Below are 144,179 nucleotides of genomic sequence, written 5' to 3'. Positions count from 1 at the left end.
ATCAGCAAATTATGTAATTAAATTATCAAGAATTTGTTCAGATAGTCATAGAAAAGGTGATTCATGAATTTTGAAGACATTACTTTATAGTTAAATATTCTACAACTTGTTAATTGCTGTCTTTCATAGTTTCATGTGAAAATGCCTCTGAGATTTGATTTGGTATTTTGTATGTAAGAGTTCCAAAAAATTTGGGGGCTAGAGAGTGATGATCACAGAGCTACAGAGTTTAGAAGCCAGTAATGATGGACTATATAGACAGAGTTAATCTCTTCTTCAACATAGAAACAGTGACAGGAAACTAAAATCTTTTTCCAAACTTTCATTGATAAATGCCTTCATGCAGGCTTACTCTGTTTCTGAAATTAAGTAGTGGCATTTTCCATGTATTTGGGCTCTGGAAATAAGAATCATTATGCACTCACAAAACCAGTAGAAGATTTGTGCTTCTGCCACATAATACGTAACATATCGGCTTAGTCAATATATAGTATTTGACAAGTAGGTAGAAGGGAGTTTTTTGCTGAGGGTTAGTAAGTACAGCCCCTTCATGGATTACTGCCTTGTTGTGGTGAAGGGGCTTGCGTTAATTCAATGAAGCTATGAGCTATGCCATGCAGGGCCACCCAAGACGGAAAGGTCATAGCAGAGAGTTCTGACAAAACATGATCCACTGGAGAAGGAAATGGCAACCCACTCCAGTATCTTTGCCATGAAAACCCTATAGACAGTACCAAAAGGCAAAATGATATGACGCTGGAAGATGAGCCCCTCAGGTCGGAAGGCGTCCAATATGCTACTGGGGAAGAGCAGAGGGCTAGTACTAGTAGCGCCAGAAAGAATGAAGCGACTGGGCCAAAGCCGAAAGGACGCTCAGCTGTTGATGTGTCTAGTGGTGAAAGGAAAGTCCAATGCTGTAAAGATTTTTTTCTCCATAGGAACCTGGAATGTAAGATCCATGAATCAAGGAAAGCTGGACGTGGTCAAACAAGAGATGACAAGACTGAACATCGACATCTTAGGTATCAGTGAACTAAAATGGACAGGAATGGGTGAATTTAATTCAGATGACCATCAGGTATACTACTGCGGGCAAGAATCCCTCAGAAGAAATGGAGTAGCCTTCATAGTCAATAAAAGAATAGGAAAAGCAATACTGGGCTACAATCCTCAAAATGACAGAATGATCTCAGTTCAAATCCAAGGCAAACCATTCAATATCACAGTAGTCCAAGTCTATGCCCCAACCACCAGTGCTGAAGAGGATGAAATTGACCAGTTCTATGAAGCCCTACAGCACCTTATAGAACTAACACCCAAAAATGATGTCCTTATCATCATGGGGGATTGGAATGCTAAAGTAGGAAGCCAAAAGATAACCGGAATAACAGGCAAGTTTGGCCTTGGAGTACAAAATGAAGCAGGGCACAGGCTGATAGAATTTTGTCAAGAGAATACGATGGTCATAGCAAACACTCTTTTCAAACAACCCAAGAGACGGCTCTACACATGGACATCACCAGACGGTCAACACAGGAATCAGATTGACTATATGCTGTGCAGCCAAAGATGGAGAAGCTCTATACAGTCAGTAAAAACAAGACCAGGAGTTGACTGTGGCTCAGACCATGAGCTTCTCATTGCAAAGTTTAGACTTAAACTGAAGAAAGTTGGGAAAAGCGCTAGGCCACTCCAAATCATGGTGTTTCCTATTTTAAAAAAGCTCTAAGCCTGCCTTCCTTCCTTCCTTCCTCCTTCACTCCCTCCCTCCCTTCCCTCCTTCCTTTCCATGTAAATGTTAAACACTCTAGACAAAACAGCAGTGTTTTTTTTTAAAAAAAGGCAGAGAAAGCAAGAGAGGGAGAGAGACAAAAGAGAGCAAGAGAAAGCTGCCCTCTTTTGCGTCTTTAGCCAGAGCAATAGCTAGGAAAAACATTATGCTGACTCCTTATTCACTTTAGCTGCAACCAAAAACCTGTTTTCCTACCAAAGCTGCATATTTGCTTTAAAGATCAGCCTAGTACATTGAAGATAAACACTCCTGACACATGCATAGATGTTTCTCCATGGAAATTTTCACATATAACAGCCTGCTCTTAATTTTATGCCAACTAATTAATACAGCCATACAGTGCTGTTTATTCCAGGTGTTCCTGTCTTGGGACTGTTTGAAACATATTGTAGCTTTACAGACAACATAACTTGGAAGAAGATCTCTTCAATAGAATACCCCCAGGGGATAAATGGAGAGTCTGTAAGTAAACAGCATGTCATCCCAGAGGAAAGAATTATTGCCATTAAAGCAGTAATTATTTTTGTCATAACTTGAGTGGTTGGAAATTCCTTAAAGCACAGTCCTACTTTTAAATGATCTTGAGAAATGGATTTATTGCACTACGAAAGATTAAAGCCCACCTCAAACGTAAACTGCAAATGTATTTTAGAGTTGTTGCTTTATGCTCAGTATAGATGTCATAGGAAAAATCCGCCTTCCCTGTGTATTAGCAAATTTTAGTTTGAAAACAAGTTGTTAATTAGTTTTATTAACTCCACTCAGTTTATCTGACTGATAGATAAAGAATAAATGTAGAATAAGTAGAATAAGTGACAAATGGTAGTGGGGCTGTGCTGTTACTACCTGAAAATCCTACACCATGGACCAAAGTTGATGCTGCCGGCATCAACTTCCCTCCGCCCTGTGCGTTCCCACAGAGAGGGCCTCCTCAGGGTGCCACCGGTCAGAGAATGTAGATTGGTGGCCCCCAGGGGGAGATCTTTCTCTGTGGGCGCCCCGGAACTATGGAACCAGTTACCAGTTGAGCTCCGGACGGCGCCCGATCTTCGCTCCTTTCGCCGCGATCTAAAAACATACTTGTTCGAACAAGGCGGCCTGGCCTGAGGGGGGATTGGTGGGGTTTTTACTGTTATTTTATTGGGGTTTTTATTATGTATTAACTGTTTTTTAATGGGCATGTATTTAATTACTTTTTAACTTTTGTAATTCTGTGTTTTTATTCTTGCCCTGTACACTGCCCTGAGTCCTTCGGGAGAAGGGCGGTATAGAAATATTAATAAATTAAATTAAAAATTAAATTAACTGGAACTGATGTCCAAAATAACTGGAAAGAACCTGCTTACCTGCCAAACATTGGGAAATGTATTCTGCCATAAATTCTTATGAGTCAGGATCACTTTTGCAGGTACACAGGGTAAGTAATCAAAGTAGGGAAGGATATAAATCCTACATATGAGAGAGGTTTTAAAATGTGGATTTTAACAGTAGTTAATTATTGGTTTCTTTTAAAGATATCTAAGCTGCTGTTCTCAAGGACAATACAAAGTTCAAATAAAATGACATTTCAGGGGTCACTTGAAAGCTATCACTGAAAGAGCCGAATATAAATTTCTCTGGAGAAACGTCTTCTCCGCCAAAAAGGCAGACTTATGTCAAACAGCTTTCTAAATCCAAATAGTCTGCAAACAGTCTTGAGGAAGATCTCATGGTTCAGTACAATTCATACTGTATGTGATTCTAGATTCTAAAGAACCAGTTTGGTGCGATTGTTAAGGTGCTCAACTAGAAACAAGAGATTCTGAATTGTGGTCTTTCCTTAGGCATGAAAGCCAGTTGGGTGACTCAGGACCAATTACCTTCTCTCAGCCAATCTGCCTCACAGAATTGTTTTGCAGAAAGTAACAGGAGGGAGCATTATTGTATGTATTGTGCCTTGAGTTGCCCCAAATAAATTCAGAGTATAATTCCAATAATACATTCTTTAATTACAGTATTTTCAAATTATATTTAAAGGTTTACTAGTTCAAAATGTTTAATTATGGGTAGAAATTCCAATTAATATAGCTATAACTTGTCTAATACTGGCTAGTGATGAATATGCATAACAAAATTGCAGTTGAAAACCTCAAAATAGTATAATTACTTTCTAGAATTAAAAAAAATACATTCCAAAGAGTTATTCATGGATCATGAATTCTACTCTGGCAGTTTACAATAAATGACACATTACTGAAACATTATTAAATACTTTGAAAGATTAAATTATCACACACTAGTTTCTTAATACAACAATGTTATGATGCATTGATTGTACTGGCGTAAATGTATACAAATCAAAGTATATGATATGGAAAATACCACCACCTCCCATTTACAAGCACCCTAGAATCACCTGGTCGGCCATTATGAGAAACAAAATGCTATATTAAGGTAGACCTTGATCTGATCTAGCAGGGCTATTCTAAGAATTGTGTTTTTAAATTGACATCTTCCATCCAAGTTTTTATTTTTAGACTAATTTTGTTTGTTTTGTGCATCATAGAATGGAAAACAAGTCACACAACTTATGAAGTAGCTGTGATCAAGAATTGTTAAATACTATCAAAAGAATAAATAGCTCCTAATTTCTAGAGAGAAAAATGTCTCATCAGACTAGTTTAAAACAAAGAGCCTATTTTCCTATTCTATCTTTCCCCTTATATTGTGCAGTTTCAACCAAAGACTAACCATTACAGGTAGTCCTCAACTTACAACAGTTCATTTAGTGACTGTTCAAAGTTACAACGACACTGACAAAATTGACTTATGACTGTCATTTTTCACACCTACAACTATTGTAGTATCCCCCTGGTCACATGATCAAAATTTGGATGCTTGGCAACTGGTTTATATTTATGATGGTTGTAGTGTCCTAGGGGGCCATGTGATCAACCTTTGTAAGCTTCTGACAAAACAAAGTCAATGGGGAATCCAGATTCACTTAACAACCATGTTACTAACTTAACAAGTACAGTGATTCACTTAACAACTATGGCAACAAAAGGTCGTAAAACAGGACAAAATTCACTTAATAAATGTTCACTTAGCAACAGAGATTTTGGGCTCAATTGTGGTCTGTTACAGTCCAGATATATTGTGTCTTCATCTAATTCTAATTAGATATTCTAATTAGTATTCTAATTAGTATTCTAATTAGTGTTCTAATTCTGGATGTGTTACATCTAGAAAGCACCAAGTTAAAAAAGTATGTGTTGGTCTGTAAGCACAACACATTATGTTTGAGCCAGAAGGTTAGATGAACTCTGTGGTTTTCATTATTGGGATATATTGTTTTTACCTTAAGCATCATGACTTATTTATCTGACTGTTGCTTTAATTCTTATATACCACTCAGAGTCATTGTCGTGAGATAGGTAGCTATATTAAATAAATAAACATATTTTAAAAAACAAGCTTGTTTGAGGAGCTGAAAAAAGTCCATTTACATAGGTAAATATTAATTATTTGTTTTGTTACCACATCTATTTTTCTGCATATGTTAAAAATGCAGGAGGATGGAAGGAAGATGTCTGTTTATAGCTTGTTTACAGATTGGCTAGTAACATTTCAAGATACATTTTATCCTTTTAAGTTTTATGTTTTTAATTCTGTATAGTTATTCCAATATTGTATATGTCACTTGGGACCTGGATAATGTAAGAGATTGATTAAAAATGGGGGAAATAAAGTTTAGGTCCCATATCTTTTAGATTGAAATATTTGTCTCCAGATGTGGCGGTACTTGAGGTAGCAATATATACTGTAAGTGCCTGATTTAAAATAGTTTAAGAGTAGTAATATAAGATTAGACAGTCTGCCGTGAGCTTTCCAGCAGTCATGGGAACGTAGAGCATATGTTGCTGTTGTTTTTACGTTTCCTGTAAAGTCTTGATAAAGTTGTAGCTTAACTCTTAACAGCAAAAAACAAACAGCTAGCAAGGTTTATTTTCCTTTTGACTGAGTTTTAGGCCCATTGTTCCGCTTGAGGACCCATGTTTGTTAGTTTTGGCTCACAAATTCCTCCTCTTCCTTAAGGATAAACTATCCTTAGGCACTTGTACAACTATGCATTAAATGACTGCATAGCCGTTTATTCACAACCCTGAACTCCAGCAGAATTCAACTGTGTGACTTCCTGGCTTAAGCAGGGGTGCATCCGTAATGTAAATACCTAGTTGATTCTGTGGAAAACTAGGACATTTGTTTGTTCTTGAAAAATATTCTTGCTGGAAGCTTTCCTTTAAAGTTGGCAGCATGCCTGCTCAACTGTGACTAGGGATACTGATCTGATTTCTATGCTTTCATGGACCTTTTTAAATTACCTATTTTTTTTAAAAAAAGTAATAATAATTCAACATTAGTTTTGCTTACAAGGAACATGGCAGAATAAAATCACATTACAAACATTGTAGTATTAGATTTTATCACCATTTATTTCTTTCAGTCTGCCCAGGGATTTCTACGTGTTCAGTAGAACTAATTTGCAGTCAGACACTGAGGTCTTCTAGAAGGCCAGCAGGCTCCACAAATTAATTTATCCAAATAACCAATCCCTCCTAGGCCAACCTTCGAAAGACACCAGAACGGACTAAACAGGCAAGGCAACCTTTTGAAGTCTGGAATGTTTTGACTGACTTGAAACAGGCGGCTGGAATGAAAGGATAATTTTCAATGACCCATGGGGATTTTTCTTTCTTTTCTTCTCTGCCATTTTCAAAACTTAGGTAAACCAAAGAGAAAATGCTTTGGTCTAATTTAGAAAGATTAGCAATCTGGAATATAACCAGGCATAAAGAATGATAAGATGAGGTACACAGAAGAAAATGCTGTAATTTTACAGTAATTCCAACATTAATTATAATAGTTCTTTCTCCTATAAGCCATTTTTTTAAAAAAAATGAAATTTATACTAGTTATCAGAATGTTGAAAAATCAGAAGATGCTTTAAGCCATTGCATTTGTTTTTCAATCTATTTTCAACAAATGGAGGCATACTCTTAAAAAATCAGCTCTGCTCGGTTTTGGTTTTCAAGCTGTTGTAACGATAATATTTTAGCAGTTTTATTTCTGCCAATTTTAATTTGCTGCATATTGATTTAGAATAGTGGATATATAGATAAGTAAGTAGATACAAATCCTGCAGATGAAAGTAAATTGGTGCTCTGCAGAGGAACCCACATGCAAGCATACCTAATGTATATGTAGATTGCTTTGAATGCATGTGTTTTACATTTTGTATTTCTGAGTTTCTACAGCAGAAGAATAAAATATAGATTATTTGTTACAAAATAGTTCTATCTAAATTTCTAAAAATGCACCACTTGCTTCTGGCCTAGCATCCTGTGTAAATCCAGACATTGTGGTTTGTATACCATATATTATGACAGAGTTGTAAGGGACTTTGTTGGACTTCTAGTCCAACCCCCTGTTCAAGGAGAAGACCCTATACAATTTCAAGCAAATTTCTGTCATTATTGCTTATTGTGTTGTGCAAAGCCAGCAAATTGTAGCTTATTCAATTATCTGTAGTTAAACAGACCATTGCTTAGTGCAGTATATGAATCCAGAGTGATCAATTTGATAGCAAGTCAGTATTTTTGCCCTGGTTGGGACTGTGGCTACAGTTCATGTTATCATGTTATTGACAATAGCTCAAATTATCAGTGAGATCAGTATAATGCAGTGAGCCATGTGCAGCTCTGTACATTGGGCAAACAAGGCAACCATTTCATAACCCATGGCACAACACAGGAGAACAAACTCATCAGGACAAGATTCAGTAGTCCATCTGCATTTAAAAAACAAAGACCTTTTTTTAAAAAAAACAGCAAAGTCCACATTTTGGACAGAGAGGACTGCTGGTTTGAAAGAGGGGTCAAAGAGCCCATCTATGTCAAAATTGAACAGCCCTCTCTCAACAGAGGGGGAAGGATATGACATCATCTATCTTCAGTCTACAACACAGTCCTTTCAACAATTCCAAGAAGGCTCCACACCCATTTGTAATACCCAGGTGACCCTGATGACACAGATAAACCTCCAGGTGGCATCAACAACTCTCTAAAAGAATGCAAATGACCAGGTGTCTGTAAGGAGTATAAATCCTTCCATTCCCCACCATTCAGTCAGAGCTGAAGAAGCTTCTTGGATGAGAAGCAAAATGTCTTCAAAGGAAAACAAGAAAGTAGTTGCCTCATGTAAAAATGTCTTTGGGACAGAGGCTTTTCTTATAGGACCAAGGGACAAGCAACTAGAAAAAAGTCATAGAATGTTATTTTTATACATGACAACTGCAGTGAGACTATTATATGTTCAAAAGTGAAAATGGGGGTTTCAAATCCCCACAACGATTGGGAATGGTACCAGGTGGTTGCACAGAGGGCCGTATCAACATCCAGGATCACGCCCCTGCTGTCTTCAAGCGGTGGCGTGCTCCGACCCTCCGGTTGATACCCGTTTACCCAGGGGTGAGGGAGATCGGGCCCCTGAGCTTAGGCTGGTGTATTTTAATGCCAGATCCGTAGTGAATAAAGCTCCCCTCGTCCGAGATTTGATTGAGGAGGAACGCGCAGATCTGGCATGCATTACAGAAACCTGGTTGGGCTCAGAGGGAGGTGTCCCTCTGACTGAGCTCTGCCCTCCAGTTTTCTGTGTGCTGCACCGGCCGCGGGCTCAGGGTAGGGGCGGGGGGGTGGCAGTGGTTATACAGGAGACCTTATACCCTCGGGAGATCACTGTCGTACAGATTGGCGGGAGTGAGTCGCTCCTCCTGAAGTTTGGCTCTGGGGTTCAGTTGGGTTTGTTGCTGACATACCTGACGCCCAGCTGTGTTGCAACAACTCTGCCCGGGCTTCTTGACACCCTTTCAGGGCTGGTGGTTGAATTTCCCAGACTTATTGTTCTGGGTGATTTCAACCTTCCATCCCTGGGCGGGTCGTCAGAGTTAGCTCGGGAGTTTATTTATTTATTTATTTATTTATTTAGTTATATTTATATACCGCCCTATTCCCTGAGGACTCAGGGCGGTTTACAGGGAATTAAAAATCCAAAATACAAAAATTAAGAACCACATTAAAAATATTAAATTAACCCTGTAGTCAGTTAAAAAGAACCCCAAATTAAAAATTCCTCCTCAGTCTGGGCCCGAGAGCTCAAAGAGCCAGGTCTTCAGGCCCCGGTGGAATGATCGGAGGTCGGGGGCAGTCCTCAGCTCCACCGGCAGCTGGTTCCAGAGGGCAGGCGCTCCCACCGAGAAGGCCCTATCCCTGGGTGTCACCCGCCGGCAATCTCTCACCGGCGGAACCCTGAGCAGACCCTCCCTGTGGGAGCGCACTGGGCGAAGGGCGTTTGATGCCGGCCATGGACCTGACCCAGATAATTCAGGGCCCGACCCATGGAGGGGGTCACACTCTCGACCTGGTTTTCCTATCTGGACAGTGGTTTGATGATCTGGGAGGGGGTACGCCAAATACTGTCCGCCTGTCATGGTCCAATCATCACCTCCTACGGCTGGTCTTCCGATACGCTACCCCTCACCGCTGGGCTGCAGAGCCGACCAGGTGGTTCGGCCCCAGGTGCCTAATGGATCCAGAACAATTCCAGACGGTGCTTGGGTCTATACTTATTTCCCTCACCCACAGCCCGGCTGATGCCTTGGTGGAGGCTTGGGAGAGGGCTGCCACCAAGGCACTTGACCGGGTTGTACCCTTGTGACCCCTGATCCGGCGTAGATCCCGATGGACTCCATGGTTTTCTGTGGAGCTACGGGAGATGAAACGTCAGAGACGGAGTCTGGAGAGCTGTTGGAGATCCAGTGGGTCTGAATCTGACCGATTGCGAATAAGATCTTTCATTAGGTCTTATCTCGCGGCGATGAGGACGGCGAAGTCTAATTACTTCGCCGCCCTCATCGCGTCCGCAGATAATCGCCCGGCCACCCTGTTTAGGGTAACTCGTTCCCTCGTTTCTCAGGAGGTGAGGGAGGAGTCCTTGCAGGGGCAGGCCGAGGAGTTTAGTCAGCATCTGGTGGACAAAATCACTCAGATTCGGACTGGTTTGGACTCTGACTGGGCAGAGTCTGACGGGGAGAAATCGAGCGGTCTTGAGAGTATTATCTGGACTGGGTTTGATCCTGTGACTCCCGAGGAGGTGGACAGGATTATGGGGAGGCTGAGCTCTACCACCTGTTTATTGGAACCGTGCCCTTCCTGGCTGGTTTTTTTAGCTCGGGAAGAGACACGAGGCTGGTTCCAGGCAGTGATATCTGCTTCTTTGAGCGAGGGTGTCTTTCCCGCCGCCTTGTAGGAAGCAGTGGTGAGACCCCTTCTCAAGAAGCCTGCCCGGAATCCAGCTATTTTGAATAACTATCATCCAGTCTCCAATCTTCGCTTTTTAGCGAAGGTTGTTGAGAGTGTGGTGGCGCATCAGCTTCCTCTGTTCCTGGAGGAAACTGATTATCTTGACCCGTACCAATCGGGTTTCAGGCCCGGGTACAGCACGGAGACGGCATTGGTCGCGCTGATGAATGATCTCTGGCGGGCTCGGGACAGGGGTTGTTCCTCTGTCCTAGTCCTATTAGATCTCTCAGCGGCTTTTGATACCATCGACCATGGTATCCTGCTGCGACGTCTCAGGGGGTTGGGAGTGGGGGGCACTGTTTTTCAGTGGTTCTCCTCCTACCTCTTGGGTCGTTTGCAGTCGGTGTTGACGGGAGGGCAGAGGTTCGCCCCGAGGTCTCTCATTTGTGGAGTTCCTCAGGGGTCGGTCCTCTCTCCCCTCCTGTTCAATATCTATATGAAGCTGCTGGGTGAGATCATTCGTGGTTTTGGGGTGGGGTATCATCAGTACGCCAAGGATACCCAACTTTTTCTTTCCACCCCAAACCAACTCAGTGATGCCCTCGACGTGATGTCCCGTTGCCTGGAGGTAGTTCGGGTTTGGATGGGGAGAAACAAGCTCAGACTCAATCCTGCCGAGACTGAGTGGCTGTGCGTACAGGCATCTCAAGTGAACCATTCTACTCCATCTTTAATGATGGGGGGTGAGGTGTTACCCCCCGTCGATAGGGCTCACAACTTGGGTGTCCTCCTGGATTCGTGGCTCAGCCTTGAAGATCATATAGGAGCCGTGACCAGGGGGGCTTTTGCCCAGGTTCGCCTGGTGCGCCAGTTGCAGCCCTATCTGGACCGAGATGCCTTGCGCACGGTCACTTATGCGCTCATGACCTCCCGGTTAGACTACTGCAATGCTCTCTACATGGGGCTGCCCTTGAGGACCACTCGGAGGCTTCAACTGGTGCAGAATGCAGCCGCGCGAGTTGTGATGGGGGCCTCCCGATACTCCCATATAACACCTCTGCTCCGTGAGCTGCATTGGCTTCCAGTTGCCCTCCGGGTGAGATTCAAGGTGCTGGTGATGACCTATAAAGCCCTAAATGGCTTGGGTCCGGGATATCTGAGGGAACACCTGCTGCCGGCATCAAGTTCCCTTCATCCTGTGCGCTCCCATAGGGAGGGCCTTCTCAGGGTGCCGCCGGCAAAGGATTGCCAGTGGGCAACACCCAGGGGGAGGGCCTTCTCTGTGGGCGCGCCTGCCCTCTGGAACCAGTTACCCGTAGAGCTTAGGACTGCCCCTGATTTTCATTCGTTCCGCCGGGACCTGAAGACCTGGCTCTTTGAGCTTTCCGGCCAGGACTGAGGATTTTTTAATTTTTTTTAACTTATTGTAATTGGGTTTTTAATCAGAGATATACGGGTTTTAGATTTTAATCAAGGAAAATTTAATCTATTTTAATTGCTATTAATTTTTGAATTGTAATTTTGTTTTAATTGCCTTGTGAACTGCCCTGGGTCCTACGGGAGAAGGACGGTATATAAGTTTAATAAATATAATATATAAAATGTTTGACACTACCATAATGGAAGAATGGTTGGTAAATGGCTGGAACTTATAGAGATGGCTAAAATAATTTCCTTGGTTAGAGAATCATAGAGTAAGAGATAACTTTGTAATTGTACTTGTATTTGCTGCAAAAGAAATCGGAAGCTTCTTTTTTATTCTTTGTTTATGCACTTTTGTTTTTATTTTATTTTTTTCTTTTGTTTTCTTTATTCTGTATTAGTTTATGTTTATTTTTACTGCTCTTAACATTTTAATAAACATTAATATATAAAACAAGAAGGGTGGTTACAATAATAGAATACCTTCTCCCCCTTCTTATGCTTCTGTTAATTAGGGAGGTGTCTATAAATATGGGATGCAGTGGCTCAGTGTGTTAGGATGCTGAGCTTGTTGATCAGAAGGTCGGCAGTTTGGCAGGTCAAATCCCGAATGCCGCGTAACAGAGTGAGCACCTGTTACTCGTCCCAGCTTCTGCCAACCTAGCAGTTCGAAAGCACATAAAAATGCAAGTAGAAAAATAGGGACCACTACGGTGGGAAGGTAACAGCATTCCGTGTGCCTTTGGCGTCTACTCATGCCGGCCACATGACCACGGAGACGTCCTCGGACAAGCGCTGGCTCTTCGGCTTTGAAATGGAGATGAGCACCGGCCCCTAGAGTCGGAAACAACTAGCACGCATGTGCGGGGGAACCTTTACATTTATTTACCTTTACTATATAAATAGGGAGGTGTTTTCCAATGTTACCTATTTTCCAATGTCACCTTGCTGTGCTGGATTTTTTAAAATGCTTCAGATCATCTTATTCTTTACAGTTCCTTTGATAAAAGGTGGTTTCCTATGCCTTCATTGAAAATCACATTTCTTATCATTTTCTTCAAATTGAATTAAAGAGCCATTTCTTTAACTTTGAACTGGTCTGTCCTAGCATTTGTCTGAGCCTTCTGAAAGGAAGAATTTTCAAGCATTCTGTTCTGCATATATTCATGTGTTTTTCACTCAGAAAAATTATAGCATTTTCACCAATGAGAATGATTATGCTGTTATTTACAGCTGGTGATTTTTTGTGAATGGAGAGATAGGATCTTCATTCTAGCCTTCCTGCAACAGCTATTAGTAAATTATTACATGATGGGTTCTTGAGTCGATTTTATGAATCAATGTACGCTCAGGATCTTAACTGTCTCTCTTGTGGCACCTGTTCCTTTACTTGCATTGCCATGGCTGGCATACAAGGTTCCAAACAGAATGTGGAGCAGAATGCGGGTAATATATTTAGTTCTTGGCAGCCGACAGCATCAGGCACCAGTGGGTCTTGCTCCCAAAGGAGGGATCAGCTGCTTTGACTGCAGCGCAAAACTTGGCTCAATATAATTTGTTCTTTAGGGTAGCTTTGTAAAAGAACCATCATGGCATTTTTATGTTCCTTTATGGTATAATGCAAAGTTATTTGAATGAGAAAAATAAAACGGCTTAAAAGTAAAAATAAATGAATCTGAAGCAAAAACAGGATGCATTTTACTCTTTTTCTTTTACTATGAGTTATTTTTCTTTCTTTTTTGTTCCGAAGCATGAATGCAGCTGGAAGAGAAAACAGTATTTCTGCAAGTGAAATGAGCCTCTAATCCTGGCAATAGCCAGAGATTCCTTAGAGGATCATCCAAGACATAGACATACTGTATCTATAGGAAATTGCAGCTGTCAAACTGCTATTATTATTATTACCATTCTGACAAAGCACCATATCAGTTCACACACAAAATTTCTATATGGGTAAATGATAACTTTTCTAATATTTGAGAAATTGTGTATAATTTAAATATAATTATATTTTGTGTATAAGCATTATGCACATTTTTTTTAGAATAATTGCCTCACTTAGATACGTATAAGCATCAAATATTTCCTTTTCAGCTCTAGCGGTGTAATGATATTCCTGAAAGAAATCCAAAGTATCTGCCTTTTTCATCTTGGAATCAAACTATATCCAGGGCTTGGTACTAATATTAAAACTTTAGTATGAGGAGCTATTGTCTCACAAGAACACTTGTATTTGATTAGAGTCTGTTGTATATGAAACTGCTACAAATAAGTGTTTCATAAATGCCAGACCCTGTTGTCCTATTTAATTTCTGCCTAACTACAAAAAAGAGAATAACTCCTGATTTTTCAGATAGAGAGTTCCTATTTTTAAACAAAGTCTTTGAAGAACTAAACTTGCAAGACAACCTGCTTCCAATCTGTTGTCTAGTTTCTATCAGTTCAGGCTGTGAGTAGCCATTCTTTAAGAAATCCTTGAAAAAGTATGATTAAAGTAAGATGGAAAGGGAAATCCAGCTTGTTACAAAATGTGGGTTCTAAAAGAAAAAATCTTTGTGACAGTGTGGGTAATGTGTTACTAGCAGTGCAGAACTGCTGCAAGCCTGTGTCAAATTTGGCCAATTTCATACAAAATGCTAAGCCAAAGTTTGCTTAACCACTGATTGATGGATAAACCACAGTTGGTTGTGTTCATACATTGTGCAAAGCCAAATGGCATGGTTTGAAAAACAGCAATGGCTGGGTGCATATAATTCATTAAGCCACAAACAAGCATACTGCATTATAGCAATGCCTGGCATGGGAAGCTAGTCCTTGACTTCTCCCATTTTGTTCGTTATGCAAGGTAGGTTTTCATCACTTTGTCAGTTTTCATCCTTGGCATCATCATTGGGCTGCAGTAAGCTAATATTATGTGGATAACACAAAATGACAGAGAGAGGTAGCTATCAATTGGCAGCAACTAAGGGAAATGGCAAAATTATCTCTTCCTTTTTCCATCTGGCTCATAAGGCTGTTATCATTTGACTTTGATATTTATAACTTTTTCAGCTCTGATTCATCCAGAGGAGACTGTGGACTATAATTAGTTTGACTATTTATGTTCAACTTTTACACAATGAGTTATTCTGCAATTATTCTGCTGTTAACCAAACACATTTTTGTGTTAGCATTTTCCCTGAACTGTGCAGCATGTAATTTTATAGTGCTTTGTTTTGATTTTATTGCCTGAATAAGCACAGCATTGTTTCAGCTGATGAGCAAAAGTATAAAAAGAATTATAAGGAATACTATTTCCTTCTGATTTAAGTGGGGTTATCTAATCTCCTACTATGCATCGAAACAAATGGTAGAGCCAGGGGAGACATTAAGCTTTGCAGCCCTTTTCCTTTGCCATTTGTTTATTCAATCAATATAGGTTGGGGATTCAGTATATGCATCCAGATATGCACAATAAAACTTTTCCACATGAAGGAAGTTGAAAAAGACTTAGGCTATTCTCCATTAATATTATTTATGAGATTTAGCTAGGATCTCAAGGTAGCTATATTGCTATTTTTTTTTCATTTTATCTCTTTAACAACAACCCTGTGAGGAAAGTTGGCTGAAAATGTGAGACTGTTTCCAAGTACTCACTAGGTTTTTATGACTGTGGTTGGACTTGATTCTCAGTCCTAGCCCAATACATTAACCACTGGGCCACCCTTCTATACACAAGAGCCTCTTTTATTTTTACATGCACTCATAGAGGCTCCTTCATGGACATAAAAGTCAAGAATAGTGAACTCAACAGCAGATTGAAGCTTTGTCTGAAGTACAGAGTTACTGTACTAATCATTCTTTCCAGTTTTTTAACTGTTACTTTGATAGAAACAGAGAATTCCTTCAGGACTATGATGAGGAATGGTTGAGTAACTTTATTTGTCAGATGACTGATTCCTGCATGGGGGAAAAAATGGAGTCACAGAGATAATTTATTTTCTGAAAATTCTAAAGACACTGATAATTCAAGCGAAGGAAGGAATGGAGGGAGGGAGGAAGGGAGGGTGGGAAGGAGGGAGGGAGGGAGGTAAAAAAGGAGGGAGGGAGGAAGGAACAGAAAGGAACAGGGAAAAAGGAATGGAGGGTGAGAGGAAGGAAGGAAGGAAGGAACGGAGGAAAAAGGCGAGAGTGGGAGGAGAGAGAAAAAGGGAGGGAGGGAAGAAGGAACAGGGAAGATTGAATGGAGGGTGGGAGGGAAGAAGGAAGGAACAGAGGAAGGGAGGAAGGAATGGAGGTTGGGAGGGAGGGAGGAAAGAACACAGGTAGGAAGGGAGGGAGGGTGGGAGGGACCATGTCCAGCACGCGCCCTGGTCCCATCCTCCTCAGATCTGCCCCAGTCCTGCCCAGGCACTCCTGAAGCAAGTGATGTCGAGCTGGCCACGCCCACCCAGTAGGCCATGCCCACTCCAGCTACACCCACCCAGTAGACCACACCCATCCTGGTCGCACCCACCCAACCCCGAGGGCAACCTCAATGCTGATGTGGCCCTCAATGAAATTGAGTTTGACACCCTGTCCTAAAGGAAGGTTTAGGATATTTGCACATCTGTGTTTTTAAGATTTAAAAGAAGTACCACAGCTGGATTTGGGTCTGACAACCACAAACAGCCAGTGAAGACTCCTCTGGAAACCTTTAAATGTTAATGGGTCATGACTGTATGGAAAATGGTACTATTGTTCTGTGAATCAAAAATTAATGGAATTGAAGAAACCATGTAAGTTTAATGCAGGTTTCCGAAAGGTGAAATATGAATTACATATTATTATACTGGCATTAGTATATGATTTAGAGGATCAGACCTAAGAATTTAAAATGAATTCATCAAAATATATGCTTTTAAAAATGAATGAATCTGCTTTGAAAACAGAAATAGACAAAAATATGCATATCTATCATAATTCAGAGTAAACCATTCCGTGAAAAAAGCGAATCAGCTTACAAATTATAGAATAACTTGCCAAGTGTATTTTTTTCTGAAGTTGAAAGCCTTTTTCTTCATTATTATAAATTACCTTGAGGCAAACATTTTTCAATCAGAACTGATTTGCATATCATTTGTCAGGAGGAAAGCAAAGCAAAATAACTTTATTTAAAGATTTCCCTTTGTTTTAAGTGTCATTAGCAGTTCTGACTAATCAGATTTTTACAATCTCATCAGGCACTTTTAGAATATATCTATGAACTCATCTGGAAGGATGCATTTATTCCTGAGTGTCCTGTATTGCATTACAGCCTAGTAACGAGTCAGCCTGCTGCAGATGTTTATGTGAAATGTAATTAACACTCTGCCAATTTACTTTTTATAGGGATACAATCAATTTTTATTCATTTTAGAACCAGAATGCTTTCTTTTATTGTGTGTGGCCTCTGCTCTGATTATATCTCTAAACAAATTATTTCTCCGTTTGTTGTAAATGGTTATGTTTAGTCGTTAGGGTGTCATATTATAAATGGATCACATAAATCAAATGTTGATTATAAGTATTATGAAAGTATGCCTATGAAATTATTGTTATAAAGCTTTATTTTTAAAAAATCCAAAAGTGTCAGTAAAACCAGTCTCATTGGATGGATAACTTAATCTATATTTCTTAAATTAGAAATGAAAGAATTGTAAGATTTTACATAAAGCTTTCCATGAATTCAGGAACAGATAAAATACGAACTCCACTATGCATATCAATTGGACTTGGGTAATGATTCCTTGTCTTAGTATCAAAATCAAATAAATAAGTAAATAAAAGGCTATCAACTGTAATTGTTTCTTAAGCCACCTTTAGTTTAGGAGAATCAAGTTTTTCACAATAATCACACATGCCCTCTCAGCTGGCTATGGAATGTCATATGCAAACAGGTGTTCTATGTGTACAGTTCCTTTCCTGATATAATCTAAGTGGATGTAGCATAATAGAAAAGGCAAATGGTCTTAAGCCACGCAACTGCCTAATGAATTTCTTCATAGACAGCTGTGAGGGAGAAGCCATAACAAAGTTGTGAGCACATATTCGATTCTTGAAGCTTTGACTCAAGAGTTGTAGAAAAGGGAGTTAAGATGAGCAGTAGTTTGGTCTAGTGATTAAGGCACCAGCCTAGAAACCAGGAGACTGAATTCTAGTCCCATCTTAGGCATGAGAACCACCTGGGTGATTTTGGGCCAGTCACCCTCTCTCTCTCAGCCCACATGCAAGCATGTGGATTGTTGTTGTGGGGAAAATAGAAGGAAGAAGGAGTATTAGATATGTTCACCACTTTGAATTATTACACACACACACACACACACACACACACACACAAAATGAAAGGTACACTTGCCTTATACCAATAGAGAGAGCCATAGTCTTATTTTGTCTAAGGTAACTTCAGATGTGCTATTATCAGAGTTATGCATGTTATCACACAGTTAAAAAGTACTGTATTTAAAATCCGGACCCTGAATTTAATTCTTTTTTCCCAAATTAGCTCACCAAAGAAATTGTCAATTGTACACAATGACCATGTGCACAAGTGCTTACACAAGTATATGTTTTGATTCAGGTATTAAATGCAATGAGCTATGTAACTTCTTATCTGAAGTTGGGAAAGACACTCAATCTGCTGATAAAACTGTGTCTGATTGTGGTTGCAATCTTATACCTACTCTCCTGGATAAAGTCACATTAAATTCAGTTGAGTTATTTCTATATGACTGTTTAAAACATTCTGTGTATGGGCTCTACAATATGTGTAATAGATTTTCTAATGTGGTTTTTGGATAATGTGGCTTTTGGAAGTGAAGTTATTAAGAGCATTTCTGTGTTTCTCACAAAGTTGTGTAGCACTCAGTTGGCAGAACTGGGCTGCCAAAACTAACAAAATTATTAGATAGCAGTAAAGAGTTACAGTTTTCCATATCTCTTCACTGCAATCTGATACCCAAGTTTTGCAGCTCTGATATGGCAGGTCTGTCAAGTACACCTCTTACTGGTAGCATGACCACCTATTGTGCAAATATTCTTACATGCTTTGCAGAACTAGGCTTTGAAATATTGTAACATCTAAAAACTTATTACATCAATGGAAACAATAGTAAAATATAAATTGGCTTAAAACAAGTTGAAATCTCTCTTAACTATCAATGCAATGCCATTTTTAAATTCCAAATACATAAATTAATAAACATGAGTGTACAAACATGTCATCTTTTCCTTACAGGCATTGCTCTACATACTTAATATAACAAGTTAAGCACCAATTTATGAACAGCAATAATCCTTGATCTGATACTCTCCAAATGTGTAAGGATGGTGGAATTCTTGACCAGTATAGCCAATTGTCCCTTTACTTATGGAAGACTGAAATATTGTATATAAATGGAAGGGAATATGTGCTTCTTTTACCACTTTTTAAAAAGTCTTAAATTCCATCCCTCCCATTTGTGTAGTCATTATAAAGTTTGGTAAATCTTGAATAATATAAAGAAAATCTTATTCAGCAAAGGAGCATTATTTCTAGCATGTCGAGTGGTTTAAGCTGTCCATACCTGCAGTATCAATAATAACAATGGAGAAATTTCCCCTTGGTAAATTAATAAATATAAGGGAAGGATTTGGAATAGAAAGCTCCTAATCTTCTATTAAATTAGTAACTGCTATTCTTAGCTATATCAGTATTTCCACAATAAAATACTCCTTCCCATCCCCTAGAAACAAATAACTGCTTTACAATATCTGTTTTTTCATAAAATAAAGAAAAATTAAACAAAAAACCATTCCCAATTTACTATAAAGGAAAATTACAAAAGCAATCCTTTATAATAACTTTATTACTTTATGCACTGTGGTTTTTATAACTTAGTGAATAATCTATTTAAGGTCTGATCATCTGTGGAAGAGGATCACTACAAATTTAAGATATCATTTACTTATTCCAATTTCATATGGCTTGCTGAGAATTAACCACACCTTGTCATCAAAAGTTCTATTACTAATGCTTCTTAAGAAAACTGAGACTTTTCTTTGCCTTCTTGCAAGTGGTTCTAAAGGACATTTGCTTTAACTTTTATACTAGCATGCAGTTTTAGTTAACATCCATGTCCCTTTCCTCAAGGGTGATGGTGTGCCTTCTCTGTATCTGCCCTGGCTCTTTGGAACAGCTTCCACCTGCGTTGGAGAGCAGGGCCACTCTTTTAACATTCTGAAAGTCCTTGAAAAGCTGGTTCTTCCCCCAAGTATTGGTTAGAAAGAGGTTGGATGGGGGGATAGGGGTCGACAGTATGAATGGTTCTCACACCTTGTGTGAAGGATATGATGTGTTTAATGGTGTTGTTTCTACTGGGTGTTGTGAGTTGCCTGGATTCACTGCGTGAGCTGGCAGCCATATAACTTCTTTAACTAAATAAACAAAAACTCTACAAGTATATGTGGGGGGAAAAAACAAGTCATCTTGAGGATCCTCCTCTTCTTTTCCCTCTAAAAAAGTGAAAGAGTTGAGAGGAAGTCCCAGATATGCTATAAGGAAATACATGGAAAGAAAATGTTGAATTGATATAAGAATAAGAGAATAAGTTCAGAGTGATATTGTTGTGTAAACAAAGGAAAGTTTGGGTGTTTTGACAAGAACAGATAGATAGATAGATAAGGGAAAAATCTGGGATAGATAAGAAACCAGCTAAAGATTTGAGGAGATAATTTTATGGTGCAATTTAAAGTTAAATACAAATAATTTATTTACATTGTAAATCAGGTGTACTTCAAGTTTTCATTAGTTGTTTGTTTTAATCTATGACATAGATATGCTTTATATATAACAATTACAATGCATAAACCTTTAAAAAATGGAAAAACCACACACACTTTTAAATACAAATATTACATTAATGAATTAATATATTTGGATTAACTTTTTCCAGGGCAGAAATTATTTAAATCAAATAATAAGCTAATGCCTGGTTAAGAAAAATACAGTATTATTAAGCTGTCAAACATAGGTGGAATATTCAAATTGTTTCATGAGAATAACTTTTTGAGGCTGATTATTATCAATTGGTAAATGCCAATCTTAGTTTCCTTCACCTTGAATTATTACCATTATATATAGAAGAAAACTATTTCATTTCCATTAATTAATTCTAGTGCTTGAAATCTGTATACGAGAAAGAGTTGCCAAAAAGATAAAGAAAAAAATCCACAATTTTGAAGTAAAGTCTAAAATAGGCAAACTGAACTGTGGTACTATCTTGTATTTTAAAGACTGGAATTGTGGATTGTTGGGGGGAGGGGTAAATAACATGGAACTCGAACCATCTGGCACTATTAATATCAATATCAAGGTGATCAAATGTCCAATAGGCTGCCAAACCAGAATGTTTTGAAATACCTGACAGGAAATAATGCATAATAAAGAAGTCCCAAATGTGAAGACTCTCAATTATGCTAGACCAGTTTCTTTGTTCTATGCTAATATTTCTTTTTATGTTTTTTATGTTTTCCTTCTAACTTACCAAATACATAATAAATGAGTATCAATCAATTACCTTTTTATTATGATATAGTACAAAGGTAACTGTCATATCAAATTCTAGTGTAAGATTTTGTCCAAGAAAAGCAGTAGAATAGTAAATCATATGATGTTATGATGATACCCAATTACACATCTTACTGAGATCAAACTAAATGCCAAACAAACTTATACACATTTACTTCTGGAAACTAAACTAAAACTACATTCTAAACCAATCATAAAAGTAGTTTGATATTATATAATGTTTATCAGTAGTCCCAAAACATTCAATTTTTTATTGATTTGACTTCAGATCAGCAGACATATTTTTTGCATAATGAATGATCACTGAATCAAGGATTTGTCTGTTCAATGGAGATTTTATTGCAAATGAGATCATTTATGTGAATTATATGGTTTTGCAAATGGCATAAAATTCATAAAATCATTCTTAAGACTTTTGGATTAACAAATATTTGTTCCTTTTCCTAAATGGGATGCTAACTCAGAATATTAATGTCCCAAAGGTGCTTTTTCAAAAGGCAACTGGACTTTGTTTTTCCTTGAAGACATTTCGCTTCTAATCCCAAGAAGCTTTTTCAGTTCTGAGAACCATGAGCTGGATGACTAAGAATATCCATAGACATTCAGAATACCTATGTTGAATGGACAAAGTTCCAAGATTGCATGGTTTGTTTTAAACAATTCTACATAATTATTATGGAATCACTGGCTAAAGTGGGTGACTAAAGAGGCAGGAATTGTTTCCTAGAAAGAAACATCATAGAGTTGATTAGTGAAACCTTATGTATTGGTTCCCAAGAGAATGCAGCCACCACGCTAGTGAGATTCTTGTGAAATGGGTGATCAACAATAAAGAAACTGCTTTGGCCTACTCACAAAGTTGTTATGGTTCCTTGCGACTGACATAATTATTTAAATGCTATAGAATATTGAATGATGATTGAAAACATGTTAATATGGTGCTTTTAACTCAGCTTGAAAGTTGTGTAATTTTCAAAATACAAATATTGGTTGACAAATAAAAGAAATTGGAAAAAAATAATTACGGTATGCAACTGAATATAACTATCAGTAATAATTAAACAATCAAATCAATTATTGCAATTAAAAGTTCAATAGAACTTTCTTATTTCTAACAATTATGGACACATCTGTGTTTGCATGTTCTTCTGTGGTGTGATGGTGATGCAACATTCCTGAAAATGAAAGTTTATATCTATTCTAGATCTGCTTTTTGACACACATGCATACATACAAAATGACAAAGCTTAATTTTTGTTGCAATGGCCTTTCGCAATATAAATACAGGACTATATGATATCTTCTGAACATTTGATAGCATGATTAAAACAGATGATGGAACATAACTTCCCAACAGAGTATATGCATCTCCTCTGATATATTTTAAAACTCCTTTTTAAGATATTCATACATTTTCACAGTCTTCCAGAAAAGTTACAGTTTATTGTTGGGTAATCAGAGACATTTTCAAAAAAACCTCTGTTCCTGATTTATGATATTTCAGTGCAAAAGCCATTACCGTATTGCAGTTTCCTCTTATGTTTGTGGTTTCTTTTCTTGAATTTTAATCTGAAACAAATCAACTCAGCTATGTTCATTCACATGCAGCAAACTTATGCTTGTAGTCTACAGAAATCTACCACTATTTTTGTTTATGCACAAACTTTGTGGTTGCATTTCTAGATATATAATTAAGCAATTAATTTAGTCTGGGTCACTTCCGTTGCATTTTATGAGTTTGTATTTTGATCATAATTGTTCACAGAAATTTTTTTCCTCATTCTCAGATGCACATTTTGCCCTTCATGTTAATTCATAACTGATCACCTGCAAGACAACTACTTAGTCTGTATGGATTGAAAAATCTAGTATAGATAAGTGCTTCTGGAGACACAACCCCAAACTCTGCCCACTGAAAAAGCTTGTTAATGGGTCCCACATGACACAGCTATCCGTTTTTAGTATCATATATACATGATGCAGCCATTATAATTTCACTTAGAGCTAACTGTCCAGTAGCTTGTAAGGTTTTGTTTTTATTTTCATTCTGACATGGAGACAAAATTTTATAATATAACAATGTAACAAAATAAAGCATCTGAGAAGAAAAGAATGAGTAAATGTCAGTAAAACTCCTCCCTTATAAGAGACTGCATACTTCTTCTTTTTGAACATTTACCAGTTTGTTTAAATGTGCTTTGTAAGCAGTGATAACTTGTCATTTTATCATTGATCTGTCCTTCTATCTTGAAGGGATTCATTAAATAATGCATGCACCTCTGTGAATTGCCCTTCTTCACTCTAGCATCCCCAAACCATTAGCCAAATATAGCAACATGAGCATCTTTCAACCCATAGAAATCCTTTGGCTTTCATTTAATTAAATTATCCCATTATGAAAACTCTTATAATGAGATTAAATTTAATTATTTAGTAGACACTTATTTGCACTAGGGAGCCTATCAATTATGCATGGGTGTGCTAAACATTTTTCAATCCATCACCTTTTCTTTTCAGGGAAGGTGCAATTTATTAACTGCAACTGAAGTATGATGACAGTGAATGTTCCTCAACATGCTACAGATTGTTACAAATACAATGTGGAACTTCTTTAAAAGAAAATGGTGAATGTTATTTTTATTGATGTATACAATTTTGTCTAGTCTATTCATATGCATATGTAACAAAGGAATGGACTGAAATCCAAAAGTAAGATTAATATGTTTAATGACGGCGAAAACCTGAGAGAGTTCCTAAAGAATGTAAAGATTTAATTCCATTTATTATTTTTTTAATTCCATTTATATCCCGCCCTTCTCCGAAGACTCAGGGTGGCTTACAAGCTTAGCAGTAACCTTCATTCTATGTATATGCCTGCTTATTAGGGCTTTCACACACACCCCAAGCGGCATTATTACAAAGTCAGCTTAATTGCCCCCAACAATCTGGGATCTCAGATCAAATCTCAGATGAGATCTGAGCGTGAGAATGGATTTTGGATAAAAATAGACATGGAAGAAAAGAAATAGGCAGAACAGACAGAAACAAACCAAAGATCAGGAGTCATATACCGAATCCAGTGCAGCAACTGTGAAAAGAACTATGTGGGCCAAACAGGAAGGAAACTATCCACCAGACTGCATGAACACTTCCTGGGTATCAAAAGACATGACCCACTATTCCTCATATCCATCCACAATGACTCAGAAGGACACAAGTTCCACCTAACCAGGACCACAGTTGTAACCCAAGCAAAATCAAGGGGAAAAAGAGAGTTCCTCGAAACCTGGTTCTCCACCACTAAGTCAATAAACAGACACATTGACGTGGACCTAATCTACCCACCACTGAGGACAAAAGAACTACTTCAATCCCGAAGGCAGAATTTAAAATGAACAAACAGGCACCCCACCACACAGCAGCTAAAATCACAACACCCCACAAGAAACTGGACCACATCTTAACAACAACAGCCAGCCAGCCAAACAACCCGAAACCAGACCATGACTCAGAGGCAACCAAATAAACAGACACCATTTGCATCACACAGACTATGGCACAGCAACAACAACCAGCCAGAGAAAGTTATGGTCTAACTGTCTGCAGCAAGAAAAAAAAATAGTCAAACCAGGCAAACAACAGTAAAGCAGGATTAAATGTTAATCCTTAATTAACATTTAAAGAATGTTTTCAATTAAACAATTAATTGACTGTATTTTTATTAAGGTGTTTCTGTGAATGCTTTGATCTTTCTGGAGACAACATAACATAAAACGTCAATTAACAACTAACAAGGACAATGCTTCTTTTGAGGTGAGCGCCCAAGTGCTGCCAAGTCTTCTAGTGCTGCCAGGCATAGAAGAAACCAGCCTTTGCTCCTGGAGGCAATCTTGCTGATCTCTTCCTTCTGCCTGCAGCCCGTTGAAAATAAAATTTGGAAAGAAACTACAACTCTGCCTACTAAGGAAAATGAGGTTCTTTTCCTCTTGTGTACAACTTTCTGCAACCAATTATCTCCAGCTCTTTGTTCTGTAATTATGACCACAGTTCATGTGATTTATATGATCGGAAGACAAACTAGGCAATGAATATTAGAAGCAGGGGGTTGAAAAATGCCATTACAAAAATTAAAGTTTTCAAAAAGCACCCAAAGCTCTAGAGCTTATATTGCCATGAAGGGCACTAAGAGGATATGTGTCACTCAGAAAACACAAACCATCTATGCAATACTGATAGCAAAATCTTCAAATACCTGGAATAATGTCTTTTTATTATAAAAAGGAGAAGCAATAGGTTGCTATATGGTATAAATTTAATTCTTGATTAAAGACTAGGTTAGTTATGTGCTGATGGTATATGGCTCTTTTTCAGTTTTAGTATTTTAATCATAATCATGTATTAATTTTTAAATAATAAGTCACAAAATATTTATTTCATTCTATTTGATGTTGTTATTTATACAGGAGTAGAGTTAATTTCTGGTTTACCATTAATTTATTCACAGGTAAGGATATGCAAGATTATGTTATATGTAACTTCAAATAAAATTCATTGCCTATTTACTGTTACAAAATGAATATACAGTATAGTAGCAGCCACTTTATCCTGACTTGAACGTATGCAAAATTATTCATAACAATATACTCAAAACATATAAATTTATGCATAATTTTCCAGGAGAAACATATTCAAAGCAGTGGATGCCATCCTTTGAAACCAAAACCTCTGGTACTCCGATGTGTGCTCTTCCATTGAATAATGGCCACTTTCCTGATAATCCAGACAGGAGTCATTGCTGAAGCAAGTAACACTGAAATGGACCATTAAGCCTACTAGCAGAAACTAAACTATCATACAAAACATTAAAAACTAATTCAATAAATAACTTCATCCAATACTGAGACATACACTGAAAAGTATAGATCACATATAGATACTGTACAATATAGAGAAAATTGTGTCAAGTTTCTGGCTAACTCCCAAACAGGACTTGAGGCCAGAAGAATCAACTGCATCATACTTATCCTGTCTATCTCTAAATTTAGTCATATAGCAGTCTGTATTCTTCGCCTGTCTTCATGTCACAAAGGAAATAGAAAATTGATTCCATTAGTAATAACCAGAATTTGATATGGGTTTACATCTTCTGGGGCCTCAGTATCAAAGAAGTTTGTTCCCTCGCACCCTAAATATCAATTCCACTGAGAGTAAATAAAGGAAAAAAGGCCATTCCACCAGGAAATATGTAAGTGGATGTTTGCCTTCTGTTCATTTATGTATAACTTTGATTTTTACAGTATGATCTATGAATTGGTTATAGAAGAAAATGATCATCTAGCTGGTGTGCTTAAAACTTTGCTGGTATTTGTATGTGTAGGGTGGGAAAGAATTTGTGTGCCAATTGCTCAATATGCAAATTTTAAAGATTGCATTATGAATTATGGCAAGATAATCATTGATGAACTTCATTATCTTTTTAAAAAAGTGATATTCATTTAAGAAGTAGGTTATATTAAGGCTTTAGGTTTTAACAGGTTGAATTATCTGAGTTCTTCCTTCCTTTATTTACAAGATGAAATAATGCCATTTTCCTACTGTTCAGATATGAACTCTCTGTAGTTATGTGTGTGATGTTGTAAAAAATATTATTGACAGACTGAAATGTAGCCATGGAAAGACAACAAGGACAGTACTGGATTTAAACAGCAAGTCCTAGGATGAAATCTAAAGCTAGGTATATTTCTTGTGTCTACAAATTAATTTGTGGTACCAGTAGTCAAATTCTCTTATTATTACATTCATTAAATAATGCTTAGTTCTGTTTATTTATATCACCTGTCCAGTCTGTTGTGTAGCCGGTTCTTTGCAGGCAATAAGCGAGACAGAAAGTTGCAAACAGGAACATGCTTTATTGAGGCAAACAGGAACAGAACTGAAACAGTAGCTGCTGCGCAGCTAGTTATATGGTTGGCCACTAGGCAGTGGCCAATAGGTTTAAAGGAACCCACTCCTGCCCCAAATCAACCAATGATTTTCTTTGAGACAGCAAGTCTGGCTTAGTCATTGACCATTACACAGACACACCATTGAGCAACCTTTAAGCAGCATTCAAAGAGACACGTGAATCAGTACAAGTAAAAATCCCAATACATTGCACAGTCAAAATGTGTAAATGCTGATTGGATTCATAATAACAAGCTACAAAATGAAGAAACAGATGTCCCAAAGATGAGGTTGGAGAAATGCTCTTCAGAATCAAGAGTGCTGTGTTATCAATTTTGTTTCCTAAACTATTCAAAATTTATGTGAAATAATATCCCGAGGAGTATTATTTAGGGCTTTGGAATTGGCTGCCATCAACATATGGGTAATACTTGGTTCCTACCATCCAAGCCCAAAAACTGACCATATGAGAGTGAGCAAACTGAAATTAAATGCAGGTAAAGCTACTGTTGATCAACAGGAAACCAGATTCAGTTATTGTGGTTTAGTCTGCTTGGAACAGGCTTGAATTCCTCCCGAATATGCAAGTGTATACCGGTAGTCTAAGGATACTTCTCAGCGGATTTAATGGTAATAGAATGTTGTTATATTTATCCCCAGTGTACTGTTCATGAAATACTGCAATAGTTTTATGCTGGTTTCATATAGCAAGGTTCCCAAATCCCAGGTAGCAAGATTTTGCCTTAAGTGATAAGAAAAATGATTACACAGAATATCAATCAATTAATCAAGTTATTTTTTTAAGGAGACTAAATGAAAATGGATGAAGTTCAAGGAAAGATTTATATATTTTTCAGTTTCCGTTGGGTTCAAATCCAGCAGTGTTCAATGTGAAGGGCAAATGTTATAATTCCTGCAGCACTGTTCTGAAAACTCATACTGAAAGATATTAAGAGTCCACAGCAACCATGAAACCAGTTGATGGGGCAATCTTACCTCTGCAATGTAGCCAATTGAAGGAATTGGCTTTAAAAAAACCAGGCAAAATGGCAGCTCCAGTTTAAGCAACTGAAACAGGAAAACAACACTTAGAAAATGCAGCAGAAAAACACCCCTAAAGATAGCTTTCACAGTGGGTGAGGGGTGAGTACAGAATGACATCACCATCCTGAAACAGTTTGGCACCTGGAGAAGCGCAAACAGGTAGTGCAGATAAATGCAAGGTAAGAATAGCCTGAAACCAGATTAGCATGTTACTGAAACAAAAGACAGGTGGAAATTATCCTCCTTCCAAAAAAAATAGTTCCAACACTTCTGCAAAACACAGATAGGATTAAAAAGGCACAAGAATTTAAACCTTAACTTCACTATAAATAGGGTTTGCATCTGATATACAGCAGGTATACAATTATTTTCAATGGCTTCATTAGCTGTTTTTTTAAAAAAAAACAACACTAAATTTGCTTAGAGATTTGCATCCTTGAATTCCTGCTTGTGCCTGTTTTGAGGTGCATTGCTTTTGAGAAAAGCCTGACGATCAGGTTTTTCCAGTGGCAGAAGCTGTATTTGATGCAAAATGCTACAGAAAAACTGCCAACATTATGCAATCTCATATCACTGATATTGGAAGATCTACACTGGATCTCAACTGTTTGTTCAGTTGTTAAATTTAAGGTGTTGGCCTTAACTTTTAAAGTTTTGAAATAGCTTGGGGTTAGGTCATTGAAGATAATGACCTAGTATCTTAATTTATCTGGTAATTAAGATCAAAATAAGCAATCCCTTTGAGGACACTTTTAGTTATAAAGGCCAATTTATTGTACTTACAGCAAAAGGCCTTGTCATGTATGGGTTCCAAAATGTGAACTCCCTTCTCATGACATTTCAGAAAGGAATTTAAGACACACCTCTTTAATCTGGCTTTTAAGAATTGTCAATAGTTATTTTAACAATATTTATATTGTTTATTGTTAAATAATGTCATTTATTGCATTTTGTACTATTTTTGACTCATATTTTATATGTATGTATGTATGTATGTAGGTATGTATATGTATATACACAGAGAGAGAGAGAGAGGTTCTGGATTCTTTTGATGTCAGAACAAGACAAGAAATGGAACAATTTTGTTATAAAAGTATACTTCATAATAAAGATATCTTAGATATATATGAAGATGTATATCACAAAGTTTTGATTTTTCCCCCTTATTCCCATGAATTATTTTTATCGTGTCCCCTGCCTATCCAGTTCTGCTTTATTTACCATTCTATACTCCAGTCACATGAAATTCTTAATTCTAAATACACTACTAAATACACTACCCTAACCCTAACCCTCCACTAATATTTTTCTACTATATTTATTTGTTTAAACAAACACAAACTTTTTCCCTTTTAAATTAATTTAAATTGTTCTACTTGAACTATTTTTCCTTAGTCCTTTCCAATGACTTGCATGGCCCCGAGGAGACTGGGTATTGCCTTTCCCTTGTTTCCTGAAGGCTCCTTCTGCTGTTGACAAGGAATTACCTTTCTTGAAAGTTGGTGGTTGTGACTTTCTCAGGGTTCCTTCCATTTCTTCACCTTGCCAGCTAGCTCTTGGCCTCTAGAGTTTTTGTGCTTCCTGAACCTTCTCCCCTTTCCCCTCCATTTCTGTGTTGTGAGATTCCTGAAATTACAGCACCACTGGTGTTATGGGGGCCATTTGTCTTTCTGGGTCTGCCATTGTGTGCTAACCAGTTTCTCTCATCAGGAATGTTCTCCTTTCTGATGGGCAGGAGATAATTACTCAACTGCAGCTTCTTCCTTTTCCAAGATGTTACTGAAGCTCTCAGTGTGGCTTCAGCACTTATTTATGGCTTGATTATATATATTTATATAGTTAGACATCTCACATTTGCAACTCTGAGTTGTGCACACAGGATTAAATTCACTAAAAGAAATCACAATACACAATAACAAAAGTATAAGGAAGGTCAGCAAAAAAGAACACAATACACAATAACAAAAAATTAAGGAAAGTAATAGTGGCAGGAAAAATTCAACTAAGGTCATAAGAAAGATATGATGATGATGATGATGATGATGATGATGATGATGATGATGAAAATTTGCAATGACAAAGTTGAAACTGTTTCACATTTAATATGTGAGTGCAACAAAATCGTGCAAACTGATTACAAAGCTAGACATGACTGAGTTGCTAAACTAATCCACTGGGCATTGTGTAAAAAATACGATTTGCCTCTCTCTGAAAAGTCATGGGAACATAGAGTGGAAAAAGTTGTCGAGAATGAGAGGGTGAAGATGTTGTGGGACTTCTGAATACAGACTGATCGCCATTTGGAACACAACACGCCAGATATAGCAGTCGTAGAGAACCGAAGTGTACAGTTGATTGATATTGCTGTACCAGGAGATGCGAGAGTCATAGAAAAAGAACTGAAAAAAATTACAAAATACCGCAACCTGGCCAACTGCGCTATTATGGATGAAACGTGTAACAGTGATACCCATTGTCATCGGGGCACTGGGAACTATGTCCAAAAACTTTGCAAAATACATCAAGAAATTGCAGCTTCTGGCAATAACTCCAGCAAAGCTACAAAAAACTGCGCTAGTCAGAACATCTTACATTTTAAGGAGATACCTGGTTGATACCTAGGATGCTGGCAGCAACCCATGTCAACCATTAGTGCCAGTCAATTTGAGTGTTCAGTTGACTGAGCTTCATGTTTAATGAATAAAAGTTTTATTATAATAATAATGATAATGATAACAACAATAATAATAATAGATATTCCAAAACAAGCAACACAAAACAAAATGGTGAATATTGTAATAACCATCAATATGGTTACAAAACAAGTAAAGAAGTTCAAGAACTGGAGTGTACCTAGCCTGAATGAGCTGCATGGATACTGGTTGAAACACCTCACCAGCTTCCATCGCCGCATGGCCACTCAGTTTGATGAAATGCTTCAAAATGCCACAAGTGAAGAATGGTTAACAGCTGGTCAATCATACTTGATAATGAAGCAAATATGGAAAAATAGAAAACAGTCCTAACAGCAAATGGGGAGAACATTGGTGAAATCAACATCAGACAAGGAATTTTCCAAGGGGACTCAATTTCACCACTACTGTTCAATATCGCATTAATTCCATTGAGAATAATCTTACAAAACACAAAACTGGGATACCACATCTCAAGCCAGCATGGCAAGATAAACTATCTACTATACATGGATGATTTAAAACTGTATGCAAAAAGCCACACTGAACTTGAATCAATACTCAGCACAGTTCAACTGTTTAGCAACAACATCAGAATGAACTTTGGACTTGGAAAATGTGCTATATTATCCATGCAACGAGGAAAAATGGGAAAAATAGAAGGAATAGAACTGGGAAATGGAAATATTGTGAAAGCACTAGCAAAGGATGACTAATCCCTAGGCATATTAAAAGCAGATAATATCTTGAATGGAAAAGTCAAAGAGTCAACGCAAAAGGAATACATCAGGAGAGTCCGCAAAATATTAAAATCAAAGCTGAATGCTGGAAACATAATTAAAGCCATTAATACATGGGCAGTCCCAGTGATACGCTACCCAGCTGTGAAAACAGAAAGCATTATAAAAATAACAGAAACAAAAGCAGAATATAAGGAAAAACAGCTGGATGACAGATTAAATAGATGGAAAACCATCTATTTTTTACATCGTGGTGACCAAAATTGGATGCAGTATTCCAAGTGTGGCCTTACCAAGGCATTGTAAAGTGGTATTAATACTTCATGTGATCTTGATTCTATCCCTCTGTTAATGCAGCCTAACACTTGTTGGCTTTTTTTGGCAGCTGCAGCACACTGCTGGCTCATATCTAAGTGATTGTCCACTAGGATGCCGAGATCCATCTCAGTTACTACTATTGAGCAAGGTACCACCTATACTATACTTGTACATTTGGTTTTTCTTGCCTAAATGTAGAACTTTATTTTTTTCACCATTGAATTTCATTTTGTTAGATAGCGCCCAGTGTTCCAGTTTGTTCAGATCCTCCTATATCTTAAGCCTATCTTCTGGAGTATTGGTTATTCTTGCCAGTTTGGTGTCGTCTGAAAATTTGATGAGTTCCCCATCTATCCCATCGTCCAAAACGTTGATGAAGATGTTGAAGAGCACTGGGCCTAGAACAGAGCCTGGGTCACCCCACTACACACTTCCCTCCATGTGTATGCAGTTCCATTGAGGACCACACACTGAGTATGGCCAGTCAGCCAGCTATGAATCCATCTGGTGGTGATGCTGTCTAACCCACATTTTTCTATCTTATCAAGTAGTAGCTTGTGATCTACTTTATCAAATGCCTTACTGAAGTCCAAGTAAATTATATCCACAGCATTCCTCTGGTCCACTAATTTTGTCACTTGGTCAAAGAATGCAGTAAGATTTGTCTGGCATGATCTGTTTTTGACAAGCCCATGTTGGCTTTTAGTAATGACTTTGTTTGCTTCTAGGTGTTCGCTGATTCATTGTTTGATTAGGTTTTTCAGAATCTTCCCAGGTATTGAGATCAGGCTGATAGGTCTGTAGTTTCCTGGATCTATTTTTTCCCCTTTTTTGAAGATGGGAACTACTGTACATCAGCTCTTTTCTAGTCCTCTGGTAGTTCCCCAGTGCTCCAGGATCTTTGAAAAATATAGTTCAGTGGTTCTGTGATCACATCTGCCAGTTCCTTGAGAACCTTGGGGCATAATCCATCTGGTCCTAGTGATTTGAACTTGTCTAGGCTGGACAGGTGCTCACTTACCATTTTCTTGCCTATCTTAACTTGTGTTTCTAATCTATTTTTATGGTACTATTTTTGATAGGTTGGACTGTTTTTTTCCCTTTGTGTAAAGACAGATGCAAAAAAATGAGTTAAATAGTTCTCCTTTCTCCCTGTTGCTTGTCACCTTCTTGCCACTTTCCCTCACTAATGAACCAATCATTTCCTTAACTTTTTTCTTGTTTTTTAAATGTTGAAAGAAGCTTTTTTTGTTATTTTTGACTTTGGTTGCAAGCCTTAGTTCATTTTGAGGTTTAGCTTTCCTCACTTCATCTTTGCAGGCTTGGGCTATTCACTGATTTTCTGCCTTAGATATGTGACCCACTTTCAACTTTTTATTCTTGTCTTTTTTATCTTTCAATTTATCAGAGAGTTCTTTATGCAGCAGTGCTGGTTTCTTTTGAGAGCTGTTATTTTTCTTCTTTGTTGGTATTGTGCTAGACTGGGCTTTTATTATCTCTCTTTTCGAGCTTTTTGAGTTGTTTTCCCCTTGAGGATTCTCATCCATGGAATCATTCCCAAGCTCTAAGTTTATTGAAATTAGCTCTCTTAAAGTCCAAGATTCTCGTTTGACTGTATTCTATTGCTTGGACTTCCATAATGTTGAATTCCAATATTGTATGATCACTTCCCCCCAAGGTTCCTGTGGCTTCAACACTTCTATCATTTCATCTCTGTTAGTGAGGATTAGGTCCAATATGGCTAATCCCCTAGTTCCCTTCTCTTCTTTTTGGGAGACAAAGTTGTCTTCTAGGTTTGTCAGAAATTTGTTTGATCTTCCACTTGGTGCAGAGTTTGTCTCCCAGTTGGTGTCAGGGTAGTTAAAGTCCCCCATTACTATTGTGATGTGCTTCCTACATACCTTAGTTAGCTGACTAGCAAAAAGTTCATCTATTTCCTCTGTTTGGTTGGGCGGCCTATAGTATACACCTATGACAATGTCATTCCCCCCCCACCTTTTATATTGACCCAAACTGCATTCAAGACAGTTTTCATCATTGTTGTGCTCTATTTCTGTAGAGACATAGTGACAGAATCAACTAATCTCTAGCCCTCATACCCAAGGATTTCCAGAATATTTAGTAGGGTCGAGATTCCACAAATCTCAAGGGGAATGGTGTTCTGGGAGTGGGCACTGCAGCTGAGAAGACATGCTTCCTCCGTCCTATCTGGTGTCATTTTTAAGACATGGGGTCTTCTTAATCTGGCCTTCTTCCTTTTTATTGCTACTTAATGTTCCAGGGCCAAAGATCTGCCAAGATGTTCAGCTCAATTCTGTTTCTTTCTCTCTTTTTGGGTCACCTTTCTTCTTTCTGTAGGTCTGCCAACTTGTGCTCCTTCAGCTGAACTCTGGCTTTAACTGCTGATTTTCTTCCAGTGCTTCAACCCAGCTGACTTCCAGTTTTGGCCTGTCTTGTCCTTTTCTATATCTTGCGGAAAGCACCAAACACATAGGAGCTTGCCATCAGTTCATTGTTTCATTCTGGTATTCTGAATACAAACAAACAAATAAATCTTCCTAGTAATAATCTTTCTAGGAGGCAAATTCCTTGTGTGTCCAACCACACTTAGCCAATAAAGAAACTGTATTATATGATATTGTAGTCCCCACATTCTTATTATATCGGTCTGTGGTCAGTGAGGCATATTTCTGTAATTAGTTGCCATAATATCCATCACAAGTGTAACAGTACCTGGGCAAATTTAATCCTTCAGCTTTTCAAATAAATAATAGCCTATTGTGTAAAACAAAATTACTAAAATATTCTTAAATAGGTTTTACATTTAAAATTGTACATATAAAAAACCATTTTGGTAATATTTTCACCCACCAAGTCTCAACTTCATCACTGATTGGCAGAGAAAGAAAAATGATTGACTTTCTGATTAGCCCTCAGCTAATTGGAGTTCTATTAATGAGCCAGCAGAATTTGACATGATAGTAACATGCGATTATTGCTTCTCAGTGACTTCTCTTCCTAAAAGTAACAAAAAATCTTAGGGAATCACTGTTCCATACAATGGTGTCTGATTTTCAAATTAAGTCTCATTTGTTTATGATAGAATACTGAAGATAATATTTCCTGAGATTTATATGCTGTTTCCTGAATTAAGTTTGATGAAAAGATAACCAACATTTTCTATACTTATGGTGAAACTTTATTTAATTTTATATGTAGTACATATGGCCTGCCTGACTGGGTTTAACACAGATATCTGGAAACTGTTTTTATATTAGATGAGAAATATGTTTAACTGTTACTATGTTTAATTGTTAGCACCTTGAAAATATCTAAAGCCTAATAATAGTTAAAACTTTATTTGCATCTTGTCTGAAAAAGGTGTCTCTCTTCTGGGTATTAGATAAGCAAACCAAAGCTGCTATTTTCATTAGCTTATACACAATTTGGTTTTCTTAACTTCCAGAGTATAAAGTCAAATTCAGTAGCGTGAAGCAACTCGGTTTCCTGCAACTATCAGCCTAAAAAAACTTTAAGCTTTATGATGTTGAAAAAAGCCTGTCCAGATTGTATAGTTATTGACATTGCTTAAAAATATCTAGAATACGGGTGCTCTTTTGTGTGTTTCCAATAGCAATGTGATTACAGAGTTCTGTGGATTAAGTTACCAGTCCTTTGAATTCTGACCTTCAGTCTAAAACAGCTTTAGAGGTTACTCTTTTTCCGATTTGTGAGACTGCAGAAAAGGAGCTAAATGCTCCTGAAAGGAAGGGGGTGGGCAGAATCTTTGAAGCTGCTAGATTCCCTGCTCACATTGCTTCTGCAAATATAACTGCTTGGGCTTTAAGTACTTACTAAAACTAAAATAGGAAATTCTGTATCTATCATTACTACTTTGATTCTAATGCCTTATCCTGCCTGGATTGAAAGTGGTGAGTGCAATCTATGGCAGACTAATGGAGCTCTGATACTTCTACCTAACACAAAATCTCATATATTGTTTGAAGGATCAAAACAAGTCATGTTAGTTAACTGATGTTAACAGATGATAGGTAGGTATGTCTATGAAATTGATTTCTTTTTTGATAGCACTATTACAAGCTCAATCCAATCCAAACATTTTTAATGAATGATTCTCCAATTGATTTGAATGGAACAATTATACTTGAACTCTTTGTTTTACATAGGTCACAGAAATGCTTAACAACAAATGTAATCTATGCTACACTGAAAAATCAGTGGTAAAATTCCTAATGGTGAAGTACTATAGATATTAATATAAGAAACAGAGTTCAGATTGTAAATGCTGGATCTGGATTGCTTCCAATGATCAGTACTCTAAAGAAAGCTAATAGAAAATAATTATAAAACAAAACTTTTGGTAAAGTTATTGTGATGCATTTATATGGATGCAATCTGAGAGCCAGTTTGGCCTAGTGTTTCACCAGGCTAGAAAGCAGGAAACCATGAGTTCTATCTTAGGTATGAAAGCCGCCTGGCTTACTTTGGGCTTGTCACTCTCTCTCAGCCCACAATGGCATGCTTGGGCAACATGGTCAATTGGTCAATTCTTGTTGCAAGCAATGGATTAGCTGAAATAAGTGAATCCTGCACTTGCAGGAAAATTCTAGGAAGAAAACACACACATATATTATGTGGCTACAATGCTTGCAGATAATAAAATATGGGAATTTCCTTAATGTTTTAAAAAGAAAACAAAGGACATTTCATGTTTTATACAACACACTGCAGAAATACAGATGGAGACAATAGGTATGAGATGATACCCTGTTGAAATAACTGGAAACCCATTTGAATGAATATACTGTATATATTCAGACACGTTATGCAAAGACCTAGCTCCCTGGAAAGGCTCTACTACTGGGAAAGGTAGAAAGGAGAAGAAGAAGAGAATAACCAGCAGTCACAGTGGCAATGAGTACACTGTTGGGAAGCCTGAAAGAACAGATTAGGGAAAGATTGCCATAGAAAAATTCTATCTGTATGGTGGCTAGGACTCAAAAACTACTTGATGGCACATAATTAATCAATGAATATTATTAGGGCATTGAACTAAGAAAGGGAAGGCCTCATAAAAATCCAGCTCAACCATGGCAGCTTATTTGGTGCCGTGGGCCAATTACTCTTTGCCAAATCACTGAGAAATGCATTTGCAAGGTTGCTATTGTAACAAAAAAAATCTGGAGGAAATAGTACTCTATGCATTGCCTTGAGCTCATAGAGAAAAAGGTTGGATGTAAATCTAATAAATAAATAGTAAATGGAATTAAAGATTTAAAATTCTTTTTAGCTTCAATGACAATTAAGCACTTGCTTTTATCTTTCTCACTGAAATCAATAGCTGAGATCTATTTTAAATGTTCTTAGATTTCATAAGATATCATCCATTGCTAGCTACTGTACCATACCCTTTTAAAGATAAAATCTGGTCTTTATTTTTCTTTTGGATATTTTAAAAGATTTTGGGACTTTCTAATCACATGGATGCTAATCTTTGTCTTTTTCATAGAAGTCCATCAACTTATACAGAAGATAGAAAGGTCTTGCTATCTCATAATTGTAGTTTGGTTGTTATACAATTAAATATACTCATAATAATTATAATCAAACATGAAAAACTATAATTGTCTGTGTTGAGTGGTTTATTAAAATGAATTATTGACAATTTATCTAGCAAATGACCATGATATTAACTGTTCTCTCTCTTAGTTCAGAGCGTATTTTTAAAAATTTTCTATAAATCTTTGTGCACAGTGTTTTGCAGAAAACATATAAAGTTCCTGTACTGTTTTATCTTGACCTTCTGGGCAATAAAATGTAGAAACTGCTAGTTTCATATATTTTAAACCACAGAGGAATTATGTATGAGAAAGAAACTAACTTCAACAGCTAGAAGTTCTAAATCATATTTTACTATTTGCTGCATATTAGGGTAACTGAAACATGTTGTTTTGGAAAATATTTATATTTTAAAAGTTCTTGATAGATAAAATTGAATTACTCTTACAGTGCCTATGACTCCAATAGGATCTGACTTTAATGTAACATGATGTTATAGAATCACACAGACAAAAGTAGCAGCTTTCTCAGTTTTAAAAGTCTAAAGAAAATATAATTCAAGATAATGTAGGCACTTTTTATCTCTGCAAAATACAATCATTTATTAAACAAATACAATCTCATCAACCTTTCCTTAAGACAAGCAAAGAAGTTGCAGCTGTCAAATTTATTCTAATAGTAACTGTAAATGCAGGTAAGAAAGAAGTATGAGAAGTTTGGATGTTTAAAAAGTGTCAGGAATGAGATCTGAATGATATATATGGATCCATCCTATCAAATTTATGTTGAGTAAGTTTGTTGGTGGCTTGTCACTAATATTTTTTTCTTGATTGAATGTTCTTCAGAAAGCAAGCCATTTTGAAAGTAGTTTGAAGAGAAAGAAAGAAAATATATAACTAATCAATCAATCAATTTATATAAAGAATTTGCCTCCTGATTCCTAACTATAGTAATTATAACAAGCCATGAAATAAGGATTTGTGGTCTTGGGATGGATCTGAAAGTTCACTCTGCAAAGATATGAATAAGATTTGGGATTGGTGCATTTTTTTCTTGATAAACATTTATTAAATTATTTTTATTATTTGCATTAAAAACAGTGGAAAGAGCTTGAGAGTTCAATAAAATCTAGTGGGAATGAAAGAAAATACTCTTATTTATCCTTAAAATTTGGGGTTCAGATACATTATTTCAATGCCACTATTTTTACAACAGCTGATGTGGTTAACAATAATATCTGTTGAATTTGATCAGAATATATGGTTAATATCATTCAAATTGAGCGTTCTGAATAACACCCTCCTGAAATTTATACGTTTCTTCATAACTGTAGTAATTGGAAGTGAGATTTTTAAAAGGTAGAAAAGAGAAATGGCAGATTTGTCCTTCCTTAATTTTGTCTACTTGTTAACTCAAGGCATTCATTTACTTTTAAACTACCACCTGAAGCAATTAAGCTTTTAAAAATAAATGTGTTTATATGTGTGTATTTCTGATAGAATGCAAAATGAATTGTTGGATCAATATAGGTAACTTTAGGATCCAACAGAACTGAAATAACATTGAAATTAAAATAATTTTCTTAATCATTATCTTCAGATTTTGGTCTGATATACATTTTTATCAAAACTCCCAAGTACCACATCTTCTTGGGCGTATTGGCAGTATGTCAGTTCCATATATATCCTGTGCAAATTCGCAAACAGAAGCATCACATTTTGAAACTTCACAGTATTTCAGAAGCAGTTTTGTGACACATCACTAGGGACAGCTGTTCAAAAGTATTTCATTGAATACAGTACTGAGAATGCTTGAATGTGCCTAAACTACTTTTCATCTGAACTTACATTTTAAGGGGAGAAAAAAGAATACTTTCTTAATACTTCTTCTAATATTCTTTGTGTGTTCACAAAGTAAATATTGTAACTTTATATTTCCATGTATGTACAGTATTGCTAGTGCAACATCTGCATCCCAGCAAATGATTCCCATTCAGTATTAAATAAAGCTGCTTATGAAGTAAATTGCTATTTTAAAAAATCAAAGATAGCAAGATATTATCTGAAATTGCCTTATGCTAACCATGTTTTGCCCTTTGTTTCAATATTTGAAATGTAAGAGATTCCAGATTGTTTGGCTTTGGACATCATAGGGAGTAATCTATATCCCAATACTCCATAAGCAGATTGGCAAAAATACCAAACAGACCATTCTCTCTTTATCTCCAGAAGTCACCCTAGAGACCAGGCTGAATTGTCCCCTTCTGATATTTACAGTACTAGCAAACAAAAATCATTTGCTTTAGTCCAGCAGCATAAAAAGACTTCTGAATTTTTAATAGCATTTTCTTGCACAGTATCTTAGTGATGCTTGCTGATTTGTGTATTCCAAAAAGATGTTTGAATGGAAATATACCATTCTTGAAAACAAGTAAAACTTACCCTTTACTGTTATTTTATGGCATTCTGCCTTTTTCTTGGGAGAAAGCAACTCTTTAAACATATTCAGAATAACTACAGTGGGCCTATGCAAGTTCACTTCATAAACTAAAACACTTAAAGTCTGGTTCAACTGTTTTAATGGTCAAAGAAGTTCACTGAAGTATGATACCCTTATTTTAAATACATTAAATCACCCCCATTGATTTCAGTAGAATTTGCTACCAGATATGTTATGCATAAGTACTATAATCTGAGAGTGTGGATTGGATGTTCAATGACAAAGAGGAGGAATCAATGATAAGTAATAGTTAACACTCCTCCCACAAAAGAATACACAGTCAAGTTATAAAAAGTCACTAAGTGCAAGAACTTCATCTACTATAAAGAAGACAAGATAAAATCAAGTATTTAAAATTCTATTCCCTCCAGGTAATAATATTGTAGGTGGCTAACTGCTGAAAAGCACTGTATTAAAACAAATGTTGGTATAAAACACATTTTCTAATGCCACTACCAAGTTTAACACTCTGTTAAATATTTGCTAGCACAGACATATAATTGCTTAGCAGCATGTTACCGGTAGCTCTATTTAGTATATAGTAAGTATACATCGTTTTACTAAATAATGCAAATCAAAAGCAGATCCCAGATCCATATACACCTGTCTTATTTGAGGTAGCTTATATGTTAATTATTGTAAATATATATGAATAGACATTATTTAAACATAGATAAATTCAGGTTGAATTTATCATTACCATTGATTTGTAACACTGAAAAATGCAAAATATCTAATATTGTATTTTCATTGGTAAAATAACATTTTAAAATATTTTCTAAATAGGAATTGGTTTCAATCTTATACTCAACTTTCTTGAGCATAACTCTTCAGTAAACTGAATTGGCCAGAATAGGTCTGCACTGTTAGAAAGTGTGGTTAGCATGAGTCTAGTGTTTGCCATAATGCCTCATATTCTCCTTTCTTGCCTTTTGGGGAAAAAATAATTATATGTGTTTCAAAATAAACATAAAACCACTTTTGTATTAACCATATGCTTGAGAAATAAGACATTATTGTATATATTACTACAAATTAAATAAATTGCTTATGAAAAGAACTCCCAAAATAAAGAGCATTCTCTGTCATCCTAAAAGTATTTTACCTTAGTAAAGTATTTCAGTGAAATTAAAATATTGCATATGAATTTATTGCCAATGCAGTTTAATATAACATTACAAATTCCACTTTAAACATATTTAAGAATTAAAAGAAAGAGGGGATATCTGTGAACATATGTGCCATGCTACAGAAGCAGACCTAACAGACATATGTGGATTTTAACCTTAACCTTCCATATATGGAAGGTGTCTATCACTTTTTTTTGCCTTCACTAAGCAACCAGAGTTCTGCTCAAGGCTGTCATGGCACAATTTCCTTGCCTAGTGGAAAGTTTACCCGATGTATTTTTTTCTGAAAATGTGTAAACTGGATATTGCACAATATTTTTGTAAAGTATGTTGAGGTTATAAGCTTTTATTTATAACAAACATTATTTGAAGCTACCTTTGTACAGTATTCCAGTATTCAACTGGGTACTCATATTACTTCATGTAACAATACATTCAGGCAAAACTATAACCTTCATTCAAAAACAGTTTTCACAGGTATTTTAACATGTTTTAACAATCTTTTTCTCTTTGATAGTACATCGTTTGTATTGGAATTGGACCAGTATTAATTTAGTAATGAGTCTGTATTCTGAGATTGGTTAAAATAGCTCAAAATAACATATATTAGTTAACTGGATTTTAGATAATTGTCTTATCTAAGAATTAGCTTTAAAAATTGTTTCTAAAGTATTCGCATTCAATGTTAATGTTTAACATACGCCAAGGAAACTATATAAAATAATATTAGTCATTGTGCAAAACGTGACTAGAAATAAGGATAATGCAGAATTACTCCCACCCTCTCAAAAAAAAGAAACATTGAATCCAAGTAGAAGTGTATTTAAATAATACATTTTGCCCACCATCGTTTTTAACCCTGCATTATTAACAGTTGAAAAGGTTCGTGGTTATTCTGTCAAATTGCTGGAGGTTGGCACGGGCTAGGGGGTTTAGCATTTAGCCTTCCTGTTCTCTTTCGTATTTTTGCCTCTTTAAGGAACAACCAGGAACCAATCCGATACACATCCAAACAAGTGCAGACGCAAGAGTTGCCTGCTCGTCTTGCTGGATCGCCCTCTTTAGCTGTACCTAAGCAGATCTCCAGAGTGCCGTGAACGCCGTTCCGGCTGCCTGCCTTGGGGATCGGGCCAAGGCTTTAAGTCCATCCACACTATACCATCCCCCAGCTCTGCTCTCGGCTAAGGAGCCCGACGCCGGGCTAGCCCGCTTGGAAGGTGCAAAGGAGGCTTTTCCGTGCCGCCTCCTCTGCGAAGCTCTACGCGGCTCGGTTCTGCCGGTGCCTCCGCGGCAGAAAGCCAGCCCGCCGGCCCGCTTCTTGACAGGGCGCGCTCAGCTGCATCTCTCCCACCCACCCCCCCTTCCACAGCTGTTTGTGCACATGCCTCGGGATCCTTCATTTGCATACTAAAATTGCTTGCCAGCAAAGGTGGCCTCCGACGAGTCAGCCCAAGGCTAACTTCGATTGTTCGCATTTTCAAACCAACAAGGGCAAAGAGACTAGCTGTGGTTTGCATTAGGAATAAACAAAAGGGGACGAGTCGCAGGAGGGGTGTGTGGTGTGCGGGTGGGGGTGGGGGGAAGAAGAAGGCGGAAAAGCCTTCGGGCTAGATTGGGGCAGACCTCCAAGCCTGGGCCAACCTAGAAGCAACGAGTGAGCGCGACGAGACTCAGGCTGTTCCTTTGTCTGTTCTTCAGCGACCGTCTCCGGCCGCGTTTGCGGAGAGCCGTAGAGCGAGCGAGCGAGCGCCTTGGTTTGCCGAGAGAGGATTTGAGCGGGAACTTAAGGCGCGCGCCGATTTGGGAACTGGGTGCTGCTGCAGACGGACCCCTCAGTGCCACTTCCGACTTTAAGCCTTCCTGGGAAAGTCCTTGTTGGCTGTTTTCAATTTCGCTCTGGAGACCCAAAGGCTCCCCCTGCCCGCCCCTCCCGCCGCCGCCGCCACCTCCCTCTCTCCCTCTCTCCTCTGCCTCACACAGACGCTTGGCAAGCACAGCCCGCGGCGGCGGCAGCAACAGCAGAAGTCACCCTCGCCCGCTCCTCGCCCTAAACGCGAAATTGTCCTCCAGAGCCAGCGGCGCTTCTAGGCTGCGCTTGGAGTGGGTCGGGGCTTACTGGTTTGTTGTTTTTCAACCAAGACAGGCTGTTGTTGAGCTTTTAAGAATAAAACGATGTGAGCAACACTGGTTGGTTCACGTGAAGGGAGTCCCTAACCCTGGTGGATGCTGCAAAGCCGTTCGCTGTAAGTACAAACCTGTCTGTTTCGAAAACTGCATGGATTTGACAACAACTGTCCCTTCTTGTAAAGCGGTGAGAAAAGCCCCCAAACACATACACTTTTTTTTTTTGGCCCGACTGAAGCTTTATAAGGAAGTTACCCGCAAGAATGCCCTATGTTGCAAAAAAACAAGTTTTCCAAGCAACTAAGTGATCTTAGCCACTGAGGTACCACATGCACGTTTCTTTCTCCCCCCCCCACCCATCTCTATTAATGCCTAATATACGTCACATTTTTTTCCAGTACATTTTGGCTCAGCTTCTTTATGTAGACGTCTTTCAAGTTAGATGTTCTGTGCTTCTAAAGTATTTATTGTGTTAAATTTGCTTGATATGACTGTTTAGTTTTCTCAAGTGTTCGCGGGTCACTGAAAATAAATAACCCAGTGATGAGTGATTTAAAAAAGATCCTTGAATTGGTGAAAGACAATTCAGAAGGAAAGAAAATAAATTTGGAGGAAGGATGTGTGGTAGAAATCTTGACAGCTTACTCTGAAGGAGGAAATCCTGGAAAAATTGCTGAGCATTAAAGGAGGACTTTATCAAGCTACCTGGCATAAGTATAATGTAAAATTTTGGTATTTCTGAAAACTAAATGCTTACAAGTAACTAGCATTAATACAGTACTGTATTTACTTGAAGCTTCTGACTTTCATCATTCATAAAAAAGTAAGTTTCATTTTGACCAATTTTATAAATGCCACTAGATGTTTAAAATACCCAAAACCATAATCATGTTAAATTAGCCTCAGATAACAAATTTAAGTGCATTTTACAAGAAAATGATAAAATCTGAATTCAGTTTCACTATTTAAACCAATTAAAAATATTTTTCTGCAAAAGAAAAATTAACCATTTTAAGAATAGTTTTTTTTAGAAATTAGGATATTTTTATTTATACTTGTATTTTTCTTTAAAACATACTCTATAGTATGCATCTTAACACTGCTCAGGTTTTTTTTCATGTTTTTCTGAAGGAATTATAGTATATGTTAATCCGTGTCCCAGTGTTTGTTTATAACAAAATACGTGTTATCAAATCTTGGTATTTGGGTTGCAGTACTCCCTTAAAATCATCAGTCTTAGGAATCCCTGCACAATGACAGATTTAGAAAAGAAGCCATTGTTTGATTTTTCATGAACACAGTTGGGAAATACATGATTCCAAATGGTAGAGAAAAATGGAGGAATGTCTTGTTTGATGTTTTGGGGATTATTCATAGAATTAAAAAAGATCCCTGATTCAAGAGCAGAGATCATATATACATTTATCAAAAGAAAAGTCCATTCTGTACAAATCAAAATATTTTATTTTGACTTCCATGTCTATTTCAGAAGATCTAGTCTTCAATTTTTATATTTGAGTCATATGTCAATATATTTCATTAGTAATGCCAATAACAGTTGAGTGAAGATACAATGCTATTTAAAACCAGTTTTAACAATTTGTGCACTTTTGATACATGCATTGCAAAGTAATTTTTAACTAACTCCATGTTTGAGACTGGCAACATTTGTGACTCTTGTAAGTTTTTTGGTTTTTGGTTTTTTAAAAGGGGGGGTGTTTTGAAAAAAGTAACTAAAGAACTCTTTGGGCGTTTAAATTATAACTGGGTGAATATAATTTATTAATTCAAATATGAACTTTTACTTCAAAGAAATTCCTTTTGGTTAGAAGAAATGTTTTATAAATTCCTTTTTATAAGGATTGCTTCTAGCAATTTTTAAAAGTCTGGAAAACCAATCATTTAGACAAGTATCTTCACTACTTATTCTGTGCTGCTGAGATTTAGAAACCCTTCCCATTTACAGTTTACTTTTCACGGAACATTATTAAGTTTCTGGCTTCATACATGATTTTCTGTCAGATGCTTTTGATTTGTAATTTACCAAAGTATAATAAACAGTGCAAAAGTCATGAATTTTCTTCTGCATCTTGAGCTCTGTGGTAGGGAAATGTGATAAAATGTGTACCTTAAGTTCTGTTTGATGAACTCTTAAAGCAAGTTTGCCTTCTGGAAATAATTTCTGGGGTTGAAGAGCATGGTATTAACAGATTTAATGTGGCTATTCATTGGATTGTTGGAGTACTATGTGAGGTTTAACAAAATGAGAGAGACAAATTGAATATCAACAAAACCTACATCTGTGAAGAATTATGAAGTTAATTAGAAAAAAGACCAACTGAAAAGATTTTATAAGTTGGTCACAATTTGGTATTATTTGTGAAGATATTTAACAGTGCACTTTTATGCAGGCCTGCTCACAAGTAAACTTTACAGAGCTACATAAGTCTATTATTACCATCCTAAATGTCATTGTAATTTTTCTAAATGAAGTTAAACATTTCATCATGTTTTTAGGGAGAATTAAAAAGCAGTTTTGCATTTAATTAACTTATATTCAGTTATTGAATCATGATCATGTAGTGATTACTTATATGACAAAGAAGTTCCAGATTTTGCTTTTTCAAAACTGGTTGGTCTGATTTCACAATGAGATTTTTGCATATTGCAATAATATTGCATATTGCACTATCTTCCATTTTAGTGCAGCCATTCTTTAGTTGATTCTAATTATTGCTGCGAGCTTCTGATCTATGGAATAATTTATCTAGTAAAACTATGATTTTGAACACCTACAATTTCTGAGTAAAATTTTAAGCTACAGTAAATGTGTATTAATTAAAGTACTAATAAGTGTCATTCATCCACATGTTGTTCTCTACAAATTGGTCATACTGCAATTACTCACTACAGAATAATTTTACATCCCCCATAGTCCTCCAAAAACATATGAAGTATAGTATTTTGTAAATTATAATAAGGTCACCAACATCTGTGTTTAATTGTTGCTTGCATTTGCATTCTTGAGAGTAGATTTATTTTTCCTGTACCACTATGGATTCATTTGACCAATCTAATAGGAGATTAGTAGTTTTAAAGTTATTTTGATTAAAGAATTATTTTTAAATAGTATAATGTATAACACATGCTTTAAATAATCCTTCATAGGAAAAGGATTGCAACTGAAGTATGAAGATCTTGCAAATGAACTCTCACAGCTTCTATAATGAAAGATATGCAAATATTTGTATTATATATGGTATCATATATAATTTTAGCTTACAAAAGACAGATTTTGTATTATTGTACATGATTTGCACATTATATTCTATATATTAAATATTATACAAATAATATAAAATATATATTATAGCAGTTAATTTAAAATACTAAAATATCTGTATTCTTAAGTACCGTATGTTATTTTCCCACCTATAATTTATTCAAAGTGTATTCAAGAGGCATAAGAGAACATATCCTAAAGGCATTACAGCACAGGTTTGAGTGCTAGAGTAAAAAGTTTCCATTTAACAGGTCTTTTAAAAAAATCTTGATAAAAATCTTGAAAGAATAAGGTTTAGCTGTTGCAAACACACATTTGATAGTTTGAATTAGCTTTTTATGGTCTCTTTTTATGCGGCATTTTAAAACAGAACTAGAAAAAAATTGTAGTTGTTCTAGCTCTGTAACAGCATGCTTTTTGCCCTTAAGTGTAACGTTATATGTTGTCTGGCTGCTTATAGGATTGGTGTGTGCTTTCTAAAGTAGTAATTCTAAGATTAAAAATAACAAAAACTACAAACACATAAGTGAGATTTGCTTAGATGACTTTTATGGCACTTAAAATGCCTCATCTCTCTTGTCTTTGTTCTGTGATCATCTAGGAAATGTCAGTTAAGGTTGGGTGAAATTCTAGATTCAGATTTTTTTAAAGATAATATATGCCATAGTTGGAGAAGTTTTGTTTGTACTTTCAAACTAGCAGCGGATCTTCACCTAAGATATATCACCTGTTCTTTAGAAACAATTTTTCTGTCAAGTCTGCTCTTAAATACAGATTATTTTCAGGTTATTTCCAAATTTAAAAGCTACTCTTACTTTATCGAAGTCTGAAAAGATTCTGATATTTTTAGAAAAAGTTAATTGTCTTGAAGGATGATACTCATTTAGAACATAAGTTGTTTATTTAGCAATACCATTTTTTATATGTGGGATCCATATTTTAAAAGACTGCATAAAGTTCCTTTTTTCTGAGGCATGTATGGTTATTTTTAGCTTAATTGGAGGAGGAGGGCACAGATCGAAGGCTGTAGAATCTCTGGGCCAGTTAGACATGAAGAAACTTCGCAGATGATTTATAGAAATATAACTTAGCTGTATTTTACATGCTTAGCACTGACCTGAAATCTTTTAAAACTTTCTGGAATCTGAATTTTAAAACATAAATTGTGTGAAAAGATAAAAATTAACCTGATAGGCATAAAAGACTGTAAAGAGTTAAAGAGTGGGAGGGAGATATATTTCAGCTAGTGATAATAAAAGCTGGCTGAAAGATCTTTAGAGGGTGTTGGAGTGTTAGAGCGTCTTCCCTTAAAATTGCTTGCTCTGTTAATAGCTTCCTTACCTAGGCACTTCTTCCTAAACTACTCTAGGAAGACAGCTTTACATGTTGATTGGGGGAGGGGTAATGCAGTGTGCAGCTGTCATAGACAAGTGATGAATCACTATCCCGTCATTTGGCTGCCTTCCCCATGACATGGGCAGGAGGGGGATAGTCCTGCTGGAGGAAACAACAGTTGAGGCTTCAATTTAAAGACAATATGTCTTTCACCGAAGTGCTGTCCCCCTCCTCTTTAGACTAAAAAACAGCATTACGATCCCCAGGAAGATTTCTTTGTTTAGTTAGATTAAGACCTGACATGAACATAGGATAACATAGGTTTCTGTTTGTGTCCCTGGTTTGCAGGTGTAAAAATCCCAAGTCAGTTCAGATGTTGCTGCTTCATCCTTTCGCAGGTAAGGTTAAAGTGAAAGTCACTTCTCTATGGAAAGAAAAGCTTAGAATGAGGTTGTGCTGTTTACTTCAAGTGACAAATATATGAATGAGCTTTGTTTCTAAATTTTAAACTGGAGAAATGTTTTCTTTGGAAAATACTTTAAATATTCTGAAATGATTATTTAAAAAAAATACTTATCTGCTGGTTGGAATGTTTTAATCCCAGTGGCACAGAGCCTTGTATATAAGTTGGAAAATTAGTGCATTTTTAAATATAAATTTGATAAACAGCACCATTGTCAAAAGAATTTATTACAAGAAAACAAATACAGTGTTGAAAACTAAATACATCAGAATAAATTTTGAAAACTATGCTTCTTTGCATGCGTTTGACAGAATATGAGGTAAGTCTAGAAAGATTCAGTTCAGTTGCACTATTGAACTTTATCTACCTGTAAGTATAATTTCAGATAGTATTTTACAAAAAAACCTCTTCAAACAAAACTGAAAATCCAAACCAGGTTTATTAGCATTTTGGAAAGTCTAGAATTGATTCCAATGATGTTTCATATTGCAAAAATGAATAAACTATTCTAGAACTATTTTTATTCAAAAATCATTTTTATTTTAGAATATATGTTGACTGTTGCCTTGACTAATCTTATATATATTATACGATTATGTTTTTAAAAGCACAAATGGAAATTTATTATAAAAACTGCTATGTGTAAGAATGCTAGCATTTAAACTAAAGCATAATTAAAGGACAAAATATTAGCAATTTTTTATTTAGCTCAATTTTTATGTTATTTAAACGACAGTACCGCAAAGTGCTAAGATATATTAATGCTAGAACCATTCATTGTGCATTGGCCTTATCCCTTTTCAGTGGGGCACACTTTATGTAATCCACAAAGCAAACATGAGAACAGACATAATATTTTAATGCTGCATTTGTTTCAATGGAAACAGAGGAACAATTAAGTAGTTTGCTAGAGTAAACACATACATCAGGAATATCTCATTCCTTGTCAGTAGACACTAGGTTCAACTATTGCTTCAAGTGTTTTCTTTGGTTTGGAGGCCCATTAAATTGTAATTGGTTGGTAAATTATATACAAGCAAGCAGTGTTAATGTATTGCTTTGGGTACTCACTTTTTAATGTACTGTTATTGCCTCTGACACATAATTTATACAAATAATGGATATATTATAAGAAGAAACATGTTTTTGCTATGTTAAGGTTCTCATTAGACACTAATGAATTATGTATGGAAAGGTGCAAAACTCCTTACCTGGGAATAAGTTCTATTGGATTTTATTTCTTACAGACTTTCCAAACCTATGAATATATGTAGATTTCCACTTACAGAAATGATTGTGTATTTGAGGTAGAAAAATTAATTGTAGCTATAGTATGTGAAGTCTTGAATTGTGTATCTATAGTTAAAATTATTTATTTTTTTAGGCCTATGGAAATGCAGGATTTAGCCAGCCCGCATAGCTGTCTGAGTGCTGGCAGTGAGTCTCCTAATGGTCCAAAACTTGATAATTCTCACCTAAATAATAATTCCATGACACCCAATGGCACAGAAGGTTAGTTCCTGATTGTATATACTTTGCAAACTTAATATGAAATTTTATATTAGGCCTTACTTATTACATTTTGGCTTTACTATTTGAATGAAAGTGGTGAACGTATGCTGGAATCCTTCTCCAGTCTTCTGCATAAAGGCTAGTGATAACCAACTTTTTCATCTAGCTGTTTGTTTGTTTGCTGATTTTAAGCAGCAGCTTTGTTTTGGTATCTGAAAGTTACTATCATGACTTTCAGGTTTAGCATCTTGGAAACCAGACTTCTCTAGTAGATATTCAAGAATGCTTAACTAGATAAATTCTGCTACTGTGTACATTTTTAATGAATATAAGGTGGTGCTAGACACCAGTTATAATTAGTAGTTTATAGATGTTTGAAGCTTGCTGTTGGTAACTTTTCAGGATTTGTTTAATCATGCATGTACATTTACCTGGTTAATTTGCCACTGAATGAAATATTGTGATATATAAAGAAAGTAATATGGACTACTCTGTTGCTATCTCAGTTTAGGTATATATTTAAAAAGATAATTTAGTATGAAAATGTGCAAAATTGTAATTTAATAGGGTTAGAATGCATAAACACATGGTGCCATAGGAGATGCAATTGTAAAGAGCTTGCTAGCTTTCCAATATGCATTGAATAAGAATCTTAACATAGCAATATTTTAGGGAAACTACACATACAATGTGCTGTGTAGAACAAATTAACAATTTCCTTTGAAATATTTGAACAAGGTAATAGGAAAATTTAACCTTTTTATAAGAAAGTTTACTATATTAAAAGAAAAAAAGTTTTTGTTTTACTTGTACATATACTGCATTCCTTTAAGTGAGAGATACCCCTCCACTGACCATTGTCATCCTCCGTCTCCCAATCATCTTTGCTCTCAGTTTTAATTAAAAATTACTTGGAGATACATAGAAGGACATCTAAATGGGAGAGGGGGCGCTACTTTAAAAAAAATCTTTTGATTTTGTATATATTGTATATGCTGCAAGTATAAGTATAATGATAACTATTATATTCTGGAGTTAACAACTTTAACTAATAAAATCCACAAACCTATCTAAAGAAACCTATCAGGATGTTAAGTTATAATTTTAATGCAACAATTCCAAGTAATTGAGAGAAGGAACAGAGCTTAACATGCCATACCAATTTAAAAGAAGTAAAACTTTTCTGATGGATATTGTATAGATGTGATTCTGTAATATATATGGAAAAACTACTAGCATTTTATTTTCTTTGCAATTTTCCTTTAGGTGACATGACTCTGCTCAACACTGCAGACTGGTTGTTAAATGTTAATACACAGACCACTGCAGGTTTGTGTAGCCAAGATGAATGCAAAATTGCTAGCATGCATTTTAAGATTCTGACTCTTGTTTGTTAGTGCTGTTAACTTTATTGAAAGGTAATTAATTCACAGTACTATGTACACATACTTGAAGTAAGCTCCATTGATTGTTATACAATTTTCATATGTGCCTATATAGAAAAATATATAGCACCTATGGCATACAGCGAATGTTTTATCTCCTTAAAATGAGTTTGATATTTGTTAAGAGGAGTTTCCTTTCCTTTTCTTTCTTGCTTTACTTTGATTATTTTGACAACTATAGGATTTGGAGGATATTCAGCTTTCTACAATAGACAGATGATATTCATTTTTAAATGATAATGTTGGATTTGAACAAAGCATTTGGGAAAATGCAGTCCATATTTTGTTCTCACATGCTTCATGTGAATTTATAGTATAAGGGGTTAGGGTTAAATAAATAGGGTCAAACCTATTTAGTTTATATGAAAAATAATAAAGGTAAAGTTTTCCTTGACACAAACTAAACTCTTGATGACTATGTGTCTCTATTTTTTCTTATCCATACAACATGCAAATGGTTTTCCATTCCTCTCTTCTACGATATTTCTCTACCTACAGCCTTGTGAGTTCTTGGAGGTCTCCCATCTAAGTACTAGTTTGGTCCAACCATACTTAGGTTTCAGGCATTAGCACAAATAAAATAAACTATAAAATAAACTCACAGGACTCAATCAGAGTCACTGTGCATAGGACTTCAGAGTAAATCATAGTATCTCTATGTCATATGGCAACATGCAGAGAACATTTTCTTAGCCTATGCATAATATGTTTATTCAGAAGGAAGTCAAGGTTACATTGATAGGACTTCACATGAATTGCATCAGTACTACTTATGTGTAAGATAGCATTTTATGCATTTACATATTTGTAAGTTTTAACCTGAAGTAATTGAAGCTCATTTACGCTTTAATTACTGAGAATTTATTGTACAACAGATCTACGCTCCTTGAACTTATAGCAAGAAAAGATTTATAACTTTGGTTTATTACTTGTATATTTTTCCTTCTCATATATTTTCCCAGGATGTATTATAGAAAACTAAAGCTTAATTAAAAATTGGCAGAGATACTTAGGTTCCTCACAAGAAAGATTATTCAAGTGCAATTTTCTGTATACCGAGTGATATTATGGTTGGTATAGAAAACTTTAACTACTTAAATAGTTAGAGTTTCAGTGCAGAAGTTGGTATGAGAGGTATGCCTGGTAGGTTACCCTAAGTACAGTCGGGATTATGCACCCTGCATTTTGAGTCTAAACTTATAATGTAAAAGTATTTGAGGATCATAGCAGACTCCACTTGCAGTGTTATGAAAGGAGAAGCACACTAAAGATTTGTTTTACCCTCTAGAGTGTATCAATTTTCTTCAAAGGCAAACTTGTTCAAATGAGACACTGATTTTGGATTATTGTAACAAAAATGATTATTGTATGTGCTATTGTATCAGTTGTAATATTTAGTGATTTAAATGTTGCATTTGCACCATAGCGTTGGTATTATTTTTTTTATTGTGCACCTGCTTATGTAGCATCATTCTTAGAAATACCATACACTGTCTTACATTGGAAGTAGATGTCTTTTACAAGGCAAGTACAGTACCCCAAAAGTCCAGCATTATGGATAAACAGGTGCTGTTTACAGAAGAGCAAATTTCAGAAGAGAGGTTTTGCTTTAAAGCAAATTATCTGAAGCAACTAGGTAATTTTGGACTTCAATCCAAAAATATGTAATGTGCCTGTGTGGGTGATTTTTATGGAGAAAATATGTAATGAATGGTTATGCAGAAACAGCCTTTTGGTAAGAAGTTTGTTAATGGAGAAAAGTAGCAGTTTTAGAACAATAACATTCTGGTTTAAGTTTATTGTATAAGGTTATAAAAGCTATATGGGCAGTTTCTATAGATGAAACAGCAGTTCACTCTATTTCCCAAACACTTGAAAAGAGAGAGTTGCCTAGAAGACCTATAGTGCAATTGGAAGTGGAGCAAATAATGCATTGTACTATTTTTTTTCATTTTCCACCTTTCTTACACTGAATACCAAAGTACTCTGCTATTAAACATTAGCAATAATTATTTAAAGTGTATGTTAACCTTAAGCTGTTGTGGTCCACTTTGAACCTGGGTGAGCAGTTTTATTATAAGCAAGAAATGCATTTTGAGTTCTTGACTAAAGGTACATGGGGCTGTACTTTGTTGCATATTTTAGAAATGGGAATATTAATATTTGTTTTATTGATGAATGTAGACTTTTGAAGTTATTTTTTCTATATATGGATATATAGTTTATTATCTCCTCTTGTTGCCAGTTGTCTAGTGCAGAACCATCTGCTGAAATTAAAAATGCAATTACATATTTGGTCATATTATTCATATCCATAATTAAATCACCTTGATAATATGAATAAATAAAAGTCTATTTTATGACACTTATACTCTGCTATAATATTTTTATAGAAGAATTCCTAGAAAATAAGTTGCAGCTGTGTATATATAGATGAAGCACAGTACTAATGACATTGTGGCAATACAACCATCAACAAAACTTTTCAGAATTATATCCTTAAAATGCAAACAATAATTGGAAAGTATACCAATTTTCTAATAGTAGACCAAACCAAAATTGCTGAATGTGACTTTTTTGAAAATTGGTTACCCTTATTTATTTATTAATTAATTCAGGAAATAAAAAATAATTTACAAAGTGCTAGATGTACTAGCAAGCTGTAACCAGTAACTTCATATCATTATAAATAATAACGAGTTTATTATATCCGAAGCTTTGGATGGATCAAGCATGAGAGGTTGTTGAGGAGAAGAAAAGAGAAAATGGAAAAATAAGAAATGAAAATAATTATTTATAGATGATTATAAGTAAAACTGTAGTTATGTGTGAAACAGATATTACTTAGTTATAATAGTTTGAATAATAGATTTTAACATAAACAATGTTGACTGATGAAACCAATATGCAGGTTTTATTGAGTATTTTGTATTTGAGTCAAAATGTTAAAGCTTAGTATCCATTTGGGTCTGTCTGGTTTGTAACCTATTGCTATTTGTTGTTGGTGATGCATTTTCTCTGAGAGTTCAGAATTACATACTGTACATGGAAATAATCCTTTATTTTATCCTAATTATAATAATCCTATGAAGAAGATTGAGTTGAGAATGAGACTGAATGACCTCAGATCGCCCAATGAGTTTCCATGGCTCAGGATGGCCTATGTTTCAGTACTCCTAATCCAACACCTTAGCTACCACATTGCACTGTTTAATATATTTTATGTATTTGTGCTGTCCTACTTCATTCCATTGTCCAGATTTTGCTAACATTACTCTTTGACGTATCATTCAATTATCATCTACATCTCTGTGAAAATATTACATAGTCTTTGCCCTACACAAATCAAGTAATATTAAAATCAGGTGACTCTGGTCCTATTCAAAACCCTAACTGCAGAAATATAATAACATATTATAGTTAAAGGTATACCTTATGCCTTAAAGTAAACCAAAATTTGGAAAAATTTCTTAAAACTTTTCAGTAGAGGGATGGAAGGAGGAAGGGACAGAGGGAGGGAGGGAATATAGATAAATAGATTTACCTACATAGCTAATATGATTCAGTGACAGTCTTCTGCCAGGATTCATAAGTTTTGATAAGAAAAAATATTGCATACTTACAATAGGTATTGCCTACTTACTGTTTCTCTCTGGAATTTAAAGCCATCTGCTTTAAATGTGCTCCCTAATTCAAAACTATAAGACTATAAATGATAAGATCCTGATACTAGAGCATTATTTTTATCCCCTCCTCTGAAATTATTGAAATTTTATTCTATAATTTGCAGGATTTTAATGCATTAAGTATATAGCAGATAAGTAACTTGAGTTGTTCCATGTCAGATATGTTACTTTTAAAGTGATGAAAGACCAACTTTATCTTTAATAAAAGTAATAAATTCTGTGATACAAGATTCTTTTGTTTTTACACTAATAAAAATGTTAATCTTAGGAAGGATTAAATGATTTTAGACTACGTGTAGCTGTTTAATGGCAAAAGCAAGAACTTCAGTTCTCCCTGACTCTGATTTCAAAGCTGACTTAATTTTTCAGCTTCACTAAGCTTCAGCTGATTCCATAAAAAATCCTTATTTTTATTAATATTCATACATTTTGTTTTCTATATATTTAAAATATAACAATATTCTAAATATTTAACAAATTAAATTGATTAAAGAAATATTTGCTCTTATCTGTTAGTTTAAAATGATGAATAATTCATTCTGAAACAGAAACAAATTTACTAGTGCCACCAAAATAAAACAAATGTGATATTCACATAGTGAAACAGACATCGTAACAATCTATATTTCAGTCTGGATACATTCAATACTTTTTATGAAGAGTCATCTGGGGATACTCCATAATACATTGTTTTGGATTGATCTTAAATTTAGAAATATAATTTAGTTATTTTGATGACCTTTGCATGTCATATTAATAGACAAGGGATGCAATCTGCTTATCAGATACTATGCCACCAGAATATATTTTTAATACTATTTAAATCTTCTGTGCATGTGTGTGTATGTACAGATACATTTCACATCATAATTAAAGGGTAATTTCCTATTCCTTCAAATTGTAATCCAAATCTTGATTAAATTGTTTTTACTGCTGTGGTTATAAAATTCTGTTTCTGTTCAAACATAGTTGATGCTAACTAACCCTTATGAATATCAATACTGGCCATAGAAGTATCTATTCCAGGACTTTCGGTTAACTGTTCTGTCTTCTGTCTGGATACTACTGCTGTCTTCATACAATTTTAGAGTTTATTAGTTTTAAATGTGGCTTGTAGGATTTTTAAAAAATAATTAATTAAATATTAAATATTATGGAGAGAATTTGCCCCTCCATAGAATTTACCTTCACTTTAGAGCTGATCAGAAGATTAAAATATGGATGTAAAGCTTTTTATCATTCAAGCAGTGCATTTAATGCATATGTATATCCTCAGTCAAGAATTAAAAGCAAAAAAAGAGACAGCCCTATTGTGCTGTCCTCTGAGAATTGTAATAGTACCTTGGGGGAATCACTTCACTGCTGCTATTTTTAATGTCTTCTTGTCTGTATGTAGGTAAAATAGTTGGTACTGAAAAGATGTTTCTGTTCATTCTTCCCATTGTTAGTAGTTAATGATTTAAAGAGATAGGGTAAGGCAGGGCTTTTCAACCTTTTCACCCATTGTATCACTTTTAGGATAAGGCAATATCCGAGTACCACCAGTTGTCCAGCAAGGTGCCAAAAACTTGATGACCAAAAAAAATAAATGATAAAGTACAGGTAGTCCTCGACTTACAACAAATTCACTTAGTGACTGTTTAAAGTTACAAGGGCACTGGAAAAAAAGACAATTTTTCACACTTATCACTGTTGCAGCATCCCCAGGGTCATGTGATTTACATTTGGATGCTTGGCAACTGATTTATAATTATGACGGTCACAGTGTCCCAGGGTCATGTGATCACCTTTTGCAACTTTTTGACAAGCGAAGTCAATGGTCAGGGAGGCATGGCCAGCTCATCACTCAAGTTGCAGGTGCCTATGGGGGGTGCGGGCAGGGATGTGGGGAGATCCGTGGGTCTGGTGGAGGAGGGTGGACAGGCATGGGCACCTTCCTTTCCTCCATCTCCCTCCCATTGTCCCTTCCTTCCTTCCTTCCCTCCCTCTTTGTCCCTTCCTCCTTCCCTCCCTCCCTTCCATTGTCTCTCCCTCCCTCCCTCTCATTTTCCTTTCCTTCCTTCCTACCTACCTTCCTTCCCTTTGTCCCTTCCTTCCTTCCCTCCCTCCCTTCTATTGTTCCTTCCTTCCTTCCCTCCTTCTTTGTCCCTTCCTTCCTTGCCCCCTCCTTGCCCAGGAAGGAACAAGGGGAGGGGGACAGGCTGCCAGTGTGTATTCAAGTGTTAGCAGCGTTGACAATTAGATTATTGTATGACTAAGTGTCAAAATATTTTAAATGAGAACTTGTCATTTTTGTATAGACAATTGAAACATAAAAGTCCATGTTTGTTTGACAGAATCATAAATATTGAATATTTTTATGAAAATAAATAAATGACAAATAGCATAGTTAAATATTTAGACATTCAAATAAATCAATTTTTTTCTATAAAATCTTGTATATTTTATAAAGAGAAGGGTCATGTTTTTAAAAGGATTGAGGGTTTTAACTTAAATTTATATTAAAATTTATAATCTGTTTAGAGTAAAATCTGAAATTGGTGCAAATCAATTTTTAAATGTTCTTTTATTAATTGTATTTTTATTCTAGACCTTTTATTTCAACAATAGCTTTCTATTTATGGCTCAAAACTGTTCCTGTTAGTATTCTGTTGTTTTTTGTAGAGATTACTTTGTAATCAGTACATTTGTTTCAAAGTGAATGTTCAGAGAAAATTACTAATCAAATATGTTTTTTAGTAAAGAGGTATGGATTTGACAATTATATGTAAGAATTTCATTTCTTTTTAACTTTATAAAATTATAAAAAAGAGAGAACAAACAAAAACATAGCATAGCATAGCATCGGAAAACATTGTGGCACTATATGTGCTATTTTGCAGTACTCACTTGTGAACTTCATGATATTAAATAATTTTTACTCATTCAGCTCTAAAATAGCTATTTTTGCTTGCTAGGTTCTTCATTGTTTGCTGTGCATCTATAAGTAAATCTGTTAATATTGGGAGGAGAGAAGGAAAGAATAGAGGCATATGCGCGGGAGATTGCGGAAGGGACGGAGGGAAGGAAGGGCCTCAATGTTGTCATTACATTACATATTAGCACTCAGAAGGAGGTAGCTGTACATTTTGTAAGCATGAGTAACTCAAAACAAATGCTATATATTTTAATACATTTACAGAATTCTGTATTATGAAATAAATCCAACAGGCGTGGCTTAGGATTCAGTTTTCTTTTTTCATAAAATAACTTGCATAACTTTTTAGGTGGCTACATACAGAATTCACCCACACACCTGCTTTAAAGACATCTGGTTGCTATCTTGGTGCTTAACTATGTATTACATCATTGTGTAGCATGTGCCCAATCTTCATTTGACTTCCATTTTTATGCACCTCTTGTATATGAGAATCTAGATTTAGATTAGGCCCATACATTTATTTTAAAAACAAGCAAAAATTATGCCTGACAGTTGGAGGAGGGGAAGGGAGCATTTTATTTTTTATTAAAGTATCTCATTATGGAGGAAATTATGTCTGCAGTGTATTTGCTCTGACCGGGTCTGATTTAGGTCCTTTTTGCTTAAGAGAACTGTTGAATATATAATTATCATAAAGCATAGTTTGATCTTTATCAAATGTTTGTTTCTGTGTATGTTGGTAAGTATGTGATGTAGTAATCGTTGTAACAAGATCAGGATAAAAGGGATAAAATTAAGATAAGGGAAATATAATATTGGAAGATCATGTTAGATTTGGAAAGAGGAATAATTGGCAATATAGGAAAAATATAGTCAAAGCTAGGCAAAATTCCTGCAGTGATTGAATAAGGTTTCCATTTGCTCAAATAGTGGAGTTTTTTTAAATGTGGTAAAGTGGTTTTTATACACATTTGCTGCATTCCAAAGCATATTTTTCTTTAGAGTAAAGAATGCATGTTGAAATGACTTAAAATATCTTTCTGTTTTCACTCTTGAGACTACTTTGAGAATATGTCACTTTGCTGCCAAACTTTAGAAAATTCTTCCAAGCTCTTACTCCTGTATCATACACTTTTAATTGTAGCAACTGTTATGTGCAGCAAAACAATTTTTCTCTGTTTCTTAATGCTTCTGTATGCTAAAAAATCTTTAAAAAGCAATAATGTATAAATTTATATTGTATTTCTTTAATTGAGTTTGATTTTTTTTTCAATTTGCCTTCATGATATTTGGTGCTTGAAGCCTGAAGCACTGTTATCATATTCTACAATGTGAGGCAGGAAAACTCTTCAGAAAAAAGTTAAATTCTTATGCTGACTGGCTTCGTTTGTCAGTTTCCATAAGCATTTGGGTCCTTGACAGTCAATAAAACTATAAAAACAATTCCTCAAGATTGAATACTTTCTGACCCAGCCAATAGAAATATGAGATTTCATTCTAAGGGAAAGCCCAATATATACTTTAGTAACTCAAAAAGAGGGAAATGTAACTATAGTTACACTTCTTATGTACAGAGAAAGTAGCTACAGCTTTTCTTTTTAAAAAGGTATCTTTAGATATTCTTACCTTTATACTGATTCATTCTATTCCACATTGATAACACATCCTGTATTAACCATCCAATTGGCTTTTTTGTATATTTTCTTTATATATGCAACAGTTTTAATGTAAGATAATGAGAACGACTATTTTTAATGAATTTTAGTTTTAATTAAATAAATGTCTCCTCACAATAAAATAGACTGCAGAAGCTACACCACAATTAGGGCAAGTGTTAAACCAGGAATAAAGCAGATGCTTTGCCTCTTGAAGATCCTAAATTTTAACTTCTTCCATAACCTCATAGAATAGGGAAGGTTCCTGCTTGAAATCCTTAAAACCACCTGTTGACCAATGTACATAATATTGAGTGGACCAAAGGTCTGAAATTGCTTGTATTCAGCAAGTGAAGCATATAAGAAGAAGCTGCAGCATGTAAAGAATTAAAGTAGTCTGGTTTCTAATTACAATATAATATATGTTCAGTATTGTAAAAACATGACAAAGATATTAAAAGGATGAAAAAATAAAATTATACAACTGGATTGATCCATTAATATTGTTCAGATTTGAGAATATTGACTATCTTCCATGTTCATCACTTTTGATATTTCTCTGGAAAAAAATGTATCATTTAACTAATTATTAATGAATTATTTACTTACTTTTAACTTAAGCATTTCTTGATTCTGTATTCTATAAATGTACTTGTTGTGGTTTGTGATGTGTTGCATTTTTGTATGTGATCCCACTGAGTGCTTACAGTATGTACGTGTTTTGCATGTATGCATGGTTTTGTGCACAAATAATAGGGTATATAGAACACATGTTATTTGTGGTTTTTTTAGTTAAAACAGAGCCAATGAGCAGCAGTGAAATTGCTACTACAACAACAGACAGGTCTTTAGAGAATTTCTCAGGATCAGGTAAGAAAAAAAATATTTTCACCATATCTAAATGTCTGACTCATAAATAAAACAAATAATGGATTTGATACTTATTTAACAAGTTGTTTCCATAGCAGAAGTTTATGTAGCAGTAGCAATAATCCTTAGACTTATATTCCACTCCATAGTGCGTTACAGCACTGAGAAGTTTACAGAGTTAGCATACAGTCCCCAACAATCAGGATTCTCACTTTACCAACCTTGAAGGATGGAAGTCTAAATCATCCTTGAGCCAGTCAGGATCAAACTCCAGGCTGTGGAGTGTGTGTGTGTGTGTGTGTGTGTGTGTAAAAATATATATATTTCTTTCTTGGGATCTATATTAATTGGCTAGGAAAAGAGCTTGGAGGTTGTAAATATTCCATGGGGTGATTGCTATAAAAACAGATTTATTACTGGGGATCATTAGGAAAAGAATAAAAAATAAATCTGCCAGTTTCATAATAGTTTTAAATCATACTGATACACTAACCATTGCAACTGAAAAAGATTAACACAGAACCAGAAAAGTTGCAGAATAGAATTAGAGGCAAAGAGAGTACAAGAAAGGACATGTAGGACATTGCCCTTTCTCATAATATTTTCAGAACAAATAACATGATTTGTTTTTACATAATGAAGTATATAGCTAAACTCTGGAATCTCATTCTAGAACATGTAATAAGTTTCACCAACATGGACAGCCCTAAACAGATATTAGATAAAATTATAGAAGATAAATATGTTAATGACCATTATTTTTAATATAGATTAGGTCTAGTATGAAAAGCTTTATGTTTCTTAACACCAGTGGCTGGTGAGGTAAGGTAGTATCATTTGCTTATCTCACTTAAGAACTTCTCATAAGCATTTGTTTATCCATAGTACAGTAGGAGCAGCTTAACTCTGAATCTCCCATGGTAAAAACTGTGAAGTAATCACCTGCCAGTCTAATTCAGTTCATAATATGGAAATAGTTTTCCTGAACCTTTTGATATTCATAGAATAAAGAATAAAATAGTTGAGCTCCAGATATTACAGTGAATGACTTCTTCTTGTTAATTTCATGGGTGACAACCAAGCAGCTTGTGTAGTCTTTGCTTCTGCATATTTTCGGGGGACTAAACCATCTTATTCTGAAAACATACTGTTTATATCTTTTCAACCGGAATATTCTTACATTTTAAGATTCTGTCAGCACTGAACTTTCTTTCAAGATACCATGTTTAGCTTCTTGATATTCTGCATATCTTTCAATAGAAAATGTGTAGACTAGACACATGTTCAGATCTTTACATGTTATTGAAAAGATCCATTGTAACCCTCGGAGGCTACTGTCAAATAGTGTGCAATAGAAGTGGAAAATCTCAGATGCTGTTTGCTAGGCTTCCAATTCTAATTCATTAGTTCTTTGTTAGCAAATGTATGAATAGTGATCCTGCTTGGGAAATTAATTCATCCACTCTCTTGCTATCTCAAAAGCTAGGTAGAATATGTAGGAAACTGAAAATGTTGCTACACTCATAACTGAATTGCTCTTTTTAAAAATTGTATTAATTTTGTTGCTGTCCAGTCCTTTATAAGAATTTCTGCACTGTGTGCCAATCTGTCCATATAAAAAACAGTGCTGTCAATTTATGATTCAAAGAAAATTTGAGTATGTACCTTCAAGCTGGTGTCAGTAAATACATAGATGGACCTTCACCAGGATAATGTGTCTCCAGCCTAGCCCTTCGGGTTTTCCAGAGGTGCACTCATTGCTGAGATAATTGATTGCATCTATCCTGCTACTGATTGCCATCTTCTTTTCTATACTTTCACAGCATTAAAGATTTGATAGAGAACTGAGTCTCATATAATGTGCCTAAAATAAAGTAATTTGACCCTAGTCAATTGTGCTTTGAACGAGAACCCTGACTGATGAGTTCTATGATCCATCTGAAGGTTAAACACAACAAACATGGCCCTTAGGTGAAAAATACTCAGTTTTGGTTTAGATAGCAATGGATTAAAAATCTGCAGTGATATAAAGAACATCCTGAGTTGTATAAATTTGTTGAAGTGAAGATTTTAAAGATATCATTCATTTACATGAATAAGTGTTTAACTTCAGCTCTAGGTTTTTAGCATGTGAGAGAGAAAAAGGAAGACAGAGTGTTAGTTTAAAAATAATTAGCTTCTGATTAAAATATCACTCGTATAAAATGTAGAGTATTAAGAGTGAAATTGAAAGAAAAAAAGTAACTTCAACATTAATTAAATAGAGCCAGGTATGACAGGAGGTAAAAATTATGAATGATCCCTTAGGAGCAATTGAAAAAATGTAATTTGTAATTAAGATACAGGAGTTGTCATGCTAGCTTAATAAATTACTACTTGATATTAGTTTAATTAAATGTCTAAAGTTCTCTAACAAAAATAATATTTAGATTAGATATGTTCTGTGTATTTGCTTACACTTCCATGTGCTTTTCCCCCCACTTCCCTATAGCAATTGGCAGCAGTGGCTTCAGCCCAAGACAAACTCACCAGTTTTCTTCACCTCAGCTATATCCTTCCAAGTAAGATATCTTTACTTTAAATTGACAAAGAAAAGTTATACCCAGCTTTTTATTGCTGTGATTGACTCCATCTGTTAAATTGTAGTTAAAATCAGTTTCCTATTGCAAAAAAATAAACTTCAAAATAACAAAATAAATCTTTAGTTATAGAACTATATTAATATACTTGCATATTTCACTAAAATGTTTAGATTGTACTTTTACCAATGTATCATTCTGCTATTTTAATGCAAAGATTTTTTTCCTATTTTCTATCATTTTCCATGTAACAGCAGACCATACCCACATATTCTCCCAACCCCTTCTTCGCAAACTATGGCAGCATATGGGCAGACACAGTTTACCACCGGAATGCAACAAGCTTCTACTTATTCAGCATACCCACAGCCTGGTCAACACTATGGAATCCCATCATATGGTGAGTGAAACTGGAAAATGGCAATAGGTATCCCTATTACAGAGGGATAAGCAAGAATGTTATTTAAGCAGCTGACAGAATTTGTAAATATTATTTTAAAAGTGCAAAAAGAACTTGACATTAAAAATATAACTGTAAAACTTTAAAAATAGTTTAGTTAGGCTTGAGTATTTAAAATCTATACATTGAATCAAGTTATGGTGCTAAATTGAAGTAATCACTAAAGCTGTGTACATTGTTCGAAAAGAAGTTATTTGGAAGAAACAGGTGCAAATACATGTATTTCTGAATTGTTAAAGCAGCTGCATCTTTTTCTAGGAAGTAGATGCCAGACCTTTTTGCATATATAGACATACGTAGGTAGCATATGACATCCCAGTTGTGCAAACCTATCAAAAGATGTAGCTGCTTTAACATTTTCTGAAAGGTTTATACAACCTTTCTGGTTTATACAACCCTAATTCTATTTGGTTAGTTGTGAATTTATAATCTGCTACAGCCAAGGCTGTGCTAAAGGGTGAACAAAAGCCACACTCAATGCAAAAACATCAGTAATATGCAATAATAGAACTTACAAAGTATAATGTATATTTCAATGGTGAAAAAAGTAAGTTTCTACATTTAGGCAAGAAAAACCAAATGTACAAGTATAGTATAGAGGGTACCTTGCTCAATAGCAGTAACTGTGAGAGGAATCTCGGAGTCCTAGTGGACAGTCACTTAAATACGAGCCAGCAGTGTGCTGCAGCTGCCAAAAAAGCCAACAAGTGTTAGGCTGCATTAACAGAGGGATAGAATCAAGATCACATGAAGTATTAATACCACTTTACAATGCCTTGGTAAGGCCACACTTGGAATACTGCATCCAGTTTTGGTCACCACAATGTAAAAAAGATGTTGAGACTCTAGAAAGAGTACAGAGAAGAGCAACAAAGATGATTAGGGGACTGGAGGCTAAAACATATAAGGAATGGTTGCTGGAATTGGGTATGTCTAGTTTAATGAAGAGAAGGATGAGGGGGGACATGATAGCAGTGTTCCAATATCTCAGGGGCTGCCACAAAGAAGAGGGAGTCAAGCTATTTTCCAAAGCATCTTGAAGGCAGGACAAGAAGCAACAGATGGAAACTAATCAAGGAGAGAAGCAACCTAGAACTAAGGAGAAACTTCCTGACAGTTAGAACAATTAACCAGTGGAACAACCTGCCTCCAGAAGCGGTAAATGCTCCAACAATGGAAGTTTTTAAGAAGAGACTGGACAGCCATTTTTCTGAAATGGTATAGGGTTTCCTTCCTGAGCAGGGGATTGAATTAGATGACCTCCAAGGTCCCTTCCAACTTTATTATTATTATTATTATTATTATTATTATTATTATTATTATTATTATTATTATTATTATTATTATTATTATTATACATTCCTGTACCAAGTTGCTACCTCTTTTCTAAATAGCTTACTAAAATTCAGATTTCTTTTTTAAAACGATAGAAAGATTTTAAGATTTTAAAATGTAATAAATGCAAAACAGATTTTTCCTAGTTAATCTTGAACTGCAAATTTTCTTTGTAGCTGACCACCAATAGTGGCACAGGCTTTAACAGCTTTGTTTAAGCATCATTACTTATCTCAATTAATTGGGATTGATCTATGACCTAAATATATTGAAAGACTGCTGAGTCACATAAATAACTTGGATAATAAATATCACCAATGGTTATAGATATATTACTTTTGGATGAAAACAAATTATATACAGTACAATAGTCAAACAAATAAAAGTGGGGTTATTTTAATATACATTTTAATACAAAATAAGATCAGTGTAAATCTATTGATAATTTTCTTATTTGGTCATTTGATCAGTTTTGCAATATATAAATTTTACTATGAGTCTAGGTAAAAATGTTTAAAAAGATTAGATTCAAACATAAAGTTAATTAAATTAATATAAAATAGCAAAAAAGCAATCAGCACTTATATCCCTATATAAAAACATACATTTAAACCAAGAGGCTAAAAGGCTTGGATGAGCAGAAAAGTGCTTTAAAATGTTATAATTATCACAAAATTAACAGTAACCACTCTTAAATTTTAATTACGTACATATCAGCCTACTTTGGAGTACCTTAGTGTGGTCCATTTTTGAATGGATTCTTTCCATTCCCCCATTATGTAATATAGTATTGCTAAATGGGGAAAGTTAATAGAGATGATTTAAGTCTATAGTATTCTGATCTTCGATGTTTCCACAGTATTTTTTCTTTATATCCTTGTTTCCACATATTTAATGGACCTTCATTTTATTTATATTAGGGTTCAATATGCATGTGTAGATCCTCATAATTCTCATTACTATCATTACCAAAATTTAATAATATCATTTATATTTTTTTCTTCTAAAGATAGAGAAGGGAGTAAAATATTAGAAAACTCTTTTAAAATAAAGCCATACCATAGACTAACAGGATCAAATAAAAATTTACACCAGTACTGTATGTAATATTTCCATAATGTCAGCTTTCCTTTTTCAATAAACCTCAAGGAGAAGATGATTAGCATTGAAGAAGGTCTTAGCTTTCAGGCCTATTCATAACACAAAAATAGCTCATATATAGCTTGAAACAAAATTGGCATGATCCACTTGATGAGCTTCCTCTGTATGTCAAGCCATTATATTTATTTACTCCAAATAGATTGTTTTTGAAATATAATACAATGACTTGTGGTATGGAAACCAACCACCAAGTGAAAGTCATGTACAAGGCTGCAATACACAAAAGTTCATGAAGCATTTCCAAGAAGTCTCAAGAATGCGTAACTACTTTCCAGTACAGATTTTTCTTGCAGTCCCTAAAATTGGAAAAGAATAGTCAAATATTATGACTAGTTGTTTGATAATCTAACTAAAGACAACTTAAGACATCTTTAGACTGACTCTGCTAAATAGGATTTTTTTTTAAAAAGTATATTGTTATGCTGGAGAAAAAAGTTTCTCTAGAGCGCACCTCTATATTTGCAAATATTTTTTTAATTTAATAAGGTAAACATTTTTGGGATAGGATATGAATTTTATTTTTAGTAAGTATTTAAACCCTATTTGGTTTATTTTAATCTGTTCCTGAAAAATCTGAAGAAAAGACTGTAAAGTTAAGAAAGTATGTGTTGCTTTAATGAACAGTAGAGATGGTTTTGAAGCATATAATCCCAATTATTGTTGAATCCTGGCACAGCCACAATGGACATGTATTCTTAAGTCCATTCCGTGCTGAAAAAGACAATTTGTTCTTGTTAGTTTCGAAGCCGTGTCTGACCCATCATGACCCCATGGACAATGTTCCTCCAGGCCTTCCTGTCCTCTACCATCTTCTAGAGTCCATTTAAGCTCACGCCTCACCTCATTCTCTGTTGTCCACTTCTTCTATTGCCTTCAATCTTTCCCAGCATTAGGCTCTTCTCTAGTGAGTCCTTTTTTCTCATTAGGTGGCCAGTTGAGTTTCAGCTTCAGGATTTGGCCTTCTAAAGAGCAGTCAGGGTTGATCTCCTCTAGGACTGACCAGTTTGAATGCCTTGCAGTCCAAGGGACTCACAGGAGTCTTCTCCAGCACCACAGTTCAAAGACCTCAATTCTTTGGCACGCAGCCTTTCTTATGGTCCAACTTTCACAGCCATAGATTGCAACTGGGAAGTCCATAGCCTTGACTATACGCACTTTTGTTAGCAAGGTGATGTCTCTGCTTTTTAGTGTGCTGTCTAGATTTGCCATGGCTTTCCTCCCCAGGAGCAAGCGTCTTTTAATTTCTTGGCTGCAGTCCCTGTATGCAGTGATCTTGGAGCCCAGGAAAATAAAAACTGTCATTACCTCCATTTCTTCCCCAACTATTTGCCAGGAATTGAGAGGGCCGGATGCCACGATCTTGGCTATTAAATGGCTCTTTTGTCATAATTTGGTGTTAGAAGCCATGCTAACTGCATAAAACTTAAATGTGTATACATTGGTCCTAGCAACTGATAAATAAAAACATTGTTTAATTAATCTATAAGTTAATCATACTAAAGTTCATTGACTAAATCAAAATGTTGAATTTATTTCTGTTAGTAGGGCAAAAATAGATCATTCTTATAATATTTAAGTTTTAGGAAAATCAGTTTTAATTCAAGATAAATCCCTTATTATGAGCTTCAATTTAGAACCACATATCTTTCATCTTTCTTCTTTTTTACTACTACTTGGGGTTTATCAGTTTCTAATCATAAAGTGTTTAATAGGAAACACCCAGAAAAAATATATAGATGACTTCATATCAGTTGGAATGAGAGAGAAAAAAGTTCATCAGATACTTTAAACTAAAACGATGCTTTGTTATTGCTACTTCATGTCGTCCATTATGTTTCTCTATATATAGAGAAACTTTTGAGTAAGATCTGTATTCACAAGGCCCTTATTTTCTATTTACCCAACAATTAAACCCACCAAATCTAAAGGGCATAAATGTAATATTTTATGTTGAAACTCTGTGATCATTTTTCAGACTAGCCCCACTGAACTCAATTGAAGTTGCTTCTTAGTAAACATTCATAGAATTGCACTGTACATAATATAATCTAGGATTTGTTAATCAAGAAATCCTAAATTGATAATATTAGATTTCTGTAGGTTAAGTATTTAAATTACAGTGGTTAAATTCTTCAAAATAGATGATGAATTGTGGTTTAATACATGGATCATCATGTGATTTATTAATGCCCTCTAAGTGTTGAAAATGAACAAATAGCTTTGCTATCACTAACTGATTTAGGTGCATTGTGGGCAGGCATCAAGACAGAAGGTGGATTGACACAAACACAGTCACCTGGTCAGACAGGCTTTCTGAGCTACAGTGCAAGCTTTAGCACTCCTCAACCAGGACAAGCTCCATACAGTTACCAGATGCAAGGTCGGTATAAATGATTAGAATTCATTTGGTTTTAACATATAGTTTTGATTCATTAAATTCAGGACTTCATTCAGTGAACCAGTTGATGACAGTTGTACATTTATATATTTTGCATTTTGGTATTCAGAAATAAGGTCATTCCACATAAGCCCTGACTATGCATACATTGCATAAACTGTTATATGAATACAACATAGATATTTACGATGAAAATACCTCTAAAGGACTTGTGGATTATAAATATTCTAGCCTCCATCTGAGCAGAAACAGTGACAGTACAGGTTTTTTACTGTCTGGAAATCAAAAACATAAACATTTTTAGATGTGTTTTTGACTGCTCCACCATCTGTACATATATAAATTGTACTTAGGCGGACAGGGCTTATTGCCAGTTCATTGTTCTTGTGTCTGAATATCTGAATACAGTTTGTAAATAAGCATTTTTCATTCAAGCCACCAGTTTTAGTGATTTTGCAATATCAACAGGTTCAAAAATGTTTCTTAAAGTCTATTTCTCCATCACAATAAAATACAATAATGTGGAAAAAAATTAAAGAATATAAATCTAAGTTTGAGACAGTTGTATTCATAAGTATGGGCTTATTATCTAAAAATTTAAAATAATCTCTCAAATGAACTTGTCAGTACAATCTAGTTAATGTTGGAAGACAGCTTTGGAATTTGTTTAAGTATAAAATGTTATTGATTAAATGTTATTAACTTCAATAGTGTACATTTTTTCTAATAAACTGTATATATTTATGCCAGTATTTTTTTAAAATAGTACTCTTTTGAAATGACAAATGGAAAGAAACATAAATCTATAATTTTAAAGAGAGTCAAGTTCAACACTTACACAATTGTGATGAAGGACAGAAACTTTAACATATTAATGAGGTCTAGCTTACCTTTTAGAAAACATACAGAATCCTTTGCTGGAAAGCAAGATTAATACTTTCTGAAATAATAGTAAATTTGAATGCTGAACATGATAATCAAGTATTAAGGTTAAACTATATATTTAATCTCTGATATACAATTGCCACTTTAATCTTGTTGGGTACAATGACTTTATCATATAGTTATTCTATGTTTGCTAAATAACAACATGACTGAGAGTAAAAGTGCAGGTACTAATGAATGTGTCGTACTGTTTTTATTCTTAATATATGAAGTTTTTTATCCCTTGTGAATGCTAAATACAATTTGAATAACTAGCAAACATTTTCAAAGATATATAACTTTTTATTATTTAAAACATGTCAGCCCACACAACACTGGTGCTTTACAGATCACAAGTCTTATAATGTCTATTCAGAATGATTACTAGCTAGGAGAACAGAAAGGTATTTATATGAGGGCTAAAGAATTATAGAATTATAATTATAGATCAGTGTCAGTCATTCAAAAGAGGTATGTGACACATTTACATGAATGAAACACTTGGTAAACTGTGTTTCTCTTTGACAGTTCTAAGTGGGCATATTCACATGCATGCACATCATTTTAAGATTAGGAAAGTCTATAAACTCCCATGGATAAATATATACAAACACACTAGTTTTATTTTTATTTAGTTATTTGATTTAGAGGCCATCCGAATTATTAGTGATTTGGGGTACCACGCAGATAAAAGGAAAAGAAAAACAACATGGCAAAATCCTCAAAAGCAATTAGAACACAGTCTCAGAAGAGACTGGACAGTCATTTGTCTGAAATGGTATAGGATTTTCTGCCTGAGCAGGGAGTTGGACTAGATGACCTCCAAGGTCCTTTTCAACTTTATTATTGTTATTGTTATTATTATAATTGCAAAAGAATAAAAACTATGAGGCTTTTCAGCCATCCTTTCCCCAAACCTGGAGAAAAACTGGGTTGTTAATAATTTCTGGAAAGTTATTAGGGTATTGATATCCATTCATTGGCTTGCAATTTTAAATTATATATTTAGGAAGCAAGCTTAATTGAAACAAATAAGACAATCATAAATATTGGTAAGTTGCTGCAGTGTGACATTTATAGTAAGTAAGTAATGAATTCAGTAGGCCTCACCCAGAAATTAATCCTAGTCTGATAAATCTGTTAATCCTTGTCCTATGGTTACTAGATGATATCATGTTACTCTGCAACAGGAAATGATCAATTTATGTCAGTCATCAATACAAAACAAACCCAAAATTTAAATTCTAATGTAACACTGACAAGTTAATATTCTTGCCTTTAAAATTATCAGGTAGACCAGTGGCCCCCAACTTTTGTGGTGTGGCGGCAGGTCTGGGGCGGTGGGAGTTGAGCCGCTCCAGCCAGCTACTCATGCAGCCTGATTCCAAATAGGCCACAGCCCAGTAATGGACCACGGCTCAGGTGTTGGGGACCCCTGAGGTAGAAAATCCAGGTTTAGTTTCATGTTTATTTTGATAAATTTTGACTTTAACCATTTTATTAAAGCTTTGTGTAAAAGAAACTCATAATATTTTAGTGCAATCTAATGATGAATCCCTGTGGTTTGTGTTCTTTATCATTTTTATGTTATTATAGTTATTATTAATTTTGTACCAAGTTTATGTAATACATAAAATGTGAATCTTAATAGTTGATCCCAGACATAGGAATTTATAATTAAAATAATTAACATGGAAACTAATAGAGAGAGTCAAACATATTAGCATGTACAGGTAGCCATCAAGTTTGAACTACAAATGGAACTGGAAATTTGATCAATAAGCAATATCATTAAGTGAGTCACAACATGACCAGACCCAATTTTTACAACCATTTTTATTGTTGTTAAGCGGATCACTTGGTTGTTAAGCAAATGATAATGATAATTAAGTGAATAGTGCATCATTAAGTAAATTCTGCTTCCCCATTTGACTTTCCTTGTTGAAAGCCAACTGGGAAGGTCATAATTTGCGATCACATAGCCGCAAAATGATAAAACTGTCATAAAGGCGGGCTGGTTACCAAATGCTAAAACTGCGATCATAGGAACATGGGCGTGATGCCCCATTCACAACTTTAAGGATTGGTTATAAGTCCCTTTTTTGAGGCTGTTTTAAATTTGAATCATTGTTAAATAAAAAATTATAAGTCGGGGGACTAGCTGTAGAGCATAATGTGGGTAGTTTGGAGACCTAAACATCAAAGGCATGTCAAAAGTCATGGTTATAGCTTCTATCATGATTTGTCATATGACTTTTGTCATATGTCTTAGAATAACAGAGTTGGAAGGGACCTTGTAGGCCATTTACTCCAACCCCCCCATGGATAATTATGTTTCTCATTGTTTATGTTAATGTTACCAAAATAATAAGTTGTCTGCTTATTCATTAAAGACTTAAAAGGTATGTGTATGTTATTATACAGGAAGACATATATTCCACTATATGCCTAAATAATTGTTGCATTTGACTACTGTTAAAAGAAACTATATATACCACATTGAAAGCTACATGTAATACTGCTTGCATGGTGTTTTAGAAACAACTCCAAATATATACGTATTATTTATGCGTACATTATGGGGATGACACTATGAAAACAGATAGGTTGTCATAAGTACTTTAAAAATGGGAAAAATACAAACAGAAATTAATTATACATTATAATGCTGCCTGTCCATGGGAGTTTTGCCTTAAAACACAAGTGCTGATTTTTGTTTCATATATTTTGGACCTTAATCATAGATATTTGTATAGTCCAAGGTGTGTGTAACAAACATATAACTAGTGGTATATTTTTTAATGTAAAGTTTTATTAGTTTATAATATACGATGCAATGAAAATACAAAAGTAAATAGCAGAAAAGATATGGAAGGGAGAAGGGAGTAGAGAAGTGAAGTAAGGGAGAAAAAAAGACAATGACTTCCGACTTCCTTTGGTGCAGTAAAGTTAAATATCAACTTCAAACCTCAACTTTTTACTTTTACAAAATAATATAAACTACTGGGATATTTTTTTATGGAAGCAATGAGCAAAAATCTCTTTGCATATAAATGATGATAGTCTCTGCGTCTTTCAGGTGCCAGCAACTGAGCATATTTCATTTCTAAAACATATCTTTGGTTTTCAAAGCTGTATAATGTTTAATGTTACAATAAAGATTTTGTATTTTCGAATACAGTAGTTACTATTTTTGTAGGCTCTTAGTAACTAATGGAAGAGTAATAAACCTTTATGTGATGATAAACCTTGATAAGATGTGGCAAACATGAAAAAATTTCTACTCTAGTGGCCTGGATGCAGATTTCAGAAATCCTTTTTCTATTTCTTTCAGTTTGTGAGTCTTACTCATTCTCTATAGCAATCAGTAATAGCTATAACATTAAAAAGCCATTCTTTATAATATGCTAGTCTAGATGCAGTACTAGTTATCATTGGCTTTTTTGCATTTTTAAGGTTATGAATATGTGGTGGACCATTGCACAGTTCCAAAAGTATTAATAGTTAAAGGAATTTTAATCAAGAAGTATTTGACAGTTATTTTAATAATTGCGTAGATATTGTAGCAATGCTTGGATATTAATATTTTCTCTTTCACACTAATGAAGCCTAAATGAGACATGGGTTGCTTCATGCATTCATTAATGATTTTGTGAAATATACTGAAATGCATTTACTAATTAATATGCATTTTAAAATTATTGTTAATTGATGAATCTTGAGAAAGTATACATACAGTGCTTAAGATGTAATTCTTTAAATTTTAACCTCAGAGCAAATCCAATTGAGCTTAAAGAAAAGTGATTATGTAGGAATAGATAAAGATAAGGGCATCTGTAACAATGCATTGTAAAAGTAATTTCAGTTGCTCTATAAAGGTGTATCATATACTGTAATATAGTAGCACCAATAATGAGATCCATCATTTGCAGATGAGGGTGAAACTCATACTTCTTGCCACCAAAGAGATGTGTGAATGCATGGGATGTTTGAAGGTTACAGGGGGAAAAAGTGGAATAGTCCCTGAAGTCAGTCAGTGCAAAGCTGCTCCATGGTAGGTTAACTCCTGATCTCTGAATCCCTAGAAACAATACTGAGATTATCTTGCCACTTCCAGAGTTTTTCAGTGTTTTGGAAAAAATAAAGTGAATGGGGCTTACACTAGTCAAAATAAAATGATTTTTCATTTTTTGACCTATTTCATGCTGATAGTCCTTTAGAATATAATTATTGCAAAGACTCCATTAAGCATATTCTCAAAAAATTAATCTGAAAAAACTCTACTGCAGTCATTAACCAGCCCAAGAAAAAACTTAATCAAGATGCAACAAATACTATTAGAAATACTCATTTTACTTAGTTTCATATGTAGCTATGTTTTACATTGCTATATAATTCCACATATTATGAATATATTAAATAAGCATATATGTTGGTTAGTTGTAGTCAGGTTTATTAATATGTGTCAAGAATACAGTATTGGGGGATCTATATATGTATGGATCATCTGGTAATTTTGATCATCATTCCACTAAATTCTTGATCATCATTCCACTAAATTCTTTCTTTTCATAATTCCATCTGACAAGATTATCAAATGAATAAGACAGTTAAAGAATTATTTAGTGCATCTTTTCTGTATATACAATATTTTTATCACTTACAGCTTTTTTCTTTATTTAAATTTTCTTTTTTTAAAATCCATCCTCTACATGTTTTCTTTCTAACTATCCATATGTTCAAATTAGTTTTTGGGCTTAAAAGAAAGTACAGCTTTGTTGATAAAGACATTAAAACAAGAGGGCCATCTGTCCATTTGGGAAACAAAGTTGACAGTGAATTGCAGTATCCAGACCCTTTTAGTCAGTGGCCTTTCTACTTGAAATGCCATGTACTTGTAATAATGCTTTGTGTATCAGGAGAAACAGTAATTTCTCAAGAAAGAGAAAAGTGCTGCCCAAGGCTATATAGTCAATAACACTAAAATAATTTATAATTTTCTGTGCCTCTATTAGACACGACATAGGTTTGCCTTCAGCTAACTTTCTCATTCTATAACAAGAAGGTATACGTAGTGATGTTAAACTGCTTAAACTTAAAACTCTGGATACCTAGTTTCTTCCAGGATCAACAGAAATTAATTTTAACATAGTTTGTAACTATTTTTACATGTGAGATTGACACAATCTTTTCATATTATATCCAATATGTACCCAATCAGACTAATCACATTCTTTTTCTTAAATTACTGTTTTAAGTCAAAAGCATGTCATATACATACTACAGAGAGAGAGAGAGAGAGAGAGAGACTTCTGTCATTTGACTACCAGCTGTGGGAAAAGCAAGAAAGGGATGCTTTTCCATTTATGTCCTGTTCTTGAATGTCCTTGGTTAGCCACTATGGAAACAGAATGTTGAACTAAATATTAGGAATATGCACTATATTTTGAATTCAAAGTAATTTAAACTTTATTTTTTTGTCTTGAGGTCAGAACAGATTGTCCTCACCTTACTATTCTGAGCTTTGAACAGTTCTGTTTCTGATTTGCAACTGGTATTTTGAGTTCAAATAGGGCTAATATGTTGAGCACAAAATGGAGTTGTCAAAACAGCACTGCAACACTTCCATTAAGATTGGAACCACTATGTTAATCTTGAGATTATTCTTCAATCTTGAAAAAGAGCATTTTAAATTCAAAATGTGTCGTAGATCCCTGTTCAGCATGTTTTAATCTGACTGAATGTAGTTATACTAAAGATTTATGTACTTTCTCCTCAATGTTTTATTTCAGGAAGCAGTTTCACAACATCATCTGGAATATATGCTGGAAATAATTCACTTACAAATTCTACTGGATTCAATGGTTCGCAGCAGGTAAATATGAGAGGTGAAGTTATTTGAAATATTTTTCTTGGTTTTCATTGAAGTCTCAATGTACCTTTCCTGAAAGAATGAACATTGACTTCCTGCCCATTGTTTATAATCTTAAAAAATATGGCACAAAAATAATATGCAATGGAAAGTGTAGTAGGATTGTGAAAACAAGTGTTTTGGATGTCTTGCAAGCACGAGGATAGCATCTCCCTGCCATTCAATGAAGTAACTCAACTTCTTTAAGGCTTCCATGCAAACCATAAAGAAAATACCATTACATTAGGAGTTGCTTTAACTTAATGAGCAGTAGAAGTAATTAGGTTGCTTTAATTAATGCCAGGGAAGTGGTTTGGTTGGATGAGGTCTGAAGTTTTCTGATTATTTTTGAAGTGTTTACACGCCTAATCTTTTTCTTACTCATGCATAGCATAGTAATGAGCAAGATATAACAAGCCAAAAAAATTAAAGGCAAGCATTAGATCAGGAGTGTCAAACTGCCGGCGGGTGGGCCAGATGCGCCACAGGGAAGCCGCACCCACCCCATTGCTGGCAGTGGCAAAACTCTCCCGATACGTCGTGCGACGTCACTTGATGTCGTGAGTTTGACATGTCTGCATTGGATAAAAGGAATTATAGCTAAATATACTGCTCAAAAAAATAAAGGGAACACTTAAACAACACAATGTACTGTATTTAATAGTAGGATGTCTTATCTTGTGTTCCCTTTATTTTTTTGAGCAGTATATAATTTACCCAACATTATTTGATATATTTTCCCATATATTAATATCCTTACAAAACCTATTTGCTTCCACTGTGATCTTTATCCCATTTCCTAAATTGCCTTTTGTTCTTTAAAAGTTCGCCTGTCTTTTTCAAGATCACATCAATATCAGTAACTACAGCTTTTCTTCTTGACCCACTTACTCTTGCTTGCCATTTTGATTTGATCTTTATCTAGTTTCTCTGTGATCAAACCACTTCAGTGTATTTTCTTCGTATGAATCATTCACTTTTATATTTAATCCACACCTCTAATGTTGCCACAAGTACCTTATAGATTTATCCAAATATAAACCACCAACATACATAAATCATACTTACTTTTTATTTTACATTGAACCATTTTATTCTTACACTTCCTTCATTTCTATTACATACCTCATCACTGCTTTTGCCTATCAACTTTCAGGTCATATGTTATTCAAAACATTCCATAATTAAAGCCTATTTACTCTAGTACAAGGATTTTCAACCTTTTCACAGATTATACCACTTTTAGGATATCCCAATATTTGAGTATCACCAGTCACCTAGCAATGTATCAAAAACTTGATGACCAAAAAAAAGTGATAAAGTACACATAGTCCTCAACTTACAACAGTTTGCTTAGTGACTGTTCAAAGTTACAATGGCATTTTAAAAAGTGACATGACAATTTTTCACACTTATGACTGTTGCAACATCCCCAGGGTTATGTGATTTACATTTGGATGCTTGGCAACTGATTCATACTTATGACGGTCACAGTGTTCCAGGGTCAGGTAATCACTTTTTGCAACTTGACAAGTGAAGTCAATGTCTGGGGGGGCGTGAAGAGAGGTGAAACCCTTTCTTCCTTTCCTCCCTTCCATTGTCCCTCCCTCCCTCCCTCCATTCCTTCCTTCCTTCCTTTGTGGGCCTTTGTCTCGTCCTGAGGACTCTAATGGCAAATCCTGCACTGCGCCACTTTGGCTTGTTCCCTCTCCCGCTACACTTAGCCAGGCTGGGCATGACCTTTGTACATTTCTGAATGTTGTACTTGAACAGTAAATACCTGATCTACACATTTCATGCCCAGCATAAAACCTAATTGAATTTCCCGGATTTTGCTCACTGTCACTTCTAGAATTCACAATCAAAATACAACACCTTCCAAAGCACACTTACTGTAACTAACTAAATATTATGTATGTTTTTGTATTTATTTTTGTTGTATTTCCTTTTTATAAGGATGCAGTAAAAAATATTCTTCCAATAACATGTAATAGATGCAATCTTCACATACAGGTTAAACAAGTTGTACTATCACTCAAAAATAAATCATGGGCATATTTTAAAATGTTCTCATTTATACTGGTTTTATGTACAAACTTGCTATGTTGATAGTCTTATAGCAATCGTTATTCTTTTTCCTTCATTATCTTCGACACTTACTATTATGTATTTCCTTTTAGTTTGACACATATTTGAGAATGTATAAGTCATTCTATGCCTATAACTAGTAGTAGTAGTAGTGAGAGTTCTTGGTGTTTTCTGAGCTTGGTTTTTTCTTTTAGACATTACATTACCAACACTAGGTATATTATCAGTGAGCCCAACTAAGCTCTGAGAGCACCAAGGATCTCTCATTTCAACCCTCAGCTATAAATATTCTCCTTTATCAATGTAATAGTAGTTCTTACATAATGATCAGCTGCTTAAAGGGAGAGGAAATACCTGAAAAAGTTGATAATGTGTGCTAATGGAATAGCTCTCCTTATCTCACTTTCCATTATGAAAGGGTGCCAGAGCTACCTTTTTAAAAAGATTATAAAGCAAATATGGGTAGTCTTCAACTTACGACCTCAATTGAGTCCCAAATTTCTTTTGCTAGGTGATACAGTTGTTAAGTCAGGTGTTAAGCAAGTATTAAGTTAGTAACATGGTTGTTAAGTGAATCTGGTTTCTCCATTAACTTTGCTGGTCAGAAGGTTGCAAAAGTAAATCATGTGACCCTGCAACACTGCAACTGTCATAAATATGAGTCAATTGCCAAGTGCCTGAATTTTGATCACAAGGGGATGCTGCAACTGTTGTAAGTGTGAAAAATAGTCATAAGTCACTTTTTTCAGGGTCATTGTAACTTTGAAAGGTTACTAAATGAACGGGTGTAAGTCAAGGACTACCTGTACTTCACTCAGAAAAGGACAATTTGAAATTATCTAGAACTTTGGAGTTTACTTTTATTTTAGTAACAGAATCTTAAAGCTTTTTAAAATTCAGTGTATAACTTTCATTTTCAGAATTTACAGTAGTTCAATTTTTGTAGAAACAATTTCTAAAATTATCTGCTCTTTAAAAATAAAGTAAGAATAATAATTTATTTAAAGCTAAGGTAACAGAAAATGCATACAGAATTTGAATTTATATTAGAAGTAAATAAAATGTAATTGCATGCTGATGGAAAGTGTAATTCAGCATTTCCCTTGCCTCTGATAGGAATATCCATCTTATCCCACCTTTGGCCAGGGTCAATATGCACAGTATTATAATAGCTCTCCGTATCCCCCACATTATATGGCAAGCAGCAACACTAGCCCGACAACTCCTTCCTCCAATGCAACTTACCAACTTCAAGACCCACCAACTGGCATCACAAATCAAGCTGTAACAGATCCTACAGCAGGTAATTGCTCTATTTTATTGTCTCAATAAACATAGTGGATGCATAAAGATATAAAAGGTAAAGGTTCCTCCGCACATGCGTGCTAGTTGTTTCCAACTCTAGGGGCCGGTGCTCATCTCCGTTTCAAAGCCAAAGAGCCAGCGCTTGTCCGAGGACGTCTCCATGGTCATGTGGCCAGCATGACTAGACGCCAAAGGCGCATGGAAGGCTGTTACCTTCCCACCGTAGTGGTCCCTATTTTTCTACTTGCATTTTTACGTGCTTTCGAACTGCTAGGTTGGCAGAAGCTGGGACGAGTAACAGGCGCTCACTCTGTTATGTGACAGTCGGGATTTGACCCGCCAAACTGCCGACCTTCTGATCGACAAGCTCAGCGTCGTAACCCACTGAGCCACCGCGTCCCTGCATAAAGATATAAATTTATGTTATTGTTTTGTCAGTACTGAAAAGATGGGTTAAAGGTAAATTATATAGCAATGAATTTTCAGGTGCATGATTTGCTACAGTTCTTGTAAAATAGTCAAAGTTTGCAGTAATAAAAATTGCAAGATGAGGAATAGTATTTAAAGAGTTTGACTTCCTTACATAAACTATTTTAAGTGCTGGGCTAAGAGTGCAGTTTTTTTAGCTGCTTATACTGTATGTGAGCATGCTTAAACAAAGAGATTTGTTTTGAATAAGCTCATAAAAATAGTTCCAGAACAAGATATTTTGAGAAAAGCAATCTTTGGCCACAAAACATTACATACAGGTTTTTCTGGTGGCGGGCAGAGAGGAAAAAGATGTAGAATTGTATTTCTGGCTGTTCTATTTAGGGAACTACATGCACAACCAAAATTTCAAACTACAATATGTATAACTTTAAAGTAAATTTAATTCCAACAAGTTAGACTCAAAAGATTATTATTTTTATTTGTTCTCATGGAGATAACAGATGAGAAGATAAAGAACTGGAGAAAATCACAAAATACAAAGACTGCAAATAGAAGTAGAATGGCTGTGGCAAGGGGTTGGACTAGAATTCCTCCAAGATCCCTTCCAACAATCTTTTGTTCTATGTACTAAAGAAAAGATAGTACCAATACTAGCATGCACCTAAGGTACAATCCCAAAACAACTTGTCCATAGAGAGCGCAATGTGTTGGAACACCTTGTTTCTCTATTCCCAGTTTTTGTTATGTTTGTACTAAGGTCAGGACTTAGATTGACATACCCAGATTATACCTCTCTGAAGAAATGTTGTTCTGACTAGCAGACGGGATAAGTAAACGTTTGAAAATTTGTTTCATTGATTTCGGTGGCTGAATGTGCCTGTGTATGCACTAAGCTGAGTTAAGATACTGAGCTAGTATTCTTCTCTTATAAAGTTACCAAGTAGCTCTTATTGGCTAATATCAATACTTCCAAATGAACAAGCATCCTAGTAATCACCTGAAGATTGTCATAAAACTATGAGAGACTTTTGTCTCCTCTTCCCAAAGGAAAATATTCCTACTTCATGATAGATTGATTATGGGTTATAAGTGCAATAGATAGAGGAAGGATCTTTCTAGGAAAGAACTCATGGGCCTTCTTGAAAACAATTCTGATTAAATATAAAGGATATATATATATTCTTGAAAAAATTGAATTAATTATACAAAGGTAAACTGAAACTATTATTGTAAGTCTATCGTATTACGAACCTTGACCTTCCTGAAAAATCTCTTTGGGAATGCTTAATTCGTATTATTTTCACTAACCCTATAATATAGTTAAAATTGATCATGAGCTTAAGCCATGAGTAAGAATGTAAAATTAGCCGCACATGTGCTAACTATTTATTTTGATAAGCACTGAAACCAAATTCTGTCCCAAATTCCCTTTGTACAAAGGATAGTACTTTTGGCTACTGAAAAACACCATTATGTGATTTTTTTTCAGAAAAAAAATAATTGGAAGGATCTCTTCAAATCTCTCCAACAAATAACCAAAATTTATTTTTTGTCTCTATAAAAATTGCCATACCAATTTAGCACCTCATTTATTACTAGCACAACTTAAAATAAAAGTTTTTGTGGTGATAATTTTTTTAAAAATGGCGAATAAAGAAGTATATTTAATTGATATCAGCAAAATTTAGATATTCTTAACTGGAACATATTTTGGGTTCTTAAAAATTGGAAGTCATTTTTTTAAGCAATGCCCTTGATAATAGACAGAAAGTGAACTTCTATTATGTATTGATTGTTTTGGATAAGATTAGAAAAAGATCTTCCAGGTATGCTAATATTAACACAAATGAATGCTACGGTATACACAAGATTGACCAAATCTGTGCAGCTTACTTAAAATAATGAAGTTCAGAAAGCTACAATTGAATTAAAATATGAGCAATTTTCTCTTCTCTTTTTCAGCAGAGTATAGTACAATTCCTACAACACCCATTAAAGATTCAGAGGCAGACAGGTTGCGTCGCAGCTCAGATGGTAAATCACGTGGCCGAGGCAGAAGGAATAACAATCCTTCACCACCACCTGACTCTGACCTAGAGGTATTGGATGCGAAGCAGCTATTTATTTGTATATTGATTTATTCTTTTTAGCAGCGTTAGAGAGAGTTGGTAAGGAAAGCAAAGATGAATTCATGAAAATTGTTGAAAACAGTAAAATTAGCTGAAACAACACTTAGCAACACTTCTGTATTTTTACAAGTAAGTTTTCTTCGACAAAATAATTCATCTCTAGCTGAACTGTTGTTTCTTTCTCAAGGTAAACAGTTACGTAATTCTTTCATGACTGTATATATATATAGTTATGTAGTTCAGTTCAAACCTTGAATATCACATTTTAAAAAGAACTAAATTACAATTAATGTACTAGTAAGTTGATTGTGTTTATGGGTACAACAATCAACTAATGAACTAAGAGTGTGGGTTTGCAGGTGAAAAGCAACTTTTATTGTCTAATTTGTGTTTGAATTTATAACATTCAACAATTAATTGAATCTACCCTTACTGCTATAAATATTTGGATCTAGCTTGAACTAACTTCATGACAGTTATATATATGGACTAAAGATATGTTTACTTCTGAAATGATTTTGAAGATATATTTTGAAAAGCAGAGGAACACGAGCTTAGTATATCCCAGTACCTGAATTATTTTTTAAAACTTTGCATAAACATGAAAAAGATATGATTGTTTTAATAAGCAACCATCCATTTTAAATCTTGATAAATTTTGCATTATGTCATTATTGTTGACATAGCATGGACATTGGTCTGAAATTGAATAAAAAATAGATAAGCTTATAATAAGTACACCTTTCAGAACAATTCCTTTAGGTAAGTCTACTATAGTTACCAACATGACAAGTATAAATATTTTGATTTTATTTTTACAGAGAGTATTCATTTGGGATTTGGATGAGACAATCATCGTTTTCCATTCACTTCTCACAGGATCATATGCTAACAGATATGGAAGAGTAAGTATAAAAGACAACATTCAGAAGCAATCTATAGAAAAAACTAAAAGCTTAGTTTAATAGGATGAAGTATTGAAGCTAAAAGTGAAATAAAAACAATAATTGTCATTGGGTTTTCAGTGCTTATGAAACATTGGAAGTAAATGGTCAGTTCTGGAGACCTTCTGGAAATCTGAAAAGAAATCACATCCTAGAAATATCCATATTTTGTAAAGAAATCAATACAAATGTTTCCATGTAGTCACCAGGAGCTGATAGTGAATTCAGAAAACTTTTACCAAATAATTGTAAAAGTAAACTTATTTATATACTTAATAAACTTGCCACTCTAAATAATAGCATATCTCTAAATAGATAAAATCTCTATTTTTCCACTGGATGAAGGAAAAAAGGTACAAAATTATTAAATGCAATTTGTTATTAGAATTTTAAAATGAAGTAAATCCAACATGGTATGGATAAAAAAAATGTTCAGTTCCAGCTTTTTAATACTGGACATAAATAAAATATTTTATGGGAACTACATAAAGAACTTTCTATATATGCCTGTCTGGATTATCTGTTATTTTTTTAGATTAGTATTACAAACTGTAGTAATATACCACTATAATGAAAAATAAATTAAATCTTGCTATTAAATAAATGGGCTATACATAGTACAGAGGTTATGATATGATAAAATAATTTATTGATGGATGGATGGATTATATGTCATCAGGTTATTAACTTTTAGTGACCACATAGCTAGATTTTTCCATGATAATCTCTACCATTTTCTAATGGCGCATTTACTGCCATTGCAACTGAATCTACTCACTCTTCTGCTGGTCCTCCTCTTCCTCCTCCTCTTCCACCACCACCACTACCACTTTCCTCTTCTTAGGTGTGTCTAGTTAACAGAAATAGATATGTCTAGCCTAATGAAGAGAAGGATTAGGAGTGACATGATACAGTAAATGGCTAAATTGTCTACTTGAGTGGCTGTCAGAAAGAAGAGCTTATTTTCCAAAGCACTTGAGAGCAGGACAAGAAGCAATGGGTGGAAGCTAGCTAAGGAGGATAGAATAAGAACTCCTGCTTGGGTAGAGGGTTGGACTAGAAGATTCCAAGGTCCCTTCCACTCCATAATTTTATTATTTTCAGCATTAAAGACTTTTCCAGAGGGCTAGGTCTTTGCATAATTTGTCCCAAGTAGAATAATTTGAGGATGGTTTTTACCTCTGGGAAGAACTTAAGATTGATTTGTTCGTTGACCCAGTTGTTTATTTTCTTGCCTATCTATAAAGGTCTCAAAAAAACCTTTTCAACACCCTACTTTAAAAGTAAAGCTACTCTTTCTGTCCAACTTTCACTTCCATAGAGTGTCACAGACAAAATTTGCCTGCACGATTCTGACCTTTATAGACCTATTAGGGCATATGAATATCTTTTCCTAGGCCTTCATTGTTACTACCAAGTGCTAATGTGTAGCATATTTCTTGAATGCTGATTTTTCTTTCTGTTGATACTTGATCCTAAAAGGCAGAAATCTATCTTCTGCTTCAATATAATTATTGCCAATTTTAAGGCTGGTTGTTGTATCTATTACAGGTAGTCTTCACCTAACTACTACGTTTGGGACTAGCAGTTCTATCAGTCACTGACACAGTCATTAAGTGATCATATGACCACAACATGCAATTTTACTGCTGGCTTCTCCATTGACTCTGATTGTCAGAAAATGGTTGCAAAAAGTGCAAATGGTGTGATTGTTCAATGCTGTGATGATCAAGACACTTGGTAACCATTGTGAACAAATTTCCAAGTACCCAAAATGTGTCTTGTGACTGCAAGAGGCAGGGTAGTGCAATATTTTACAGCATCTGGAAGTACTCTACACAGCATAAGGTACCCATTCCGAGGCCATCATGACCACACCATTAAATGACCAGTTGTAATTCAAGGACTACCTGTAATAGCAATCACTACTGAGGCATATAGCAAAGGTTATAATTGGGCCATGAAGCTAATTTTTGAACACTGTTGTAGGCTTGAATGGTTGCTGACTGAATGATAGGATCTGAGGGCTACATGTAGAAATGAAATTCAGACAAATAACAAACGATTCAATTTAGGATTGCGTCTCTGTTTAAAAATGGCACAGATATGTATAGCCTGAAGTAGGTGATACAGTTAAAAATTAACTGTGTAATAGATATAGTTGCTATCCTCTTTTTACTACAGTAAAAATCTATATAGTAGTTTATTATTTTAAATGTACTTATTGCACACTAAAAGTTAACATGATATACACATTTTATATAACATTAACAATTTAAGAAGGTAGATAAAAACTAATAACTAATAGCTAGAATGAAGGGAATAAAGAAAAATGAAATAAAAAAGAACAAAGCCAAAAGTGTGTGTGTGTGTGTGTGTGTGTGAGTGTGTGTGTGTATGATATTTCCAATTTTGTTTTACAAAGATTATAAGGATAAGTGTAAATTAAGCTCTTACTCTGTGGTTAGACCATTACTTACATATTACTATAATCTAAATAACACTTTTTCCCAGTTATTTATCCATCAGTCCTAAAAGAAAAGTGTGTGGTTTCAGATTTTTCAGCAATAGCCTTGAATAAAGCTTGGCGGGAGTTACACAAAGAAAAGGTTTTGAAGTAGCGAGTCTACATTATCAGAAAGCTACTTGCATAACTTTGGATATAATTATTGATGTGGACATAAACAAAAAGTTGTTTATAAGACTCATTCAATAATTTTTTTTCATACTAATCGTGATAGCAGTAAAATCCCTAGAGGAGAGAATTATTATATTTTTTCAAGAATAAAGTATATAATTTGAATGCTGTTGAAAAACAGTTTTCTGTGAGCACTACCTTGAATATAAATCACTTGCAACAATAACTAACAGCTGTGTAGATATTTTGCTGAAAAGAAAGTATAGAACTAGTGGGAGATGTTCTTTAAATATATGCAGTGATGCCTTCTGTGCATCTGTGGCTATTTGTTTATTATTTATTAGTTCACCAGTGACTAGCTGAGATGCATTGTGAGGTGGACAGGTCCTCCTACCTGGGAACTGATTTTTTGATGCCCAAATTTCCCATGCAAAAAATGGAACAAGAATTGGAAAGTAGGAAAAGTAAAATGTAAATGAATGCCAGGGTTTGTATTGATGCTTTCCTAGTCTCATTATCAAACACTTATTTTTAATTCTTCAAAGAGAAAACTGATTGCCAGTTTAGATTAAATGGAAACTAATTTGATTCAGATCCTGAAAGAGGTAGGAAATCACTGTGCAGAAGAGCATTAAAAGAAGACTATGGAACAGACTTAGCTAAAATTCTGATAATTTGTTTATGTAGCGGTACTTTTGGTTCAACACCTCATCATTTGAAGTTTGTAGTGTTAATATGAAGGTTTTTTTGTTCCTTTGATTGTAGGAGATATATGTCATAACATGTTACATAAAAAGAAGGGGAAAGCCCACAGAAGTATTCAATTCGGACTTTCCAGCTAACTGGAAAATAAGCTGAGGCAGGAACAAAAAGTGAACTTTCCTGTTTTTCAACTCCCACTTCACCAGAAAACAAAAGGAGCAAGGATTTTAAGATGACATACTAATGTGTGTAGTCAGTGCTTTTTTTCTAAAAAAAAAAAAAAAAGGTGCCAGAACTCAGAGGTGCTGCCAGTGGAAGCGATGCCGGTGTCTCGCTAGGCATCACCGCCCGTCCTTTGCACCCCCGCCCCTGTGGCTCAGAGCATCATATATTGTTATGTATATACTAGGTTAATTATTTAAAGACTGAAGTGCAACATAACTAGATTCTAAATAATCTATTTTTCAAAACACACAACAGTCCAAACAGTAAAAATAAAGTCCAAATTAAGAATATTTCATTCTTAATTTAAAGTGGTTTAGTTAATTTAAAGTGGTTTAGTTGTAATAGATGGTTATAGATTCAAAATGGTTTTCAAGAGTGTACAAAAGATACTATTTTTTCTAGCATCAGCTAAATTAGACATATTACATTGAGAAAAATGTGTCTCATTTCTTTCCTGTTACTTTTATTGATTTCATTGCAGAGATGTTAACATAGGAAATAGATTATTTTGTTATCTAATTTTACCTTCCAAAATTAATTTAATTTAATTTAATTTAATAATTTAATTTGTATACCGCCCTTCTCCCGAAGGACTCAGGGTGGTGAACAGGGCAATACATAATAAAAAACCGGGTACAAAAATTAAAAAGTGACAGAAAGCAGATGAAAAATGTGAGGTTCTTTCCTGCTGGCTTTTTTGAATTAGCTGTTTTAGATTCTAAAACTTTAGTTCCTAAAGAAGTAACCTTGTAAATAATTTTAATGTCCTCCTCTAGTGCAGGGTAGGCAACCTTGGCTTTTTATGACTCAAGGACTTCAACTCCCAGAATTCCTGAGCCAGCATGTCTCAGCTTGGAAACCTCTCTCTTTCCCCTCAGCATGGCTGGCTCAGGATTTCTAGGAGTTGATGTGCATGAGTCATAAAAAAGAGCCAGGATTGCCTACTCCTAAAGCCAATAGAGGGAGATATTTTTTTTTTTTGCAAAAAAAAAAGGTGCCGGCATGCCATTCTAAGTGTTCTATGAGGAAAAAAAGCCCTGTGTGTAGTAATAAATCATAATAAATAATGCCATTCATATTTATAAATAGTACTTTTTAAATGGTTCATTGCACTTTTCAAACATTTAATTTTGCAATAATTATTCAGAAATGAATTAAAATAACAAAGATTAAGATTCTAATGTTACATTATTTTATATCAGTCTACTAGCCAGCTCTAGCCATTATTATTTTTGTGTTCAAGAATACAACCCTTAAAAAAATGTTGTGCTATTTAATATTTAGATTCTCTGTCAGGGTCTAAGTGAACAAAGATATTTTATCTCCAAAGACTTGTATAGGGTTAAAACACAATCAGCTCAAAATATACTGAAGATAAATTTTTGTTCTAGTTCAGTGAATATGAGAATCTAGTAGAAAACCAATATTAATCATAATAATAGGGTTCTGTCGCTTTGAATGTGGGAGAAATGGAGGTAATTAAATTAATGGAGTTTGTGTAGACAATTGCTTAGATTTAAGCAAGAATTCAGGACTACAAACTTTGTTCACCACTGGAACCAGAAGTTATGAATGTAAGATTTCTTTTCTCAGTTAGTGTAAACAGTTACGTATCTAGCATTTGTTTTAATTCACAATAGCTGAATTAGTTATCTTTTGAAAACTTACAAATAGGACTTTATATAGATTATTTTTCCATTTTACTTGTTATGGTTTGCTAAGTTTAAATATTAAGCAAAATAATATGATTGATTCTTACAATAATAATTACCTGTTTTTAATGATCCCGTTATGTAAAACAGTTACTTGCAAGACGCTAGCTACTTGAATAGCTAGCATTTAACTAGCTTACTTTACCTCACTTAGGTATAATTTAGATTATCTCCAGACTTTTTCAGTCACATTTTTTAGAAGCGTTCTATTCATTTCTTTACAATTCTACTCTTGTATATCATTATATTCAGATATATTCCAAATCTGCAATTTTTACGCTATGTATCAGTTTATACAGTCTAAAAATCTCTAAAATGTGAACATAATATTGAAAGACAATGATTAATAATCCAAAATATATTTATTTTAAGGTACAGTATTGTTTCGCAGATCCTTTTGTATGTCTGCTTTTCCTTTTATTTTCCTTTCTTTCTACTGTAAAAGTGTTATTTTATTCCAAATAATCTTGTATGTTGCCCACTGTTATCTTTACATTCATCACTTTTTGCTCTTTCATATTCTTTAAATTACTTGCATCTGATCTTAATTTCTTTATTTTGGCCTCCAATCTTATCTCCACTTTGGGATTAAATATGAATATTTTTGATTTTTCTCATTTTGCTACTCAATTTTTGTAACTACCACTGCTATACTATGGGCAAGCTGATTGGTCTGTTTGATAGATGTTATTTTGACCCTTGCAAGCATCTTATACTCATCTTTCATTTTGGGGGTCATCACTTTCTTGTGCTAGCAGTTTGTCTTCCTACTAGTGATTGTGCATATGCCGTAATTTTTTTCTTTTTTTTCTTCTTGTCAAAAAGTCAGTTCATAGGTTGTTTCTGTGCTGATCTGTACTAGTTCTTTTGTTATTACTTGTTCTACAACTTGTGGCCCATGGGGCACATACAGCCTTGGACAAGTATAATGTGACCCCATAAGATCATAAAAAATATAAACAAATAAAATTTGTTCTTTATATACCTTAATTATATTAAATATTAAAATGCATCCCAAGACAATTCCTCTTCACTTGATGTGGCCCAGGCAAGCCAAAAATTGGAAAATCATTTTCTAAGTTATCATTTTTATTGTTTATATCAGCTATTCCCTCTATATTTCCAATTGTTATCTCAGTTTTTTCTACTACTGTAGCTAGTAGACTACTGTAGGTAGTCCTTGACTTATGATCACAATAGGGACTAGAAAATTCAAGTGGTATTGTTATTAAATAAGATAGCACATAACCACCCTCAATTTTATGATCTTTTTTGACACAGTCATTACATGGTTGTTAGATTCAACATTACATGACCACTACTTGCAACCTTTTCTACTGGCTTCCCCATTGACTTTGCTTGTTGGAAGTCATCTGGAAAGATCACAAATGGCAATCACATGACCATAGATGCTGCAACAATCATAAATGCATGACAGTTACCAAGCATCCAAATCACAATCACCATGATGTTGTCACAGTCATCAGTGCAAGGACTGGTGATACATTATTTTTTTCAGTGCCATTGTTACTTCCAATAGTCACTAAATAAATAGTTGTTGAGTATGGACTACCTATATTGTTTTTGGGTCTTCCATTGTCACAATTTTTCTAAACTTCTTCCAGTTCTGCATTCCTGAATATTTTATTTCTGATAATGAATCTCCTTTTATTTGCTAATAGTTGTTCAGCAATATTTGAGTTTGGATAAATTCTAAAATTCAAACATTCGCTTAAGTAGCTTCATATTGTTGGTTCGGATTTATAATAGGCCATAATGGCTTGGTTTTTGAATCACAGTCCTGCTGCCCACTTGTCAGTTGCCTTGTGAAAAAGCACCTTTGGGATTTGTCATGCCATTGTTTTTAATCAGTCTGTGCGGTCTTCTTGTAGCAGCTAAATAAGTGGTCCATTCTTCAGCTTCTTTGCAGAGATGGCATTTGCTGTCTGTTTCTTTCTTATTCCTCTTCTTTTTCCTCCTCCTTCTCTTCATTTCCATTTTCGGATTTATTTATTTATTTTATTTTAATTCCATTTATGTCCCGCCCTTCTCCGAAGACTCAGGGCGGCTTACAAGCTTAGCAGTAGCCTTCATTCTATGTATATGCCTGCTTATTAGGGCTTTCACACACACCCCAAGCGGCATTATTACAAAGTCAGCTTAATTGCCCCCAACAATCTGGGTCCTCATTTTACCTACCTCGGAAGGATGGAAGGCTGAGTCAACCTTGAGCCTGGTGGTCAAGTGGAAGGTTTAAATTAAATACAGGGCACCCCAATGTATTTTAGTTAGAAGTCAAGAATGCTCTGTGGTTAAGGATTTTTTTCTTTAAGAAAAGGGGAGACTATAATGAAATATTAGTCCATATCTCTTTATGTAATAATCCTAATATGGATTGGGCAGTAATACATTTAAATTGGAGTAGGGAAAAAAACCTTGGGTGGGCTGATCATAATATTTATTTTAGTGTAATATCTTCTCACTGAATTCACTGGGATTTAATCCAAGAAAATAAAACTGTAACTCCTTTCAGCTTTTGTTTTTGGTTTTTATTCCAACTTTATCTTCAGATGTAATAAAATATTATATATGCAATTCTTTTTCCAGTAAGAATTAAATTGTTTCTTCCATATGTGAACATTCCTTATGTATATATATTAGGGAAGAAAGGGATAATAAGACCAAAAATATTTATTGGGTTGGTTGGTCGGTTGATGTGCCACCCATCTCGTGTAGAAGCGACTCTAGACAACTGCAGGAAGTTGTATATAGAGCAGACATGTCAAACACAAGGCCCGGGGGCCAGATCCGGCCCGTGAAGTGGTTTCATGCGGCCCATGAAGCCATCCTGGAAACAGTGAGGGAACAGCCCCCACTGCCTTGGCCCTGGCCCAGAGACCCTCCTTCTGCCAGAGACCCTCAGATCTGTCCCACTCCTGCCTAGGCCCCCATAGGCACCCTTGATGCAAACGATGTAGAGCTGGCCATGCCCACCCAGTAGTCCATACGCACTCTAGCCACACCCACCCAGTAGGCCATGCCCACCCAGGCCACACCCACCTGGCCCCCTGAGGGCAACTGCAATGCTGATGCGGTTCTCAATGAAATTGAGTTTGACACCCCTGATATAGAGGATTAAAAAACCTGTGCCATCTGCATAGTTCCAAACAAGAGGCCATGAAACACTGTATCTTAAGGCATATTACATAAAATATGCTTCTGATATAACAATGTCTACAAAATCAGTTTCCAACTTTAGAACTTCCAGATGAGTTTTTTGTTGGCCTACTCAGTCAAAACATCTTTGATAAAAAAAGAAAAAAAAATCAGTGCTTTACAGTGACTTCACTGATTTTCATATTCTAACAGGATGTCAGGGCATGCCTCAAAAGATGGTAGTATTCATCCATTGAGCAGTAATCTGAGATCATGTAGACTTTTACATAAGCTGGTGCTCTGCATAACCAGAGTTTCAGTTTTCTTCAAGGCTTGCACATGGAAGCATCTGTTAGTAGGGTGTCCACAAGGAAACTGTATACTATTGGCTCCTTTTTAAAGCTGTAAAGATTCTTTTATTTTTAAGGCCAATTTTTCAAGGAAGTATATGGTAGACCTATTTTAAAGTCTATTGTTTGCATGTATTTAATGTTATATTTCACATTTCTAAATCACCATATTCCTTAAACTCTGGGCTGTGTATAGTAAAATATCAGCATTTAAAAGAGTATATAAAATTAAAGTTAAAATATTAAAGTTAGTTTAGGATTAAAATTTTAAAGGTTTGTAAGGTGGTGCTACTGACCACTAATATAATAAATGAAATATATATCAGAGTACATATTTTTGTCATTTTTAAAAAGATTCCAGAACAATACTATAATCCTGAACTATTATATAGCAATAGGACTTAAACTTATATACCGTTTCATAGTCTTTAGAGCACTCTGAGCAATTTACAATGTCAGTATATCGCCCTCAACAATCTGTGTCCTCATACTGACCTTGGAAGGATGGGTTGAACACCTGGCTATGGGCAGAGTTGGCCTCTGATACTGCATTCTAACCACTGCACCACCACAGCTCCTATCCAGATACCATTGTTAAGAAAAAATGTAAATATTTACTTCAAAAACTATAAAATAATGAGTGGGTTGGGCTAGGGTAGGGTAGGGTGCAGTTGAATGGGATGGCATAGAATAAATAGGGATAGGATAGGATAGGATAGGATAGGATAGGATAGGATAGGATAGGATAGGATAGGATAGGATTTTAGCTCTAATGACTTGTTGCCTTTCCTTGTTGTCATAGTACATATAATTGTTTTATTATTACCTTTTTGTTATTTTTGTCACATAATATGTAATTAGAACACTGTTTGGGGGCCATAAAAGTACTCCTCTTCTCTCAAGGCATTTAAACCATAACAATTTATCTTCTTTTCTTTGATAAGTCTAATTTTTTTTCTTTTTCTTTCTTTTCTTTTATGAGGACCCCCCTACTTCTGTTTCACTGGGACTAAGGATGGAGGAGATGATTTTCAACTTGGCAGATACGCATCTGTTCTTTAATGATTTAGAAGTAAGTAATTATTATTTGAATGGCACACAGAATTTTTGAAAGACTAAATAATGGCCGAGTGATCACTACTTTCTATGAAAGGACTTAAGAGAGGACTTACATTGGCAAAAAATTAGTGCTCTGGAGTCCTTCTTTATCAGTTTATTTATACTAATTTCATGGTAATCAGCTGTCTGCTTCTAGGTGTAGCTAACTAATATGCTACCCACTGTTTGTCATTGGTTTCAAGTAGCTGTCTATTGGATTCCTGGCATAGGTTGAGATAGATACAATTCTTCTGTTCCTTCGTATTGGTATTTCTCCACAAATAATTCCTTCCCTACAATATCTAGACAGTTTGTTCCTGTGGTTCCTCTTTCTCATTATGTCTACCCAAACCACTCAAATCAATTGTATTATCCACTTAAAAAAACAAGCTTTATCTACTGTTGTCTGTATATATATATTCGTTCAAAACTATAAATTTATCATATTACTTCTGGTCTTAATGCTTAGAATATCTGCAAAACTTGTTGGAAATTTTAATGGTCATCATAATTTTATTTAGTGTTACTAAGATATTAATATTTTGACTTAAGTTTTAAATATTAAAATGTAACCATATGGTAGTTATTAAGAAAGCATGCTATCTTCCTAGTAATTACTTAAATTAATTTGCCTAGGTCATTTGCTCTAATACAAATCAGAGTGAGAAACTGTGTTGAAATTACGTGAATTCAGTAGTACTGCATATGTTAAATGCCTGTAAGAAACTGGGTTTCTGTCTTCCCCAATTCTATACTATGCTATTATTTTTTTGTCATGTATCTTGAGGATGATGTATTTGTTGTAAAATTTATTTTATTTATTACATTGTTTTATATTGCCATCCATCTCACAATTGCAAGTCTGGGTTGCTAAGATTAGGAAAACAACAAAACAAGAACATATTTTTTATCAATAGCACAGTAATAGCACAATGAAACTTGAGTAATCAGTTCATACTTTTGTAGTTGTGATGATAAATGTTTCAGCTCACAATGTTTAATGTAAATAATAAACATAAGTAGACTTTTGGATGAGCGGTAGGAAATTCTAGCAGTTAGTTGTAATGTCAAACTTTCTAGAACCATATCAAATGCTTAAAATCTTTGGTCTTAATACTTTTTCCCCTCTAAAAGAACTTCCTTGGTTGTGAATAGTAGTTTCCAATTTGTGTTTCTTTCATTTAACAATGGAAAAACAGACTTTTGGATATTTTCATTAAAATTTCAAACACAGGTAAAGACAGTCAAATTTTGCTTCTGTCATAATAAAGGCAGCTGTTTATTTAAAACTGAACCACTAAACAAGCTTTGGGAGCATTGCCAATAAGCATTAATCAACACAGTATTATTTTGTTAGAAAGTATAAATATACATTATTCTGGGCAGGCAAAAGAATCCTGAAGATTCGCATACAACTTTTGTTGATCAAAGTTAATTGGCAACAATTGCCCTTTAAATATTCCCTGATGTTTCTTTTTCCCCAAATCTAACAAAATGTACCTTATTTAATAGATGAGCTGATATTACTTGAAATTAGTGTGTACAAACAACCATTAAATGTTGGTTTCTCAAACATCTGTCCTATATTCCAATTTTATTTATGAAAGAAACTATTCAATGATAGATTAGCAAGTTAACATAAAAAATATTACTTTGTATCTTAAATATTTAAAATAAGCACTATTTTCAAGTGTTGCCAATATGGCAATTTCATTTTGCACACACACAAACATAAACATGTTTCAATGCAAGATAACTTGACCAAGTTCATATGTGAAATTCTGTTTGTGTTCTGATTATACAATATATAATTTAGCCCAAATTTAGCTGAAAGAGTATTCTATCTTGATCCTGAGCCCATTAGCTTATAGTTTTTCCTAATCAAAATGGAATATTCATCCATATGTTTTTAATAATTGCATACCGTTATAACTGACCATAAATGTCTTAATTTAATTGTTAAATGTCAACATTTCAGGGATTTGGTCAGCTCCACTGTGTATCAAATATGACTTCTAAGTTTTATTGTTTTGAGTAGTAGTTCCTCACTCGACCGATAAAATTGATTTTGAAACAGGGATCTTACAAAAAGCAGTTTCTGGTATAGCATCAAGTATTAGGATTCCAATTGAACATGTCTGAACTATTGCTGTGTGTCATGATATTTCCTTTAATTAGGATATATTATAAGGAGTAATATTTTGAGCAATTTCAGATAAGCAATATAACCTATAGATTTCGCTACTTGTAATTATGGTGATAGTCACTACTTAGCTGACTTTAGGATGCGTTCAACAGATTCATGAAAGGTAGAGGTATTAGTGCTTACTAGTTATTGTAGCTACAGCCAATAAATTCAGAGCCACTATGGCAGGGGTCTTCAAACTTGGCCCTTTTATAACTTGTGGATTTCAATTCCCAGAATTCCTCAGCCAGCATGCCTCGCTGAGGAATTCTGGAAATTGAAATCCACGAGTCATAAAAGGGCCAAGTTTGAAGACCCCTGTACGATGGTCAGGAAGAACATTAGAATGGAGCTACAGCTTTATGTTCTGTTTAAGTACCATTGAAAAACATGTATTGGCTCTATGATGCAGAATACTGGATTACAGAGACTTTTTATTTGATCAGAGGGGTCTTGTGTTGTATTTCAACCCTCCCTTTTCCCTCCCCCCAAAACTGATTATCCCTATTCCATAATTTTGAACATAAATAGATTAGAGTAAATAATTTGTGTATGCTATCTATCTTGTGTTGAAAACAGGGGAAATATGTGGTACGTTTTTGCACCTACTCTTTAACATAGTTTTGGAAAACAGCATGCCGCAACAAATATTGAAATTGCAGGCATGCTATGCTAGTGAAATCATCAGTTTTATTCATGATAGGTCATAGATAGATAGATGTTAGATAGATGGATTAATAGGCAAAGTGGCTATGTTATAGATGTTGGGTCTAATGAAAATATATGCAGATGTTTTAAATTTGGGGATTTTATTTCTGCTTACAAGATTACCTATGTTTCCTGCTTCTTGCTGAGTATGACAACACTCTTTATTAAAGTATTTTGGCACATCTGGTCTCAGGCAGAACGAGGAAGTATAGAGGCATGAAAAAATGTAAAACAATGGCAGGGCAGTTATCTGAGACTTTCAAATTCTTAAAAAAAGATTTGTTTCCCTCTGCATTAAGCTTTGAGTCCCTTTTCATTTAATCGGCAATAGATGAACCTTTGTAAGTTTAGTAGTATGATCCCTTTGGCTCTGGATCTTCCTGATTTTCTGGCACCTACTTTTTTTCTCTGAGGTAGACCAGTGGTAAGGTCATAAGTTTCTTTTGTTTTAGATAAACTAAACATGAAGCAGAAATGAATAAACACTATAGCTCCCATGATGTTTTCAGCATCAGTTTATTCGGCTATCTGAAAGCACTGAATTATGTATGGGCTTGCAATACAATATTTTTGACCTTTTCGTTTGTTATCTATTGGGTAAGAACAGTATCTATCCATATACATCTCTGCTTGTTTCAGCTATTACCTGTGCAAAGCATTTTAGTTTGTATGGTATGACATGAGCTGAAATGCTTCTTATCCTAAAAATAATGTGTTCCTTTGCTTTCCCTCTTTTCTTCTCTAGCCAACTCGCAGTTGGTATTATGCCTGCAGGTTTGTGGAAATTGCAAATAAACTTACTAGATCTGCACACTTACACTCTCAAATAGTGACAGCAAGTTGATGCAAGCATAGGGCTTTAGAATTATGTTTTTCAAAAATAATTATAACTCTGCATTAAATGGCTGGTATAAATGTGTTGTCGCTGGGATGGTGGGTGGAGTTTATTATTTTTATTATTTTTGTTTCTTTTATATTGTGTTTTCATTTTCTGTAAGCCGCCTTGAGTCGCCATGTGCGAGTAGGCAGCAATATAAATTTTTAAATAAATAAAATGCTGAAATTTGACACTATGCAGTTGCAGCAATATCATTTTCATTTTTTTATCTTATGATTTTTCTGTAATATCCTACAGTCTTAAAAAAACACTGGTATCTATGAGATTTCTACACTCCAGTGTTTATATTTTATTTATGATGGAACAGACAGTTATGCTGAATACATTGGCATCAGTAAACACTTTCTCACTGAATTAAGTTTTAAAGTAGTAATATGACTTATTCCTTAAAATACTCTCTGTGTGTCTGTGCCTTTCAGATAGTCTGAATTTTTAGCAACAGTGCAGAGATTTCCATGCAGTGTTCTTGGCAACATTTTGGAAGCAGTTTGCCATAGACATTTAAGTTTAATTGAAATAGCATATACCTTTTAGGTCTGATGCTCATTTTAAGGCTAAAAGAATTCAACAATTTGGAAAATCTTTTAAAGTCATCAGTTTAATTAGAGGATCTCAAAATGATAATTTTTGTAGAATAATTCTACATTGATACTGACTATAATTTAGGGAGAAATCATATATATTCTATTCATAAGTTTAAATTTATGGGTTTCTTATTTTTATGATCTATTAGTATGCAAGGTAGTGTTATTGACTGTATTTGGATTTCTGTTAAAATGTCATTGATAATTAATTGTTTTAAAGTGGATTAAAAATAAATAGTGCTGCAATTCATGATCTAAGAACTGGTCATAATATCTGCTAACATTAAAAAAATACTTATTAAAGTTTGTCATTAAATAAGAACTGGGGCACTTGCTTATGTTCCTTAAACTATTTATTTTTCTACTGTGAAAAATACATTAAATTAATCCTTGGGTTGCTTGAAAGGAATGGTGCGTGATATACCCATATATATGCAAATATAATATGCATTCTGTTGCAGAAATATAAAACATTATGATTTAATTTATAATTTATTGTAAGGAAAAAGATTATCTTATTTCTTCTGTGCCTTTTGTAATCTTTGTTTTAAAAACCTTCTTTAGAAAACTCTTCCTGAAAAAAGTTTCTATAATTATCTTTAAATGATGGTGTTGAAGCCATGTAGAATTTAGAACATTAGACTTTTACAGTATTTTTAAGAAATGATGTCAATATAAAATATCTTAGAGCAAAAAATAAAGTACAAATTCATCAGTTTATTCATTTAATATTCACAAATCACTTTGTATTTTAATGTGTAGCTTGTTGGTTTGGTTACGTCATCTTAAATAGTTTCAAAAGATAGTGACTCATGCTGACATTAATTATTGGCACTGAGTGTCCAACTATTTCTATATTTCTATTTTCTTGGATTAGATATTACCATATTAACACAAAGTTACAGCATAATGCAGTTTTGCTCTGGGACTTAATTCTGAATCTGAGTTATGAACATTCAGGCAGCATCCGTGGCCAAAAGACCTGGCCTTTATTCAATTTCATTTTATACATGAGCTTTTACCTTTTTTGTTAGGATAGCATATAAAACTCAAGGTGGCCAGGTGGTACAGTTACATCATAATTGTACTGCTGCCAAGTTCTTTGCATGGTACTGTCCTTGACAGGTGTCTGAAAATTCACCTGCTCCAAAAGATTTTTCTAGGCTGTTGACAGAAACTGGATATTAGGAGCTTATAAAATCTCCACTGACTTCAATTCATTTTCAGATCAGATAAAATGGTTCTATACAACTTTTAAAGCATGAGGTATCTTTGAAACTGAAAAAGTTAAAATGTTTATTTCAAATAAAACTGTTTGCCTCATTAAGTATTTCTTCAGGGACTTTCTTTTACATCCTAACAGTATATAGGCTACCTTGTTAATGATAAAGGAACAGCATTTCTGTCTCTATTTTAATTTAATTTAATTTCTGGAACTCACTACCAAGAGAAATAGATCTTAATATATCTTGGAGCCATAAATAGTAAATTATTTTTCTTCTCATCCTGACTCCCAAAAATTTAGGGATTTACAGAAAACTCCCTTTTCAGAATCAGGTTAGCATAAATGTATCATACATATGCATTTCATGCTCTACGTAACTATAAGTAAAATAAAAGGTTTATTTAAAGGTATTTTATTTTTAGAATACCAAAATATTTCTTAATACATATCACCATAAAGGTATTATTTGAACTCTCTGTTCTCTCTTTCCTGATCTCCAATGGGAAATTATAAATCTGTAAAAATCCTACTTTAACCTGAAATATTTATTAATTTTGTCCTCTCCATCCCCCCTTACCATTACCCCATTAGGTATTGAGGCTATTTTGTTACTAGACTTTAAGCCACCCTGAACATTTTAATGGAAAAATCAAGTAAACTTTTGAAAAATAAATGTAAAAGTAGCTTAGCATTCATCACAAACCATGATGACAAAAAAATGATTTGTACATGATGATATTATCAGTCAAATGCTGTCTTTGCAAGTCATAGGATAAAAGTCACAGTATTTGCATGATCATATAGTTAGACTCCTGTCCTCAGTTATGCTTCTGATATCTTAAAACATTTTTAAATTGGCAAGCCTGGACTAAATGTATCATTATAATGCTTTTAAAAACCATCAAGCACAAATGATCTAGTTAGATAAACTAAATAAAAAAAACCAGAAACCTAAAGGAGTATTTAATTTCACTTCTTAGGTCAAATATTCTTCTAGAGATGGATCTGGATGTGCAAACAACCTATTGTTTAAATTTACCCTATGATTATATGTCCTGAGTGGACTCTTAATAAATGGTCAAAAGTCACAAAACTTTCATTACCTTGAAGGATAATAAAGATAAGGAAATTGACTATGCAACACCCCATAATAATAAAGATAAGCCCGCTGAATTATTCCAATAGATAACTATTGTTTGTTGTTGCAAAAAATGAAAAATTAAGTTTTTATATAGTTTACAATTGCGAGACCTTCAAAAATATATGCTTGGTTACACAATCTTGTCAATTTGTACGAATATTCTTTTTTTTATTGAAAAGTTTTTCAATACATTTTATCTTTAACAATCCCTCCCCCCCACCCCCCACCCAACCCTTCCTAGCCCTCCCTAACCCTCCACCCTCCCCTTCCCCCCTCCCCCATCCCCGACTTCTCAGAGCTAAATACAAGGTATAAAAGTAAAAACAATCATAAACAACCATATGCTAACAACAATAAGCTATTAAGTCTATCGCACTCTAGCTCATATAAAATGACTACAAGCAATACTAATATCACATCAAAACTTATACAAATGCTAAATGAAACTTTTTGGTCCCATATTTGTTCTGGATGTAATCAATCCACTTTTTCCACTCCATAATATAATGTTGTTGTGAATGGTCTTTCAAATAAGCCGATATCTTTGCCATTTCCACCAGGTCAGAAACTTTTAAAGTCCATTCTTCTATAGTTGGCAGTTCCTCCTACTTCCAATATTGACCTACTAAAAGTCTTGCTGCCGTAATTAAGTTCAACATCAACTTAGTGTCCACAACAGTAGTATCCGTAATTATGCCCAATAAAAACAATTGCGGACAAAACTTTATCCTTTGCTTAAATATCTTCTGCATATTCCACCAGATTTTAATCCAAAAAGCTTTAACCTTTTTACAGGTCCACCATATCTGAAAGTACGTTGCGTCTTCGCCACCACACCTCCAACATTTAGGTTGATAGTTCGGATACATACTTGCAAGCTTTTTAGGATCTAAATGCCACCTATAAAACATTTTATAAAAGTTCTCTCTTAAATTTTGGGCTTGCGTAAATTTTACGTTCCTCACCCAGATCTTTTCCCAAGTATCCATTGTGATAACTTCTTGAATATTCTGAGCCCACTTTATCATACAATCTTTAACAAGTTCTGTTTCTGAGTCAATTTCTATCAATGCAAGATATATCCGTTTGATATGTGCTGGACCCTGATTTCTAATTTGCTTTACCAGATTTTCATCAGTCATTGAAAAACCAATTTTCTGATCTTCTTTCCACCTGGCCCGTAATTGACCATATTGAAACCAGGTTTGAACAATCTTCTCTTCTCGTAGAAAATTATACGGCTTCAAACACCATACGTTCCTCTCCAAACTTAGGATTTCCTTGTATGTAGTCACATCATGTTTGAACCCAACATTTATATTTTCTATTGCGTGTTTCGGTATTGCCCATAAAGGTATCTTGTAATTTAACTTAGGTCTATACTTTTTCCAAACTCTCAACAAAGCATGTCTAAAAATATGCACCTTAAACACATTATCTACCTTCTTATCATACAATAAATATGCATGCCAGCCAAATAACAAGTCATGGCCTTCAAGATTTAATAATCTCCCTTGTGTTAAATTAATCCAATCACTTATCGCTGACAAAGCAGCAGCTTCATAGTATAATTTAAAGTTGGGCATTTTGAGACCACCTCTTTCACGCGTGTCCTGCATAATCTTAAATTTAACTCGTGGCCTTTTCCCTGCCCATACAAATTTATTGATACCCTTTTGCCATTCCTCCAAATTTGAGTCCTTTTTAAGAATAGGTATCATTTGAAATAAGAATAAAAATTTAGGCAAAACATTCATTTTCACTGCTGCAATTCTTCCCAATAGAGACAATTGTAATTTTTCCAGCTTTCCAATTCTTTTTGAATTTTTCCCCATAATTTTTCATAATTCTTTTTATATAACTTTGCATTTGAGGGAATTTGTACGAATATTCTTAGTGCAAAATAAAAGCTAGGAGACTAGCTAGTATGTTTTAGCTTTCTCAGTTACATTTTTTCAATTTATATTATCTCCATATTTCCTAGAATTATTTCTAGTTTGTCAGGAACCATCTTAAACCACAGGTGCTGGTGATGACCTATAAAGCCCTAAATGGCTTCGGTCCGGGATAGCTGAGGGAACACCTGCTGCCGGCATCAAGTTCCCTTCGTCTTGTGTACTCCCACAGGGAGGGCCTTCTCAGGGTGCCGGCGGCAAAAGATTGCCAGCGGGCAACACCCAGAGGGAGGGCCTTCTCTGTGGCCACGCCTGCCCTCTGGAACCAGTTACCCGTAGAGCTTAGGACTGCCCCTGATTTTCATTCGTTCCGCCGGGACCTGAAGACCTGGTTCTTTGAGCTTTCCGGCCAGGACTGAGGATTTTTTTAATTTTTTAACTTATTGTAATTGGGTTTTTAATCAGAGTTATAGGGGTTTTAGATTTTAATTAAGGAAAATTTAGTCTATTTTAATTGTTATTAATTTTTGTATTGTAATATTGTTTTAATTGCCTTGTGAACCGCCCTGGGTCCTACGGGAGAAGGGCAGTATATAAGTTTAATAAATAATAATAATAATTGCCTTTGGCAAAAGTTGTTATTTTTCCAATCTGAAACTATTGTTAAAATGAGATTACAAAAATTGTTATGGTATAACTGTAACAACTTGTTCAGAAGAATGGCATTCTTCCAAGGTTTGTTGTTATTCAATAAAGATTGTTATTTTGGTCATTTTAATGTGTGAAACATTTATTCCTCCTGGAATCAGACCCTATTTATTATTATAATTGTTCACCCATTTCAGCAGGCCCTAGTATGTTCATGTAAATACAATTTCTTCCATGATCCTCTCTGGGAATGTTATTTATATATGAACATTCCCACAGTTGGAAAAATAACTTAAGTAGGATGTTCATTTTTTCCTGTCACTATGAATATACATGATTTTATGTGGATTTTAGATCGCAGTGAATGAAAAACATCTGTTCAAAGCTTAGATTAATGGCCTAGAAACAAAACATTAAATTCAGAATTAATGTAAAAATAAATTGTTTTGCCTTTCAAGTCATTACAAAATAATTATGGTGTGAGATATGTCATTTTCGGTTCTACCATATCGTGTTTACTCTAAGATTACCCTAATTCTGCAAATGGATTATTGGTAACACTCGATGTTTTCCTTTCCAAATCCAATGTATTAAAATAAGCAAGGGATGAAAGTTTTCTTAAATGCTAGTTTTCATAGTCTGCCATCAGTTAAAAAAATGCTGATATTATTGCATATGAATGATTTTTGGCAAAATTATATCTTAATAAGTATGAGAAGTAAGTATGACTATATGCTCTTACATTACAAGATTACAAGATGCAAAGGATTATTAAAAATATTACTAAAACTAAACAATACCTATTAAACAATGCCTATTAAAATGATGATGTAGATTTTTTAAAAAAGCATGAGACTTGTAAAATAATTTGATGGATATCTAAGGTACGTATGATTTGTACTCATCCCTAATGAATCATAGACCATCTTATAAAAATTAATAAGACCACTTCTGTCCTTTACAATCTGAAAACTGCAACATAAAAGGAAAAGAGTAGAAAGGAAGATCAAAGAGCAGACTAAGGTACTACTTAAAGACTTTTGTTTCAAAGATAAATTGGCCTCCTTGGAGCTGCTCCTATTCTGGATATGGTGGAAAATGTGTCCACAGTGCATTCTCAGCTAGGGAGGCTAGATTTTTTTACAATCCAGCTGAATGAAGAGATAATTGCAAGTCTGAAATCCCACACATCCCCCACCTACCAAAGCCTTTAGCTGGCTCTGAATAACAGAGATTCATAAGGTGACATTAGCATAATAATGAAAGAGGTAGATAAGCAATTATTTGTTCTGTATTCCCAGAAGACAGTAACACTAGAAAGAAACCACTATACAAGGACTACTATATAAAGCTACCATAGTTAATAATGCCCCATAACCACACAAAAGTCTAGTATTTAAGGAGATGCTACTGCCTGGACTTGTTATCTGATAGACACATAGATCAGATTTAGCAGCAGTTTGCTTTTGATCTACCACTGTTGCTGAATAAGGTAATCTAGGTAAACATCTGCTGATTAGAGTTCTATCAACAGCTGAATAGACAGACTGCAGGATAAATTATTAGATCTGAGTTAATTATTCGACTTTGCCAGATTTCAACTGGAAATTTCAAGGCTGGAGTATGAAGAGGGAAGGAACATGAGTAGGGATCGGCATTCTCAGGACAAAGACTTCAACTACTGCAAGGAATTTAGTATTTGTGGTGGGAATTTTTATTTCGTTCAATTTCTACATCAGAATGGTTAGAAGTAATATTGACGAACATTATTAAGAGAGAGAATAAAAAGATTAAAACTTTTTACTAGATATGATAAAATCTGCATTTTATACCTAATAGTGTGAAGGTGGCATAGAGGCAGTGTTTTACAACTATGCCTGTTTATTCAAAGGTCCCTTTGTGTCTGTATTTTTCTATTTTTTAAGTGTGGTAAGATTAAATATATAGATACATTGTTTTATATGAAAAACTTTTACAGGAGGGTTTATAATAATAAAGTATCCAACTTATTTATATATTTTAAAATATGTTAACATTGAAGATAGTGATGATATATTTTGGCCTCAGTTTCTTAAAAGAAATGTCAATGTCTACAGTTACCTAATGATTGTCCAATTTAGTGACTGTTCAAAGTTATGATGCAACTGAAAATGTAACTTTCCAACTGGTCCACACACTTATGGCCAGTGGTGGCATTCAAATATGTGAACAATCGGTTCTGTGTGGATGCTGCTTCCAGAAGTCCATTCTGAGCCTGGGCAACAAAAATTAGCTACCAGTTCTGCCGAAGTGGTGTGAACTAGTTGAATCCCCCCGCTGCTTATGGCTACTGCAATGTTCCTGCAGTCACATGATTAAGGTTCAGGCATTTCACAATTAGTAGGCATTTATTATATTGCAGTATCTCATGGTCATGTGGTCATCATTTGCATGCTTCACAGCCAGCTTCTCACAGATGGTAAATGGAGAATCCAGCAGTAATATTGCAAGTTGGATTCATGTGATGACTTATTTAATGACATATGGTGACTCATTTAATGACCATGGAAGTGAGGCTATAAATCTGTCACAGTCACGTAAAGTCTCACTTAATGACTGCTTCATTTATCCACAGGTTTGCTAATCCCAATTATGGTCATTAACTGAAGACATGACTTTACCCTGCTTATTTTCCAGCATTGTATCTTGTTGTTGTTGTTAGTTGTGAAGTTGTGTCCAACCCATCGCGACCCCATGGACAATGTTCCTCCAGGCCTTCCTGTCCTCTACCATCTTCTGGAGTCCATTTAAGCTCACGCCTACTGCTTCAGTGACTCCATCCAGCCACCTCATTCTCTGTCGTCCCTTTCTTCTATTGCCCTCAATCTTTCCCAGCATGAGGCTCTTCTCCAGTGAGTCCTTCCTTCTCATTAGGTGGCCAAAGTATTTGAGTTTTAGCTTCAGGATCTGGCCTTCTAAAGAGCAGTCAGGGTTGATCTCCTCTAGGACCGACTGGTTTGATCGCCTTGCAGTCCAAGGGACTCGCAGGAGTCTTCTCCAGCACCATAGTTCAAAGGCCTCAATTCTTTGGCGCTCAGCCTTTCTTATAGTCCAACTTTCACAGCCATACATTGCAACTGGGAAGACCATAGCCTTGACTATACGCACTTTTGTTGGCAGGGTGATGTCTCTGCTTTTTAGTGTGCTGTCTAAATTTTCCATAGCTTTCCTTCCCAGGAGCAAGCGTCTTTTAATTTCTTGGCTACAGTCCCCATCTGCAGTGATCTTGGAGCCCAGGAAAATAAAATCTGTCACTACCTCCATTTCTTCCCCATCTATTTGCCAGGAATTGAGAGGGCCAGATGCCATGATCTTGGTTTTCTTAATGTTGAGTTTCAAGCCAAGTTTTGCACTCTTCTTCTTCACCCACATCAAGAGGCTCTTTAGTTTCTCTTCACTTTCTGCCATTAGAGTGGTATCATCTGCATACCTTAGGTTGTTGATATTTCTTCTCTTCTAGGATAATTCTTATTATATTGTTGTCCACCGAATAGTAACTTCTCTGTGACCTGCCAAGAATTTTGTAAGTGGGTTAAGACGCTGAGCTTGTTGATCAGATGGTCGGCAGTTTCTGCCAACCTAGCAGTTCGAAAGCATGTAAAAATGCAAGTAGAAAAATAGGGACCACTACGGTGGGAAGGTAACAGCGTTCTGTGCGCCTTTGGCGTCTAGTCATGCCGGCCCCATGACCACAGAGATGTCCTCGGACAAGCGCTGGCTCTTCAGCTTTGAAATGGAGATGAGCACCAGCCCCTAGAGTTGGAAATGACTAGCACACATGTGCGGGGGAACCTTTACCTTTACCTTTAATTATACTAAATGCAGGAATTGTATAGAATTAAAGAAAGTGCATTCTGAAATATTGTTACCTGTAATTAAATGTTTTTAAAATTCTGTTAGTTATTTTCTTTTTTTTCCAATTTATATTCATTTTGATTTTCTTTTTTTTAAAAAAACCCCATATGATGATTAGTTCTATTCGATATATTATTTGAAATACAATACATTTTATTCAGTGTGATTATGCAGGTTAGAATATATAAGATTATTATCAATATCTACTTACACTGAGAAAAAAATATTTGTTTATTGTCTAGAGGAAATTGGAGAGACTAATTTTAATTTACATGTTGGTTGCATTTGATTTTTTTCACTTGAACATTTTCATTAAAAATATTTTTTTCAAAAGTGTGTTTGCCCAAATTGTAATTTGGCTTCTTCTGGGTAATAAATAACATGTGAATTCTGATTCGCAATTTAAGCCTATTGTTAAAACAAGCTGCTAATAGTTTAAGAAGTTGCAGGAATATTGATCAATACAGTGGAAGAATTCACAATCACTGCTAAAATACTTCAGAATTATGGAAGACCAGGAATGGGCATCCTACTGGTGTTCTATTGGGCCTACTTAGGATCTTTGGCTGATGAGCAAAGCTTACAAACTCAGGCATCTGTCAGAATTGTCTTATTATGAGATATCCTTGTTTTTCATCTCAGAATAAGAATAAAAGAACAAGAGTCATTACTTCTGACTATGGTATATTTTTGGGTCACACATCACAGTGAACATGGACAGAGCCATCTGGGTTGTTGGCAGTGTCTACAGACATGAGGAGCTAATCTAGACTGATAGACCGCTGTGATTCAGAATGTCCTCATTGTTACGTAAGCATGAATAATTCTTATTTACCAGTGCACCTTAATTTTTTTTGGTGCATATATAGTTTTCTTATTTGAGCAGAACTAAATTTTTACTGCTTAAAGTTCATCAATATATACCTAAAATATTAACTATATTTAATATGCAGTATAAATGAATTAGTTCTCTAGGTGATAATCTAAATATCTTCTTTATTATATGAAGAAATTATGTGTACAAGCATACACATTCAGATTTCATAAGCAGAAAGTAAAGCATTTTCCTATACTTTAATTTCCACTCTCAGGATTTTCACCTTAGACTTTGTCCTCACAGTGTTCATTGCTGTCATTTGTTTTTGTTTTGTTGTTATTGTTTTGTTTTGTTTTGTTTTGTTTTTGTAGAAATATAAGTTGTATAAATCCATTCAATTATTTTTAAAAGAAAATTTTTCAAGGTCAGTTTTAATTCCTTGGCTGTTAATTCACAAATTGTCAAATTCAGTGAATTGGATTTCAAGAGATCTCTTTGTTCTTAATATCTGTGCCTATCGTACAGGTAATCTGTATCTTTTCTCTACTCTCTGAACAGAATAATTATTGTGAGAAAATGGTTGCAAAGTACAGACCAGACAAAGATGGCATATTCACTAATAGTTGCTGGTTTTTTCACATGGATTTATTTTGTATTTTAAAAAGATTTTTTTGATGATGGTTTATATATAATATTTTAAGCTTTTATTGTTTTCAACTGAGAGACAGTGGGCATTTCTGATATTTTTTTTCACATATGAGGATTATGATTGCATATGAAGATATATACTTTTGCAAATTTACTTTGTATGACTGTTTATAAGAACTTTTGCTTCTGGTTCAAACCTGCACATACAGATAATCCTTGACTTATGACTGCAATTGACAATGGAATTTTCATCATAACTATCTGGAATATAAGACCCCACAATAACCAGACCCAAACAGTTTTTAAGCAAATTACATAGTCATGTCTGAATCTATTCTCCCAAATGCATGTTTTTGTTGGAAACCAGCAAAAAACATTGCAAATCATGTTGCAACCAGACATAACTGTGAGATGCTTGTTAAGCACCTAAAAGTATGACTATGGGGAAGAGGGCAGCACGACATTTTACGATTACTGGAAGTCTTATGGGCTATGTTAAAAACCAATCTTAAGCAAGAACTACAATAAAATACTTTTAATTCTTGCAAAAATAACTCTACAAAAGTATATTATAAATAGTACATCTATTATTGAAATGCAATTAATATTTAATAGCATGAAAATAGAAAGCAGATTTTTAAAATAATTTTTATGCATCAAAATAATAGCTATGTTGGCAATGAGGAAAACAGTCCAACATAGCTACAATTATGGTTCAATGTCAAAATTCTGTTGAGAAAGAGATTTTAAATCATCATTGTGAGATAATATTTACCGTAATAGAGGCACATTCTTCCTCATTTACATAATTTTGTTTTGATTTACCTAGCAGGGCAGCTGAAATAATTTCTAATCTTGTTCATATGATTGTCTATGTTGATATCTCTCCTGGTTTCCACACGGGATCTGTATTAGGTACTGTAGAAACACATTGATTCTAAACATTGGAATTTATATCTCCAAAATGTGAGAAGAGAGATGTTAAAATGTTTGTTTGCATTCCAGCCAGCTTTAGAACAGATTTTAGGACAGTCTCAGAATGTTTTCTAATAGTATCCAAACTGAATTGGGTATTTCAATTACAAAAGTAAATAATAGCTGTAATTCCATTTGCTCACTTTTTTTTTACTTTCAACTACTCTTTAGGATTTGCAAACAGGCAACTGTTTTGTAAAATTGGAGTCAGTTTTACAAAGAACTTCATACATAGTGGCAGCTCTAAACATTTTAACAAGTCAGGGTATTGAATCCAGTGATAATGTTTATCTGGCCATTTTGCAAAGAGAAATATGACTTCATTTTTTATTAAGTAACATGTACTGTTTTGCATTTTGATAACTTGTGGATTCCTTAAATGTCTCACCAAGATTGAAGAACCAAAATTAAAAGGTATTAATCCTGAGCCTAGACGTTTTATAATGAATCTTTTATGAACTCAAAAATCTAATTTGGGATAATTGCTGCTGCTTTTAAACTATTGGAAATGAAAAATCCTTGTCAACCTATTTATGGATAGATCCATGTCTGTCTTCTGCCCACCACACCAACCATACTTGTTGCTTATGTTTTTGCCAGATGAAAACCCCATGCATTTTAGAAAACAAATATTAACAACAAAATACATTTCTGTAGGTTTATACCTTTAAAATGGGTTAGAAGGTGAAACAACAAAAAAAGAAAAAGTGAAAAGGAGTGGGAAAACGTACATCATTTCACATGTCTGGTATTGTTTCAGTTAGAAATGAGATGAATTTTCTTGAAACATTTACTTTAGTAGGTTTGATAAATGATTATGTTATATTCATATTTTGGAAACAAACATGGAGCTCTATCTTTGAAATACTTGGTCTGAGTTTAAAGTGCTTTTTTTTTTACTAAGCAGAGCTTTTTGCAGATTGTACGTTTTGCAGTTTTAAACATTTTGTTCTCACACATAGTTGGACCAAATTTCTCTACTGTTCCTTCAGTAGAGAAAAATGAAACAGGAGGATAATTGCATAATGACAGATAGGAGGAGAACAGAGAATCCACTGATCATTTCCTATGAGTTGGCCAATGTCCAGCAAGTCTCAAAGGACACTGTGATGTGTAAAGGGTAGAGGAAAAGAGCTAGTTTTGATGGAGCATTTCCCTGTCAGCTCATTTTACTTTGTAAAGCAAATTAGTTGACAGCATTGTGTTAGTTTTCTCATGGTAAATTAGAAAGATTAAATAAACACAGGACTGCATTTTAACTATGATCAGCATGTTTGGATCTGTAGTCTGTAATGATTTCCAATTCTCAGAAGAGGTTACATTAGTAATATTATTCATATTGTCCCTTTTAATCAAGTGTAAAGTTGTTTAGTGACTTTCTATGTCCTTCATTTCACTTTGCCTGAGAATGTCTTTGCTTTACATTTATTTTAATTTTATTTATTTATTTGAAGCACAGGTTATCATTTAATCAAATCAGATAACATAATTTTGGAAGTTACAAGATTTGTTGTTATAATTTTATTACATTGCTTTTCCTAAAATACAATGAAGAATAAAATAGAGTTGGTATTCCTGTGTCACTAGACATTTGAAGAACATATAAAAAAATGAAATGATGTAAATATATGTACAATATGATCCTGCTTTCATAAGAAAGTCAGCTACAAATTTCTACTTATTTTCTATTTAGTTATATATTTATAAGCAAATACTGAGATAATGTTTCAGTTTTATTTAAGTTTATAAAAACAAAGGACCTGTAAACTAATTGTTTTGTATAATTAGATTCTTGCAAAAGTAAGCCTCAGTCTTTCCTATCTAATTTTTTTTCTCTTCTCTTCATTCCATATAACATAATTTAGAGGTAAATACTATCTAATTACTCAGGAACCAAATGTTGTATATGAAGGAAATCTGCTTTCTGGAGACCAGCATGTACAAAGGCAATTCAGAAATAAACTCCCGTTTGATTATCAATGACAGACACTCACAGATACAGAACTTTTATTATACACCAAATCTGAAATTTCTTAGTAGTAGTCACTCAGCGCCAAATCTGGGCTATGGGGGGTGGGGTGACCAAAAACAGTGTCCCTATAGCACTTTCGGATATTTTCTATCTCTTAATGTAGTTTAGTGGACTGTTATAGTTCGTTTATGTTTAACAAATTATAGTTAAATGACATGACTTGGTATAATGTATTTACATTCCAATAAAGGAGAATATTTGTAGCTGAGGTTTGAAATGAGGGGTCCTTTTATTGACATAGATTAAATTCAGAATATTGATTGTAAAAATACTTTGTATGGCATAGGAGTCAAACCTAAATACAACAAATAGTGGTATTTCTACAAAAGTTTCACATTTTACTTAGATATTTTTTTCTATTTAGAATTCTATAGAGTCTAAGACATTTATGTTAAAGTGTAACTATTTGCTTTAATTATAAATATGCACAGAACTTTATTATTTAGTTCATTTTACAAATGTGTTTGGTAAAATGTATCAGAACTTTCAGTCAATTTCCAGAAGTATACTGATGAAAACAAAATAATTGTCTAGTTGTCAGCCCAGTGAATTTAATTTGAATCAAATCTCAATTGTCCCAGTTTAGCAAATTAAGGTTTGCAGAAATTAAGTCTTGAAACCTATTGAAAGTTAATTGTACTTAACCTAGGCACTGAACAATACTTCAAATATCTCTTTCTATTTAAAAATAATAGTCCAAGCACAGGATGTTTAGAAAATAGGTACAATAGATTAATGAAGAATTAATTGGATTCTGTCAGTTCAATTTGTTGTGCAATTATTTCTGTATTTATTTATTCATCATTCCCAGAGTAAAAGAAGCTTTGTTTCCTTTTCTGCCTGTCTTTTGTAGTGGATACTAAATATTGATCCTGCTGACTAATTTTCTTACTTTGAATTTTTCTTCTTTGTCTTCTTAACTGAGAATGGCTTCTCTTTACATTTTCTCCTCTTTTCTGTCACAATCATTCTTCTTTCAGCCTTTCTATGTATGTTTATTTTAAATTGTTTCCCTTACTATTTCTTTTCCTGCAACCAAGATAACTCTCTTACCCAAAGCAGTGTTCCAATAATGCATCTCACTTGTGTTTTTTTATTTAACACCTGAAATTTAGTCAAAGAACATTTGTAGATATCTCACACTGATTAAATAGCAAATAGTGGAATAGATATTGCCTAGAATTTTAGGTATACCTTTTAAAATCTATCTACCTATTTACCTATCATCTAGTTGACATTTGCATTACCATTATAACAGGAAAGGAAGAAAAGAAGAAAAATCAACTGAATCCATAGTTCTTTAGTCACCTTTCTTATTTCATTTGCTTCAGCTTAAAGAACCTTTCCTTGGAGACTTTGAGAACTGTCCAAAACAGCGTAGGATATAATCCAGAAGCTCCAGAAATAAGGGACAAACCAATAAAACTGTACCCCATCCATTTTCTTTTCCTGCTTCCCCTACACTACTTTTATAAAATTACTTTTATAAAATACTTTTATAAAACGGCTCAATTTTGAAGATCACATAGGAGCCGTGACCAGGGGGGCTTTTGCACAGGTTCGCCTGGTGCGCCAGTTGCGTCCCTATCTGGACCGAGACGCCCTACGCACAGTCACTCATGCGCTTGTGACCTCCCGTTTGGACTACTGTAACGCTCTCTACATGGGGCTGCCCTTGAAGACCACTCGGAGGCTTCAACTGGTGCAGAATGCGGCCGCGCGAGTTGTAATGGGGGTTTCCCGATACTCCCATGTAACACCTCTACTCCGCGAGCTGCATTGGCTTCCGGTTGCCCTCCGGGTGAAATTCAAGGTGCTGGTTATCACCTATAAAGCCCTACATGGCCTGGGTCCGGGATATTTGAGGGAACACCTGCTGCCGGCATCAAACGCCCTTCGCCCAGTGCGCTCCCACAGGGAGGGTCTGCTCAGGGTTCCGCCGGTGAGAGATTGCCGGCGGGTGACACCCAGGGATAGGGCCTTCTCAGTGGGAGTGCCTGCCCTCTGGAACCAGCTGCCGGTGGAGCTGAGGACTGCCCCCGACCTCCAATCATTCCGCCGGGGCCTGAAGACCTGGCTCTTTCAGCTCTCGGGCCCAGACTGAGGAGGAATTTTTAATTTGGGGTTCTTTTTAACTGACTACAGGGTTAATTTAATATTTTTTTTAATTTGTTCTTAATTTTTGTATTTTGGATTTTTAATTCCCTGTAAACCACCCTGAGTCCTCAGGGAATAGGGCGGTATATAAATATAACTAAATATAAATATTAATATAAATAAAAGGATTTTTTTGAATTTAAATTAGTATTTCTTTTCTTTTCCAGAAAAAGCTGATTATGTTATATATAATTATTTTCGTCTTCACTTGCCAGGTCCTGAAAATATCAACAAAATAAACTTTATTCTTGAACTTTTTATGTTATTCAAAAATAACTATTCTGCTTGCAAATCTGAATATAAATTAGCATAAATAAGCAAAGTGTGTACGTGTGTTTGGACACACACTTACAAATGCAAATTTACAGATGGGCCTTTACTTATAACCACAATTGGGACCAGAATTTCCATCATAAGTCATTGCAGTCAGAAGTTGAGTCAGATCTAATTTTAACACAATTTTATGGTGCTCGTTAAGCAAATCCAGCTTCCCTTATGGCTGTTATTTTATTGGAAATCAGCAAAAAAAAAGTTGAAAATCATGATCACATGACCACTGGTAAATGCAAACTGTTTGCGAACCACCCGAATTACTATTACATTACAATAGGGATGATGGGACAGTCTTGAGTACAAGTGCAGGTCATAAGTCACTTTGTCCAATGCCATCGTCTTTGAAATATTGTTAAACAAACAGTCATAAATTAAGGACTACCTGTAAAAGCAAACTATTGTACTTTTGCTAATTTTATTGGTGATGGAAATATCTATTTGCATTAAATACACTGCTATTTCAGTGCAGAGTTGGCATGAAACTGAGAAATATGTCTTAGGGAATGGAAGTTTTGTTCTACTTTGTTTCTGATTTCTGTTCTCACAAGGTATGAAACTTAATCAAAATAAATGTACAGAATTATAGAAGCAAACTTTGTATGGAAAATGTGTAATTTTTAAAATAACTATTTTTATTTTATATTTTAAGTTTGTGACTTTGATTTTACTAAACTTCAGGCAGATTGTAGCAGTTTTATTTTATCCAATATCTCTTTTGTCATCCTACCTATTCAGTATTTAAGTCCTAATGCTATTCTAAAGTAGCCTGTGTTTTCTCTATTTAAAAGACACTCATAGTCATCCTGTGAGGCCATTCTTCATTTTTTTTTCTTATCTGAGGTTGTTGACCTCAGGAGAGGTGAAGAAGGTTATAGGGTCAAAGTCTTTTCCTCCTTGGAACTCACTGCTTGCTGGGAGAGGGTTGGCTGAGAGAAGGTTTTTTTAAAAAGGTTAAGGGTCATGATTTTAATTCTGTTAAAGAACAGCTGTTTTGAGTTTCTTTCCACTTCTAGCTCCTCTCCCTCCCTCCAAGCCCATAGAGAGATTGAAAAAATTGTTCAGAGAGAACCAGTAACACAGAAATATGCAGCTCTGGAGTACCATAACTTTACAAATGGATCATCTTTGCTATTGGTATTTACGTTAGGACTTTTAAAACAAAGAAACCATACCCTTTGGAGTTAGATTAAACACAATTCTGAAAGCTGTTTTATTTATCAGCAGTAAAATATCAGTAGTAAGAGTAGTAGTCATTCTGTTGTTTAATGTTGAGATAATAATGTATTTTCATTTGCCCAATTATAAGCAGATAAAGGACTTGTTCTATGCAGAGGCTTTAAGAAGTAAATTAGAGCATTCTGTAAATCTTTAAAGTGCTTCTACTTTACTCTGGGTTTGCACTTTTCAGAAAAAGCAGAAATAGTGAAAAATAAATAACTTTTTTCTTTTTTGTCTGCACTTTTCTAAAATGTTAGCCTCAGGCTGTGTTAGTGTGTGGCTCAACAGCAATCAGAGGTCATAGTTTCATTGGTGGTTAGCATCAGATTTAATTTTTCTAATAAGTTACATTTACCAAGAAGTCTGGTTCGAGTTATACACCGCACTGCTTAAAAACCCTTTGGAATAACTTAAAATTTGAGGGTGGCTGAAAGTGTATAAGAATGTACGTAATTATTTTAACAACCTTTCTTCCAAATGCAGTTCTTTTTTCTAAATTCTAACAATAGTGCCTAAAATTACTCTTATAAATTCAGCTATAGCAATATAAAAAGTAAATATGATTGTCTTTAAAAATTGTTATTTGTTATTTGTATTTGTTGTATTGCAATTGGCAAATTAAAGTAAATATAGTGGATTTTTCCTCCATTATAGGAATGTGACCAAGTTCATATTGATGATGTTTCGTCAGATGATAATGGCCAGGATTTAAGGTAAATTTAAAATAATATAGGACAGTGATAGAAAAAAGTAGTTTTTGTTTGCCTGCTTGCTTGCAGCTTTTTATAATATAAAATTGTTTATAATAATTTCCAAATACTGTTATTTCTATTCTTTTTCAAGTCATCTAAAATTCCAGTATAAATTCAGTTATCTTCAACTATCTGATAATTTTTAAAAACTTTCTTACATCCAAAACAGCACCTATAATTTTGGGACAGATGGGTTCCCGGCAGCAGCTACCAGTGCTAATCTATGCTTAGCAACAGGGGTGCGTGGAGGAGTGGACTGGATGAGAAAGCTAGCTTTCCGATACAGACGAGTAAAAGAAATCTATAACACATATAAAAATAATGTTGGAGGCAAGTACCCATCCTATCCTTGTCCATGTAATTACTGTTTCATTGCTGTGTGAAGTTTTTCAATCTTGTGGTTAGGTGTTCCCACCTGTTTACAAATGTAAAACATGATAAGGGATTATAGTTGACATATAAATGCTATAGTGCTTGTTCTCCCTCACTCATCCCCTGGCAGGTCTTCTGGGTCCAGCCAAGAGAGAAGCTTGGTTGCAGCTTAGAGCAGAAATTGAAGCCCTTACAGATTCGTGGTTAACGCTTGCACTGAAAGCACTGACACTAATTCACTCTAGGTAAGTAGATTTCACATAAGTAGTAATACAGACTAACTCAGGGGTGTCAAACTGCCGGCCCACAGGCCGGATGCATCATGGTGAAAGTGCGCCCATCCCACTGCCGGCAATGGAAAAAAAAATGTGATTTTGACAACCCTGGACTAACTGGAGCTATAATGTAAATATACATTTTCCATAAGTTATAATTAATATATTATGCACTGCTAGAAATAACTGGTTTAATTAAAATTTATAGGTTTCTAAAATATGGCATTTTAAAAATTGGTGAATTGATGTGCATTGTTGTTATAAAAGTGGACATGAATTGTTTCATTTTTCCCCTATAGCATCATGCTATAGTAGATTAGTTGATAGTAGTGGCAGATGAAGAGAAAATTTGCCATTTAACATATTATACAGAATTATTTCTATATATCCCAGGCAAGATAGCAATAAAATTTAAGTCTTTCATTTATTAAATTTATTTCTTAGGTTCGTAGCCTGTCTTTTCCAGAAAAGTTGAGGAAGTATAGAGACCACCTCCCCACATGCTACAGTTTTACCTCACAATAATAGCCCTATAAGGTAGATTTGGCCAATTACTACCTTTGTGTCCATATATTTCATAAATCTTCACTCTTTTTCTATTGTGCTACATCCTGTAACTGTTTAGTTTCTGTCTTATGATGCATACAGAATAGTTATAAACTATAATAACACAATGTCAGGGGGGAAAAACATTGCTTTACCAATAGCATGGCTGACCATCCAGTATAGCCTTCTTCCAGTGACAGAAGTGAGTGCTACCTCCATGCATCTGAAACATGGGGCATAAGGACAAGATTTCTCTACTTTTGGTATATTGTATCTCGTCAAGCAGTCCAGTAAAGGCCTCATCCTTTTTACAAAGGAACTATATGATTACAACACAAAAAGCTTATTGGAACTCAAAAAGCTCCTCTTCTATCAAACTCTCTCTCTATTTTTTAAATCCTTCTTTCCACTGCTTTCCAAGATGGGGAGAGGGACAAGCTAGGAATGTATGCAGATTTTCAAGCTTTCCTCCTACCAGTCTACCCACCCCATTAATAATTGGAAGCATCTGCTGGAATCCAGGTTCCAGAGTTTTACAGTGGCATGTAGACATATGCACTCTTTCTTCCTCTTGTCATCTTCCTCCTCCTTTTGCATAAGGAATGTAATGACTCCACTCTTACCACTCTGCTCAGTCACATAGCCCTTCCCAATCTGATCCACAGTTTCCTAGTTCTAAGTAGCACTACATCTGCATTACACAGCAAGTGTCCAACTTGTGATGTGTCCAACCAACTACAAAATGTTCACTATTGGGACACAGTATTTCTGTGCTATGAAAAACTGGGATTTCCAGAACAGATAGCAAGAATACCTGCATTCTAACTAAACACCTGCAGTTTACCAGCCTCACCAAATGAGATTCTCTGTCCTAGGTCATTTTGGGAAATATGACCCTATATTGAAGTAGAATACACATTCTTATGGTACTTTTTGAGGGAGAGAGGGAGCAATGCTATAATAAGCAAAGAATTTGCTTTAATACTACAGTGGACTTAGTCTTCTCCATGAATTCTTGAGAACAATCCCTACCTTTAAATATCCATCATTGATGGTCTGCCTTATACCTCCCAGTATCAGTCCTCTTAAGAACTGAGAGCCAGAAAAAAGCAGAAACTAAAGAATCCTAGTTATTGTATATTGGATTCCATAGAAATAATATTTCTCCATCTATGAACCCTTCCTAGCCTTAATTGGAGACTAAATTTTCCTTCCAGGTTTTTAAATGAAACTAATAATTTGTTGATGGTATTGCAGTTTTGGTTTGATTATCATAAAATACTTCTTTACATTCTCCTAGGACAAATTGTGTCAATATTTTAGTAACGACTACTCAGCTTATCCCAGCTCTTGCCAAAGTCTTACTATATGGTTTGGGTATGGTATTTCCAATAGAAAATATTTACAGTGCAACAAAAATAGGTGAGTGTTTACAATGAACAGAATCTATTATTCATGTTCAAGTTCATACTATTCAACTTCCAAATCCAAAATCTCATTGAGCATTTAAAACTGATTATATAATTAACTGATTATATAATAATTATATTATTTAGAACTAATCATATTGATAAACATGGATAATTATGACCTGGATCATTACATGATTTGTTATTATGTTTTTATTTATTATATGTGGTTTTGTTATAAGAACATTTATTTCAATTGCCCACTTATAACTTAATGATCTTAGCATCAGGTTAAATCAATTTTACCTACTATGTACAGGAGTTCAGGAATAATTATTTTACAGTATAAAACAAACGTGCCCAGCAATTTTATTGCTTCCTAAACTGAAATAAACTACACTATTCTTTCCCAGACTGGGGCTTAATGATATGCTTGAACTTTCTAGGAAAAGAAAGCTGTTTTGAGCGCATAATTCAAAGATTTGGAAGAAAAGTAGTTTATGTTGTCATAGGAGACGGTGTAGAAGAAGAACAAGGAGCAAAAAAGGTAATAACACATTTTTTTAAAAAAAAATCTTATATAATTTATTCAAATAAATTATACTTCATTTTAATTAAAATCTTCATTGTCTCCCCTCCAAGCATGACCATAGTGACTGGGGCTGATTGGAAGGACAGTCCAAGACATCTGGAGGCTATCAAGTCAGAGAAAGTTGTTACGTATACTTCCTCATAAGTAGATCCCCATGGTGCTCAGTATAGCTTACTCTTTTGTCCATGATTATTGATTTTAAGTTTTTCAGTTCATAAACCTAGTAAATAAACCGTGTTTATAAAATAAAAATGTTTTACACTTACAAGCTAAAAATAGAAAATGCAAATCATTTCTCCAAAGATTTTAAAAGAAATCACCAGCTCCACCCCTCCCCTGCCAAATTAATATGTTGCTCAAATAATATTTTGGCCACTTAGTGAACTAGTTATAATTCAAGAAATAACACAAATTGTATATTAATAATCAACCTCAAGAACAATAAAAAGTTTTACCAAACATAAACATTACCTGCTTTCATATATACATACAGGTGGCTTCAGGCTTGTTCCAAGGACTATGCATTTGTAGTGGTGAATTAGTATGCAGTCTATTATTCTTCCCTCCTTTGAAAATGATGAACTTTTAGTTACACTGCATTGAACATTCTCTCTTAGGACCAAGCTATCTCAGGTAATATACATATTTGTCTTCTTGGACACTTTTTCTCTAATGTTCCTGAAAAAACTGATGCTTGGAGCAGAAGATAGTGAGGGAAGAAAGGCTTCTTTATTACACATTTGAACAAAATGGGAAACATATTTTTCTATGAGGATTTCTGGCTGTCCTTTAATGTAGTTTGGATAGCAGATAGTAGTCAGCACAGATTACCACCTCATTATGGATTACCATCTCATACATGCATATACAGAATATGTGTGTGTGTGTGTGTGTGTGTGTGTTAACATAAAAAGTTCAGACAACACATTTGATTTTGCAGTCTGCATAGTTACCTGCAAAATATACACAAAAGCTTTCATATTGCACCTTTTGTGACTGTTTGCATATTATAGCTGCAACAGTTCCAATGTTGATGTTTTACTCACTTTATAACTTTATTTTATAGTAGTGCTGCAAAATTTAAAAACAAGCTCCACTACCCAAGGCTTTACAAACGATTAGAATCTGTATTTAAAGGCACCATGAAGCTCAATAGGATCAAAACACAAGAGCTTGCTCAGTATCTATATACCAAAGCTCAACAAATCAGTCCAAAACAGCAAAAACCTCAATGAAATTTTAAATCATCCTTAAATTCAACTACATTAGAACAGAAACATGTACCAAGGCAACCAAATCATTAATAGTATTAGATGTTCTATTTATATTTATAACATGCAATCTGCATTCTTGTAATCCTTGCCTTCATGCACAATATCTACTGAAATCAACTTTAATCTCTCCATAACAAATTTTTGAAAAAGGAGAATTGTATCAAGGTGCAAGCAATGTTTTTGTCTTTGCCAAGAAGCAGCAGCAGATGCTATGCCATCAATATGCTGATACTAATTATACCCCAGGTTGGCTAAGTGGGGAAACTGAAGATTTGTCTCAGTGCTTAGGGACTGAATAGGCCTGAATGTGGGGAGGAACTCAATCCTACCAACATTGATATTGGGCTGTAGATATTAGGGCCCCTGGATTTGAGGACTTTTCATCCATACTGTCGGATGAAAGTCCAATTGGAATCACAACTTCTGCTTAAAAAGAAAGTGGTAATTGTAGCCAGGCAGCCTTTGCTGAGCAACATCTTTGTGCCAACTGTGCCTTTCCTGTACTAGGTGGTTCTTCAGACAGTCATTCATGCCATAGTCAGGCTCAAGTACTGCAAAATGCTGCCCTTGAAAACTATTTTGAAGCTTCAGCTGGTCTAGAACATGTAGGCACGGGACACCTCTATTCTGCAAACTGCAGTGTTTGCTGCTTTGCTTCCAGGTGCAATTCCAAGTGCTGATTATTACCTATAAACCCCTGTAGTTACTTCAGGGACAGCCTATTTGCCATAGTTCCATAGTTGGTTGGCTTTATTCAAAAGATTTAGAATGAGAGCCCTAGTAAAATCCATGTTGCTCCCACAATTAAAACAATGGCATTTGAAAGAAAATATTTGTTATAATATAATAAAGAACATAAGTGCTTTCTTTCAAGCTTAGAACTGTCAAAATGTTAAGTCTTTACAGGCTTTAAATTCTTTCCATAACTTGTAACTCTTCTTGGTCTAGCACTTCTAGTTCTTAAATGCATTCCCATGCTGTTGTCTTATCTGTGAGATTTAATAAATACTTAGATCTTTGTTCTCATGAGATGAAGTTGGTTGGGTAATTTTAACTAGGGAAACTTTGATGAAGAAAGGAGTAAGTTTTTAGAGCAACAATGTCTTTTCCTTTGGGTTGCAACTGCTGTAGCTACTGTTCAAGAAAAAGGGTTGGAGAAGAACTGTGGGAAATAAAATTATTTTAAGCTTTAATGATAAATTTTAAAATCAAATATTGTATTGGAACGTGGGAAAGACCTTGGGGCGGGGGAGAGGAGAATTATGCTTTCAGCCTAGAAAGATTGCTGTTGGCCTCATGGTGTAAGCCAGGTAAGACTCACAATTAAATGAGCTTATTCTACTTTATTGTAAGCTACAGTGACAGAATACTGCAAGTCCGAAAGTACGGCCCTCCCCATCTCCTTTAACACCTGAGAAACTGGGGAGGATCTTTTCAGAACCTCTTGCTTCCTTCTGCAAGCTATGCTGTCTCTTATCCAACCATTCTCTTTGTCCGGTCCTCCGAAGTCTTTCCATTGCAAATATTTACTTTGCAGTCTATTTCTATATTTAATCTAAACAGTATTTCTTTTGTGTTGTGATAATTGAAAAGCATACTCTGCTTGGTAAAAGAATTATGCACTTAAATTTGTGCTACCGTTTAATAACCAGTTTTTTAAAATGTAAATTACAACTTACAGTGCAATCCTTATCATGTTTTCTCATGACTTTGGTGAAGCTTTTTCTCATATAATTGGATGTAGGATTGTAAGCTAAGAAAGCTACTATGCTTGTACAATAAATAAATAGGAACCATCCTCAGGAGGCACTGCTTTCATGTGTTCTTTGTTGCCGGAAGAAATTTCCAGCCTAGGACACAAGGCAGCAGCCACATTTTCTCCTGGCAAAACAACAGTGAATTAAATGGGATTATATCAACAATGAATTTGGTGACCATATGTATTCATGCCTGAGAAAAACATCCTCCTGAGTCTGTGACCATTCATATTCTTACCTCACCTCAAAAACACTACTTTTCAGGCTGTCTGTGACTATATTTATATGCCTTCAATGTAAAGGTCTCAATTGTGGTTTTTGCTGAAGCCAGAATAATAAAGGAAACCTTGTGGATCTCTTGCTGCCAATGCTGCCAGCAGGGAGATTTTCCTCCCATATGCCTGATCTTTTGGGGAAGGAACAAACCGTGCTGGCTGTTTGCCCATCATAGCAAATGCACCTTCTCTATTCTTTTGGCCTAAAAGCTTGGATGAAATTGCAGGAAAATGTGAGCTGGAGCCAGGGTAGAACTCTTTATAACACATGTACAGCACACGGGCGGTGTTATATAAAAAAAGAATTGCAAATGTTCCTTCCGTTGCTGTATGAATATTCAGAACACAAACTAAAATAAAAGGATTTAAGTTAGGTACTCTTACATACCACACAAACTAATTTTATTCAATCCCAGTTGCTATTTGTCTCAAGTGGTCAAGTCAGAGTTCCACCCTGACTACCAGCTGACAGTCAAAAACAAGCTGCTATCTTGCCAGCTGCTCTTCAACTGGATGTGTCTAGTCATCTCTGCTGCCAATAAACTAATTCAAGTATGCTGTTAAAATATTATGGCTTAGAGCCTAGACTATTCTGCATTGGAGAATAGATGAAAGGTATTCAGAATCAGTATTGTATGCAAGGCTGATACATGGCAGTTGGATAATTAAAATATTTGTTCATGTAATAATAAATGAGAAAAACTACTTGGACTAATTCACAGGATAACTGATGCAGATAAGAATCATGATATATGAACCTTTTTATCTATATGTACGACATGCTTACCATACTAGAAAATATCTACATCTGAATATTACCAATATTTATCATAATGCTTAGTTATTTACCTAGCCTTTCCCAAATTACCACATTGCGATTTTTCATGCATGAAAATAAAGGAGTGGGGTTTTTTTCAGTTTGAGCTTGTAGTATGTAAGATCAGTATGTTACTGATATTGGAGGTGTGAGGTGCTATAGAAACAGGAAAGAACTATTGCCTAAAGAAGGGGGTTAAAATCTTTTTAAAGTTAGGAAACAAAATAATATTTAGAAGCAGTTTAACAAGCCCTGCTCTGATTCGCTGGAGATGAGGAGGAGGAGGAACAGCACTTGCAAGATTCCATTACTGTAACTAATCTTCCTATGGAGTTCATTTTCTGGCCTGGTCTAGACTAATAGGGCTGATGGTATGATGAAGAGTTGTTTTACATTAATTCCTAATTTTCCATTCAAATTAATTGCTGTAGCTAAAAATGTAGCAATCTTAACAATATTAAAATATGTATTTATACTTATTCTGTTCCAAGCTGTAGCCTGTGTTGTGGTGTTTCTTATTTCAAAAAATTGTTTCTTGCTGGTAGCCATATAAAGAAAGATGTTAAAAAACAGTTCCTTGAACAAAATCTGTAATAAAAAATATAAGAACTTGTTGAGACAAGTACAGTATTTGTGCAGTCATTGACAGTATTTGCATTATTTACAAATGTGTTTAAATTTTATATGCATACTTCCTTGTATTTGTTGGAAGGTCAATGTTACCAATGTCCATGTGCTATGAAGGAATAGGAAAGGATTAAGTTAAATAATAATGTTATAGGATTTTTCTTAGACTACCTATTTGTCAACAAGAAGGCGGAAAGAAAATGTTTACTAATGAATTGTTCACTAATCATCACACCAAACGTGTGACAAAATTAATCATTTTAGACCGTTTCTCTTTATTTTGTTTGTGTCTCTCCTAAACCTAACTTTAATCCTATCAAACTGGCCTACTTGACTATTGTGAAAAAGAGTTTCCAAATTGTTTCTCAAATTAAACTATTGACATGCAGGTCGATAGAGATTTTAAAAAATTATAGTCTAAGGTAAAAAAAAACAGCTGCATTTTTGGAATTTTATCAATATTAGGATTTTTATGGAATTTTATGAACCTTTGCTAGGATTCTGAGGGCTGCACATGGTTTAAAGGTTATCTGTCTCATCTTATTTTAACCATTTTATGGTTGGTCGTGATGGTTATGGAAACTTCTGAAGTGGAATTTAAATGGAGTGTAAAGTATTGTGGCTTAAAAGGACATTTGGCAATCATTCACGTACATACTGTAAATAGCAACACTTAGTAATTTATTCTTTGGAGTCCAACTATGAATATTATTTTGCTGTTTTATACATTGGTACAAGTGATAAGAATTAGTGCATCTAAACATATTGTTGACAACCTGTATTATCTGTATTATGAAGCTCACTTAAGAAGCTCTGGTTCAGCATTTTTTTAATCAAAGCACTTTGTTTTATTTTGAGATTGCTGTGTTTGGAAACGTAAGAGATATGCTAGGCCTGACTTAGAGTCACTTAGCAAAAGAATCTCAGAACATTAGTCCTGAATTTGAATACATAATGAAGTTCATAGCAAATTGTTTCAGAGGTGCTTTTTCAAAAGGCAATTGGACTTTCTTTGTTTTTCCTTGAAGATATTTTGCTTTTCATCCAAGACTCTTTTTCAGTTCTGACTGAAAATCCCCATAGATACATAGCAAATTATTATTCTAGTGTGACTTTGCATTAGTGGGGTAGTTCATTGCATTTCACACTTCAGAGTAAATGCATAATTATCAATATTTTTCAAATGTTACTAGATTAGAGAATAAAATGATTGCTTTAGGCATTATTATTTCTGTGTATCGGCCATAGGGGCACCTGGCTCCAGCATCTTTATTTGTGAAAAGCTAGAATTCTTAATGGAAAATATTATCCTGAATAGAATCCATTTCAAGATATATTTGTAATAATACTTGCAAAAAAAGTAAAATAGACAGGCCTTTAACAGTAAGTTTTCATTCATTTAACATAGTTGCTTTCAGTGTGATCTGTCTTAATTTGTTTACATTTAAGTATGCAGTTCTTAGTAGGGATGCGGTGGCTCAGTGGGTTAGGACGCTGAGCCTGTCGATCAGAAGGTCGGCAGTTTGGCGGGTCGAATCCCGAGTGCCGCGTAACAGAGTGAGCACCTGTTACTCGTCCCAGCTTCTGCCAACCTAGCAGTTCGAAAGCACGTAAAAATGCAAGTAGAAAAATAGGGACCACTACAGTGGGGAGGTAACAGTGTTCCGTGTGCCTTTGGCATCTAGTCATGCCGGCCACATAACCACGGAGACGTCCTCGGACAAGGGCTGGCTCTTCAACTTTGAAACGGAGATGAGCAGCGGCCCCTAGAGTCAGAAACGACTAGCACACATATGCGGGGGAACCTTTACCTTTACCTTTATGCATTTCTTATAGGGTTGGTGGTTTTTGACAATTATCTTGCATTCTTGGTTTGCAATATGGAATAGCTAAATACTACTGTGATAATAAAACAACATGTAACATTGTTTCCCTATCATGTGTTTATATTGCTCACAGCATGCCATGCCATTCTGGAGGATCTCGAGTCACTCTGACCTTATGGCGCTTCATCATGCCTTGGAACTGGAATACTTATAGTAGCACTTTGTAACCTCGGAACCTCCCTCACATCTGTGGACGGTGTTCCTGAGTCTTGTTTCAGCACTGGCCTACAGAATTTTGTGATTTCATCATGTTGATGTGCAGCTGCAGATGGTCTTAACCTTTGCCCTTTCAATAAATGGCGGAGCACATCTTTTTCTTCAGAAGCAGCTGTCCATTCTAGTACTGTGAATCCAATGAGAACAAGCCATTATGAGAATGTTTTAGCAAAGTCTTCTTACCACATTCACTACATTTAAATGTTCGTACCTGTGAAGAGACTGGGAAGTGCTTTGTGATTTCTAGAATCTCCAATGTGGTATGAACACATCTTAAATACAGCAAACCTGATTGCACAACTAAGACTGAACTTTAAAAACATGGACACATTTTTAAAGGTTTACTTTATTCTTGTTTTTTTCCTCAGATCCAGGGTACTCTGTAAATCTTTACTTATTTATGAACAGATTCTGTTTTGACATCATTTAAATGTGGATATGTACAATTTGTGGGAAGGCTATATCTGGTCATTGCCTTCTGATCACAAAAAGATTTAGCACATTGCAAAGTAGAAGTATTTCTAATTTAAGAAAATAAGTACATCACTGAGACAATCGTGTACAGGAAGAATGTTTTTGTGTAAATTTCTAATGGACAATGTTTTACATATTGTTTAGACAAATATTATTGAATAGTAGTAATGGCTTTTTGGTGAAGAATGAGGCAGTGTGTGCACAAACTATTGTGCTGTGCCTTATAAAAGAATTGTGTATAATGTGTAAATTGAAATTTTTAAGATCAATTTGTCAAGACCAAAACCATGGTTGTCAAGTGTCAATGAGGATTCACTTTTTATTCATTCTTTTAGTTTTTTCTTTGCAAATCTGTTATATCACAATATCAAATCCCTAATTTTACCTTGCCTATAATAGGCTACCCTCTCATTTATACTTTGTACTTGAATATATAGATTCAAGTGCAAAATATACTTCATTTAAATCAGATGAGAAAAATGTGCATGGTTAAATTGTTACTTTTCTTTTAAAGTGCGCATGGAGGCCTGATTTGTCATTGTTTATGTGTACTTTGCCAAGAAAAGTAGCAGTTTACACATGAAAATGTGTTCCTAACTGATATGAATCATATGTATTAGTACTGCTTGCAAACTGAGCACAGTGTTCTGCTCCTTTTGTTTAACTGTTGTGAATCATAAACTGAACAGCTTCTGTCCATGCAAGGATGTTGATACAATAGAAGAACCTTCCTAATGGATAAAATCATTTTTTTATTATTTGTACCCCAGGAATCCCCAGGAATAAGTTGCAAACAAATGGGATAAGTTCCGGAACAGGATTTTAGGAGAAAGGAGAGTGTGACAAAAATTGCTTCTCCCTACTTCTATTTTTACTGTCAGGAGCAATATTACTGGAATTCTGCCAATGAAAAAATATTTGCATTTAAGTCATTGTCTTCTCGTGCAAATATTGAATGTGGAGTAATAATCTATTCTTTTTGTCAGAAATATAGAGAACTTTTTAAAAAGATAACCTTGTGTAATGTATCATGATTTAATAAAGTAAAAAAGATGTTTTTGCACTCAAAACCTAAATATGAGATGTACCATCTTATCTTAAAATAGAACAGGAAATGCTTTTGGGGAGTCAGTCAACACATACTGACTATGGAAATTAGTCTTACTTTTTTAAAAATAACCAATTTGTTGCAAAAAATTATACACTTTAATAACCATATTCTATATGCCTTGCCAGCACCAAATTCAGTGAGCTCAATTCGAAAGTAAGCATGTCAATTATTGCAGTCCAAATCTCATTAACAACTCCTATGAAAAGACCAGGCACAGTAGAAGTTAAGAATTTTAAGATGGGTAATTCATAAACAGAAATCCCAAATCTTTTCTAACTCTACATGAGAGCACAATATGTCCCAAACCATGTGGTGTTTACTTAAAATAAGAAGCTATAGTGGCAATGCATATTTCTTTAAACATTAGAATGCTTAAAACCTGCAAGCATTTTGAAATGATTTTGTTTGTAAACCCACATCTTGAAATGAAATTAAGAGGCTACTGCTAAGCTTGTAAGCCGCCCTGAGTCTTCGGAGAAGGGCGGGATATAAATGGAATTAAAATAAAAAAAATCCTTAATTTTGACAGTTTCACACTAACAATCAGATTTTTGTATTGGTCCATTGCTGGCAATGGGCACAAGTAAAATTGTTATTGCCAATTTTGTTTTCATTGTTTGTAGTTCTTTAATTAATTCTATCCTTTCTTACTAACCTGCGACAATCCTGACAGTTTTATTTTGACCTGACTTAGATAAATCCGTGTGGCTTACTTGGCCAGAATTAGTAACAAATGCATCTTGTATCTTCCTCAAAAAATTATTTCCTGCTCTATTATACCAACACCAGTGTGTTTTCATATTTAATCAGGGTTCTTAGCTATTAATAAATTGGAAGGAAAAATTGGCACAGGTTGAGAAAATATATGTAATATCCTGCAAGCCTCCTTGTTTATACCCATGGCTAAACAAAGCCCTTATTACACCAAAACCTGCCTGAATCTATGCATGAGTATAAATTCTTGGTCTAAGTTTTAATACTAGGCACAGCTGGCTTATCTATAAATACATATTTTAGATATATTTTACCACTTTCTAGATTTTTATTTTTGTAGAATAAACCAGCTTTTAAGTCAGCTAGTAGCAAAAATAGCTATTAGGTAATAAGTGTATGTGATTCAGCCAAGATCCAACTTGAACTTGTAATTCAATATAAAAATTCAATTCACATCCATAATCTGTAAGTTTAGCTGAATAAATCCAAATAGGCACTTCTGTGAAAATTTGATTTGATGATTTGCCCTCAATTTGAATCAAAGCTTCATACAGCCTTATTGGGGCAACTCCTTTTTTGTGGGGGATGCATATTGCTGCTAAAGTTTACATTATTTTGTGACTTATTTCAAACTATTTGACTATAAATATAGCCCTTCATTGTCAGTAACTTGATCTACCAAAAACAAGCCAATGCTAGGACTGCTTAAAGTCTGTGGTTAAGCAGACATGTAAGTCTTTCAATTGCGAAGCTGGTTTTTGTTTTAGGCAAAATAAGCTTTTTTTTTTTCCTGCTCCCTGTTCCTTTTTTGGGAAAGGGGTTAATCTGTATGCTGGCTAAAAGTATGTCTGGCCCTTATTGTACAGTGTGTTGTGTCAACCATTATGTACAGAAACTTTCCTCCATTCACTTTACGTTTAAATTAATAAAATTGATTTGTGACATATAACCATTTTGAATGTATTTGAATTCTCCCATCCCTTAACATACAATCTTTAAGTCATCTCCTTTCAGAAATCTAGTAGCATATTACATGGGTTTCTTGGTAGAAAATTCTACAGTAGAAGGCTATGTGTTGATATGTCATATCAACATAGGTGTTGATAGGTTATATGCTGATGTATCAGGCCTCATCCAAAGAACTCAAATGCAGATATGAGAGCAATAGAAACAGCTCACTTAATAGATCTCCATAGATTCAGAGTATTTTTGAGTGCTTGCCAGACTGGTATTTAATTCCAAAAGGAGCTTTGGAATACATGGGAACATACCACCTATCTGACGGTCCTTGATGGTCTCTGAGCTTAGTTGTTTTCTTGCAGATATTTCATTACCCTAGGTAACATCATCAGTGCACATTTCAATCCTGTGCTACAAATATTTTCCTTTATTGATAATACCCATCTGCAACTCTGCAAGAGATTCTTTTTTTTTTGCACCCCTTTTGGGATAGGTTTCATTTGTTTTGGTTTGTCTTTGTATTTTGCTCTTCTTGTCTCTTGTATTCATTTTATATGTTGGAGGCTTTTTTTAATTGAAAGCTGCCAAAGAGTCATACAGGAGTTCGGCCATCCATTAAATAAATAAACATTTGAAGCAGGTACATCTGTTACTACGAACACATGGCAGCCTTTTGCAGCCATCAAATCTAAACCATTGTATAGTTTTACTATTTAGGATTTTTTTAAAAATCAGGTGATATAATCACTTATATTCATATTGATTTAGATTTCCAAACTATGTTCAAAGATGTGTCACCATTGCATTAAGGCATAATATAATAGTTTAGTTTTGAGATTGTATGATGAAAACATCTAATCACAGATGAAGCTGATCTTTACAGGGGAACACAATCCCATTAAAAAAAACTAAGCAGAGCTGACTGGTTCACAAAGTTCTCTACTTCACTGAATAATAAGCTAAAGAGGATGTCTTCATTGATAACTGTGGTCTGTAAAGTATTGAGGAATCCAGAAGAATTAGTGGTATCAGAATCCCATTGTCTTTTCCAGTTATTTTTCCTACTAGAAATTCACAAACCTACAGTCAGTTTAATAAATGATATATATTTCAAAAATGTTGACATTATTTTGCAGTGCATATCAATTCTATCTTACTATTTGAATACCATAAACTCACTCCTTCACCTTAATATTGAAATGCATAATAATTTTGATATAGATTTATATTTTCCACTGATATTTTCCACTTAATATCTAAAAACACACCCTTTTATTTCTATTGTTGGGGGCAATTAAGCTGACTTTGTAATAATGCCACTTGGGGTTTGTGTGAAAGCCCTAATAAGCAGGCATATACATAGAATGAAGGCTACTGCTAAGCTTGTAAGCCGCCCTGAGTCTTCGGAGAAGGGCGGGATATAAATGGAATTAAAAAGAAAAATTGCATGTGTTCAAATAAACACTTATCCTGCTCTATGAAATGTATGGTCAAAACCAATGAGCTTTTAGAGGAAGAGAATGTCATGATGATGATCCAATATATGAAGATATAACGTATATAAACATTTTACTATTATTTATATTTCTAGAAAGGGGGCTACTTTATATTAATGTATACAAGTATTTTTTGTGACTGATACTTCAACTTGTATGCAAATATGTTACGCTTAAAAGATCTGCATAAGGGTATATTGTAATCTATATTGGACTGTATAGTCTATAGATGTACATTGGACTCAGTCTAGTCTGAATCCAGATCAGATGTATTAAAATTAATTTAACAATCTTACTGATTTCAATTAGCATATTTAAGCCCCATCATGGACTATGAACTTGTTTTGGTGAAAGGGGTTTGTAACAATATGAGCTATACCTTTGGAAGTATATAAATGGTAACCTATAGCATGGAGGTAATATATAAATTATCAGCTAAATATTCATTAGAAAATAAAATAGCATCTGATTCCACTATTCTACTATAAAAGCAATATGGACATTCAGGACCAAGAAAATGTCAGTATGATACTATAGGATGAGCCTCAGGTTGAAGATATCCCAAAAGCTACCAGGGAAAAAAAGTAAGTATAAGTAGCAATGGCTTAAAGCAGAAAGGACAATATGCTACAAATATGCCCAAAACTAAAATAAAAGTTTGATGCTGCAGGATATGTATACAATCCGTACATAAAATGTCAGAACCAGAAACCAAAACAATTATAATATTGCTAGAGGAAATCATCAAGATAGAACATCATAGATGCATTTGGATGCAACGAACAAGAAAATGTTCAAAATTACCAAAATGTGTCACTGAGAAGAACATCAAGATATGCTGAGAACATATGAAATAGTCATTATTCTAAACAAAAAGGTGAAGATACAAACCAAAATATGATATGATTTCAGTTTGAGTCCAAAGCAAGCTAATCAATAAATATGATCCAAATGTATATCACAAATCCAGAGGAAGTGCAACACTTTTATGATGACTTGAAACCCTGTTGACAGAAAAACCAAAAAGGTATCATACTATTTGTAAGAGATTGAATGTTAAAGTTGGAAATAAAACAGCATCTGGAATAATAGGAATATTTGGCCTTGGTTCTGAACCAAAGCAGGAGGAGACTAATACATTTATGCCAAGAAAATTCAATGGTTATAACAAATGAATTCCTCTTAACAATCTCAAAGACATCTGGACACATGGACGTTACCATATAAATAATACTGAAATTGAATTCTCTACATTCTAGAAGCAATATTCAGTTAGTAAAACAAGATCTAGCCGACTGCCACTCAGATCACAAACTCATTGCAAAATTACAACTTAAGCTAGAGTAAACAGTCATAAAACCAACAAGATAGAATCTGCAGTATTCAATATGATTATGTGGTGAAAGTAGATTTGATAAAGAATAACTCAGAACTGAACAAAAATAAATGGGGAAAGAGGAAATAGCTATATGCAAACATATTGACAATAGCTGAAGAAAAATAGAGACAAATTTGCCCAATGTCAAGCTCTACATAAGAGCAAGAAAAGAAAAAATGTAAATAAGTAGTGCAAATAAGTTGAAGATAATAAGTGAGAATGGACAATGTATTTATTTTAGAAAATTACAGGAATCAATGGAAATCTTGATACAAAAATGGGCAAGTTATAAGACAAAAAAAGACAAAAGAACTATTGAATAAAGATACAAATAAGAAAGTCACAAACTGAGATTATACATACAAAGGCTTAATCACTAAAGCAGAGCCAGACATTCTGGAAAGTAAGGTTCAATGACCTGTAGAAAAAGTATACTTTAATCAAGGCTGCAAGATTTGATTAAATATCAGCAGAACTATTTAAAAGCTTACAAAATGCTGCACTTCAAGGTGGCCTGTGGTTTGCAAGTAGCGTGGAAAACACAGCGATGGCCAAAAAACTAGAAGAGATCCATTTATACTCCAGTACCAAAAAGGGTGATACTAAATAATGTTCAAATATGTGGCACATATGAATCAATTAAACTTGTCTCAATGGTTAGTAAAATGCTACAGATTTTACAATATCTAACTATAGAGAATACAAGAATTGCCAAATCAACTAGCTTGATCTTTGCTATAGTTGTCAGATCTGCTTTCACAGAGCTATCTTTAGTTTGACATACCTTCCCTGAAAGTCTCTGACAGACATTTTCTTAAGAAATGGTTCATTAAGACTCAGAAGCAATTGAATTATAGAGAAGTTATAATTTGAATAAGTCTAATGCAATCCATAAAATATTTGTACAGCCATTGATAAACCACTGTATTCCTTTATTAATATATAGTTGAATCATATATCTGTATATTCACTAAATATTCTCACGTACTTAAATTTTCAACCACTTCTACTAGAAATAATAAATAGCTTTTCTGGATCTATATTATCAGAAAAAAACAAAATGACTTAATAATGCCTATAAAAATTAACAAACTACTCTAAACTTCTCTTTAGTTCATGGACTACCAAAGTAAATGGTTGCATTCTTAAAGTGTTTCTAATACTAACTTTGAAACCAATGGTGCTGTAAGTTTAGTGCACTTTAGTAAGTCAAATGATTTCTTTATCCTGGATGTAACATAATGTAGTTTGTAACTGTGGTTTAGTATGTTTTGCAAATCCAGTCAATTTTAAAGGGTCAAATTATGCTTTAATGTAATATGTTCATACAGTAATGGCATGACTTGTTTCACATTAGCCAAAGTGCCTTTGTAATGTCAAGATATGTGATGGAGTATTCCTATTCCATATGTTAATTGGGTGCAGATCAATGCCAAAACAAAGGAAATAACTTCACAACTTAATTTAGCATAGCAACCCAGCTGTAATGACATAGCTTTGGTTGTAGCTGGTGGTAATAGTTGTGAACCAACAAATGGATGAATCAATTAAAACTTTCACAATTTAGAAAAATGCTTGGATAACTTTTACACAACAAATTCATATTTATATAAAGGCATCACTAATTGCTTGCCATCTGTATTTACAAAACCATGCACTCAGAAGGATTACCACCCCAAAACTGAAGGCTTACAAATACCATGTCCTTATATGCTTTAGAAAAAATACAGCCAACAAATACTACAGAAAACTACAATACAGGAATTAAGACTGCATATACTGTAGTATAATTTCTGTTGTCCAGCACGTTTTGTGCATAAATCTCATGGTCAGGTTTTATATTTTAAAATCCTGTCAGTCAAAAAGTTTTAAAGCTTAAGCTTCATATTAAGCCACATCAAACAGGGCTTGAACTGCTTTGGAAAAAATCCAGATTTAACTATTATTCCTATTTGTTTCAAGTATTCCAATTCATATGCAGCCAGAATGGAATAAAATGTATTACCCTGCAAACTGACTGAAACATTACATTCTTATGATATCAAATATCAATATTGGAAGATAATTAGAATATAGATTAGATTGTTGAAATCCCAAGTGGATTCTCAAGTCAAGGGAAATCTGGGGATAATATTATAAAGTTAAAACAGTCATTTATATGGTAAAACAGATATAAGGTATAAATTCTCAATGTGAGAATTTTTGTGAATGTTTGTTTTGTTGCATGGGCAAAAATGAATTCTTACTGTCCAAGGAAGCACTTTATGATATTTTTCTATTTGTTTAAATCATACGCCCTAATTTTGATCACATGACAGTGGTCATAAGTGCAAGGGCCAATGGTAAATCACTTTTTTCAGTGCTGTTGTAAGTTTGAACAATTGTTAAATGAACAATTGTAAATTGAGGACTATCAGTAAAATAAAACACTCCATGTAAAGTAATGTATCTATGCACAGTTTGAAAATTATCTGGAAGAAAGGCTTCAGACTTGGAGCAGCAACTGTCCTTTCAAGCTTCCCATGTGAAGATGAAAGAACATGCCAACATCTTAAGAAATGGAACTCTTAAAAACAGTACTTCTTTTTTAGCTGCCACAGAAGCTTGAAAAAAGGCAGACTGTTTAATTAATAGCAGAGGATTTTTGCACAATGACTGAAGCATTTCTTCCAAAGCATCTTCATAGCACGTACATTCTTATAAAGCCTATAGGTGGGAGAAAGCAAAGAGAAAATACACGTCTTTTGCACAGGAAGATCTTAATGAAAAGATAGACCTTCTCAGAAGTAAAAAAAAGTAAAAAACAAATGTAGCAGTTAGTACTCCACCATATTGGCCATGGAAAACATGACAAAGATCAGGTGACACCACAGAAAATTTCTATTTGCAAATGATCACAAAATAGAAGTCCATAGGTTCTTCTACCTGAAAACTAATATTAATTTAAAAAATAAATCAAATTACATTTTAGAATGTAATAGATTGAAATCAAGCATTCAGCAAAACAATATCAAATGCTTATATCCAGGCAATTTTTACAATTTAAATTACATTGAATCTAAAGTTGAATCATCTTTAGATTTAAATCTATGCATAATATTTCAGCACATAACAATTGGCAAGAAGCCCATCCTAAAAAACATCTTAGGAGTACAATGTGAACACTTCCATAGAAACATACTTTGCCAGTTTATAAGCAGCTTGGGTTTTTGATCCCTGATATTAGCTGACTTCAATATTTGAGATGCTTGACATCCAGCTATCAACACTGATCCATATTACAAATAAGGTAGTCATTGTTTTTGCAGTGGTAGAACTCTGCACTATTTGTGGATGGCATATTTCTCCCTATGTGCTCATCCTCTCCCTGTTCCTTAAACTGTTCAAGCAGACCCATTTCAAGACCAGTTTCCATCTGGAAAAACATAAATCATTTCTTTTTTGGGAATACCACTTCCTGAAAATGATGACCTGCCTCCAAATGATCAGAACAATGTATTCTAAAGAATACTAGAGTATTGTCTTACCAGAACATGTAGCTCTCACTCAATTATTGGCTTGCCTTGCTGTTAATTTCTCCTTTTCTCGGCTGAACTCAATTAGGTCAAAATCACTGTGCAGCAGTAGAAAGCTACAGTATATACCATATTTGGAGCACTGAAATTCTCCAATTGTAACCTGAACTTTAATGCAGGCTTCTTCTAACCCCTTTTCCGTGTTAAATTGGTTTTTTCTTAGTAAATGCATGGTGCATTTAGAATTATTTTGGTTACTTTTTTCTTGGCCAGACCAGGCTTTATGAAATCATTTGTTTTCTTCCATACCTCATTCAGACTCTCATTTGAAAACATTATACATTTAAACAAACAATAGAAACCTAAATAAAATTCCATTCATGCTTAACATGAACCTTCCTTCTTTAGCCATTCTTAAATTACATACACAATGGTCTTCCTTTGACCACTTCATTAAAAAAATTCTCATGAAGATATTTCATATGTTAAACTAATAGAACTCTCTAAAGAGTTATATGCATGTTTCTGTTTCCTAAGGTATTTCTAAATCAGTAATAGAGTAAAAATGTTTCAATTTTAAAAATCTCATCTCCCTATACAATAAATGAGGTTTTCTATATTTTCCATCCAATTTACATGCATCTGCAATATTAAAATTGTGCCCCAAAACTAAATAAATTTGCTTAACTTCTAACAACATGCTAAGGTAAAGGTAAAGGTTCCCCCGCACATACATGCTAGTCGTTTCCAACTCTAGGGGCCGGTGCTCATCTCTGTTTCAAAGCCGAAGAGCCAGCACTTGTCCGAAGACATCTCCGTGGTCATGTGGCCGGCATGACTAGATGCCAAAGGCGCACTGTAGTGGTCCCTATTTTTCTACTTGCATTTTTACATGCTTTCGAACTGCTAGGTTGGCAGAAGCTGGGACGAGTAACAGGCGCTCACTCTGTTACACGGCACTCGGGATTCGACCCGCCAAACTGCCAATCTTCTGATCAACAAGCTCAGCGTCCTAACCCACTGAGCCACCGCGTCATGCTAAGCACATGTCAAATATCATATGAAATAGACAGCCACCAAAATGCATAAGGAATTTCTACATCAGCCTTTCTCTGTATGGCAGAGGTGCTGAACTACAGATAAATATAATGATACAAATACAGAAGTCCTGAACTACAATTCCCATAATCTTCCATCCATCATAGCCAGTGGCCATCCTGGCTAGAAATTTCACAATTTAAAGCTCCATGATCTGGCTAAGAGTCAAGTTGGCAGAGACAGTGCTAAAGGACATAGATATGATCTGTGATTTACAACCATTCGTTTAGCAACCATTTAAAGTCACAACTGCATGAAAAAATTAACTTTCATTACAACTGTTACAACATACCCAAGCTCAGATGATCAAAATTTGAGCACTTGGCAACCAGCATGTATTTACAATGACTGCAACATCCTGGGATCATATGCTATTTCCAACCTTCCCAGCTGCTTTCAAGAAGCAAAATCAGTGGAGGAAGCTTGATTCCCTGAATGACTAAATAGATGCACTTAACAAACTCAGTGATTCCCTTAACAATCAAGGCAAAAAATGACATAAAATTGGGTGTGACTCACTTAACAATTTATTGTTTTGCTTAGCAATTAAAACTCTGGTACCAACTGTTGTTGTAAGTCAAGGAATATCTTTATTTTACTTGCTCGTTTACTTCAAGTAATGCTAAAAACAAAACAAAATAAATAAATTTTCTAGTTAGAAAACTGCAAGGCACTTTCCCAACACTAATTAAACACCATCATATAAATAATCTAATTCTCGATTACCAGTCACTTTTATTGTATTATTCTTTTAAAACCTGGGAGAAAGGGTTTATAAACTGATACCTCTAAAAAAGGATAATTGATGTTTCATTTACTGTGATAATTAAAACTTTTACAAGAAGCTCCCTAAGGTAGGAGCCGGACACCCAGAGTAACCATTTTCTGCTGTCCAGAAGATGAATTTTTAATATGGCTAATACAATATACATATTTAATACAATATATTAAAGTGTACAATTTTTTTGAAAGAACATATTTATTCATTTAAAATTGTACATACTATTGTTCAAATCAAAATTTTCCCAGTGGGGTTTGCCATATTGTAAATATATAATTTAAAATTAAAATTTACTTACATCAAAAGATCAGCAAATGTCCTCTTCAGAGCAAATTTCAAAATATTATATTATCATCTCAAGTTATTTCACTGGGTGCCAAAAATAAATGCCAGGTATACCTCTTTGAAGGTACGGTAGTTTTTCAGAAATGGAGGGGACATTAGTCAGAAGTTTCCTTTTGCAGATTATGTCTATGAATGTAATATCCCTCACTTCATGATGTCGAAAAAGACCTTTTTCTATGTATATGCCTCAAGCACTAATCTTCTATGTCTAGGCCACGGGTAGGCAACCTTGGCTCTTTTATGACTTGTGGACTTCAACTCCCAGAATTCCTGAGCCAGCCATGGCTCAGGAATTCTGGGAGTTGAAGTCCACGAGTCATAAAAGAGCCCAGGTTGCCTACCCCTGGTCTAGGCCCTTTACATTAATTACTTGTATTAGGTATATTGGGTACCTTGAGTTATTTATAAAAGTAATAATGGCAGGTTAACAATAAATTACCAATCTGTTGTGAGCAGAACATAAATATACTTTTGTATCATAAATACACTTTTCTTTTTATATTGGCATTGTTCCAATATACTATGTTATCTATTTTGATAAATTTATTTAATAGAGCTTTTAGGAAAGTGTCTTATCCCTCTCAATTTAATGAATTTGTGCAAAAATCTATTCAAAGGTTCAGTTTTGCACAACTCTATACATGACAAGGCGATATAAATACTGGAAATTCATAGGTCTCATGAAATAGAATAGTGATATTGTGAATATTCCAAAACTTAATGGTGTCCTGCATTTCTATGAGTTTGCTTCTGTGACATATATCCTCATCTGATGATGGAGTTATTTTTCAGGTAACAGAAGAGGTAGGGGTACCATGTGTGATAGTTCTATTTTTATACATGCTTCATGTGATTGTCAGAGTGGTATAACTACAAAAACAATTCAGAAATTTAACTAATTTTTCACATAGAAGTGCCATCAATAAGGATGCATTTTGATATTTGCAACAAAATAATCTCTGATACCAGCTGATTCAGTTTATGCAAATCAGTTTAATTCATGCAATGAAATAGCATGAGTAGTACAATGAATTGTAGCATCTAATTTTCCAAAAGGTGTTTAAAACTATAGAAAAAGAAAAGCAATTTCTCATTATACAATATTATCTTCATTATGGTAAAAAAATGCAGCCAATGTTCTTCATTAGGGAAATTAGGAGAATATTTAAAAATCTATTAATTATAGAATTGCATCATATCTATAAATCTGTATTCAAAAAGAGGTTATCACAATAAGAAATACCGGTAGGTTTTCACTACTGTACTAGTTCTACTATTAAATGGAATTTAATACCAAAATAATTGCCATGGCTACCATAATAAGATATTTATCGCTGGACATATTACCAAGCATTTCTTCCTTCATGAGCAGAAAAGTAAAAATTTTAAAAATCAATAATTCTTCTGTCTTCTCTTTTATTCAAATACTTAAAATTATATTTCTTGTATGTAATTCACTTTTTACTATCCTATAATCCTATGTGATGTACACAATGGCTTAGGATATGCCCATTGTATTTTTAATTCAAAACTTATGCTGATCCAAGGGACAAAATGTTATTAAAAGTGAAACAGCCTCAGTCTAGCTGCACAAAAAGTAGACAGAACACCCGAAATGGCAAGTGACAAGCAGCCATGAAGATAACTTTCTGATCTACAGTATTCTATTCTGTAAAACTGTCTCAGTCCATGAATCTTTGTGCATGTGTGGAAGCCTGTGTGCACACACAAAGACACACAAAGTGGCTAGTTCTTTTCTTGAGAATGATGGGGATGTACTAATCAAGAACACCTGAAATCTGATCTCGCCCTGCAATCTGATTCTCTCTTTTTAAATTTCCAGCAATGATGAAATGGTTTTACTGTTTGCTTTTGTTTGTGAAATGTGTTGCTTCCTTGCCAAAATATATTTAAGGATTAAGCAAGCTAATAATTTAAATCAATTTTTCCCCATTCAGCCTTGGTCTCCTGTAGCCACCCACTTCTAGATAGAATAGCTGGTCTTGATTGAGCCAGCAGGATTCCTGATTGAGAACTAGTAACCCACACAAAGGCTATTAGTTTCTGAAAAGCTATTAGCTTCTGAACAGGAACAAGAATGCTTTTCCTCCTAAAGCCAATCTGGGATTATAGCAAAATCTGGCAGATCAGACTGCATAACATCCCTACAATTCCAAAAACATTCACTTTAGAAATAATGTTGGATTGCTGGCTTCTTCTCCTTCGTTACAGTATTTAAAATAAACAGCAGTATGCTAAGCATAAATCATATTGGCAGAGTCTTCTGTGATGTCTGTTATATTGCTTTTCTTTTTCACTCTGGACTGTTTGTTATATTTTTGATTTTTAAAATCGTTGGAGATTTATGATTACTTTATTGTAATTTATTAATTTATTCTTCTCTTGTGAACTAATGTACTCTGGGTAACTTAGAGAAGTACAGAAGAAAAACAATAATTAAATTAAATTAAATTGTTTCTTATTAAATTATCACATAAAATGCAAAGATTCATCTGCTGCAATTTTAAGCCATCATGATCGTAATAAAATAATTGTAAATGGCAATAGATAGACAGTTGTTTTTCTTATCACAGTCTTTCCTCAAACAAATGTTTTTTCACTTTAATTTCTACTTAAACAATCAGACATATCATACATAGTGCTTGAGACCAACATTTATAGTGGAGAAGTACACACACATGTGACAAACCATCATCTGGTTTGTTTAGTGACATATTTAACAGGTAAAGGAAGAGAAAGAGACAAGAGAAAAGGGGAAAGGGTCAACAGGTTGTAGAGAGAAAAGATCAATGGAAAAATGAAGAAAAGTCATGGAAACTAATTTAAGGAATCTTCTTTTTAAAGAAAAAGTGCCAAGAGATCTATTTTAGACATTTTAATAATTTTGACCTCAAGAGAAAACACGGCTTTTAAAAATAAATTAAGGTCAGTTGAAGAGAATGTGACCTTGTCAATTCAGTGCAGATGTTCAAGCTTTATACAACAAATACTTGGATGGCATATGTCTGACCACCACATTTAGCAGAATACCTACGTGTAGCATATTCTGCAAGAGTATTTCCCCAAGTTTCCTGATGAATGAGACATACTCAATTGATTCACAAATTATTCTCCATTTCAGAATTTCAACTGATTTGACTGCCTTGTTCTTCCTTTCCCTCCTTTTTATAGCAGATCTAATTGCTTGAATAGGGCTTATCAATCATTTGCCATTCTTCCTTAAGTGGCTTTCTACTTTTCTTTTTCTGTGGCAATTTTGAAGTACTGGCAGAGCAACTCCCAGAAGTCTCAGCCAGCACTTTCAAAAGAAGGGCACAGGCCAAAGTTCCATTGTTCAGATTTATTGCTAGCTCAGAAGACATTCACCACATTCCAAAGTACTCACTGTGGTCCCAATTCAACACCTTCTCTAATTAAAAAGGGATTTGCAAAGCAACTAATGATATAAGACAAGTCTCCTAAGTAATTAGGAGCAGAGGAAGATAAACTGTATATCAAGTTACATCTCCAGAACTGTGATTGGTTTTCTCCAACCAAGAGTTATAAGGACTGACTAATCACTCTACACAACCAATGAACCTTTAGAGTTTCCAAGCAGTAAAGTTCTCACATAAGGAATTTGTTACCACACCTTGAGACAGCAAATCATTTTGAGGTGTTGAAACAAGTGAAGATTTATTACAGAACAAAGACAACTGTGAATTAAACAATTCCTGAGATGGCGGAAGTAATATGGGTTTGGGGCTTTAAAAACATCAATAACATTTTTATACTATGTAATGACTACATCAAAGGGTGAGTAATAGGAATCGAATATTAGTTGAAAATTAGTCTTCCACTTTACAGTATGGCAAGCTATATGTTGTTTCTTTTTAAAACAGTAATTTTGTCCTTGTGTGTGTGTGTGTGTGTGTGTATGTGTATAAATATAAATAAATATAAACTATATATAAATATAAACTATATATAAACTCCCCTTCATGGATTACTGCCTTGTCGTGGCAAAGGGGCTTGTGTAATTCAATGAAGCTATGAGCTATGCCGTGCAGGGCCACCCAAGGCGGAAAGGTCATAGCAGAGAGTTCTGACAAAATGTGATCCACTGGAGAAGGAAATGGCAACCCACTCAAGTACCTTTGCCATGAAAACCCTATGGACAGTACCAAAAGGCAAAACGATATGACGCTGGAAGATGGAAGGCATCCAATATGCTACTGGGGAAGAGCAGAGGGCTAGTACTAGTAGCGCCAGAAAGAATGGAGTGACTGGGCCAAAGCCGAAAGGACGCTCAGCTGTGGATGTGTCTGGTGGTGAAAGGAAAGTCTGATGCTGTAAAGATTTTTTCTCCATAGGAACATGGAATATAAGATCCATGAATCAAGGAAAGCTGGACGTGGTCAAACAAGAGGTGACAAGACTGCATATCAACATCTTAGGTAACAGTGAACTAAAATGGACAGGAATGGGTGAATTTAATTCAGATGACCATCAGGTATACTACTGCGGGCAAAAATCCCTCAGAAGAAATGGAGTAGCCTTCATAGTCAATAAAAGAGTAGGAAAAGCAATACTGGGATACAATCCTCAAAATGACAGAATGATCTCAGTTCATATCCAAGGCAAACCATTCAATATCAAAGTAGTCCAAGTCTATGCCCCAACAACCGGTGCTGAAGAGGATGAAGCCCTATGTCGGGCCGGGCACGCCCGACATTCGGACGGGCCGCGGGGTGACTCGCCAGATCGCCAGGCTCCCGCAGAGCACCCCATCAGGCCCCGAAGCCTCCCGCCGGCGCCCGTCGACTCCCGGAGGGCCAGGACGGCATACGGTCCTCCCCAGCACTCCGGCAACCGGAGCAACCCACTAGGCCCCGAAGCCTCCCGCCGGCGCCCGTCGTCTCCCGGAGGGCCGGGTCATCATACGGCCCTCCCCAGCATCCCGGCAACCGCCCGCCTCCTACGGAGCAACTTACCAGGCCGCAGGGTCGTTCGCCGGCATCCTCGCCTCCCTGCCGTGCTGCCGGGCTCCGGAAACGGCCGGCCACGCCCACGCCACTCCGACGGGTCGGGGGATGGGTCAGCTGGAAGAACGGCACAGCGGCGGGCCGCCTGTCAGCTGGGGAGGCCGCGGACCAGCCAGCCGGCCCCCAGAAGCTGCCTACAAGCCGGGAAGGGGCCGTACGATAGAGTAGCCGGTGGCTGCCCAGCGCCCGAGCAGCAGGACAGGAACGGGTGCCTGGGAGGGCCAGGGGGTGACGGAGACGACCGGTGGACCGGGGAGGGGTTTAGAGTGCAATTCGCGGCGGTCTGGGGTGGTGAGGGGAAAGAAGAGCCTAGGCAGAGCTCTGGGGGAAAAGAGGGAGGTTTAGGCTGGGGGGTAACTTACCGGCTGCATTGGTGGTGGGACGGGAGCCAAAAGGAGGGAACCTTGGGAGGCGGTGTTTAAGTAGGGTGGGGGCGTGGTGGTGTAATTAAGGGTGTGGTGGTGGGAGTCGGCCTTGCCGGTTATTTAACAGCGTTGACTGTGCTGTGAAGTCAACGCTGACTTCGTTTGTCTTTGAGCAACTGTTTATGTGGCTAATAAACACGGCTTAGAAGAACCAGCTCCCGTTCCGGTTTCAATCTTTTGGTGACTTGTCGGACGGGGCCTGAAACCCTACAGCACCTTACAGAACTAACACCAAAAAATGATGTCCTTATCATCATGGGGGATTGGAATGCTAAAGTAAGAACCCAAAAGATAACTGGAATAACTGGCAAGTTTGGCCTTGGAGTACAAAATGAAGCAGGGCACAGGCTGATAGAATTTTGTCAAGAGAATACAATGGTCATAGCAAGCACTCTTTTCCAACAACCCAAGAGACGGCTCTACACATGGACATCACCAGACGGTCAACACAGAAATCAGATTGACTATATGCTCTGCAGCCAAAGTTGGAGAAGCTCTATACAGTCAGTAAAAACAAGACCAGGAGCTGACTGTGGCTCAGACCATGAGCTTCTCGTTGCAAAGTTTAGGCTTAAACTGAAGAAAGTAGGGAAAAGCGCTAGGCCAGTCAGGTATGAATTAAATCATATCCCTGTTCAATATACAGTAGAGGTGACAAATAGATTTAAGGAATTAGATCTGATAGACAGATAAGAATGCCTTCTTAAATGAACAGTGCAAAGAAATAGAAAAAACAATAGAATAGGGAGGACCAGAGATCTTTTCAAGAAAATTGGAAAGATGAAGGGAATGTTTCATGCAAAAATTGGCATGATAAAGGACCAAAATGGCAGGGACCTAACAGAGGCAGAAGAGATTAAGAAGAGGTGGCAAAATTACACAGAAGAACTATACAAGAATGAGCTTAACATCCCTGATAATCACAATGAGGTGGTCACTGACCTCGAGCCAGACATCCTAGAATGTGGAGTGAAGTGGGCCTTAGAAAAGCTGAGCAACAACAAAGCTAGTGGAGGTGACAGCTTTGCAGCTGAGCTATTCAAAATCTTAAAAGATGATGCAGTAAAAGTGCTACAATCAATTTGCCAGCAAATTTGGAAAACCCAACAGTGGCCACAGGATTGGAAAAGATCAGTTTACATTCCAATTCCAAAGAAAGGCAGTGCCAAAGAATGTTCAAACTATCGCACCATTGCACTCATTTCTCATGCTAGTAAAGTTATGCTTAAAATCCTACAAGCTAGACTTCAGCAGTATGTGGATCGAGAACTACCAGAAGTACAGGCAGGATTTCGAAGAGGCAGAGGAACTAGAGATCAAATTGCTAACATACGCTGGATCATGGAGAAAACTAGAGAGTTCCAGAAAAACATCTACTTCTGCTTCATTGACTATGCTAAAGCCTTTGATTGTGTAGATCACAACAAATTGTGGCAAGTTCTTAAAGAGATGTGAGTACCAGACCATCTTATTTGTCTCTTGAGAAACCTATATGCGGGTCAAGAAGCAATAGTGAGAACTGGACATGGAACCACTGATTGGTTCAAAATTGGGAAAGGAGTCTGGCAAGGCTGTATACTGTCGCCCTGCCTATTTAACTTATATGCAGAGCACATTATGAGAAAGGCAGGACTAGATGAATCAAAAGTTGGAATTAAGATTGCCAGAAGAAATATCAACAACCTAAGATATGCAGATGATACCACTCTAATGGCAGAAAATGAAGAAAAACTAAAGAGCCTCTTATTGCGGGTGAAGAAGGAGAGTGCAAAACCTGGGTTGAAACTTAACATTAAGAAAACCAAGATCATGGCATCTGGCCATCTCAATTCCTGGCAAATAGATGGGGAAGAAATGGAGGTAGTGACAGATTTTATTTTCCTGGGCTCCAAGATCACTGCAGATGGGGACTGTAGCCAAGAAATTAAAAGATGCTTGCTCCTTGGGAGGAAAGCCATGGCAAATCTAGACAGCACACTAAAAAGCAGAGACATCACCCTGTCAACAAAAGTGTATATAGTCAAGGCTATGGTCTTCCCAGTTGCAATGTATGGCAGTGAAAGTTGGACCATAAGAAAGGCTGAGCGCCAAAGAATTGAGGCCTTTGAACTGTGGTGCTGGAGAAGACTCCTGTGAGTTCCTTGGACTGCAAGGCAATCAAACCGGTCAGTCCTAGAGGAGATCAACCCTGACTGCTCTTTAGAAGGCCAGATCCTGAAGCTAAAACTCAAATACTTTGGCCACCTAATGAGAAGGAAGGACTCACTGGAGAAGAGCCTAATGCTGGGAAAGTTTGAGGGCAATAGAAGAAAGGGACGACAGAGAATGAGGTGGCTGGATGGAGTCACTGAAGCAGTAGGCGTGAGCTTAAATGGACTCCAGAAGATGGTAGAGGACAGGAAGGCCTGGAGGAACATTGTCCATGGGGTCGCAATGGGTCAGACACAACTCCGCAACTAACAACAACAACAACAACATGACAGTGTTTGATAGCAAAACCTCTTAGGACCCATAAGAGACAAAAAGTTGTTGTACAAGATCCACAGTAGAAAGTCCAAAACAAAACTTTTTCAGAAGAATAATAAGAGTGAGCAAAATACTTCCCCAAAAGTTTTGGGGATGTACTAGTGAGCATCTGTCTTTCTTCTCTCCAGCAAGAGAGGATTTTGAATCCTTTGGTGTATTTTTGGTGTTCTACATGAAATCGGGGATTTGATGGTTTTTTGAGAAAGCTAAGGCTAAATGGAGCAAATATATAGTGATTTTTTTCTTTCTT

The 144,179-nt window shown here is 35.1% G+C and overlaps 1 protein-coding gene across 1 annotated transcript; it reads left to right on the top strand.

The window, feature by feature from the left end:
* The first annotated feature begins 43,073 nt into the window (after nt 1–43,073).
* On the top strand, nt 43,074–127,477 carry EYA1 (EYA transcriptional coactivator and phosphatase 1). The gene is made up of 19 exons (XM_083359380.1): nt 43,074–43,308; nt 48,156–48,205; nt 49,655–49,782; nt 51,049–51,111; nt 60,281–60,358; nt 62,850–62,919; nt 63,192–63,337; nt 68,136–68,273; nt 75,008–75,090; nt 78,331–78,517; nt 80,914–81,050; nt 81,902–81,985; nt 91,790–91,879; nt 113,918–113,976; nt 114,185–114,345; nt 114,518–114,632; nt 116,509–116,630; nt 117,064–117,164; nt 123,919–127,477. Exons 3-19 carry the CDS (start codon nt 49,659–49,661, stop codon nt 123,997–123,999), a joined length of 1,839 nt encoding a protein of 612 aa, XP_083215506.1. The 5' UTR covers nt 43,074–43,308; nt 48,156–48,205; nt 49,655–49,658; the 3' UTR covers nt 124,000–127,477.
* The last annotated feature ends 16,702 nt before the right edge of the window (nt 127,478–144,179 follow it).

This window comes from Vipera ursinii (genome assembly GCF_947247035.1).
Source record: "Vipera ursinii genome assembly, chromosome: 3".
NCBI classification, from domain to species: Eukaryota; Metazoa; Chordata; class Lepidosauria; order Squamata; family Viperidae; genus Vipera; species Vipera ursinii.
The sequence above is the reverse complement of the archived record's forward strand: the minus strand, read 5'-3'. Positions and strand labels throughout refer to the sequence as shown.

What these genes read in the sequence shown, in the direction of transcription:
- EYA1 (XM_083359380.1), top strand. Translation starts at nt 49,659, where the DNA reads ATGGAAATGCAGGATTTAGCCAGCCCGCATAGCTGTCTGAGTGCTGGC. An exon ending in ATGCTAACAGATATGGAAGA is followed by an intron (nt 81,986 to 91,789) that starts GTAAGTATAAAA and finishes TTCTTTTATGAG; the next exon opens with GACCCCCCTACTTCTGTTTC. An exon ending in GATAATGGCCAGGATTTAAG is followed by an intron (nt 113,977 to 114,184) that starts GTAAATTTAAAA and finishes CATCCAAAACAG; the next exon opens with CACCTATAATTTTGGGACAG.